At 42.4% G+C, this 144,179-nt stretch overlaps 1 long non-coding RNA gene across 1 annotated transcript; it reads right to left on the bottom strand.

Annotated features, from left to right (window-relative positions):
* Positions 1-52,173: 52,173 nt before the first annotated feature.
* Positions 52,174-133,741, bottom strand: LOC142761396 (uncharacterized). Its single transcript, XR_012883628.1, has 3 exons — positions 133,690-133,741; positions 88,849-88,985; positions 52,174-52,321 (listed from the first exon to the last, which is right to left on the bottom strand). It is a non-coding gene; the product is annotated as an uncharacterized LOC142761396 (long non-coding RNA).
* Positions 133,742-144,179: the final 10,438 nt, after the last annotated feature.

Below are 144,179 nucleotides of genomic sequence, written 5' to 3'. Positions count from 1 at the left end.
TCCTGTTCCAATTTTTGTTTTGCCCATTCTGCAAATTCAGTGCGCCGATCTGGGTCATCCTCGTTGAGATGCTGCAACAGCTGGAGTTTGTAAGGCTGCCATTTGTGAGTAGCTAATATCCGCCGAAGGGATGTTCGACTGATGTCACCCTCCAGTGACATGCGGCGAATGCTACACTGTGGGCTCTTGCTGAATGAAGCTAGGACAGCCACTGATGTTTCTTCATTAGTGACAGTTTTCATGCGTCCACATTTGGGCAAATCCAACACTGAACCAGTTTCACGAAACTTGGCAAGCAGTTTGCAAACTGTAGCATGGGAGATGGGTGGTCTCGTAGGGTGTCTTGCATTGAAATCTGCTGTAATGACCCGGGTACTGCGTTCACCAGACATCAACACAATTTCTATCCGCTCCTCACGTGTTAACCTCTGCGACATGTCAATGGCTGTAAACAAAGAGAAGCTTGTAAATAACTGATGAAAGAATAAAGTAACGTTAAAGCCAAGCACACCATTGTTTTTCTTGTGAAATTCTTGATACGTTTGATGTGTCACATGACCCTCTTCCCATTGAAAAAACGAAAGTTGGATACAAAATGGCCGACTTCAAAATGGCCGCCATGGTCAACACCCAGCTTGAAAAGTTTCCCCCCTCCCATATACTAATGTGCCACAAACAGGAAGTTAATATCACCAACCATTCCCATTTTATTTAGGTGTATCCATATAAATGGCCCACCCTGTATATGATGTAAATCTTTATAATCTGTAGAATATGTCGGCGCTATATGAACAATAGTAAAATAAATAGGCTAAATGAACTATAAAGTAAGCATTAAATAGAAATTTCCTTTACCCTTTTTTTATTCAATTTTTCTGTAAAGTAAATTCTTAGGAGGTGCCAATAGTTCAAAAGAAAAAGTGTATGCCTTGGAAATGAATGGATTATTCCAGGTCATATATAAAGGGAGTCACAATGATGAATAGCTCAGCCTATAAACTTAATCAGTCCTGTTTGAGATCCAGCGGGAGAAAAAGTTCAAGGGAAAAAAAATCAGTAGGAGAAATAAAAAAGCACGAAGCTCTGGCTCAGATAATAAAACTGATTGATGATATGAGTTGTATTTTAATGTCATATAATGGGGACATAAAAGCTGCTCATATCTTAACAGCATTTTGTCAGTTTGGGAATTGTAGTGGTCTCCCCCATTCACTCTCCCCTTGGGTGGGCACACATTAAAGATCTAAAGCATTATCACATTCATTGGTCTGGCCAGCCAATATGACCCTAAGCACTACCCAGTGAATAATTTATATCTGACAGATGGTCTAAACCTGGAGGCTTCCAGCATTTAATTGGTCCTTTTATTTGCCAGCCCTGTGAGATCTTTTCTATTAATCATATATGCTACATGGAAAGAACCAGTTTCATGCACAATCTGACTTTCTTCGACAATTAATTTATTATAATGATATAGAAATATACAGTAAAATCCCTTTGACATGACCACCAAAAACTACTGTGAAAAATGTTCTTCTCGGGTGGTCTTCTCAAAGAAGAGGGCCGATATACATAGAATATTATGGAATTAAAAATCCATCACAGAACAATCTTGTCTAGATTGGGGATGGTCTTCTCAAAAAAGTGTTTTTTAAGAGGCGTCATGTAAACCAGTGTACCCCAATTTGTGGCTGCTGTATGAAAGCTGCTCATACACATTAGATAAAGATTGGTTAGTGGACAGATATGTCAGATCTTTTGAATATTCAAACACATTTTTGAAACATAAGTTTCATTTAGTTGGAAAATAGGCCAATAAATACACAATATTGACAAAAATTAATGAGCAGTAAAAAATGCCCAGAAAAAGATGTTTTTGCCCATTTTAGGTAGTACTATGGTATTTGAAGAATCATAAATTAAATTTATTTGGTCTTGAGACGATACGTCTGATGAGGGGGCATGATATATTTGTACCCATACCAAAAATAGGGTGTAAAAAAATATGGTGTAAAAAATTTCCATGTAAAATCCCCTCAAAAGACAAGAGGGCACTCCCTCCTCGCAACAGTTGATGGCTTCAAGAAAGGATTAGCGGATTCCTTGAAACAATGGATCATATAAATGTATAGAATCCATTCTACTGGATTAATCACTTGGGAACAGGAAGGATTTTTTTTTCCTTTTAGGGGAGATTAGCTAATGATTTATGGCATTTTTTGCCTTCTTCTGCATCAGTAGGGTTACACAATTCTAGACGTAACCCTCCCCACTCCTTTTATCCACATCCTCTCCATTCCTCTGGTTGAAATTGATACTTAGTGCCACATAAAACCAACCCTTTTTAAAAAAAAAAAACCTTTAAACAGATCATAGTGGATCACAATGGATCCATCATATCCTTCATGGATGATGTAAAAAAGGAAGCCATGACAAAAGAGTGAGCAGTGTTCAGTGCCATATTATGAAGAGTAGAATAAAAATATGGCAAAAATGAATGGAAGGTAAACCATGTCAAGAATAAGAAAACAAATGTCAAACAGCCAAATAGAGTGAAAGTTCTCCAAAAGACCACCCCTATCTAGACCGGATTTTCTGTCACTGGTTTCTAATTCCTCTATACCTTATGTACATTGACCATTTTTGAGAGGACCACCCCTCTAGAAAACCATGCTTCACAATTTTATGTGGTTTTCTCAAAGAAATTTCAATTTAAATGAATAAACAAGTTTTACCAATATATAAAAAAAAAAAACCTGCTAGTCCACATTCCTAGAATTTTGAATTCACAGATTCTTAGATGGTAAATAAAGCAATTTCTTCATTAGATTCTGGCGTCTGGTAGACATTCTGGGCCGCTATAACTTGTGTCGATGCCTCTAGATGTCTACATAGCATTTACGTAATGCGCCATTATACTTCATGCCAGACTTTCCTGAATACAGTTGGCGTGCTACTGCTGAGTTTTAAATAATCCAGACAGTAAAACCATGCATAGAAATCAAGTAATTTAATACAATATCTAAAATGTCATGTAAATGTTATAAATTATTGTAGAAAATGAAAAAAATATATAAATATTGCACAGAACAACCCAGGACGTTATTTAATTTCATGAATAACCATCAAACACTCTACTAGATTCAATTACGTAAACATTCTCCCTTGCCGATTAGCGAGACAGAGGAATTGAACAAATATTAAATTTTCCTGGCGTCAAACTCAGCATAATAAACAGCGGTGGATGTACACAAATTCCTTACTGTGAACAGAGGGGTTTCATTATGAATCTGCGACTGGTTTTCCATCCGTGTTACATCACTCAGTCTTAAAAAGACTTTGATAAATGACTCTGCCGCAGCGCAAGGTGTGCCTCTGTGAGGTACCAGATTCTGATGTTATCCAGGTCCCCGCTCAGAGCAGGTTAGGAATTTTTGTTACAGATATTATGGCGTAATTGAACTTGTTTATTTTTCATCTTTATACATGTCATTTGTAGAGTTTTTGTAGAGTTTTTCTTCTTTCAACGATGTGTACCAGAAGGCTCGACTAAATTGTTAGGATTCTCTTACAGTTTACATAAGAGGGGAAAAAAATCTTTAAGAAAACTCAAATCGTTATATCTCACAGAATTTAAGGTAAACATAATTTTACAGGAATAATGAAATAAAATAAATGATAAAAGTGTTGTTGGTCATTGCTAGCTCAAAAACATCTTTTCAAACCTTCTTGCAAGAGATAACTAAATTTTTGTAAATTTGTTTTGCCACCACTTCATGGGATCACCCATAAGAAGCCATTTTGTAGAGGGCATTGTCATCATAGAGGCTTGCTTCTATGTTTCCCTTAAATCTAGCCTGGTTTTTCCATTGTTGAAATACTTAGAAATAACACTATCTATCTATCTATCTATCTATCTATCTATCTATCTATCTATCTATCTATCTATCTATCTATCTATCTATCTATCTATCTATCTATCCTATAAATAAGAGCCTTCAAAGTAGAATACCAAGATACAACAGCAGCTTCTATGTATGGTTTACTTAAGTTTTTTAAAGGGGTTAATTTGATCAAAACAATCCTTTAAAAATATAAATAGATCTTAGTTAGAATACACAGCTCCAAGAGCGACTTATTTACACATACACAAGCAGCAAATGTGGAGGACCGTCACAGGTGGGGAGTTTAACTGGGGCGATACACCTGTCAAACCATAACGCAGGTGTCCTAAGGCGAGCTGAGGAAGGACAGAAACCTGCCGTGGAGCAGAAGTTGTTTTGTCATAAGAAACTGATGGCCTATCTTCAGGGTAGACCATCAATACCTGATTGGTGGGGGTTCGACTCTCAGCATACCCGCCAATCAGTTGTTTTGAAAGAGCCGCGGCGCTCATAAGAGCGCTGCTTCCCCTTCATTCTTTATCTGCTCGTACTGTGAATCGCTGACACGCTTGTAGAGCTGGTTTAGAGTATTACAGCTTTCTCCTATTGAAGTGAATGGGAAAAGGCTGTAATACTGTGAACCAACGCTACAAGTGTGTCAGCTTTTCACAATACAGAGCAGTGACAGTAATGAAGGGAAAGCACCCCCTTCAAAACAGATGATCGGCGGTGGTGCCAGGAGTCGGACCCCCACTGATCAGATATTGATGACCGATCCTGAGGATAGGCCATTCATTTTTGATAACTGGATAACCCCTTTAATGCATTGGACCATTACTTAAGGACTGGACTCTGGATTAACAGCCTATTGGTGATTAAACTCAGGCACAAAGCCAAAGGCCAGAGCTCTATAATAGTATCCATAGTATAGTATCTACAGTATACTGACACAATTGTAGCAGTAGGTGGTCCTTAATATTAATGTATGGAAAAGTTCATTGTGGGCATCGACCCACAGTTTCAGCGTTGTACTGGTACAGCTTGATGTTAAGTCCATAATGGCTAAGGTCCCATAGTGGCTACTTTTACATAGCAATGAAGGAATTCTGCAGGTGTTATCTTGAAGATGTAATGCATTTGCGTCAGTCCATTGACACTATGCCAGTCATTACAGAATCTATAAATATTACTGAAAGGGGTACAGAAATAACTGAACTGAGTTCTTTAAAACCCATCTGGTCCCCAAGGCTTCTTCAGATTTACTTTTTAACTTCTATTTAACTTGACTTGTACCAGATCTACTTCCAGCCAATTACATTTATTAATTGATGCATTTATAGCACTGGCAGTACCTACATCATCTACTCTTTCTTCTTTTGTATATACAGAGATAAGAACCAGAGGCGTAGCTAGGGGTTTAGAACAGGGGGAGCAAAACATATCTGAGTGAGCCCCAACCCAGTGGGCCCCCTAATGCATGTTTACAACTGAAGAGGTGCATTTTAATTATATACCAGCCATCATCCCTGTATATAACCCCCATCATCTCTGTATCTAACCCCCATTATACCAGAATATACCAGCCATCCTCCCTGTATATAACTCCCATCATCCCTGTATATTCCAGCCATCATCCCTGTATATAACCCCTATCATCTCTGTATATACCAGCCTGGCTAGTATATACAGGTAAGATGGGGGTTATAAACAGGGATGATGGCTGGTATATACTGGGATGATAGGGGTTATATAAGGTGATGATGGCTGGTATATACTGGGACTATGGGGCTTAATGCAGGGATGATGGCTGGACTATCCATCATCCCTGTATATAACAACCATCATTCCCGTATATAAACCCCATCATCCCTGTATATACCAGTCAGGCTACCCCTGCTGTATAGGTTTGTACGGCGCAAAACTACTGCTCCCAGCATGGCCCGAACAATGGTAAAGATATGCTGGGAGTTGCTGTTTCACAAAAAAAGTCATAACATCCACCATCCTGCTGCAGATCATACAGTGACTACAGTACTGATTAGAGGCAGAATAAACATTTACCTTAAGTGACTCACCGGCGACATATTTTCAGATTTTAGTTCTTTTTCTCTTTCCTTCTCCATCCAATCCAGACCTCTATGATGACTTCTCCCGGCCATGGCCCATTTTTGCAGTTTGCCGCTCAGATGTCTTCAGCTTCTCACTTTCAAAACATTTCTGCAGCTATAAACGAAGATAAAATTCTCATGGTGCCACACACTATGCCTATATACTAAATATAATAGCCCCATACACTGTCCCTGATTATAATAGCACCATACACTGTGTCCCATACACACAGTTCTCCCTATAGATAGTGCCCCCATAGAGCCACCTGTAGATAGCGCTCTACATATAGCCCCCCTGTAGATAGCGCTCTACATATAGCCCCACCTGTAGATAGTGCCCCACATATAGCACCAGCTGTATATAGTGCCCCACATATAGAATCCCCTGTATATAGTGCCCCACATATAGCCCGCCTGTAGATAGCGCTCTACATAATGCCCCCCCCCCCCTGTTTGTCATTTATTGCATTCTTAACATTAGATGTAAGAAATGGGGGGTTTAATTTTAGTCTTTTATACTGACTTGTTACTTGTAGTTGTTATTGTTGATATTAGAACTGATTTTCTGATAGAGATATGACGGTATGGTGGGATATCTTTTTAAAGGGGTTGTTGTTATTAACCAATGTCATTTTTTAAGAATTTCTCTATTATTTTTTGTTAAGAAAAAAGCTGCCATGAGCAATTTAATCCTCAAAGCTCTTGTCCCTTATTTTGTTTTCACAGGGCAAAGTATACAGTAAAGCCAGATTCATGAGCGTGTTCGGTCCATAATATACAGATGGAATGTCGGCAGTATTCGTACTGCATGTTGTCAGTACAGGACAGTTTTCCCGCAGCGAGGCAGGGACTCCCAGCATCATAGATAACTATGACGCTAGGAGCCTGGCTCCCTGAATCTCTGAAGTGTGTTCAGTCCGGGAAAAACTGGTGAAATACGGTCCGTATATCACGGACCGAACACGCTCATGTGAATCCGGCCTAATGGCCCCATGCAAACAACCGTAAAATCGCCCGTAATTACAGACCGTAATTACAGTCCGTAATTATGGACCCATCATTTTCTATGGCCAACGGACACCATCCCATATATTTACGGGAAGGTGTCCATGCCGTAAAAACTTGCCGAAAAAAATAGAACATGTCCTATTTTTTTATTTTTCAGACCGTGCTCCCATACTTTATAAAGGACGGCTGTTCGCGGCCATCCGTGGCTGGCCGAGCCCGTGATTACGGGTCGTAATTACGGGCACGTTCATGTGATTGGGCCTCATCAGGATGAGTGATAGATAGCAAAGAAACCCAAGTTGTCAATACCCACATCATGTATATCGCATATAGTCGCAAGGAGCCCTGTGACCATCACAAAAACATCCAACCATGTAAAATCATAATTTTATTATTTTTTTGCAAGGTCGCTTGCAACCTCCTTTCCCATAGAAAACAATATACATGCAAAAGTGGTAATCATGGATGATTTTGTGTCGCCATGGAGCCGTATACTTATTCTGAGTTCATGTCCATAGTGACTTTTAAATGAAATGTTTAATAACCATAGGCTATAAAAAGGATTCACTGAGCCTTATTTAAAGATCCAAATAGAGCTTGTTCAACATGTTTCTAGTTATATCTGCTGTATGTGATACATATGTCTTTCAGTCCCCCCTTTGACAGATAATACACATTTATATTCCGACTTAAAATGATTTTGGTTTAGTATCTATGGGAAATAAATGCACCATATACCTTCATATTCATGGCGGCCTCATCAACAAGCTTTTGTTCTTGGTGAAAATTACTTCAAGTTGTTCAAACAAACGAATCCAACATGTTATGTTATGTATATCTTTAGCACAATGGTTGTGCACTGTATATAAAGGGTGGGTGTGGAAATAGCCCTGATGTGTCAAATGCATGAACCTTTATTAGAAGACAATGTGCAGTGTACATATTGGTGTCCACATATGGTCTTGCTAGTAAAAGCACTACAGGCTAAAAAAAAACAATCCAAGTTATGTACACCCCTAAAATATATGGCCCATAGACCACAGGTTAGGATTCCCTGAAGTAGGCATGACTAAAAATGGGCATAAATGTGCAAGTAAATACAGTTTTGCCCTTATCGTAATTACACCTGAATACATCTGTGCATCAGTTTGTAACTCAGTGTAGAAGACATAGCAGATATAAAAAGACTTCAAGGAGATAAACTTACAGGGCTCAGCAGATTGTCGTGGGTCTAACTCCCATTCAGATGACTGGCATTGACCGTCCATGTTGTACATGGATGGTTCAAGTTCGCCAGAGAAGCTCTCTATTCTGGCACATAGAGGGGGTCTCGAGTTGGGAACCTTACACTATGACATCCATATGCTCTAATAGGGCATATGGACAAGTGTCTGTTTTCACGAGACAACCCCCTTTTGTCTGGCTTTTCCGACATAAACTGATCACAGGGTGTCCCTCTGCTGGGATCCTCAGCAATCAGTTGTGATCTGTGGGGAGGAATTCTTCTGCAGCACCACCACAGGGGAACTGAAGAATTACACTGTGTCTATTGAAATCAATGAATTGTTGGTGTTGGGTCCTTCCTCACTATTAACTCAGAACTGTCTAATAGGGCATTTGAAAATTAGTTCCTAAACCAGATGATAGAGAGGGAGAGTGAGAAAAAGCAAGAAAGTGAGAGGGAGAGAGAGAGAAAGAAAGAAAGAAAGAAAGAAAGAAAGAAAGAAAGAAAGAAAGAAAGAAAGAAAGAAAGAAAGAAAGAAAGAAAGAAAGAGAAAGAAGAAAAAGAACGAAAGAGAGAAAAAAAGAAGAAAAAGAAAGAAAGACAAAGAAAGAAAGAAAGAAAGAAAGAAAGACAAAGAAAGAAAGGAAGACAGAAAAGATAGAAAGAGAGAAAGAGAGAGAAAGGAAGAAAGAAAGAGAGAGAAAGAGAGAGAAAGAAAGAAAGAAAGAAAGAAAGAAAGAAAGAAAGAAAGAAAGAAAGAAAGAAAGAAAGAAAGAAAGAAAGAAAGAAAGAAAGAAAGAGAAAGAAGAAAAAGAACGAAAGAGAGAAAAAAAGAAGAAAAAGAAAGACAAAGAAAGAAAGAAAGAAAGAAAGACAAAGAAAGAAAGGAAGACAGAAAAGATAGAAAGAGAGAAAGAGAGAGAAAGAAAGAGAGAGAAAGAGAGAGAAAGAAAGAAAGAAAGAAAGAAAGAAAGAAAGAAAGAAAGAAAGAAAGAAAGAAAGAAAGAAAGAAAGAAAGAAAGAAAGAAAGAAAGGAAGAAAGAAAGAAAATACATGCTGCAGAAGAAAGCTTAATTTGGGAGTAGTGAGTTGACTCTATACATCACAGATTCACATATGTACAAGATGTGTAGCACTTAACTTTATTTGTTGTCTCACTACTGAAATATAGTCTTACAGTGTAACAAATGGCTGAGGATACAAGTGGTTACCACATGCTACATCTGAAAGTAACCAGCAGAGTGTGGCACACCGCTACATTCATGAATTTGAAATTATGAGGGAAAAGAGTTGAAAGGAACTAAAAAAGTAATGTTTCAGGCTAGCAGAGCTTTGCTGCATTGGGTTATTTCATTTGTTTTTATGCTTGCATGTGTTCTAATATTTATAGATCTCTCTTTTATGAGATGTATTCTAAAATATGTACTGTGGTGATTTCCTACTCTTTGCAGATCTCCTACAATATCAGTTTTATATCTGAGACCTAGTACATTTATTAAATTGTTCTGCCTAAAAAGGAAGGAAAAAAGTTTTATCTTTTATTTCCTGATGATACATTTTGGGGATTTTTTTTTTATGGTTCTGGTCTAAGCATAAACTCCCCTTTGAAGACCATGTTCATATAAGATCTACATTAATTTAAGGAACATTGTAAATACATTGTATTATCTGCCTTGTACTGATCCTAAGTCATAACCTGTATTATACTTATTCTCCTCTACAGTGGCATTCCCGAGTCTTAAAATTTCTGAGCTCAGATTTCAGAGTTAGCTCTGGTGACAAGGGCGTAACTTTAGGGGGTGGAGGGGTTGCAATTAGGCTCTGGTGCATGACGGGGCCACACAGTGTGTCCCTCTGGCACATAAGAGGACTGTAGTACTTTATTTAGGGGGTCCTGTGACAGATTTTGCATCGGGGCCCAGGAGCTACAAGTTACGTCTCTTTCTGGTGATTTTCATTGTCTTTCATACCAGGAACCAGTGGTGTAACTACCATGGTAGCAGCCATAGCGGCTGCTATGGGGCCCGGGGCTTGAGGGGGCCCGTGCCGCCAGCCAACACGCCCCCATATGCCCGGTGGCGCCGCTAGCAGCCGTTATGGCTGCTACAGCGGTAGCGCCCCTACTATGGGGCCCACGCCACCGAGCCTCCAAGTATGGGCTGGGCGGCCGACATGCCTGTCATGCCTGTAGGTGTCGCTAGCACCGGAGGGGGCCCCGGTTCTAGCGGCAGCCAAATACATGCATTATTTGACCTGACCATCCAGTGCCTTACAATGACACTGATTGGCTAACGGCGCGATGGCATCACAGAAGGTGCTGACTGACGGGGCAAGTCATTCTGCCCCGCTAATCAGCGGCATTGGACGATGCTCGTTCAGCTCCTGCAGACATGCTCAGGAGAGAGCATGTCTGCATCGCCAGTGAACAGCATGGAATCTTGTGACATAATGAAAGAAACCAAGTCACTAACAAAAGCACCCTAACACAAATGTACCCATGAGCTAAATGAATCTACAAATATACCAAAGCCCTGCTAAAGTAACTATTTGTGATCAAGATGAAGAACACATGCATAAGTGGCGTCATTTTATGAATGTGATGTACCCTGAAGGTAACTAGTGTGGCATATTGGTAAAACCAATTTGCTTAGACTAACATGGAAGACAACAACAACGCTCAGGCAAGGAGGAGAAGGGCAGAGCCCTTTATATAGCCCAGGGTGAGCTGGGTATTGGGTAGGAAACACATTATTGGGGTGCGTGGTGACCCTTTAAGGCTGGGGATGAGCGTGCGAAACCTAGTAGAACCAGAAGCAGAGAGCAGCTGTGAGTGCTGGCATCTCCTGGGAGGGAGGTGCCGGCAAGTTCCTTGTGTCCTTTGGTCACGGCTGCTGGTAAGTACGATGTGCCGGCGGTCAGCGACCGAGGGCACGACAATATTCTTGATAGATTATAGGAACATGGCCTTATAAATAAATGTCAATATAAATTTGTCCTTATCAAGACCTATTTGATGACCATGTTTTATTGTCTCTTAATGTCCATTAAGCCAAAAATCTTTTCTATTTTGTTCACTTTCAAAGCATACCAAAATCTACTTAAAACCTTTAAGGATATGAACCTCAGAGTATCAATTTATGTATCTAATCTAAAATTATAATGTAATACTATATTTTGTTTAGTAGCTCCATTAACTTGCAGGCTGCATACACATTCATTTCAATATGGGATAGAGTAGGAGAAAACTGCAGTCCTTTACTTCCTCCCTGCTGATATCAGCTGCTGGAGCAGATAGAGAGGTAGGTAGATAGAAAGAGCTGGAGAAAGATAGAAATTTAGATTTATGGAGATGCAGCTAAAATAACTTGAATATCTTACACAAAAAGAATTTCCATGATGTTAGCGTCTGTAGAGGTAACTTGCTAGCTAAAGGGGTTTTCCAATCCTTTTTTTTTTTTTTTCATAATCAGTGCAATGCTTCTCTATCGATATATAGTAATCACTATGACTATCGTTTTCTCAATTGAAATTATTTTTTGGAACATTATGCTGTATTGTTTACCTTTTGAGGTTTGTTTACCTCAGTATGTTCGCTCCCGTTCTCTTCCTGTTTTTCTACTCCTGGCATGCACCGCTTGTGTCCCAGCATGTGCCGGCAGCAGGGACTTACTCTGCCTACTCCACCCAACTCTAATAAATTAGTAAACTCCGTCGCCATTTTAGTGCTCTCCTTCCATTAGTAAGAGCAGAAGATAAACACTGTAATGTCTGTAGCTGCGGGCTGTCAGCTCCAACCTCTCCCTGACAGCCGCAGCCACGAGTCAGCAAGCGCTGGCCCCAGCCTCCTCCTCAGGAGACGCCAGCGCTCGCGTCCACTCACCTCTGCCGGATCCTGTAGGGATCTTATAGTACCCTGGACTATAAGAGGGTCCAGCCCCGTAGTTCTATGCCTGAGCGTTGTTGTGTTCCCTAGTTTGTCTATGTGATGGCCTCCTAGTGTGTTTCCTGTTCCAGTCCCTGTCCCTGTACCTATACCAGTTTCCAGTTCCTGTTCCTATCAATCCATACATTCCAGGTCTAGCACTGAGCTGTGCCAAAGTCGTGCTGTGCTGCATCCACGTCTGACCCGCTTCACCTCGCCTGACGTCCGCCTGCTACCTAGTCCCAGCCGAGCCTGCCCTGCTGTTGTCTGAGCTGCCACAGGTAGCTATAGAACTATAGACTCTCAACTTCGACCTGTTGGCCAGCTGCCTTACCACCAAGGCGGTATGGCCAAGTGGGTCCACAGACGCTTCGTGACAAACACCCACACTATATTTTGTGTCCCAAACAAAAATCGCCCTTTGGCTAGTGGGAGATTCATTAGAATAAGTAGAGATTTCTAAAACTTCTATTGGTAGGGAATGGCATATGCCCAATGGGAAATACACGTTGGCTTAGCTGACAGTAGAAGCCGCAGGCATATCAGATAACAGAGCATGCATGTTGGATACTGAGTGTGTGTCAACCACGCATGCTCCGAAGAGGATGATTAGTACATTGTACAACCCCTAAACACATGGTCCAGTTACGTCATTTCTGACATGACCTTACACTCACAGAACAGGAAACCGGAACGTAGAGCTCATGGACGGGGCTGGAGAGGAAGTTGAGATTTTGGGTTGGCGAGCGGTCACGTGACAGAAAATGCGATATGCCACTAGGAACATTGGATCAAACGTAAGTATAAAAAAAATAATTATTTTGCATTCTTTCGTTAAACTGAATTGGATTATTTAGTTCTGGAAAACCTCTTTAATAAAGGTCTGTAATTACAGGAGCCATGGCACTGATTCAGTGCAGTGTGCAGGATTGTACCAACAGGGAGGAGGGAGTAGAAAGTGTGATGTGATCTAGCAGGCTTATAGACAGGGGAGTAACAGGTGCAGAGGGTATGGTTGCACCCAGGCACTGGAGCCTGAGGGGGCCCAAAAGGTCTCTGCATCACATAAAGATACTAGTACTATAAATGACACATAATAGTTAGAGGCCCTGTTGCAGATTTTTCATAGCTTAAAGTTACACTGTAGAGTCAGTGACTGATGACCGTGCTGCAGCTCTACTAAATATGTAACTTAGCCTTGTACATTTACCCCTTAACGACCGCCATTTCGTGTTTTTACGGCCGCCGTTCAGGGTAGTTCTTCTGAAGTGCCGCCTTTTCACGTCGGCACTTCAGAAGAACTTTTCCCACATTGGGCGCAGTGATCCTGAAGCCCGGGCTGTTGCTAACAGCTTTGGGCTTTAGGGCACTGTTAGTGGTCTCCGATAATATTCAACCCCTCGGATGCGGCGTTCAATAGCGACCGCTGCATCTGAGTGGTTTTAGAGGGAGGGAGCTCCCTTTCTCACCCCACTGGCATCCCCGCGTGGTTTCAATGGCAGCCTGGGGGCCTAACAAAGGGCCTCAGGTCTGCATTTAGTGATTGCCAGTTTTACACTAACAGGCAATAAGACATTGTAATAGAGAAGTATTGCAGTGTATTATAAAGCGATCAAAAGATCGCATAGTGAAGTTCCCTAGTTGGACTAAAAAAAAAAGTTAAATAATGTTTGAAATAAAAAAATAAAAGTCCCAAGCAAAAAAAAATTAAAAACCCACTTTTTCCCCTTACAAAATACTTTATTATGAAAAAAAATAAAAAGTTACTCATTGTTGGTATCGCCGCGTCCGTTATGGCTCTTAACATATAGCGACATAAAAACAAATTATTTGGAAAAAAAGTGTTTTTACTGTGTAAAATTTGTAAAACATAAAAAACCTATAATAAATATGGTATCGCCGCAATCGTAACGACCCGGTGAATAAAGTTATTATGTTATTTATACCACATAGTAAACGGCCTGAAATTAAGATGCAAAAAAGAGTGGCGAAATTTCAGATTTTTTCCAGTACCCCACTAAAAAAGTTAATAAAAAGTTAATCAATAAATGATATCTACCCCAAAGTGGTTCTATTAAAAAATACAACTTGTCCTGCAAAAAAAAAAAAAAAGTCCTTATACAACTATGTCGATAGAAAATACAAAAGTTAGAGCTCTTTGAATGCGACGATGGAAAAACGTAAAAAATTGCTTGGTCATTAAGTTTTAAAATACCATCGGTATTAAGGTTGTTAAGATCTAAAGCATTGTGATTTTTTTTTCTGTGATTTCACCCAAGGCACAATTTACCTTTTAAGGAAATTAGACAACGTGCGTAATTCCACAACCTTCCCTCTTGCATTGATGCAGAGACTTTTTTTCGATCCCATACAACTGAGGACTTGAATCCATATTTTTTGCACTTTGAGCACTTTACATGCCTAGAGTAACATTATCATCACCTTGAAATTATCTTACATTTGATATTTTCGGAATATTTGGCGGTTTTGACTCCAATTTAAATCTTTTTTCCAATAAAATGTACCTTTTTTTTTTTACCTTTTTTCCAATAAAATGTATATTTAACCCCATATGTGCTCAGAGATAAATGCATTATAATATTTGGCCAGCTTTTTTTTAGGCTGGTGGGTTCTTAATGCCATCCATCCCTGGAAAACCCATTTAATCTATATTTTTTTTTTGCAGAGCTTCAGATGGTAATTGCCATTGAATCATCTTGTGTAGGATTGACATGTTCTAAATTTAAAAAAAAGACAACACTCTTACGCATTGCTATGTGTTTAATGTTTTAATTAAAATGTGAAATTAGATATTTAGTTGGAATGTGAATATTGTCATTATTATTCTTTCAAGTACAACAGAAGAAAGTCATTGTTCGACCAAGGCCAGAAGGAGTCAGGATAAGACAGATAAGGCAGATCCTACTTGCTGAAATTATTACTTTTAAAGCATATGCGAGGACTCTCAAAGATCAAAGAAGCTAAGCCGGGAATTAGTCAAGCAAAAACTGATAAAAATAATGATTACAATGAAAGGACCTTGGAAAACCACTGTATTAAATTCTTTTTTTTTCTGCTCATGCCCTAGAAACAACAGTCTGCTTTCATAACCTCATTAGATCTAATAATGTAATTTATATTGCAGAACAGGTCTACTTCAGTGACGAAGAGACTTTTAAAGAAAACGTGCACTTTTGCATTCATTCTATTTAAAATAAAATTTAAGAACCATTGATTTAAAAAATGTGTTATCCTTTTTGTGTATACAGCATCCATGCAGATCTATGTATTTCCATGCTTACACACAACATACAAACCCTGCGTGTAGTCTGACCCTGCAGTCATGCCTTACTCTCTTCCATCTGTCAGTAGGTTAGCAAAAAGAGGGAGCAGATAGAAGAGAGTCCAATGTAAACTATTCAAGATAGAGTGCCCATTGAATGGTACCCCTATCTGTGGAGTCAGATACCTGGGTTAAAAGAAGAGGAAAGATGACAGGATAAATGGCTGTTTTGGTGGAAAATAAGCCATATCAAGGTGATGTAAGGAAGTGAAATGTGTCTTAGGGCCTGTTCACATCAGGGGTTCCGGCGGAGGTTTCCGTCTGGTGAACCCCGCAACCGAAAGTCAAACTGAAAGCACAGCTTCCTTTTCTGTCACCATTGATATCAACTGTTGACTGAAACCACAGCTTCCGTTTCCGTCACCATTGATATCAACTGTCGACTGCGCTATTGATTCCATCGTTAAAACGGAAATCAGCCGAAATGGTGACGAATGGAAACCATTAGAAATGTTTCCGTCACCATTGATATCAATGGTGATGGAAACGGAAGCTGTGGTTTCAGTTTGACTTTCCGTTGCGGGGTTCACCCGACGGAAAGCTCCGAACGGATCCCCGGAACGGAAAGCCAACGCTGATGTGAACAGGCCCTTAGGGTACATTCACATATGTCAGTTGCATCAGCATCAGTTTTTTTTTGTCTCTCAGTGATTACAATTGATGCAAAAACTGATGCAAAAATGTATCAGTTGCCACAGGCTTTTTCACGATTTTTGCTACAAAACCATCAGTTGTCATTAGTTGTCATCAGTTTTTACCATCCGTTTTTAACATCAGTTTTTACCACAATGGTCCACAAAATGGTAGTCTAGGCTCTGAAAATGTACCCCTGTATATAGTGCCACACACCCCCTGTAGCTAATGCCGCAGTGAACTCTGTATATAGTGCCACACCCCCTGTAGATTATGCCACGGTTCCCTCTGTAGATAGTGTAACACCGCCTGTAAATACCGCAGTGCCCTTTGTTGATAGTCCCACCCCCCTGTATATAGTGCCACACACACCCTGTAGCTAATACCACAGTGCCCTCTTTAGATAGTGCCACACCCCCCCGGTATATAGTTCCACCCATGCCCCTGTAGATAATGCCACAGTGCCCTCTGTATATGCCACAGTACCCCCTGTAGATAATGTCACAAAGCCCCCCTGTAGATAGCGCCACACAGCTCCCTTGTAAGTAGTGCCACACAGTCCCCTTGTAGGTAGCGCCACACAGGCATTTTTGTAGGTAGCGCCACATAGCCTCCTTGTAGGCAGCGCCCCAAACACAGCCCTCTTGTAGGTAGCGCCAAACAGACCACAGCCTCCTTGTAGGTAGTGCCACACAGTCCTCTTGAAGGTAGTGCCACACAGCCCCCATGTAGATAGCACCCCCTCCCCCTTCCTGTAGATAGTGTCACTGTAGCTCCCTGAAGGAGCGAAATCCCCCTTTGGCTGGGGATTCTGCTCCTCGAGCGCTCCCCTTCATGTCTCTGTCCATATATGGGCCGTGACATCAGGGGCAACTCCTGAAGCGGAATACCCGTACGCAGCGTTGCCGACGCTGTGACCGGGGATTCCACTCCAGGAGAAGCCCCTGTCGTCTGTGTCCATTTATTTAGTAATTCTAATGATCACAGTTGATAACTATCTTGATGGTCCATTTACAAAGTTTTTAAAGGGGTTGTCTGGTTTCAGTTACCATGGCCCATATATACGCTTGTAACTTTTATGATTATAAGGGAATACTGCAAGTACTGTAAATGCATATTTATGTGATATACGGTCCGTATGTCGGCAGTATTTCCAGGACCTAACACGGTGCGGGGAGCCGATCTCCTAGCAGCATAATTATCTATGACGCTTAGGTGTCACTGCCTTCCCGTGGAACTACTGTCCCGTGCTGAAAACATGATTACAGTACGGGACAGTTTTCCCGCAGCGAGACAGTGACACCAAGCGTCATAGATAACTATGATGCTAGGAGCCCGGCTCCCTGCAGTGTGTTCGGTCCGGGAAATACTGCCAACGTACGGTTCGTATATCACGGACCAAACACGCTCGTGTGAATCCGGCCTTACAGCGCACTCGTTGAAGTCAAGCATGCATCACAGATGTAGCCAAGTTTATATTGACTCTAATAACTTGCTGCAGCGTGATATCACACAACAAAAGCCATTGGAAAAGCCATTAAAAAGTCAAGTTAAAGTCAAGATAAAGATGGCTACATCTGTACTTTGGAAGGACAGTGGACTCTGCTTAAGAGGTAAACTTATAAACATGGGTCCTAATAAACCCATTTCAAAGTATAAGAATGTGGTATGAAACAAACTTTTTTTATTTTTACTGGACCATTTCTCTATAGCACAGGTGGCCAGAAGTGGCATGTGCAAGGATTCGCCTGGCACTTCGGGCTAATGTGTAGGAGGAGAGGAAATACAGTTGAACTGGCAAGGGGGCAATGGGACTGTCGCTCTGTACCTGTTACTGGGGGTCTGTGGCTACACCGTTACTGGGGGTCTGTGACTGTCACTGTAATTGGATGTCCTATGGCTATCACTGTTATTGGAGGTCCTCTGGCTGTTATTGGGGGTCTGTGACTGTTACTGGGGTCCTACCTCTGTTAGGTTAGGAATATCTTGGCATTTAAGAAAGTTTACTGGAAAGGTAATTGCGAATTTCGGCACACTCTGTCCAAAAGGTTCACTACCCCTTATGTAGTGATATTCTACACTGACTGCTTCAGACACATATCTCTAAATCATTAATATTTTGGGGTATTTTAATAAAATCGTCTATTATTATAGGTATTTAAAATAGTTTATATATGTCTTTAGTTATTACAGCACAAGTAGACCAGGCTATAGTCTGTTTCTAATCATACATTCTGACTATGTACTTATCATTTCTCTGTGAGTAAGGATTTATTCCTATAGATGGAACAGGATTTCTAAAAAAAATAAAAATTAATATTGATCCCAGATTACCGTAAACTCCAAAAATATATCAAACATCAATATTTGCTTTGTGTGCATGCTGAATCACCCTCCACATTCCATAACACCAGGGCATATGCCGCTTTTATTTATAGGGAAGATAAAACCTTACATTTTAGACAAAAAAAACGTAAGAAATACTTATTTATTTTAAAAGAAATATCTGTTCAGTTTTCATCTAATCAGATGGCATAATGTTTATTTTACATTTTTTCCTTTGAACTTGATGGTACATTTTAGATTTTCGGTGAAAATGTACCTCTGGGCTATTAAATATCTTACCACTTTATTATAACAATTTTGTCCCAGGCTTAAACACACTAGTTCACAGGATGAATGTGGGCTGTCATGTGGATGTTCCTTCCTCAGAGTGGCATACAGTAGATAGAAGAGAGGGCGCCCCATGGCAAAGCTCAGATCCCTATCAGAAAGGCTGATCTAATACCTTTCTGTTATTTATTGAATTATTCTCCAGTGCCAGTAGGGGGCACTGTTGCTGGTTGTTTGTAAGGAAATGTTATTTATTAGTATGTTCTTTTTTATAATACTATATTTGTTGTTTTTTTGTGCATCCTCTATCTTTATAGCAATGGGGATAGGACAAACCATGGTTGGGCTCCCTCTCTCCAAGGACCCCATAGTAGCCGCGTAAACTGCTCCCATGGTACATACTGTACCTCCTTGCCTTCTTCTTGTTTACTATTGCATGCAGGCTCAGGCCATGGGAGTAGCATACGCAAGAAGAGAGGTCGAAGAGGGAAGATAGAGCACGGAAAAATCTGTGAACAAAGTGAAGATTAGCTCTAGAGTACAAAATGCTGCTCTTACAAGTGAAATAAGTAGGAACATTCATGAGCTCATAGAAGTTTTATCATTTTGGTGGAGAAGCAATTGCCCTTTTAAAACCAACAGAGTAAATTGTTGGGTCATCAGAGGTAAAGACGAAGCTCCGAGGCCCAAAGCAAAATCACAATTGTCTGACCATGATGACCACATGGATGTTTATATGGCAGCTATAAAGGTCTATACATCATTTGTTTTTAATACTGATATCAATGTTTTGGTGGACCAGGAATGGTGATGATTATTGACAAGAAGAAGCCTCAACAAACAGCACATCTGGTGTATTACCAATGTCTCACCAACAGCTATGGTCGACCAGCTCTCAGACAGTGGCCTTTGTATTGACATGCTGGAAAATCTCTGATATCCGGCACAGCAGTTGTGGTCAGGTCTATTGCATTTGTCCTACTCAAAAAGTACTCCTGCCCATATACATGAGATATATACACATGTTCTTCCATGAACACACATGTTCTTCCATGAACACACATGTTCTGCTCATCTGAACGTTCACATTATTTTAATAGGTGGAGGAAGATAATCATGGGCCAGACAGCTCTGATGTTTGTTATCCATAGATATTTGGCAGAGCCGCTCTGGCAAACCCAATGGACCTGGTCCGTCCATGTATTACATAGAAGGCCACTTATTTGAATGGGTATGTGTATTACTAAATTTCTCCTATAGTGACCTGCAGGGACAATAAGCAGCGTCTTAGAAGTCGGACCTCATGTTAGAAATGGTCTATGATACACTTTCACAAGAGGGACACTTAAAGGCAATCATGGTACCTTTTTGAATAGACATATTTAAAACAAGAAAAATGCAGGGTGTAATATTTGGTGAATTTAATGTTATCTTTTTTTGCAGTCGTAACAGCAGACGTTAGCTTGAAACTATTTCGTATTTCTTAACCTAGAGTACTTGAGCGCAAGACAGCTTGAAAGTATTTATCCGCTGTTAGAGAAACACCTTCTGAAACTGCGGTTCTGAGATATTTGTGTAACCAAAACATTGATGCAGAGCAGAAGAAAATAATTTTCACATAGACATCTGCAGGCTATATCTGGAAGCAGACAATTAATATTCTTGCTCAGTATGTTGCAGGAAATATTCTGTGTTTCACATGAGAACTGAGAACATCAAAGTCAAGAGGAATTAAGTGTTCAGTATTATCGATGGCGCAAGTAGAAGCTTATTGAGCTACATAAAAAACAGGCACGTGCCTGCAGGTAGACTTCAAATAATGTGGCCCATATATTGAGAAGAACACGGGCCGCATCATTGAAGAAATCTTTTAATGATGTCTCAAGACCATGCTCATTTTTCATGATGTCCATTTCGCTAATGATCTATTATTTGCAAGACTGTTTTTGAGTTCCATCATTTTATATGTCAGTAGGACCGAGGCATTTCTTTTATATCTTTGGTTATAGTGGTGTCAAAATGTGGTACTTTTTGACCACCAGAGGAGATAATTCTGATTGTCGAACCACAAGCTATACAGAACATGTCCATATCCACAGTAATGGCATTGTAAATTCTGCTGTTATCATTGAACACACAGGCCATATTACTATACTATTATACTATTTATATCTAATGAGTTAAGGGTTAGGCTCTGTTCACATCTGCGTCGGGTCTTTCCGTTGTTCTGCTCCATCAGGGGAGCAGAACAAGGGAAAACTGGTAGCGATAGTTCCATTGCACCACGGACGACCAATGGAACCCATTGACTTTCCGTCGGGGTGTCGGTGGTTTTACCGGAAACATTAGCACAGAATGCTGTGCTATTGTTTCAGGTCATTTCAGCTGGTTTCAACGCAGATGTGAACAAGACCTTATATGTGAAGTAGCCCAAAAAGACCCTAATAATTTGCTCTTAAGTCAGCTTCAGATTGGGTTGTCTTCTCATGAGCTCATATTTTGGTAGGGCCGTATTAATGTACCAAACCTTAAACCCTTTCCGAAGAACCTCTGGTCTTTGGGTGGGCCAGTGTGACCCAAGTAAACTATTTAGAAGTCGAGTTTGCTAGTGCTAAACCTTAAAAAAAAATCATTTTTACGTAGGAAATAGTGTCTTGTTCACTAGTATGATTGTGTTTTTAGAACGTATCTAGATGTTAGTACTAAATTGTCAAATGAAGCCAGGGTGGACCAAGGGTATATTACTGTAGCTAGCAAAGCCATGTAAGATGCAAGTAACAGTCATGATGAATGCTTCATTTTGGGAATCTTAATTCTTGTTTAGAGTTTGACTTTGAATTGTTCTGCGCTCATTTATTTGCAAATAGGCAAATCACTATTTAAGATATGTGAAATGGGAGCAGAATGCTCTACAGGACTTGGAAAAATCCTGTGCTCAACATATAAAGTGATTTCCAGCTTCCAGCAGGTATTTCTGACTTTTCAATGTAAGGACCTGCTTTATATGTATAAGTTATCTGCTTAGTTTTCTTTAATATTTATATTTTGTTATTTTTGGTTCACATTTTTGGGTCTTTGGAACCAGTTATTAGTTTTCCATAGTTATGATCTAAAGTTACAATATTTTCAACTTACAATGGTCGTCCTGGAACCAATTAATATTGTAACTTGAGGGACCCCTGTATATAGAAATGGGAATAAAGTCCTCTTACTATTATCATGTACGGATTATATAGTGTTTAGGATATCAGTACTGTACACAGCAAACACGCCTGGATTACAAAACCCTTTTTCATATACTCTATTTATCAATTCAAGTGTCAAATTACCCCTTAGTTCAGGATCCTCATCTGCGTCCTTGAATTCCGGAGTGCCTGACGGACTCCATTGACTTATAATGGCCTTCATCAGGTTCTGTCATGATGCCCATAGTTTTTACGGCATAAATAGCGCTGCATACTGCGCTATTTTTTCTGGCAAATAATATGGATTTTGCCACAGGGGCACCCCTAAAGCAGATGTGAACATAGCCTTAGAATGCCTGGAGAGTGGCTACAAATAGCATCTCTCTTACTCTGGACGACATCATTTCACAGACAGTCCATTGATTTTAATGGGAACTATTTAATACTTCATTTCTCCTGTGGTGGCGCTGCAGGCAAATTAAACATTTGGTGATAATTCTCCCACAGATCACAGCTGATTGCTGGGGGTCCCAATAGTGAGAAATTATGTGATTAACTTATCATTGTGAAAGCTTCTGACAGAAAAGGACAACCCCTATAATAAATCACTGAAATCGATTGCATAGTGCTTATTTATGCTTTCAATGACCATTCGTAGGAGTATGACTATTACCCCTAGAACAAAGTGGCAGTGGTGCTAGGAAAGCAACGAGACACTTCATCTCCTATTGGCTCCATTCAGCTTTTACCAAGTGGCTGCATGGTTGGCGATTTACTATAATAGCTGACTGCAGATCCGCCCAAAATTTTTTTTTAAGCTGGGTCAAAAGGAGACAAAGTGGCAAGGTGCCTCTCTAGCACTCCTGCCACTTAATTCTAGGAATCAGCGGGGTCACATCAGTTTAAAAAACAAAACCTACCTAGCCGATCAGAGATTGGTATTATATTTTAGTGATATGCCACCAATGTCTGTGATTAGAAAATCGGTTTAAGTGATTGAAGATTATATAAAGTCATTAGTACAATGATGCAGCAGTTGCTGGACTGTCATCATGTGCCTGTTATATGCAGGCAATTGTGCTAGCCAGGCCTTGGCACTGTGCTACATAAAAGAGGACATGTCCCCTCTCCTGACATGTCTGTTTTAGTAAATACTTGCATTACCCATGAAATAACAATTCTGAAACATCTTTTCTTGGAACTCTATGTTGTGCAATTCCTCTGTTATTCCTCCTAGAAATTTAGGAATAAAATGACAACTGGGTGTTACCAATTGGGGGTGTGTGCCTACACATTCTAAAAATGTCCAATCAGTGCTGACAGAGTGAGATTGTGTAGGGACACGCCCCTTTAACAAGGGGAATGGTAACACCCAGTTGTCAATTTATTCATACATTTTTAGGAGGAATAACAGGGGATCGGGAAGTATTCCCTTAAACAGAAGAGTTGACAGGTGCTCTTTAATGCAGAACTACCTGCTGTGATCAAGGTTTTTAATGGAAAAGATGAGCCAAATCTGAAATTAACGGGGGCATTGACCACCGGTCGACAATTGAATGCATTGAGCGTCTATGATCAGCTGTAGGGTAAACACTTGAGTGTTTGCTCAGTAAGAAACTAGAATATATGTTTTACAGAGCCAGATACTAAGGTAAATGAATACAAATTCTGATAGTAAAACAGCCTAACATATTGGTGCTACATAAATGATCAAAATAATAACATTTTAAGGACAGCCTAAAGACAAAGTGTATTTTAGATAATAAAAGGATCAATAATCCAATAAAAGGATCAATAATCCAAACATGTTCTCCGTTTTGTGGTTAGTAATTACAGTACACAGGAACATTTGACATGAAGCAGAGGAAAATGTTGAAATCACTATTCCCAGGCTTGTGTTTGCTATAATGTTTAAATATGCTAACAATGTGTGCAAAACCTCTAAAGGAAACTACGCAGGCACCCCACTCCTGGCAAATATTTTCTCAGAGTGTGCAGAGCCTGATATCCATCTTCTGATTGAAGTGCTGTAAAATGTTGACTTTATCTACCATAATAGGAGATGAGACATACAGTATGGCTGAGTCATCAATGGTGGCACGGTCTTATGTTCATGTTATTTTCTTTTATTATCTCGTATTTATTTTACATGTTATTTGATCTTTATTAACTCCATTTATTTGTCAGCTCAACCATAGCCGACAACACGTGAAGAATCCTTAATAGTAGGACTTATTAACCTTCCATGACTAGTGCTTCATGGTTAGAGGGTAGATACTAAAGTTTGAAGACTTCTTCTTCCAACTAGTTCAATGAAATGCAACAGAAATTTCTGGACATGCATTGCACTATACAAAAACTGTATCCCAGTGCATCAATAATAGGGGTGCATACAGAGGGAAATTTAAAGGGATTGTCCACTTTCTTAGAAGGGTCAGCTGATTGCATGGTCTCCCAAAGCTAGGACCCCTAGAAATTTGTAAACTGTGATGGAACTTGGTGGCAAGTGTTCAATTCCTCAGCAGCACGACTGCAGGTGAAATAAAGTATTATACAGTGCCCATTAAAATCAATTGTGTGTCCCTGTAATGCACGGATGTGTCGGGTCCTCCAGAGATGTTCTTTGTAGGCACTGTCCACTCTGGCTAATAGTGTCCTGAATGGATTATCTGCTCTATTAAAGCGATTCTATCACTGCTTGTAGCGTCCATGGCCACGGGCCGTCCAGTTTACTTACCTCCCAACGCCCACAGCCATGGATCTGTGAGCACTGGTCCCCATCTCCTTCCTAGGAGATGCCAGCACCCACTTCCGCTTCGGTCTACTGTGTCCCGTAGGGTGCGCGCGCACGCTCGTGCCCGCTCCTAAAGGGCCAGCGCGCGCACATGAAAACAATCATCATCAACTCACATGATTTCCTGGACTATAAGAAGGCCTCTGCCCTTCTGATCCTTGCCTGAGCATTGTTTGTCATATCCTAGTTTGTCTAAGCAAATGGTCTCCTAGTGTTTTCCAGTTCCAGTGTTCCCTGTTCCTGTATCCCGTGCTATCCTGGTCAAGTGCCGTGCTGAGCTGTAGTTGTGCTGTGCTGTATCTACTGCCTGTCGTGCTGCTCCACGCTTGACATCTACCTGCTGCCTAGTCCCAGCCGAGCCTGCCTTGCTACTGTCGAAGCTGCCACAGGTACCCTATACGAACTATAGACTTTGACCTGCGTCCTGTTGGCCAGCTGCCATACCGTCAAGGCGGTACGGCCCAGTGGGTCCACGAACCCAACGTGACACTGCTGATCACCCATTTCAAATGGGAGCCGCCATGCAATACTACATTTGAGGTATTTGTAGTACTAGATTTGTTGTCTAGTGTGCCACGGCTCCTTCTATTGAAATCAGCTATTTGCCGGGGGTCCGGCTCCTAATAACGCAGCTAGCCAGACGGTGTCCGGCTCCTAATAACGCAGCTAGCCAGACATTTCCTCTCCAGTGAAAATATAGTATTACATGGCAACCATTCAGGTAAATGGTTGTCTATGTAATATGTGAACCAGTTGAGCCCACCAGAGTGTTCTGGCTCACGGAGAATGGTCCTGATGTCCATTTGCCATAATAGGGTACGTTGATAGGGGTTGCTTTCATAAAACAACCCCTTTAACTCAGTTCACTAAAAGACTATATGAAAATCGGTTTACTCTACGCGACAACCACTTTAACATCTTGGGATCTAAAATTGCATCTTCTAAAGGAAAAGTAAAGAAATTGAGTTTCTATGTTATCCCCATGCTTGTGTGCACTGTCTCTAGGAACTGGCTTCATCCCAATCTACAAGAAAAATTACTGGTAGGTTAATTGGAATGCTATGAATGGGCCTTGATGTTTTTGAGATATAGGGTAATTAGACTGTGATACCCACTCTTGACTAGTAATTACAATCAGTGTACGGGACCATGGAATATCTTGAGTACTCGTGCTCTTGCTCCAGGCACAGACTAAAAAAAAATCCGGGCTTTAAGGTGCAATCCAGCAACAAACATTGATATCATTTCCACTAGATAAGCCATAAATGTTTGATCAGGGGGAGACTGACAACTGGCAGGGTTCCTCTGTCCCCATTGCTGCCCTAAAGCCAAAGCAGTAGGAGAGCATAGACGTCTACGGAGAGTTGCGGATATGTTATAAGAGTCCGTCTTTATTTTTGGTCTGGTTTTTTTGGAGCTTTTGATCTCTTTGTGCTGTTTCTGTTGACCCTTAGTTCCAGTTATGAAAAAGAAACATTAATATAATTTCACAAACTCTAGTGAGACCTCAGCTGCTGTGAAAGACAAGAAGTCCTGGTGTGCATGGAGCATGTTATGCTTGCCGGATGACAGCACTAACCTGTCCAAAAAAAATATCTCATGTTTGAATCCCATCACATATTCATTCTTTCATCAATCATTTGCAGCGAATGATAAAACACTTTAGGGGAAAAAAAACTGAATGATGTCATTAAATAAAAACATGAAGATAAATGGAAATTAACAGTAAAGGACCAAAGGGAAATGGCTCTGAAGAGAAATCATGTACTATGACCGTTAGTTGTCCTTTGACTTCTGGTTAGGTGAAGATATTACAGTACTTTGCAATTAAAGGGGAATAAAATATTGGTGTTGTTTCAAGTCGCTGCTTTTAATTCTAAAATCCAGGCTCATAACTTGGACTAAACTGAACACATAAAAAGAGCACACCTAATGAATGATGTATACCAGGTCTAAACTTGCCTGGCAGTTCCAAAAGTAATATGGTTAGTTGCCTAGCCACAAGACTAGCTGTCAGAGGTGACTACACTGGTGCTCCATCCATGATCTTTTGAAGACCAACATGTTAGATAAGTAATGCCGCACTTAAGTATCTCCTAGCACTTCGGCCCCCCACATTTTGCTGGTGAAAGATGACCAGTGTCAGGTCAAATGTACACTACTACAACCTCCTCAAGCCCATAGGAGTAGCTCTTGCACTCTGAATTGGGGTCTCCTGATGCACTCATGTAAACCTATTAAAGGAACAGGATCTTCTTGTCCTCCTAAGTCTACCCATGGTGATGTTCTTACCCTGCCCTGACTGGCAATGATATTCGCTCAGGTACACAGCTAACCAAAATTACACAATCTTTTTCTCAACTTTTTTTCCACCTAAATGTGTTGAGACTGTTCCCAGCTACAGCACTGAATTCCTAGGATAATCCGATGTATGTAAAATGTAGCATTTTTTGCAAGTTTTGATTTGGCATTTTTTTAATTATATTTTTACGTTTTGGGTTCACTATAATAGAGCCTTAAACATTTAATTTCACTTATTTATTTTTTTTACTTATTTTACATTTGAAATGCTGTGTGTTATTTTATATAGATAGGGCTATTAAGTACTAACTACATATTTATCATCATTCTCCAACTCTACAAAGTACCCTGCCACATGCCTGGACGGTCCTCTACATCCTCCCAGTAGGAACTATTACCCCCAAGGAGCTAGGAGATTACTCAAAATCCACCCCTGTTGCCATAGGAATAAGGGTAGTTTTTTTAATCATACAGGATCTACTTCTTTGCATGAATCAAATGGGGCTTTGTTGGTATTTTTGTGGTATTTAGTTTTTTCCTAATTTAATTGCTGATTGTATTATATATATATATATATATATATATATATATATATATACACCTTACATGTGAAAAGACCCCTGTGGAATACTTTTTTTTTTTTGCAAATCTCTCTTTATTAAAGAAAAAATAGCTGCAGAGTGAATATACATCATAGCACCAGCAAATCCATGTATACATCAAGACAGAAAATGCTTGAAGGCCCGACATGTTGTGCCAAAACACAGAAGGTACATTGACAGACTTTTGAACAAAGAGAACTATATACAGAGTTGTTATTGTATCAGTCATAAAGTTATTAATGAGTGTCAATAGTAGGCATAAACAAAGTTATGAAGGAGAGGTAGAAATGGGGAGGGGGGTCACAGGATTATGAATTTGATTCAGGATATCTCCAAACAGGAAGCATCAATGAGGGGCCTGTTTGAAGGGATGGTGGGGTGTCCATATGGACTATCTTACACTAATATACAATGCTTTAAACAAAAAAAACTATAAAATAATTTTATAGATATAAAAACAATGCGAAGTGTAGCAAAAACCACTGTGACTGGATACATTCTGTATAGAACTGAGACGAAGACAATGTTGCAGGTTCACATTGTAGTCAGTGAAAATTGGGCAATTCCCTTAGGGCCTTCTCCATCTGGTAGCCTGAGGGGGCCTCCACCAGCCCCAACTGAATTTTATCAATCAAAACAGTTGATTAACTTACAATATAATGTTGTTGTAATGTTATACATTAAATTTATTTCAATTACTAGCCGTGGACAGCTCTAAGAGTTTATGCTCAGCTTAGCTAATAGTTTCTGTTAGGGGCATGGTGCTCTCATACCAGCCACTTGGCACACATTCTTCTACAATGTGATGTCCCTATCTAATATTTTGCTCTGGGGCCACCACCAACATAGATTTAGCCTTGCTGTACTGTAGAAAAATAATAACTGGATCGATGCTACTAAAAAAATTACTGAATTTCCATTTCTGTTTTTTGCCAGTAGAGCGACTTTTTTTTTAGATACTTTCCTATGCTGCGTCCTGCAACTTTACATGAATAATAATGTATTTTAACAGTAGAAAAGTAAGTCAACTGGTCCAATGCCAGAATATCTCATTGCAAAAAATTATTTGTAATGGATTTTTATTTGGGCAACTACTGTTATATTGTTTTAAGTATTTTCAGACCTTGCACAGAGAATATTATAAATGAACATGTTTTCTACAAGTATTTAGATCTAAGAAATTAATTTTGAAAACACATTACAGGCATATGGTTTTATAAGCAATACCAGACTGTAAAATATTGTAACCAAACATTTTTAGGGGAACTGTAGAATATTTTTTATGAAAGCTCACAGAGCTGGCCAAATGCTTTTCAGCAAAGAGGAGAGCTGCCAGCAGCTATAAATGGTGCTGCAAAGTAAGACATAGGGATTTATCATCTAGAAATAACAAGTTGTGCAGGCTCTCTTTCTTTTTCTTTCTTTTTTAGTGTTAGATCCACTGAGTGGAAATGTAGAAATTGGCAAAATAAACTGTCCCAATACCAACATTATAGAGACACAGGTTCGGACTGGCCCACCAGAGCACCAGAGGATCCTCCAGACGGCCCAGACTCTGGCACAATAAGGCCTGATTCACATGAACGCTGCGCACCTTGGACGTGAAAAACTGCCGATTTTCATGTCCGAGATGCATCCGTGCTCAGCGCTGCGGGACGCGATGTCACGCATCCCCCATAGTTGAGAGTCTATGGAGTGATGCGTGAAAATATAGGACATGTCCTATTTTCCCACGGAACCTTTACACGGTCCGTTGTGTGAACGGCCACATTGAATAACATAGGTCTGGGGGACGGCCGCTGTTTCAACAGCCGTCCCACGGACGTTTAACACATTTGTGTGAATCAGGCCTAATGGACCCAAATTGTCTAGCAGAAGACAACCCAATTTGGAGCCGATTTTGGATACAATCACTTGCCACTAGGATAAATTTCTTCTGGTTTGATTAAAAAATAACCTATTAGACCTTATTGATGATCTAGGCTGTGTGTACAATGGTAACAACAAACATTACAATGTTATTAAAAGTGAGCGAGCATATGTTCTGTATAGATGGAGGGTGGACCTTAGAATCATTTCCTGAGGTGGGTTCAAGGAACACCAGTCTGATGCTGCAGAGACATCAGAAAAACTGTAGTAGAGAATGGATAATTCTATATATGGATGGACTTCTTATTGGTCGATACTTTAATTAGAAATATCTTGAGTCCTCTGCTGGAAAGCAGTCCATCAGCCCATCTTCTGCCACTTGTAGGGGTTTTCCGACCAAATATATTTTAAAAAAATCATATTTGCCGCATTACTTGTGCCCTCCAAAACCCACCCAAATAGCTTTTTTTAAATGTCATCCTTCCCCTCCAAATTTAGCCTCTTTTGCTCACGTGGCTCTTTGTTGAAATGCTGCTCCTCCAGTCCATGTATACTTCCAGTTCGATCCCATCATGTTGTGCGCCGATAAAGGATTGAGCATGGGTTGTGAAATAAATCAACTGCACATGCTCTGCCGATGTTAGCTGTGAATAGGAGGCGCTTCTATAGTGGAGAACGGGCGCATGCTCACTTAAAGATGCTGAAAGGCCTCCCCACTGATGTGCTTCACCTGTACACAGACCAGCACAGGATTATGGTGTTAGGATACGTCCATCCCTTTAGGATTACCTTGACTACTAGTCTAGCTTCTGGGCGGTTCTGGTTTTAGTTCTTCCTATCAGGTGTAAGGGTGGAGTACTTAAACCTGGGTTGCTTCTGTTTTCTTTGCTTGTGAATTTCCTTTCTGCATGTGTTTGATCAAGCTTTTGAATAAACCCTGTACCTTTGACTATTTTAACTTTTTGGAACTGGATCTCGGCTTGTCTCTGGATTACCCTTTGCTTACGGATTTGGACTATCTGCTCCAAGCTGGTGCTGACCTCTGCTATTCCTGACATCCCCTAGCTTTGTTATTTGGACTTTCTGTTTACCCTCTGGCTGTCTTGTTACCTGTTCTGGTTTTGCCTGCATTGCACCTCTTATCCAACACCAAACTCTGTTAAAACAACCTGGGTTCCATGCTGCAAAATCCATAGAGTAGCCTTAGACACTGTTGATCAGAGTTGTGACAGATTTTGGTTTGCGGATTTATTTGAACGCTCAGTCCCGACAGTCTCCAGCAGCCTTTGTGGAATCACTCACATAACAATTCCATAAAATTTCAACCCTGGGAATTGCTCAACCAGTGATTCCATAACATATGGGTTATGTATGCATGACATCAGCGGAAGAAAAGGAGTTTTGGCAATAGGCATAACGTGACCGGTGGATCTAGCGGGTAAACAGAAGGTTTACTGGAAATGAAAGTTATTTACGATGTTGCTTATTTTGCTTTGGATAGGAGATTGAGGGGGGTTTAAGGTTTTTTAACAGTCAAAATCACCCATTGTTGAGAACTATAGACTTGTATTGGGTTAAACCCTGTGCCATCAAATATATATTATATATTTATCTATACCATTATAGGTCTCCAATTACACACAAATTGTCCAGTATTGTCCCCTGATGTACCAACTAGGTTGGGGAAACACGTTGGGACGGTTATGAAGTGTCAGTGTTGTGATTATTTTATGCAATATTTGGTGCTTAGAAATTAGACTAATTGCTACGTTTAGACGCTCGGTGGTTCGCCATTTGGTGAACGCAGCTAGGGCATGTGTTCCTGCACTGTGGAGACAATCCTGTCCCCCGTCAGTGGGCATGTGGTGCGGTAAGATTCAGGAGATTATGAGAATGGAGGACCTCACGGCATCAATGAAAGGGTCCTCCTACCTCAGAACATGGCGTGAATGGATCCGATTTCAATCCACTGCGGAATATAAGGCCATCATGGCCTCTTGACATAACACCTAGGTCCAGTGTGTCAGTTCATTACTTTCCCTTTCCCTTATTGTCCCTGCTTTTCTTCCTTTCTCTTACTGTTTTCCCTGGTCGCCCCTGGAGTATTATGCACGGCTGCGGGTTCAGGGTGTATATCGGAGATTCTTTCACACTTGATTTGAGCGATGTACTAATTTCTTGTGATCCTATGCACTTATGTAATGCAGGTAGTCGACCTGTGGCCGGTTGACTGTATTGCACTGGCGTATTCCAATTGTGTTGTGTATACTTTGTGTCTCAAAAATAAAAATAAAAGAATTTTAAAAAAAAGAAATTAGACTAATTGTGTGTGATAGAAATTTTTGTATCCCTGGAGTTTGTCCATAGGTTGTGTATGGTACCACGCCATCTAGATATAATTTTCTGGATACTGCAGGTGATTATTGTGTATTGTTTATTTGATTCAAACCTGGTTGTGTCAGGGGTATTTAAATTTGAAAGAATTGGGCCTCATGCACACGAACGTGCTTCTGCGGCCGCAATTCCCCCGAAAATCCAGGGAGAATTGCGGTCCCATTCATTCCTATGGGGCCATGCACACGACCGTGGTTTTCACGGTCCGTGCATGGCCCTGGAGCCCGCACCGCAGACAGAACGGGCATACCTTATTACGGCCATGTTCTGCGATCCAGGCTCATTGAAAATAATGGCCGCAGCCATGTGCACGGCCCGCCATTTGCAGGAGGCTCGCGGCTGTCACTTTGTGGCCGGCCGACCCGAAAATCATGGCCGTACACATGGCTACGGTGGTGTGCATGAGGCCTAACCCAGAGCAATTTAATCTTAGTAATGAATAAAGGTTATATTTTATGAAGAGTTCTCACTCTGTGATACTACAACAACTGGTATATGTCTTTCATAAATTTAGCTCATTCTACGACTCCTCTCAGCCCCAGCCTTTTCTCTCTCTACACTTTTGAAAACTGTTGAGTTTGGCATAAAAAGTGCCGAACACCTATAATGTAGACCAAGGTGGTGAAATACCAATATGCAGGGTAGTCGCAGAAAGATGTAACGAAGTCCAGGAATGATGGCAAAACAAAGTCACTTTTCTCACATTGGTGTTTCTCTCACGCACAGCCACAAGCAGACATCAACACTTGTCAGCAGGGAGGCACAGTCTTTTCAACACATTTCTGCTGGTTCAAGGCAATGACGGCAATGACTCAGTGGGACAGAGTCTAAGGCGCTCATCCCTGATACAAGGGTAACGTCCTCTTAAAATACAGATCCTTGCTTGACCCTCTGGCTTGCAGTCCAGCAAAATTTGCTTTCTTCCCGTTCACCCGCCAAAAGCATGCTGTCTCCCACGGAGAGGATCCTCAACAGTAATCACATATATGCGGCTAGGCTCCTACCCATCACCCACCAACACTCTGGTCACAGTCACCAATTCAAGGCCCTTACGTAGCACTAAAGCCTCACAGGCACACCTGCATCATTTCTGCTTCTCAATGGTCTGTAGCCCACGTACTGAACACTGTTAGGTGGGAATAGCCAACTAAGTTCCACCACCATCATGAGGAGGCAGCATAGTCATGCTGGTATTATTCTCCCCACTGTTATGGTGTGGTCAAATCATCCTAACTAAAATGACATCCGAGCCAACTCTCCCAGAGCCTAAGATCTTTAAGCTACAGTTCCAGCCCAATAAACTGGTGACCGTTTAAGGATGAGGGGGGTCACTCCTACATTCCTGCACACCCTTCATATATTTTTCTTACTAAATCTCCCCCAATAAGCTTAACTTTAGCGTTACTTAAAGCTAGGATATACCATAACTTTTTGATCAGTGTGGATCCAACTGCCGTGACCTATACCCATTCTAAACCAGCACTACAGCCCATTCACTTTTTTTCCCTGTACCGCGGCGCTCCCGGCCACTAGCTGTGCAGGAAACTACATCACATCTTCATTCAAGTGAAAGGGGCTGCTCCGCAGTTCCAGCGATGTGGCCACTTTATTCTCAGGATCAGTGGGGGTCCCGGCAGTCGAACCCGCACTGATCAGAAAATGATGGTATATTCTAGCGAGATGTCATTAATTTCTGTGATTAAAAAAAACCTCCTAATATTTCCATAAGCAATCAAAGCCATGTGATCAGTATATATTTATTAGAAACGTTAAAGAACTCTACTATAGGCAGTCTTTTTGCAGATTTACAACATCCATAATGACCTTGACTTGACACTTTATTACTTACTGTTTGCCTACTGGTAGGACTCATCTGTTCCCAAGTCTACATTAAGAATATATCTGTCTTTTTTTAGATCTAATAACCAGATTGTGCCTTATGGATGAAATCTTACGTTGCTTGTCGCAGCTGGTCTTTTTACAGAAGTGCACAATTAAAGCATCTTTGATGTCCTCAGGCCCTGTCCTTTTGAATTGATCTGGATATATTGTGTGAATTTCCTCACCATATGGTCACCGTCTTGCTTGGAGATCTTAGGCTGGTAAATCATCAAAAGATGAAATATTCAATATTTTACTGGCAAATCATGGCTTTTTTTTATTTTTTTTACTGGATTTGTATTGCCAAAAATATAATACACAGATAATACTCGTATAATAGATTAAAGTGTAGCTGTTGTTTCAGAAAACCTTTGACATGTCAGAAGTTTTGGTCGAAGGGGCAGAAGCACTCAGCCGAGCTCAGTCCCACTTTAGCTGTAATAGGAGAACTTTGTCTCACCTCGGCTCGTCATCAGGCCATCTTCAGCTAACTGTGTCTTTCCCAAAAGAGCCGTAGTTATCCCATTACAGCTGAAGGGCACTGAGCTTGGCTGAGCGCTACTGCCCCTTCGTTTCAGCGATTAATAACTAGTGGGGGTCTGAGCCCCCAAATCCCCACCAACCAAAACTTCTGACATGTGAAACGTCTCATGAAACAACAGTTACTCTTTAATATAAGATAGATAGATAGATAGATAGATAGATAGATAGATAGATAGATAGATAGATAGATAGATAGATAGATAGATAGATAGATAGATAGATAGATAGATAGACAGACAGACAGACAGACAGGCAGGCAGGCAGGCAGGCAGGCAGATAGATAGATAGATAGATAGATAGATAGATAGATAGATAGATAGATAGATAGATAGATAGATAGATAGATAGATAGATAGATAGATAGATAGATAGATAGATAGATAGATAGATAGATAGACAGATAGATAATAGATAGATAGATAGATAGATAGATAGATAGATAGATAGATAGATAGATAGATAGATAGATAGATAGATAGATAGATAGATAGATAGAAAACATTTCAAAGACAAAACATTGTCAGCCCAAGCACAATTTTTTTTATAAAGCAGACATACAGTAGCTGATGTGGGCTGTTTCCCCCCTACTGCAATTTTCTCACCATCTTGCAGACTGAACAACAAGGAATGGCATTTCTGTATTAGAGTATGTCACCATCTGTGAAAGCACATGCTATGGGGCCCCTAGATAGAGGGAGCCCAACCCTGGTTGGCGTCATCTCTTATTTTAATGGGTAGTGAGCAGCTGTGCCAGGATCCTCTCTCCTTAGGCCCTACAATTTTGCAAAGAAAGAGTAGGGAATCAACCCATGGATCATGGAAAGATGGAGGGCAAACAAATAACAAAAGGCAGACCATGCACTGCTATGGGGCCTTTGAGAAAGAATAGACCCAGAACTGCATTGTTGTAACGTCTATGGCTACGGTCCGTCGTTCTGCCGTAAACCTCGACGGCCGTGGCCATGGACATCTTACCTCTCTGCAGCGTCGTCCTCCTGTGAGGCGCCGGCAATCACTTCCGGACTTCGAGTGTCTCCGGCGGGCGTGCGCGCCCGCGCATGCACGGTCTTAAAGGGCCAGTTCGCGCATTTTGCAGGAAGTCTGCAATCTAGCCCAGGATGCCCTTGGCTATAAAAAGGGCTCTGCCCTCTTGCTCTTTGCCAGAGCGTTGTTTGTTACCCATAGTTTGTCGTGCTAATGGTCTCCCAGTGTCTTCCAATTTCCCAGTGTACCTTGTTCCTGTATCCCGTATCCTGTTTCCGTGCTACCCAGTTCTAGTGCCATGCTGTGCTGTTGCCGTGCTGTGCTGTGCTACTGTCTCGATTGATTTGCTACGCCTCTCCTGACATCTTCCCACCGCCTGGTCCTGGTCGTGCCTGCCTCGTTACTGCCTACGATTGCCTCAGGTACCCTCGCTGAACTATTTGAACTCTGTACTTACCTGTTTGGCCAGCTGCCATCCCGCTACGCTGTATGGCCCAGTGGGTCCACACCCCGCATCATGACAATTGTTAGCAAACAATGGTAGGGAATAGGCCCACGGGTCATGGAAAGTGCTTGCAAGGGGAAACATATACCAGACCCTTCTGTCCTGGGGACTCAAAACCTGGCACCATAATGGATACTAATTTTGATCTTTGTTAGGAGGCCCCTCTCACGCCACTGCTTGAACCTCAGACAAATGAGTCCTATAGTAATTATGCAGAGACCATACTAATACTAATTCTAATGGCAATCACAAACTCATCAAATTGGAGTTGAATATTATTTATTACTTGTATTCACCAAGAATTTTGTTTCCTCATATATTACGCCATACTGTAGTCGAGGCAAAAGTCTGTTTTCAATAAACGTCTATTTATTCTGATTTCCCATTCATTTTTACGGCTAAAGTGTTTCACCATTTTTTTTGCATTTTTAATTTTTATATTACACATTCTACGAGCACCTTTAATGATGGCAGCGTTATTTTTCACTCTTGAAGGTTCAGTTTCTTTATTAAAAGGTTGGATTTAGTCTACCTCTTAGCTTCAGGACACAGATGTGAATGTTCCACCTAATTTCATTGACTCTCTGGGAATATTAATTTCACCCCGTGCAGCTGATACGGGGAATCCTATTTCTCTAGGCTATATATATTGTTATAGCTTGTTCTGCAAATTTTATTGACTTTTTGAACCCACTTCTCTTTAAGCATCACAAATGCACTTAAGTACTTTATAATGACATCTTCTAGAAATGTTCTCGCTTTTTTGCCAAACGCAAGAGGGGAATTTTACATCTTATTTATTGTCTCTGCACGTATATGAGAGGTGATGACTGGGACAGGACTAGAGATAAGGAAACTTCTGGTATTTGGTTAAATCATTTAGCCGATCGTCCTTATAGTTCTATTTTTAATAAATCATGGACTTGAATAGAAGGGTTTTGGCTCTGCGAATTGAATGTGGTTTGAATTTAGAGATCATTCATGTGATACTATTATATAATGGGTTATCGGAGACAGTTATTTAATGATTATCAGCGTAGAGTAAAACAGGCAGCACTATGTAATATTTCCAAACATACAGTGGCATGATGGCTGGGATGCTTTGACCTATGGAAAACCTAAACCAGTATATTATATATATTGCTTAAGTAGCAATTCCCTAATATATTCATATTTACTTTTATTGATATATTCACCAACATATGCTGCAGCAATGTACACTGATCAGTCTTTCTTCACATTGGGGCTCATGATAGGGCATAGGCGGATGTATCATATTTACAGCATGCGCAATTGCACAGGGGTCCTGCAAGCAAGGGCCTTTACGTTTTCCTTAATTTTAGTTAATCTAAATAGGTCAACATTCTGTTTTGATTAAACACATTATTCACCTTTATTGGGATTAAATAAAAAAAAATCTGCCTACCTGCAGCTGCCACTAGGGGGAGCTCACTGCAAACAGATTTAGATAATTCCTTTTTTAATTCAAAGGGCGCAGAATAACTTTGTATGCTTTAAAAGGGTTTAACGTTTTTTTATATAAATACAGCTTAATCTTTCTATCAATTAAAAGTTATACAACCTCTAACATACTTAATGCTTTAATTGATTTGAAATGAACAATTTTAAAGATATCTGTTTCCTGTCAATGGAGTAGAATATTATTTTTTGCATTCAGAAGCCTGTACATACCACTTTTGTCCACTGTTAGAGGAAGGGGGCTCCCTGTTAACAACGATTGCCGCACCGGAATTTGACGTAACTACATTAGAGCTGGTAGGGGGGTGTATGGAGTGGTCCTATGGGCAGAGCCTGCTCCCTACTCAGAGAGCGTTGGCTGCGTGTTGCAGCCAGCACCTCAATGTAAAGGCTGGAGTCTGAAGATAACGCCGATCCCAGCAGTTTAACCACTTAGATGCCGCAGTCTATAATGTATGTGGCCTCTAAGTCGTTTAAAAAAAGGGGAGTCCCTCCTGTCACTCAATTGTTTCCCCCACGATCGCTGATGGTTTTCATGGCAGCCCTAATTAAAGTGACCGGATCAGCAATCTTTTTACTTAATAGGAGATGGTAAAAATCACAATACATTGCTCCACATAAGTCATGCAGTGTATTAAATCAGTGATGTAACGATAGGGGGGATAAATAAAAAATTTAAAAAATTGTTAAATAAAGTTTTTAAAGGGGTTTTCCCATGAGAGACATTTATGATACATCCACAGGATATGTAATAAATGTGAGATAGATGCGGGTCCCACATTCTGGATGTAGGTGCGGGTCCCAGAGGTTGGACCCGCATCTATCTGACATTTATTACATATCCTGTGGATGTATCATAAATGTCTCTCATGGGAAAACCCCTTTAACAATGTACAAAAAAAATTAATATATTAAAAGAAAAAAAAAATGTCATGTAAAAAAAACAAAAACATAATTGGTATCCCACATCCAAACTATTACAATATAACATTATTTATTCCGCAGGGTGAATACCTTAAAAGATAAAAAAATAAAAACCAAAAGAATTGCTGTTTTTATGGTCACCTTAGCTCTCCCAAAAAAATTGAATAAAAAGTGATCAAAAATTGGTACCAATTAAAAGTGCACTACAACTTATGGGCTCTCAGAATATGGTCACAAAAAAAAAAATTCTTAGCAAATTGATTTTTCTTTGTAAAAGTAAATAATCATAAAAAGAACTATATGCACAATTCGTATCGGCTTAATGGAATTGACATGCAGAATAAAATTAACATATCATTTCTAATGCACGGTGAACACCACATTTTTATTTATTAAACAACAAATTATAAGTACCCCCAAAATGATGCATACAAAAACTGTCATCCCGCAAAAAACAAGGCCTCAAACAGCGATGTAGTCATAATAATAAAAAAAAGTTGGCTGAATAAACACAGTAAGTATGGATTAAAAAATAATTCTTAATGTGAAAATGGGCTCGGTCCTTCAAAAATTAAAATTAGTATTAATTGCACCAAAGATTTACATAAACAGGGTACAGTAACGGACAATCTCCAGTCTCATAATAGTAGACTGGAGGCGGTGCGTTGCTTTTGTGGTTCACCGGCTGACAGAAGTCAATTAAGTTTCACTTCCGTCCCAGTGTAATCACTGGTTTTCAAAAAGTGTCAAAACAATAATGTCAATGAAATGGTTTCGCTGACAGTTAAGATTAGTGTTCACTGATTCGCAATACCCTGCAGCCAAATTCAGACATAAACAGACCGCCCCTTCCAAAACAGACACATGTTCACATCACACGGTCAGCAGAAATGTAAAATGTGCTATAATGGTCAATGCGAATGTAGTTCTCACAATTTTATAAACAATTTATCACATTTGAGATTGCAATGGAAAAATTGGAAATTGTTAGGAAATTTTTATAATCTATTAAACAATGTGAGAAGTGACATGGACATAATGTAACCATAAAAACAGCCTCTGCAATTGCTACGAGAGGGGGTTACAGTTCAGTATTGCCCCTGTGCCTCTCTTTTATGAGGGTTTTTTTTATGAGTCTTCTCCACAGACATCTCAATATTGACAATGAATCTAGATGAGAACTGACCTGAGTGTCACGTTTTCCATCATATCTACAAGGAATGGGATGAGGGAGTTATACAAGCGCCACACCCTCCGGTCTTCTAATGGTGGGTGTGGTAGTGTAAACGGGCACTAGGTATGGTTCCCAAAAAGCAGATGCGCAGCTAGAGAGTGGGGAGGAGTAGAGGAGTGTATGCCCCTGGTGCTGGGTGCTAGGTGGCACCAACAAGGAGCATTTAGATTATGAAAATAGTCATCTTAATATGTAATTCGGATGACGTAGCCCCGGGCAAGTGAAGGTCATGTAGGAGAAATAAAAACCATGGGCTTATAGATGGTTCCTCCCTATTGTTTGCTAATTTTGTGTTCCTCGTAGAGAGGGAAATACTTGTTTAAAGGGGTTGTCCAAACCCAATTTTCAGAACTTAGCCTCCCTGGTGATCAGCTGATTGTCTTCTCTATCCCCCAGTAATCAGCCGTTTTGTGAAGGTAAATGTAGCATTACATAGCTTCTATTAAAATGATTGGGTGACCATGTACTACAAGGTTGTACCAAGTGTGCCAGATCCACTCTTTGCAGCAGCTCCCCATTCTGGTGTATATTATTCCCAGAAATCCTCTTTAAGAACTCATCAATCACTAGGAATGGGGATGAGGCTCATCTGAGTTATAGCCCCTTTCCCCATTGCCCCAATGCAGCTGCATAGTCTGCCTCTATTGTACACATGACTTTTCCAAAATGATTGGTCGGAAACAGATGCTCTTTAAGAAGTAGCCTAGACCATTCCAAAAACTGAAAGTAAACTTAGAAGTTCTTATTCCACCTGTTTAGAAATAGGTATCCTTGGAAGTAGTAAGAGCTTCTATTTTATACCAGGTAAATGTAAATTAAAGGGGTTGTGTGGGGACCCAAAAGTATTAGCAGTGTACTCACTGCAGTAGGAGTACACTCACTAATATACATTCCGGTCCACCATCGCATTGATTATTACATTTTCATACATTTTTATAGCGCTGACGGGGGCACCGGAAGTCTAGTTGCACAGATTTCCTTCATGATGATACGACTCATCGTCATGTGACCAGCCCCGTTGTACAATCAGTAGTAAAACTACAGCGATTACATAGAGTACAGCGGGGCCCAGTCACATGATGAAGAATTGAGTCGTCATTAAAGAAGGCTGTGCAACTACGCTTCCGGTTCCCTGCCAGTACTATAAAAATCTATGAAAAACTGAGAGTCAGCACGACGGGGAACCGGAATGTATATTAACGAGTGTACTCACATACTGCAGTGAGCACAAAGAGAATAATTTTCGGTCCCCTCATAACCCCTTTAATTCCTTACAATTTGAGCATATATCGGTAGTATGATTTATGTAAGGATCAGTAATTCCTATAGGCCTGTAGGCTGTTATATTTTATACCTATGGCTAGATATTGGCTCGTATGCAAGTTTGATCATGCATTGTGTAACATGGTATTTTACATCCCCATCAAAACAAAGATATTTCTAGATAATTTAAATACAATTATCAGTATTAGTAAATCTGGCTGCATTGTATCAAGCAAAGAAATATACTGGCAAATTTCTCAAAGAGACCTCTACATTGTCTTGTTGTTTTAGATGTCCTTTTGGATGACTTGTACATACTCTTTCCTCATTGGCTATATGCCTCATTCTGAAATCATTCAATACTATTCTTTTTAGAAACAATATTTATGGGAAAACTGTTCTCCAGGAATTTTGTGGTTAGCATTGTGATTTTGTACTATTTGATTATTAACTCAGCATGGATCACTGTCTACAAAACTGGAGCTTTCATTGGCCTTGTGCAAGCGATGGGACTCTCGACCATTATCTGATTAAAGCATCATGCATTGTATCACCCCTGACATTTATTACCAAGCTTTCATGTTTCAACCTCTGTACCAATGCATTATGAATAGTTCTGATCGCTAGCCATCCAGGCCACAAGAGGGAGCAATTTATAAGCACATTACACATGGGAAATGTTTACCTTAACCAATGCCAGATGTTCACTTGTCACTAGTTAATTCATCATTTTCAGACAATAAATACATTTTAAAATAAGTACATACTTACAGAATCTTGTTTATTTTCATAAGAAACTTGTTCATATTAAAAGTGTTCCCACCTCTGCACCCCTTTAATTTATTGGTGGATAAATGCCCATCTGCACCTTCTAAAAAAAAATACTGTTTTAATTCTTAATTTAGAACGCTTTGTGTTTGTTTGTTTGTTTGTTTGTTTGTGTGTGTATATATATATATATACTGTATATATGTATATATACTAGTGTGTATGTATATATATATATATATATATATATATATATATATATATATACACACATACATAAGAAAATGAAAAAACTTTAATTGAATGTTCGTACTGCCATACAATGCCAAATAATACTCATATGCCGAACCAATACTGCCATTCAGTATTCAAATCATTCCATTCCGTGCCCAAATAATGTCACCATTCAATGTCTAAATAACGCTCCCATACAGCGTCCACATAATACTATCATAGAGTATCCAACTAATACTACAATAAAATATATAGCGTCCAAAAAATATTCCCGTACAGCACCACAATAACAAAGCCATATAGTGCAAATATAATACTGCCAATTAATAACCAAATAATACCACCATGCACCTCTACAAATAAAGAGTAATTTAAGTAATGCTGGCGGGTTTTTAGGCTCTTTTTAGGGTGGTATTTTGGGTGGTAAAGAGGTTAATTATAACCTATCTGATGATGTAGAGGACAATAGAGACAGGTCGAGGGTAGTGAAGTGGTTAATGCCAACATTGACGAGTTGTTTAGAGTTATGAAGGAGTTAATATAAATATTCCTGGAGGTCTAAGGCAGTAATGGGATTAGTGGTAACATCCCTGGAGGTCTTAGGGAAGTAAATACATACATCCCTGGTGGTCTAGGGTAGTGAAGGGGTGAATACTTGGTGTCCAGTGGGATACTCACCCCTCAAGGTACAGCGCTGCCCTACAGTAATGCAGAGCGGTCAGCCTCTTTTGGACTTTAGCTTTCCTGTACTTAGCATGCAGATTGATCAGTGGCAGGGAATACAGAGGATTGTGTAAATATATAACAACCAGGGTGTACTCTCTATGTCCGAAAAGAGTGCACAGTTTGAATGAACGCTCAACCCAATGCCTACTGGTATTGACAATGGATTTCTTTCCGCTCAACTTTCCACTTGCTGCTGGGGGACCCATCCTTAGGAAGCAGAGGCCCTGGGCAATTGCCCAGTTTGCAACCCCCAAACCTGCACAGATTTTTGGTACTATTACAGAAATTGAATGTTTCAGCATGCCCTATCAGTCTCATATATTTGCAGATTTTGACGCAGATATCCCCCATTGTATTGTAAGTGTGACATGCACCGCAAAATCCATGGTAAATGAATACATGCAAATTTAGTTAATCTGTAGCATGTGAATTTACCCCATGAGATTAGAGTTAGACAGGGCCATTAGAGTACCAGTGGATCTTCTAGTGTGTTCAGGTTCTGCCCTAATAATAGGCCCCAGGAGAAGACAACATGAGCTGACTTTGGAGCCAATCACTTGCCACCATGACCTTTTAGATCTTATTGATGACATGTCGTCTGTGTACTTAAACAACAAAGGTGGATGAAATTAAAGGTGGACGTGCTCATGATCTGCATGGATGGAGGGTTGGCCCTCAGAATAATTTTTTCTGATGGACCCATGGAATCCAAGTCTGACGCTGCCTAAGACCCTGCACATGTGTCTCAGTGATGCGACTGAGAATGCCTGATGGCTTTTCTGGCTCATTTCTATAGTTGATCTAAGTTCAGTTCCCTTGAACCGTGGGGAATCTGGGTGCCAGCAGAAAATCCCTGTTGAGCTCCCGACGTACACGCTAAACATGTCCATAGAGCTCCATTAGCCTGGCAGAGATCAATAGAGTGTCCAATTGACCTCCGTCGGGCTGGTATATGTCATTATACGTTTTTATGAAGGATGGAGTAGCATAGTAGACTATGCTATTTCATCCCACCAGATCCCGAAAAAAACAGATATAACGTGATGTAACATGGGAGTCTATGGGTGACAGAAAGGTTGTGGACCCCCAACAGCTTTTCATGACATATTCATTAAATGGACACCATTATAGTCTATGGGTGATGGATCCATTAAACGGATGCCTAATAGTGGCATCTGTCACCCATAGACTAGAATGGTATTTGTTTAACAGAGGCGTCATGAACTTAGTCCACAACGTATACGTTAAACCTAGATAAAAAACATTATGTGAAGACAGCCTAATATGAATGCTAAAATGCAGCAACATTACAGACATCTGGCCGTAGCATAAATCTACTTAATAAGTTGAGTAAATTTGCAAATACATAACTTAAGAATTTGCATCATTCCTTATGTTGCAATAGAGTTTTCCTTTAAGTCTTAAAGGAAACTAGTTTTAATACATGAGGTCCAATGTGTAAGAGGGAGAAAAAACTAAAAGGTTCTGTGTAAACATACAATGGATTCCCTGGCCATTTCTAATAGATTTATGTTTCCTTCAGTCAACAGTTACCTAAAAATGTCTAATAGTAAATGTCCAAAGTTATATTATTCTGTACGTGACCTGTGACATTGATTACCACTAATACTATGCATTTAAAGACACAGAACGCTTGATGAATGGGATAATGTTCCTTTAAATAGTATCGCAGGTTGACAGGTCTTTATAAATGTGAGGCCCACATGTATCCTGCAGATGTAAACCACATGGACTAAGATTTTGGCAAAAGTTTCTACTCTCAGTAACATCTGAGGTCTTCCAGGTTTCTCAGCTAGCAATTTATCAGCCGTACAGTACATTTCATCACTTGTTTTAATTAGGCCTTGCAATAGTGGAAAACTGTTCTCCTGTGCTCTGCATAATATATATATATATATATATATATATATATATATATATATATAGGTACCTCTTATAGGAGAGGCGTAACTTGAAGCTCCTGGGCCCCAATGCAAAATCTATAACAGTGGCCCCCAACTACCATGTGCATTTGGCCCCCATGGGCTCGGGTACGGCTGCAACTCTGCATCACCTATAGCTACGCCCCTGTCTTACAGAATTTACAAACAGACATTGCCCCAAATGCCCCATTGTAGTTCACCGCTAGTTGATCATTACTTGTAAATCATCTGTAAAAATATGGCCTTCGTTTGTTGCTAAAAATTCTACATACTTGTTGTCACCCAATCTTCCTAGAGCCCCGAAGGGCAAAACTGACTAGTAAAGCAGTACTGGAGCATGGCGGGAGTCTAGGTTACAACCACTGCAGAGGACATAATGGAAGCAATTATGGATGTCGCTCAGCTTTCACAAAAAACAATAGCAAACCTTATAGAAAGTCTAATAGTCTGATGGAAGAGGATGACATTTCTGCCACACACAAACTTACCCTAATAACTCTATGTAACAATTCAGCACCTTAAGGGTAGGAACACACTAGGCGGAAACACTGCAAATTTTCCACAACGGAATTTATTGCGGAAAATCCGCAGGGTACTACAGTAGCAGCTGTGTGGATGAGATCTCATCCACACACAGTGGAAAAAATCAGCCAAAGAAAACAATTGAAAATTTACTTGCAGTGCGTTTTTTTAAGCCGCAGCAATTTATGCTGGGGAATCGCTGCTCCACTGTTGCGGGTTTTCCCCATTGAATGCAATGGAGAGGTAAAACCCGCAACAAAGAGCTATGTGTTGTGACTTTTGCGGCTGAAACACTGTGATTCAACCGCAAAAATTGCAAGTGAGAATTTTTTTTTACATTTCAAATTAATTAAAAAAGTTTATACTTACCCCAGCCATTGTCCTAGCGACACAATCCTCTATTCTGCCTCCTGGGAAGACGTTTCTTCCCATGTGACTGCTGTAGCTAATCAAAGACTGAAGAGGTCACATGGACTGCGGCTGGGGTAAGTCTATTAGGCCTTGCCAGAGTAGAATACTGCCAGGCAGGCATAATATACATAATTTGTTCCCTTTGTTACTAATAAATATTGTAAAAAATAAAATTAAAAAATATATATTTTAAAGTAAAAAAACACCAAATCTCATTTTAATAAAATCCCGTTTTTAAGCCATACTGTGAACGCTGTAAAAAAAAAAAGAAAAAGAAAAACAATGCCAGTATTGCTGTTTTTGCTCATCTCGACCTAAAAAAAAAACTGAATAAAGAGTTGTATATCCAGTATCTGTAACGTCCACAGTCGCCGACCGCAGACTCCTCTCATCCTGCCGACGTCTTCCTCTCGGGAGATGCCAGCACATGTGGCCCCGTCCTGTCCTACAGTGACCACTAGGATGCGCACACGAGCTCAGTCCGCAACACCACATAAAAGTGCAGAAAAGCCAAACAGGGGTTCTTTCATAATCATGTTATACCAAAGTATTGCGGTCAAAGCTCCATATGTAGTAAATTATCATCCCTCCATTTCTGTCATATCCACACCGGATATATACACTTCCTAGTTGACACTGGATTAATGTCCAGGGATCGCGACAATCATCTAATCCTCATTGTATATAGTTAATGGATGCCATATCATGTATACCTTAGAGTACTAGACTATTACTGAATGCCGTATCCTGCATACTCTATTTGGGTATACATGTCGACATAATAGTTTATTATCTTGGAACTTAAAGAGGCTCTGTCACCACATTATAAGTTCACTATATTGTACATGGTGTGATTGGCGCTGTAATGTAGATTACAGCAGTGTTTTTTATTTAGAAAAACTATCATTTTTGACGGAGTTATGACCTATATTAGCTTTATGCTAATGAGTTTCTCAATGAACAACTGGGCGTGTTTTACTTTTTGACCAAGTGGGCGTTGTGGAGAGAAGTGTATGACGCTGACCAATCAGTGACCAATCAGCGTCATGCACTTCTCTCCCTTCATTTACACTGCACTAGCGATAGGCCATCAATATCTAATCAGTTGGGGTCCGACTCCTGGGACTCCCGCCAAAACACTTGTAGCGGTGGTTCACAGAATTACAGCCTTCTCCCATTCACTTGAATATGAGAAGTCTGTAGTACTGTGAACCGCCGCTACAAGTGTGTTGGCGATTCATAGTACGAGCAGATAAGGAGTGAAGGGGAAGCAGCGCTCGTAAAGAAAACAGCTGATTGGTGGGGGTCCCGGGAGTCGGACCCCGATCGATCAGATATTGATGGCTAATCTTGAGTATAGGCCATCAATTCTTAGAGACTGGTCAACCCCTTTTAGGACATTGCTAATTTTGCTCTTCAGGTTGAGAATATTTTTCCATTTTTGCCTGCGTTCTAAGATCCATAACTTTTTTTTCAGTGACTTTGCTGTGTATGGTTTTGTTTGTCTCATTTTGGGGTGTATTTTCTTTGAATAATTTGCCCAATATTGATGCCATACAATTATCTTAAACCAAAAAATAAAACCAATATATAATAGGTACATGTACTTCCCATGTCCATTATCCTATATTTCCATATGCTTTTCAGAATTATCACACAACAAAATGCATTACAAAAAAATATATATATTTTCTGTGTACATTATTAAAAGTTATTTTATATTTGTTGCTCAAGGGGACTTTTACTTTTAAATTAAATTTTTCATTATAATGTATTGTATTACCAACAGTATGTGTTCCAATGGAGCCCGGGAGACCTTTATTAATGCGCTGTTCCTTAAAACCCTTAGCACTGGCCATTGCTACCCATCAATTCCGAACAACCTATCACGGCCGCAAACCCCACAGATGATCAAGTGTGGACAATCGCTGTGACCGCATGATGTACAGCACTGGGAATTAAGTACTAGCTCCCAGTACCATACATTTATCTTGCAGGGCGGAAAAGGGTACATAAGAGGACTGGCAACTATTTTTAAGGGGACATGCACTTCAATAATTCTCTTTAAAAAATTCTGTAACTGACACTGTTATCCTCTTAAAAGAAATAATCATTAAACTGTGAAGTTATTACCTAGTAGGACATATTGGTTCAGCTGTATTTTTAGTCCTGAGGTGGTAAAGAGCGCAGAGAACGTGATCTATTAATCTAATGTATCATCAATAACAAAATGGTCATGAACTTTGTATGCCGATGCGCACTTTACATGTAGATTACCATTATTCTAAATGAAATCAGACATCTAACAATGATGGATCACCTCCAACTGCTTAACAGGATGAATGAAACTTCCACAAAGTATCTCTTGCATTTCCTATCTTAGGTTAGACGTGAACTTTCATCAGAAGGTGCACACAGTCATAGCCCATGGGAAAACATATTATTGCTGAACCTATCTGTCTTCTTATGCTATGCGACAAACAACTTTAACTGCACGCCAATTGTATATACGATAGATCTTAGGTGAAACCTCCATGAAAGCGTGGAGCTGCATTCACAAGTCTGTAGGTTGCTATTGGAAGCAGTTGACATATTTGTTGTCAGACACACCCCTCACATTTTAGCTGGGGTCCAGTGAGACAATTAGTTTTTCCTACATTCGATTATTGTACAATGCCTAGTGTAAAAAGTACACTTGCACCCAGACTACTATTCAACAGAGCACGCTATGTGCAGAAACAGAATAAGCAGGTAAAACTGGGAGATTTCAGCTCTGAATTCAGCATAATTGTGAATACAGCTCTAGAAAGGGTGTAACACAGGACCAGTACAAGATAAGTAATGTAATCCAGACAAAAAAGTTCCTCCATTCTTTATGTAGACCTATTCTATATGTAAACTGTATAATGGTGTTCAAAGATGGATATACATGGTAGCAGGCATAGCCCAACATCTTAGAGGTCCCACCTCCAATGTTAAAGTAGCCTTAGAGGTAAGGAGCAGTTAGTAATCGCTGTAGTACTGTTTCTTAGCAAAGTGTAGAAAAATAGATGATGGAGGAGAGAGAAATAGCGAGGATATGAGAAAAAGAGGAGAAAAGGCGGATAATGTTATGTATGGCGCTGAGGGGACAAAAACAGCAGCAAAGATACCAGGGACAAAGTGAAGAACATAATAATAATCAAAACGGTTCAATTTCCCAAACTCACTAGCTGATGATGGTCACAGTGGTGAAGTGTGACCTCATTCCAAGTTTTGCTATGGAGCACCACAGTTGCCTGCTACTCATCTGACCATACATTTCAAATATATAAGGTGCCGCGCTTGGACATGGCTGATGGGCATGATGTTATGCTTACCTCTAAAAAATTAAGACTACTTGGAGTCATAAACTAATGACTGCTGATATATTGTGAATTTACAACAGATGACTAGAAATTTAGAAATTTTAACATTGTTAAAATTAAAGGGAATATATCATCAGCAAATAACATTTATTTTAATCAAGTTTTAATTCTAGACATTTTTTTTCCCATTTGTTATTTTATGTAATTATCCACATAAAAACATTTTGACATATTCTAGTTTTCTCACTGATGATACTGGCCACAATAGGTTGATGTCTCGTGTTTTCTGTAGCCCACTTGTCAGCTTTGCTGTACAGACTTAGTCAAAATGAACCGAGTCATCTCATTATCGTTAGAACAGCTCTATGGCACTGCTGGAGGCCTGTATAATTCATACACACACAGATAAGGCTCTAAATGTATCTAGAGACCTATCCACCGAACACCTTAATAACAGTCAGGAAATTAGTATGATTTGTATATGATCATAGTGTTAATATGAAATGACGTAAAGATACTGCTGACTTCCAATTAACTGGTGTGAAAACCACTAGGTATAATTAAAAGAGCTAAAACGTATTCATAAAAGCTTTCAGTATATAATTTAAAGTGGTTTTCTGATATTTGATGTTATGACATGTTAGTCAGACATGTCTTGAGAGTCAAGTGGAGGGCATCTCCATTGTTGGACATCTGAGACCTCTACAAAATTCAAGAAAGAGCAGGTTCCAGCATCAGTTTTTATGTAGAGATGACCACATATGTAACGTCTATGGCCGCGGACCGTCGTCCTGACTTACTCTCTGACGGCCGCGGCCATGGACAGGCGAGTTCCTGGCGGCATCTCCCTCCTGGGAGACGCCTGAACTCACTTCCTGGTTCAGACATGGCCTCCCGCAGGGTGCGCGCGTCCACGCGTGCTCTGCCTTAAAGGGCCAGTACGCGCACATTTGCAGAATAGCTGCAATTAGCACAGAATGCCTTTGGACTATAAAAGGGGCTCTGCCCTCTCAATCATTGCCTGAGCATTGTTGTGTTACCTTGCAAATGGTCTCCTAGTGTTTTCCAGTTCCCAGTGTTTCCCATTCCTGCCGCCTGTACCCTGTATCCCGTGCTACCGTGCCTAAGTGCCTTCTAGAGTTTGAGTCATGTTGTGCCCTCCGCTGCATCTACTGTGTCGCATCCCGTTGGGTGTTTGTCTACTGCCGGAGCCTCATCTTAGCCTGAAACCACCACTACTGTCTACATTGCCTCAGGTACCCTTTCAGAACTATAGACATTGCATATATACCTGTTTGGCTAGCTGCTATCCCGCTACGCAGTACGGCCCAGTTGGTCCACACCCCGTCCCGTGTCAACATACAGTAGATGGCGAAATGTCCAAAGGGTATTTTGGATCTCAAAGGGAGTTACTTAAACCTATGAATGAGATGGCCCATTCATTCCTAGTCAGGTTAACAGCTGAGGATTTATTACAAATAAGATTTAAAAAAAAAACACTTTACATTACAATGATTGTCCATCTCTATTCAGCTAAAATTGTCACCTCTATACTCAAGAGGGAGCCACAGATACTCCATTAATTTCAAAGATACAACTGATAGCCAGCAGATAGATAATTGGCGCAGTAATAAGATAAAACTTTTGTATAACCTGTCAAGAAAGGTATTTAGAAGTGTAGAGACCACTGTTGTCAGTACTGACCTATTAGAGCAGTGGTCACTTTTCAATGTATCCTTACCAGCGCTACTATAATACTGTAATCTATGGACAAGAAAATGGATCTACACAGGTTAGTTCATAGACTTTAGATGTCTATAGATGTATTTTAAATTGGGAAAGTGGCCCGTTTAAGATTTGTGCCCACAGATACCAAAGTAAACAACTGTTTTCTAAAATGTCACAGTAGTTTTCCATGCGTACAGTCTCATTCAACAATGTCAAATCCCAAAAACCTCCCACCTTCCAAATATATTTTCATTAAACGTTAGGATATTTGAAAGACTTAGCCATTTTCAGTCTACAAAATTGACATCTAAGTATTCACAGAAATGTATGTATATGGTACATCTACTCCACTGAGTGGAGCTGGGAGACTCGGTAGACACTATAGTTTATTTTAACCTTTGTCCATCTGCTCCTTGAGAACATTTGTTTCTGCTTTGTAGAAGGTGGCACTAAATACCTTTCAGCAAATCTTGACCTTAAAAGCCCCATGAGGTGTTTGGCTGGTCTGTGGCAGCTCTCCAATTCCTGACACATTCTTTCTCACCCTCAGAACAAAAACGCTCCACCCGAGCTACAGTCCCTCTCCAACCAAAAATGATGGATAGACACAAATAAACAATCATTGTATGTGTTTATAGCTGCACAATAGTTTCAGAAAATTACAACGGGATGCATGAGAAAGCGTCTGCCCTCCGGAAGAACAAGTTCCATCTGGAATTCCACCTTCATGATGAAAAGACATTCTTCGTCTCAATCAATTTTTAATAAAATAAACACAAATTCTTTTCAGAGATAACTGTGTGACCTGCCAGATCTGTAACAGATAATGCTGGGGGAGTGAGTATGCATTATTCACTAACATTAAAGATTAAAAAGTAAATTCACAAAACAATGTACAAATAATTTATACATTCAGTAATGTAATGAATATGGCTGTAACAATTGTCAAAGAAAAATTGTAAAATCATTTGTTTGGAGGACTCTATGGGCCCCCTTCCAATGAGCTGATGGCATGGTTCTTGCTGCTGGAAGCCAGGGCTGAGACAAGGAGTAGGCAAATTAGTCAGCTGCCTAGGGCGCCATTGAAGGCGGGTGTGCAGGAATAGATTTTACTGTGTGAGAGGCGCTCATTGTAACGTGATTGATAAGAGTGAATGTCAGGTGGCAGTGAATACATATATACTGTATATCAAGGAGAGCTAAGTGATGGAGCAGAGAAAGGAGCTGCAGGAGACAACTACAGCCACTATATATAATAGGGTGATTAGTCGGACCCGTATTGATGATTGCAGGATTGAAGTTATGGGTTGGAGGGAAATATGGAGTATGTATGAGATGTATAAGAACACTAGGGATTAGTGGGAAAGGAGAGGGCAAGAAAATAAATGTCCATCATGCTATCATACTAAATCAGAGACTGAGGGTGGGGAAGCATTCTGAAAACTTTGCCCTTGGCACCAGGAGTTTTTGTCCTGTCCCTACTGGGAGCCAACCAATTATGTGTTTGATATAGGGGAACCAGAGTATTTATACTATTTTCTAGCAAGGCACACAGAGTAATCAGTGGGCATCCAATCTATCAATAGTTTCTAAGGAGAAGTTTTATCTAGTTAGACTTCAACCTCTTTTGGCTAAAAACTTAAAAAAATAGCGTTTCAATATGGGTCGCCAAAAAATAGGGGACACATTTAAGAGTTTTCCAGTGCTTCAGTTTTGCGATTTTCCTATATAAATAGGCTGTATGTATATTACAACACAAGATCTTTATTACGTACTTCGTTGATAAATACTCACTTAGACCTTTATGAAATTAGGGAAGACTCAAGAACATGAGCTTCAGATGACGATAGAGAATGGGAAGGGGGTGTCCATTCCATACATGTATTCCATACATGTGAGGAAGAGGCCATGAATCCTGTGGTTTGTCAATTCATAGGGTAACAACAGCCTAATGTCAAAAAGATGAAAATGTAAGGGTCACATTATAAAATCACAGGACCAGAATACTATGAAAAACCTGGCAGAGCTGTTTGAATAAGTAGCGGGTTTGTAAATCCCATAAATATTTAAATCTCCAAGACAAGCCAAAAAGAATAAGCTTAGCCTAAGAATATCAAGAATGGCATTTTAGACTTTAAGAACTTTATAATTAAATAAGTTACATTTCACATCAGCCATTCCCAACTAAAGGCTACTCAATTGTACCCACTCAAATAGCACCATAGTTGGGGAAGTAATGTATATACTGTATAGAGATATGCTGTATAAATGACCTCTTGAATGCTCATAACTTTACCCTACCATTTATTTAAAAGCCTAAAAGCATTGGTTAGAGAAGTCCTTTAAATGGTTATTACACCATACAAAAAAAAACTTTTAACAACAAAGTCATAATATAGTCAGTACATTAGTCACCCCAATAATCATCTCTTATATCTAGAGCTTACTTTAGTGAATCTTTAGTTGTATATATGAAGATTTGATTATTTTTTAGTTCCCTTTTGTAAAAGTATATTAGGGAATATACTGTCTTATAACCCAGGCACAACTGATTTACTATGGAATTAATCAGTAAGAAAAAAAGATGGCATAGAGGCAATCTGATCACTATGTATAAATATATATTGATGGACAGTACAGCCTATTACCATGACATGGGAGCATCTATTACATCTAGAAGAAAAAAGGTTTCACCATCAGCATAGAAGGTATTCATTACTGTAAGAACAGTAAGACTATGGAACCCTCTGGCACAAGATGTGGGGATCAACTGTGTCATCAATATCGTTCAACCGGGCCTGGATCTCGAGATAATATTTTAAATAATTGGTACTTGATTGCTGAGATGGGTCTTGATCCATGGTTTTATTCTGATTGCCGTATTTGGAGACAGGAAGAATTTTGTTGTCCCTAATATCAATCAATATGGCAACTACAATACTTCAAAATGACCTTCCTCTGGATCAATATTATACGATAATCGGTAACTATATTGTAACGTCCACGGCTGCAGACCATCGTTCTGATTTACCCCTCGACGGCCACGTGCAGGCCAAAGTCTCCCTCCTAGGAGACCCCAGCACTCACTTCCACTTTACTCTGCTGTGTCCCGTAGGGTGCTTGCGCTCGGCTTTTAAGGGATGTAAGAGATCATCAATTAGCCCAATGGTCACCCTGGACTATAAAAAGGGCTCTGCCCTTCTACTCCTTGCCTGAGCGTTGTTGTGTTTACCCATGTTAGTCTTAGCAAATGGTTCCTTAGTGTTATCCTGTTCCTATTGTTCCCGTGCCCTGCTACCTGTGTCCTGTGTTCTGTACCGTGTTTGTTCCTGAGCCTTAGAGAGTTGGAGTCATGTTGTGCCATCTGTCACGCTTGCTACCATCCACCACATGTGGCGTCACCTGCCTTCAAGTGTATCTGTGCCATAGCCTCCGCTACTGTCTGGACTATCTAAGGTACTCTTGTACTAGGACTGTTGTTTGGCCAGCTGCTACTCCGCTGCGGCGGTGCGGCCTAGTGGGTCCCCATACCCACGGATCATGACACATATTACTATGTCACGGAACTAGATTAACAGACACTGTATTTTGTCAATGGAGTGGGCCTCTGCTACCAGGCTTTACTCTCTACTGACAGAATACTGGCATTGTCAATGGTGTCTGCATTCTGCTGACATTGCTTACACAAATCGTTCCAGCTATTAAAGGGAGCAATAAAAGCATATTATGGAATTGCTGATATTGCTGTTTCCTAAAATGTATATGAATGGACTCCAGAGATAAACCCTTACTTTACGGCTGGTTTCTCACAAGCGTTTTACGTCTCCTAAAAAATGAAGTGCAAAATGAAAGATGGGCTCTCGTCTGGTATTGGTAAACTGAATTTTAAATAATCTGTTAACCGGAATAATCTACCTCATTGATTCTGTATGTCCGAGACCAGCGCCCATCTTTAATTTTACATGGGATGCAGAAGTGTTTGACCGCCTTCGTGGGTGGTGCAGCGGTCTCTGGAGTCGGGTGACCGCCTGGAGGTTTAGTAACTGTTCATACTAAAATAAATTAAGTGCATAAGACCAGATTGGATCTCATCCTGAGAGATCAGGAAAGCCTTTCTCAAAGAAAGCTTTAGGAAAGTATTTTTTGATGTCACAGGATGGGATCTGATCTTATCCTCGGCAATAAATATATGGCTTTTGATTGGAGCCGAATTGCACCCGTGGGAAATCATCCTAAGATGGTTCTGACACACCTACAGTTCTTGTCCATAAAAACTCAGCAATGGGTGCTCACTGCCAATCTAGAATTGGGGCTATGTTGTGCCATAGTAGCTGGAATTCTAGACATTGGGTTTCTGATGAATAGAGTTTTATGGTATTATGGACAGCTTTAAACCAAAATGTGGTTCTTGTTACAATGATGTAAGATCATTACAGGCCTAATCTGTACATGTAAACTTGGCAAGAATTTCATTTTTGAGCATTACTATAGATAAAATGTCTTAGAAAACAGAATGGTATGAATGGAATCCAAAAACAGAAGAAGAAGATAACAACTTGTGTGAAAATGACCATCCCTGCCAAGCCAGCTACACAGTAATTCCTGGTCCATGTTCAACAAAACTCATCTAAATACTCTCCAAATTAAATATTGACTCCTTTCTCCGCTATTGAGGTAGTCGTAGTACTGACCTGCAGCTGATTATTCCCTGTGAAGCATTTTCAATGGCCTTTTAGTAGCACCAGGCTTCAATATTGCAGTCTGCATCTAAAATGTAGAACTTCAAACAATGGCAAGACCATTGCCAGGCGCCACCAAGAAGTTGTAAATACTCCAACTGCTACATGTAACATGTTGACTTAAAGAGGCTCTGTCACCAGATTATCAAATCCCTATCTCCTATTGCATGTGATCGGCGCTGCAATGTAGATAACAGTACCGTTTTTGTTTTGTTTTTTAAAAACGATCATTTTTGGCCAAGTTATGAGCAATTTTATATTTATGCAAATGAGCCTTTCTAATGGACAACTGGGCGTGTTTTCTCTTATTTCCAACTGGGCGTGTATTGTGTTTTTAGCAACTGGGCGTGTTTACTTCTTTCACTGCACAATCACACTGTGCTGTGGATCATGCTGGGCTGGAACAATGAGAAGTGTAGGACACTGATTGGTCACTGATTGGTCAGCCTCATACACTCCTCTGTACAACACCCAGTTGGTAAAAAGTAAAAACACGCCCAGTTTTCCATTGAGAAACTCATTAGCATAAATCTAAACTAGCTCATAACTTGCTCAAAAATGATTGTTTTTCAAAATAAAAACCACTGCTGTTATCTACATTACAGCGCCGATCAGATTATGTAGGAGATAGGGCATTTGTAATCTGGTGACAGAGCCTCTTTAAGTGTGCCCACTTGGTGTCAGTGTTGGAAAAGTACTGCTCTGTGCAGGAACTTACTCCTACTAGATGCTAAAAGGTTACAGAGCTATCCCATGAGAGAAGAACAAATCATAAGATACAGTAGATATTGCATGTGGCAAATGCGAGGGTTTTACTGGCATGAGTCACATCATTTGGTGGCAGGGGCTTCCGGAGAGTGGTGAGGTGGTTGTTCAGTGCTTTCACGACTAAGTGACATCCAGATTGCAATTGCGCTAACATTCCTGTCACTGTCAACCAACCCGCAGTCTCAGTAGTTACAATCTTCCACCCAGGAACAACACTCCTCAAAGTATTTTTTTTACTTATGAGGGTCCTGTTACAGGTACTTTATTCGAAGAGTCCTTTTGCTGTCATTTGTGGTAATGTGGTTGTCACTGTTAAAGGGTTAGTCCGAACTCAGACAATGGGGGTTATTATTGAGCCAGAGCCAGTTCCCCCTGGGGAATCTCCCGGTACCCTGCTCGGGTGACCCCCCATTCTGTACATAGCTGCTGGTCTCAGAGCTGGCATCTATCAGACATAAATACCTGAGTTGGGAATACCCCTTTAAGGGGGCATGTAGCCGGCACTCTTATGGTAGTTATGTGGCAGGTGCTTTATGTTATCATTTTATGTTCATATTTATACTCCACGGGGACAGAAAAGTATGGTAAATTCTAGTTTTAACAACTGTCGATTTACAGACCAGAATAACTAGATTGCAATATTTTAATAATTTATTCAAAAACACCTCACAAGAGGTTACTTAGATTTTGTATTTGTTTTTTTATTTAATTATTTATTTATGTTTAAAGGGGATATGGCCACATCACTAGCACTTGCTTACTAACTCTTCACTTATGATGTTTATTGCAGGTTTTTGTTTTTCTCTAAAGAAAGTGTCGCCACAGTTTCAAAACAATTGTCATGGCATTTTTATTTATTTTTTTGTGCTTCGAAGCACATGGACCTGCTGTACAGTAGAACACGACTGAATTTCACCCATTGTTACATTTATTCATGTTTTGAGCCTCTTAGAACATTAGATCAGTGAAGTTTATTTGTTATTTTGTTACCATTTTCTAAGTGTAATTTTGACCATTTCATTCATAACAGACCAGGAAATGGGAAACAATTTTAGATAGAGTGCTGAGAATTGGTAAAAGCTTGCCAGTTCCCTATCCACAAATTAGAAACAGGATCTGGGCCTCAGGTTTGGAAGGCATTGAGGAACAGGAAACAAAATTCAGCCAGGCATCAGTCTCACAGCCGTCAGGAGCCTTAATGTGAATATTTGAATGATCAAGTGCTGCCATCTGGAGGAAAAAATCATCATTATTAAAAAGTCCCAAGCATTTTTCTTTTCATTTGTGAATCATTTTAAAGCGTACCTAACTTTTCAGGGGATTTTTCAGAATAAGCTGTCATATATGAGGAATAACACTTTTTCTGGCGATTATATGACTTGTATTATTTTTTGTTTGTTTTTTTAACAATTCTGCCCTCTGCATGCTCTGTCTCTAATTCTCAGTTGTTTCTGTGCTAGTGGGTGGAGCTTAACTGCTATCATGTGTCCTATAACACTGCACACATAGAGAACAGGAGAATCCTGCTCCTCTGTCTCTATCTATCCCATATATAGAAGCTGCAGCATGGAGGAGACTATAGAGCACTAATGAGCAGTGTAGCTGAGAATCCAGCACTTGGGTAAGATATAACACTTACAAGGAAGCTGTTGCAACATTTGTCTGTGTCTTTTTTACTTTGAACTGCTCCCCCTTCCTTTTCCATAGACGTGTTTGGGCAGCGTGTCTATGTTTCTTTCTATCTCAGCTCCCTCCTCCTGCTTCCCCCTCCCCTCTCCATGGACTTGTATGAAGAGACAGTGAAGAGACATCCCCACTTTCTGTAGTCCATCTCCTCTCCTCTGTAACTAGAGACGGATTTTGCTTGACAACAGGGGGTGGACAGCAGATTACAGGAAGGGAGACCTTGTGGCAGTAACTCCACACAGAATTTGCATGGATAAAACAACTACATTTTAACAGCAAGTAAATTACAACGTTGATCTATATCAGGTACACTATTAGATTAGAATATGTTGTTTGAAAAGTTAGTGTCTATTTAATTTCAAAGAAACATATATTTTCTTTTTTTTTTTACATTTTTCAAATTTAGTGCAACTTTAAGAATTAATTGAATATTATTTTTTAAAAATGTTTTTGACTGATTTAGGCCCCATGCACACGACCATAAAATCGCCTGTAATTACGGACTGTAATTACGGTCCGTAATTACGGACCCATTCATTTCTATGGCCAACGGACACCTTCCCGTATATTTACGGGAAGTAGTCCGTGCCCTAGAAACTTTACATAAAAAATAGGACAGGTCCTATTTTTTTATTTCACTGACCATGCTCCCATACTTTATAATGGGAGCACTGCCCGTAAAAATAGACTGTTGATAGCGGCCGGCCGTGCCCATAATTACGGGTCGTAATTACGGGCACGGTCGTGTGCATGGGGCCTAACACAGTTTTAACCTTTATAAATCTGCAAGGCATTGAATATATATTACTTTCTTTTTCTGACCTTCTCACACCATTCTCAGGTTAAATTTATACATGAGCTATGTAATAATAACTAAGTAATCTTTTAGTGCATATACATAGTATAAGAATTGTTTTTTGACCATCAGTTCATATAAGATATAGCTCCCCCTGGTGACAGCTGTAGGCAGAAAGAATTTTAGTGTTTAGCTCTATGGCTGTTTGGCTACTTGTCCTGCGTCTGAGTGGTCCCCGTCAGCCTCTGAGCCTCATAGCACCTTCTGTGGCTGTAGTTACACAATGTCTACAAATAAGAAAATACTGTTATGCCAGAAAATACAGTATGAAACTTCAAACATTTAATAAAAAAAATGTATCTGAAAAATAAAAGAAGATGTTTGTGGCCAATGTTGTGTCCTTCCGCACCACACCATATTATTACAGCTATGGCCCTGCAATCAGCAGCCGGTGTCAGCCGTAACACACAGCCAACATCCCACTGTAATAGTCTGGATCAGCAATGACTCTGACCCAAGCCGTTTAACCCCTAAGATGCCACGATCAATAGAAACTGTGGCACCAAAGTGATTTTACAGAGTGTTTTACAGAAGGTTAAAAAGGTTGAATACATTTAATTTATTAAAAAAAACAAAGTCAACATAAACACACACACACATATATATATATATATATATATATATATATATATATATATATATATATATATATATATATATACAGTGAAGGAAATAAGTATTTGATCCCTTGCTGATTTTGTAAGTTTGCCCACTGTCAAAGACATGAACAGTCTAGAATTTTTAGGCTAGGTTAATTTTACCAGTGAGAGATAGATTATATATTTAAAAAAAAAAAGAAAATCACATTGTCAAAATTATATATATTTATTTGCATTGTGCACAGAGAACTAAGTATTTGATCCCTTTGTCAAGCAAGACTTAATACTTGGTGGCAAAACCCTTGTTGGCAAGTACAGCAGTCAGACCATTTTTTTGTAGTTGATGATGAGGTTTGCACACATGTTAGATGGAATTTTGGCCCACTCCTCTTTGCAGATCATCTGTAAATCATTAAGATTTCGAGGCTGTCGCTTGGCAACTCGGATCTTCAGCTCCCTCCGTAAGTTTTCGATGGGATTAAGGTCTGGAGACTGGCTAGGCCACTCCATGACCTTGATATGCTTCTTTTTGAGCCACTTCTTTGTTGCCTTGGCTGTATGTTTCAAGTCATTGTCGTGCTGGAAGACCCAGCCACGAGCCATTTTTAATGTCCTGGTGGAGGGAAGGAGGTTGTCACTCAGGATTTGACGGTACATGGCTCCATCCATTCTCCCATTGATGCGGTGAAGTAGTCCTGTGCCCTTAGCAGAGAAACACCCCCAAAACATAATGTTTCCACCTCCATGCTTGACGGTGGGGACGGTGTTCTTTGGGTCATAGGCAGCATTTCTCTTCCTCCAAACACGGCGAGTTGAGTTAATGCCAAAGAGCTCAATTTTAGTCTCATCTGACCACAGCACCTTCTCCCAATCACTCTCAGAATCGTCCAGATGTTCATTTTCAAACTTCAGACGGGCCTGTACATGTGCCTGGGAGAATGGATGGAGCCATGTACCGTCAAATCCTGAGTGACAACCTCCTTCCCTCCACCAGGACATTAAAAATGGCTCATGGCTGGGTCTTCCAGCATGACAATGACCCGAAACATACAGCCAAGGCAACAAAGGAGTGGCTCAAAAAGAAGCACATTAAGGTCATGGAGTGGCCTAGCCAATCTCCAGACCTTAATCCCATCGAAAACTTATGGAGGGAGCTGAAGATCCGAGTTGCCGATGATCTGCAAAGAGGAGTGGGCCAAAATTCCATCTAACATGTGTGCAAACCTCATCATCAACTACAAAAAACGTCTGACTGCTGTGCTTGCCAACAAGGGTTTTGCCACCAAGTATTAAGTCTTGTTTGCCAAAGGGATCAAATACTTATTTCTCTGTGCACAATGCAAATAAATATATATAATTTTGACAATGTGATCTTCATTTTTTTTTTTTTTCATATAATCTATCTCTCACTGGTAAAATTAACCTAGCCTAAAAATTCTAGACTGTTCATGTCTTTGACAGTGGGCAAACTTACAAAATCAGCAAGGGAGCAAATACTTATTTCCTTCACTGTATATATATATATATATATATATATATATATATATATATATATATATATATATATATATATATATATATATATATAAATATAAAAACCCCTCTTTTTTTCTTAAAATATTTATAAAAGTTAATCAATAAATTGCAGATCACTGGCACATTTCACAACTAAAGTTTCCGCCCAATAGAGGTGCTGCACAGCAAGCACAGCAGGAAGCAAAAACGTCAGCAATATGGAAGAAAATCACAGCACTCGCCAGTAAGTAAATCCTTCATTCCATACTTCTAAACATATCGTTGCAGTTACCCTTTTTAAGACCTCAAGCACCTGCCATTTCACGCTTGGTGCGCTTTATCATAGGCTGAGGTCTTTAAAAGGGTATCTGCAATGCTATGTTCTAGAGGTATGGAATAAAGGATTGGGTTTTACTTACTGGTGAGTGCTGCGATTTTCTTAATCTATTGCTTAATCAAGAAATTATATATACCTCAAAATGGTGGCATTAAAAATATACAACACGTTCTCGACAGTATATTAAACTAAAATACACTTGGAATGTACTAAGGCCCCATGCACACGACCGTGCCTGTAATCACGGGCTGCGATTGCGGGCATGGCCGGCCACCGACGGGTGGGGACAGCCGGCCACATTTTAAGCCCGTGCTCCCATACAAAGTATGGGAGCATGGCCCGGACACCTTCCCGTCAATAAATGGGAAGGTGTCCGTGGACAATAGATGTGAATGGGTCCATAATTGCGGTCTACATTTACGGATGATTTTTACGGTTGTGTGCATGGGGCCTAAGTCATGGAATGTACCATTTGAACAAATGATGTGTGTTCTTATTTAACAATACATGTGTAGTCAGGAATCCCATCCCATTTATAACTGGTAATAGTCAACAAGTGAGATCAATTTCTCCTTCTTATTATCTCTGGTGAACTATGTCACACTGCTCCAGGATGGAGATACAAACATTCATTGGTTGTTTCCTGCTTCCTATAACAGCCTAGCCTTAGAGTGGATCTGTCATCATATTTTCACCTCCAAAACCACTTATACCGCTATAAGGAAGGATGATAGTTTTTCAGACATACCTATGTTGCCCAAGTCAGCCCATTGTGAACAATAAAAAAGTGCTTTAATTCCTCTACACGCCATATGCAAATGAACACTGAAGAGTGCCGCAATCTAGGAAGTGTCCTGCATTATACGTGGTTTCTGCTTAGAATGCCGGACACTTCCAGGAATGCAGGACTCTTCAGTGGTCATTTGCATACAGCGCCTAGAGGAAAAAAAACACGTCTTTATGGTTCACCATGAGCTGGCTTAGGCAACATATGCCGTTTTATCACTTTGAGAGGTGAAAATATGATGACAGATTCACTTTAATTTATCTAGCCTTGTTTGATCGAACCTGTTTGAGATTTAATATAATTACTTTTTGCATCAATATTTTGTAAAATGAGTAGCACAACATTTTTAATGAGTGATATGTACCATCACCATAACCCTGTAAAGTCCTTGCCAAACTTGGACAACTTCTTGAATAGCCTGCACTCCCTAGTAAACCCATACCAATTACCTTCATAGAGTAAGGGTCCTTTTACACCATCCAATTTGGGCCGTAAACACAAGCACCGATCAACGAGACAGCTCGTTGATCGGCGCTTGCTTGCTCACCAGGAGAAATGATTGGTTATGTATGGGGACAAGTGATCATTACCACATTCGCTCGTCCCCATGTATTTCCATCAAGTCGGCAGCACAACTCGCTGTTTACACAGGGAGATGTGCTGCCGACAATGATAATATTTTGTACTGCATAAACTATACAATCAGCTGATAAACTAACGTTTGCTCGTTCATCGGCTGATCATTGCCCTGTTTACACAGGGCAATGATTGGGAATGAGCGTTTCTATGAACGCTCTTTTGCCCAATCATTGGCCCATGTAAAAGGGCCTTAATCTATGCTCTAAGCTTCTAAATACCATTGACTTCATCCCTGGTGAACCCCCATGACACAGTGGGATAGCCCTCTTCTAATTTTTTATGTCTTTTCTTTTATTATTCGTAATGTAATTTTCCCCTTAACTGGCTGCAGAAAGCCAATATCTAGAGAATTCTAAGTTTATTTGTTTGATATCAACTTAAAATACACAATTAAAAAACAATAAAAACATAACAAGCGTTCATGACAACATAAAAGTGGGCTACATCTTGTGAGCGGCAGCTTTCTGTATACATGTAACTCGGTTCGGGTTGGATTCCCAGAACGAAATAAACATTTAGTTTAAGCAATAAGTATTTTGTTACGTTGGACTGTAACTACAAAAACTTTTCAAGCTCAACTTGGCTATTGAATTAGGTTAAATGTAATACAATAACACATAAAAATGCAGAAACAATTACGGTATGTGTTATTTTATTTCATTAATAAATATAATTCGCTTATCTTGTTACACATTAAGTGAATATCACTTCTTGAACCTTTTTGTTAATCTAAAGAAATTCTGTTCTGATTAACTTCTTAATATATCTTTATATTAGTCATAATTCCATTTTACTGACGTAGAGCTTCAAATCCTCCGCATAGCCAGAGGTAAATTATAAAATTCTGCCTACCTGTAGCCACTAGAGTGAGCTTAGGAGCCTACTGTATACAGTGTTATTATTGAGTTCAATGTATAAACAGTATACAGTAAGTTCCTATGCTCCACCTAGTGGTGGCTACAGGCAGGCAGAATTGTATCATTTAACTATTTGGCTATACTCAATAACAGCCACCTTAACCACCCCAAGGCACAGTCCGTGAAGTGCCCTCACATAACAGGTGCACATACTTTATCCCCTTTGCTCTGTTCCTTTCCACATAACCAATGTCACAGTGCCAAATCCTTGCCACAGAAATCCCATTTTTCTTTCCCTCACATACATTTCCTACATGTGATGATGTCCCTGGTGGCAGGCAACAGTCTGAGGCATACAGATATACTGCAACACATCTATTAGTAGCAGCAGGATTTTGTGATACTGAGAGCAGTATTCCTTTTTGTAATATGGAAAATATGCCTGTTGTTAGTTGCGCAGTGCCACCGGGGATCTCATCTTCGGTATAAAATATATGAGAGTAAAGGTGGTTGCTTGACCAAAGCTGGACATTGGAGTATTGGTTATGTGGACTGTGACTAGGTAATGTAGACTCTTTATGAAGGGTACTATCATTATCATTAAGGGAACACTTCTGTAGCCAACACAATTATGTGGAGATGAGCCGGGCACGAGGGGGATGTGACATTTATATGGGGGGGGGTCACTCCCTTTAACTGTTGCTCTAAAATTCTTAGGGGTCATCAAAATAAAGATATGGTGAATGCCAAATAAATAGTTGTGTGTGGTATCTGAATACACAACACAGCGACATTGGGTAACATGCTGGCATTGCATTTAATTAATCTGGCACCGTAAGTCCATAAAACACTATTGCTATAAAAATAAAAAATAAAACAACAATAGAATTTGAGAATAATGAACAATCAGTGTTCATTCAGTCATAAAAAACCTCAGATCATGCTTCACCCATAGTGTCTGGAAGAGTGAACAAGTGCCTATACCTGGCCATGCGGTCAAGCGAGTGAGCCCTAACCCTCAACCCTAACCCTTGCCCTCTACCCTAACTTTAGTCCTAACCCTCAACCATAACCCTAGCCTTCAACCCTAATCCTAGTCCTAACCCTCAACCCTAACCCTTGCCCTCAACCCTAACTTTAGTCCTAACCCTCAACCCTAACCCTAGCCCTCAACCCTAACCCTTGCCCTCAACCCTAACTCTAGTCCTAACCCTCAACGCTAACCTTAGCCCTTAACCCTAACCCTAACCCTAGTCCTAACCCTCAACCCTAACCATTGCCCTCAACCCTAACTCTAGCCCTCAATGCTAACCCTAGTTTTCTATGCTATTCATCAATTCTAGCCATCAACCCTAGCCCTTTATGAACCAATTTGATGGATGAGTTAAAAGCTTGGCACATATATGTGCCGCAACATTATGAATCATACATCAAGCACCAACATGATGTAAGTCCTAAAATATTCGTCTTGTACCCCTTAACGCATTATCCTGTAACTGTACGTGATTAGCTTAAGGGTAAGTATGGAGCGGGCTCACGGGCTGAGCTCGCTCCATACTTAGTGAATGATGGTGGTCTAATACAGCCATCACCATACTTCAACGGTTGGAATCAAAGATCACCTTGATTCCACCCGTATAACCCCTTAAGTTCTGCGGTCAATCACCATCAAACTAATAAAACGCCCAAATCACTGTTTTTTGGTCAGTTGATCTCCCAGAAAATAATGAAATAAAAAGTGATCAAAAAGTCTCATGAACCCCAAAATTAAACCAGTAGAAACTAAAGCTTGCCCCGCAAAAAAAAAGCCCTTACATTGCTCAATCGATGGAAAAATAAAAGAAATTATAGCTGTCAGAATATGACAAGACAAACAAATTTTATTTTTAACAATCAGTTTTTTTCCTTGTAAAAGTAGTAAAACATAAAAAACTATATAAATTTGGTATCACCGTAATCGTATTGACCCGCAGAAAAAAGTTGAAATGTCATTTTTACTGCACGGTAAACGCTGTAAAAACAAACCCCCCCCCCCCCCCCACAAAATATGGAGGAATCGCTCTTTTTTTTTCCATTCCACTCCACAAAATGTTTCCAGTTTCCCAGTACATTATATGGTACAATAAATGGTGTCAAGAAAATCTACAACTCGTCCCACACAAAATGAGCCCTCATATGGCTATAGCACCGAAACAATAAAAAAACATTGCTTTTGGAAGGTGGGGGGGGGGGGCAAAAGTAAAAATAAAAAAAATGGCTGCAGAGGGAAGGAGTTAACCTTACTAACCACAACCCTAGCTGTCTGGGCAGGTTAGCAAATGCATGGCCTCAGCTTCAACAAGTGAGCCAGTATATAGCCCTTGTTTAGAATAAATCTGTCCTTTACACAGTGTATGGCTCTGTTATGTATGCATGCTATGTCTCTGTACTTTGCACAGTGTATGGCTCTGTTATGTATGCATCATATGGCTCTGTACTTTACTCCGTGTATAGCTCTGTTATGTATGCATTGTATGGCTCTGTACTTTACACCGTCTATGGCTCTGTTATGTACGCATTGTATGGCTCTGTACTTTACACTGTGTATAGCTCTGTTATGTATGCATGCTGTGGCTCTTTACTTTACACAGTGTATGGCTCTGTTATGTATGTATTGTATGGCTCTGTACTTTACACTGTGTATGGCTCTGTTATGTATGCATTTTGTAATGTCGGGGTAGGGAGACAGACAGGTGAGCCCTAATCTACCTGCCACTCAGTCCCTGCCTACTTGCACGGCCCATACTAGGCGACGGCGTACAACTGGGTGCGGTCCCTATGCTCAATAAGTGCACGACAGACAAACAGACAAGGGTACACAGAAGCTAAGGGAAATGGGGCAGTTGCCCACGGCAACACCATGAGCAACGAGAGTAGTGAACGAGCCGAGTCAAACCAGGTGTGTACGAGGTACCAAACGCAGAGCAGGAGAGTAGTCAGTAAAGCCAGGGTCAATTTGAAGCAGAGGTCAATAGTACTAGCAGGAACAGCAGAGCCAGGAAACCAGACAGAATCACAGGCAAAGAAAGAACAGGAAATGAAGGTATAAATAGACCGAGGGCGGGAGCTAGCTCCGTCTGGCCAGGCTGTGATAGGTTCTCCCACTCCTCAGCATACCAGCCTGAGTGGTAGCAGATGGAGTCACTCTATCAGACCTAGGAGCAGATGCAGACTGATTAACCACGGGCGTCGACACAGAAGCTGTGTCTGGCAGATCCTTTACAGTACCCCCCCCCTTTTATGAGGGGCCACTGGACCCTTCCTAGGTAGACCTCGCTTATTGGGGAACCGAAGATGGAACCTCCTGAGCAATACCCCAGTGTGAACATCCTGGGCGGGTACCCAAGTCCTCTCCTCAGGCCCGTATCCTCTCCAATGGACCAGGTACTGGAGGGAGCCTTGGACCATCCTGCTGTCCACAATCTTGGCCACCTCGAATTCTACCCCTTCAGGGGTGAGAACAGGGACCGGAGGTTTCCTCGAGGTAGCCAACGACGGGGAGCAGCGTTTCAGGAGGGAGGCATGAAACACGTCGTGTATTTGAAAAGACGGGGGTAACTCCAGCCGGAAGGAGACAGGGTTAAGGACCTCAATGACCTTGAATGGCCATATATACTCGGGAGCAAATTTTTTGGACGGGACTTTAAGACGCAAATTTTTTGAAGATAGCCACACCAGATCCCCGACCACAAACAAGGGGTTAGCAGAACGTCTTCAATCTGCCTGAGTCTTTTGTATGCTCTGGGACGCCTCTAGGTTCTTCTGAACCTGGGCCCAGATTGTGAAAAGTTCCCGATGAACTACATCTACCTCGGGATTGTTGGAACCACCAGGTGAAACGGAGGAGAACCGTGGATTAAACCCAAAATTACAGAAAAAGGGGGAGACCCCTGACGAGTTACTGACCCGGTTATTAAGGGAAAATTCGGCGAGGGGAAAGGAGACCCAATCATATTGACAGTCGGAGATAAAACACCTTAAATATTGTTCTAGCGACTGATTAGTCCTCTCAGTTTGGCCATTAGTTTCAGGATGGAAGGCCGAGGAGAAGGACAGATCAATCTCCAACTTTTTACAGAAACAATGAAACAAATTGTACCCCTCTGTCAGAAACAATATTGACAGGAACCCCATGGAGACGCAGGATGTGTTTGACAAACAAGGTAGCCTGGGAGTCTTGGACCTAGCACAAATTTCACAAGCGGCGACGTAGGCCTTAACGTCTTTAGGCAACCCAGGCTACCAATAGTTTCTAGCAATGAGGTGCTTGATACCCAGGATGCCTGGGTGGCCAGATAGTGCAGAGTCATGATTTTCCCTGAGTACCCTTAGTCGGAATTGCAGGGGAACAAACAGCTTGTTCTCAGGAAGGTTCCCGGGAGCTGAACCTTGATCAGCCACAATTTCGGAAACTAAGTCAGAATCAACAGAGGATATGATTATACCTGGAGGCAAAACACAAGCAGGATCTTCCTCTGAAGGAGGGCTGGCCATGAAGCTGCGCGACAGTGCATCAGCTTTAATATTTTTAGACCCAGCCCTATAGGTGACCACAAAGTTGAATCTAGTAAAAAACAACGCCCATCGAGCTTGTCTCGGATTTAGCCTCCGGGCAGATTCTAGGAAAAGCAGATTCTTGTGGTCGGTAAGGACAGTTACCTTGTGCCTAGCCCCCTCCAAGAAGTGGCGCCACTCTTCAAATGCCCATTTAATGGCTAAGAGTTTGCGGTTGCCCACGTCATAGTTATTCTCAGTGGGCGAGAACTTCCTGGAGAAGTAGGCACAAGGACGGAGATGGGTGAGGGACCTGGTACCCTGGGGCAAAACAGCACCCACTCCCACCACCTCAGAGGCGTCAACCTCCATGATGAATGGCTCCATTTGGTTAGGCTGAATCAGCACTGGGGCAGAGATAAAGCACTTCTTAGGGATCTCAAAAGCCTGGACTGCTTCCGGAGGCCAGTGGAGGAGATCAGCACCCTTGCGAGTAAGATCCTTAAGAGGCTTAGCGAGGACCGAGAAGTTAGCAATAAATCCCCTGTAATACTTAGCAAACCCCAGGAAGCTCTGTAACGCCTTCAGGGAGGCAGGTTGGACCCATTCAGCCACAGCCTGAATCTTGGCAGGGTCCATGCGGAATTCATTAGGAGTGAGGATTTGACCCAAAAATGGTATCTCCTGCACCCCAAACACACATTTTTCAGATTTAGCAAAGAGTTTGTTTTCCCGGAGGGCTTGGAGCACCTTCCTGACATGCTCAATGTGGGAGGACCAGTCCTTGGAAAACACAAGTATGTCATCAAGGTACACTACAAGAAATACCCCCAGGTAGTTTCTTAAAATCTCATTTATGAAATTCTGGAAGACCGCGGGAGCATTACACAACCCAAAGGAGATGACAAGGTATTCGAAATGACCTTCGGGCGTGTTAAACGCAGTCTTCCACTCATCCCCTTCTCTGATTCGGATAAGGTTATAAGCCCCCCGAAGATCAAACTTAGAGAACCCTTGGGCCCCCTGAACCTGATTGAAGAGATCAGGAATCAAAGGAAGGGGATCCTGGTTCCTTACTGTGACCTTATTCAAGTTTCGGTAATCGATGCACGGCCTAAGACCACCATCCTTCTTCCCTATGAAGAAGAAGCCAGCACCTACCGGAGAAGTAGAGGGGCGAATGTAACCCTTGGCCAGGCTTTCCTTGATATATTCTCTCATGGCCTCACGTTCGGGACAAGAGAGATTAAAAATCCTACCCATAGGGAGCTTAGCTCCTGGTACCAAATCGATAGCGCAATCGTATTCTCTATGAGGAGGTAACACTTCGGAGGCCTTTTTAGAAAAAACATCAGCGAAGTCCCGAATAAACTCAGGTAGAGTGTTCACCTCCTCAGGGAGAGAAATAAAATGAACAGAAAAACATGACGTCATGCATTCATTACCCCATTTGGTAAGATCCCCAGTATTCCAGTTAAACGTGGGATTATGCATCTGCAACCAGGGAAGGCCTAGAACCAAATCGGACGATAATCCCTGCATCACCAGTACAGAGCACTGCTCCAAATGAATGGAGCCAACAATGAGTTCAAAAACAGGGGTATGCTGCTTAAAATAACCATTAGCAAGTGGAGTGGAGTCGATACCCACTACCGGGACAGGTTTAGGCAAATCAATCAATGGCATAGCTAGAGACATAGCAAATTCCACAGACATAATATTAGCAGGAGACCCTGAATCCACGAAGGCACTGCCGGTGGCAGACCTACTCTCAAAAGAGACCTGAAAGGGAAGCAAGATCTTATTAGGTTTCATATTTACGGGAAATACCTGTGCGCCCAAGCGACCTCCCCGATGGTCACTTAGGTGCGGAAGTTTTCCGGCTGCTTATTCTTACGCCTTGGACAGTTGTTCACTTGGTGCTTGCACGGCCAGTCCTAGGCGACGGCGTACAACTGGGCGACGGTCCCTACGCTCAATAAGTGCACGACAGACAAACAGACAAGAGTACACAGAAGCTAAGGGAAATGGGGCAGTTGCCCACGGCAACACCGTGAGCAACAAGAGTAGTGAACGAGCCGAGTTAAACCAGTAGTGTACGAGGTACCAAACGCAGAGCAGGAGAGTAGTCAGTAAAGCCAGGGTCAATTTGAAGCAGAGGTCAATAGTACTAGCAGGAACAGCAGAGCCAGGAAACCAGACAGAATCACGGGCAACGGAAGAGCAGGAAATGAAGGTATAAATAGATCGAGGGTGGGAGCTAGCTCTGTCTGGCCAGGCTGTAATAGGTTCTCCCACTCCTCAGCCTACCAGCCTGAGTGGTAGCAGATCGAGTCACTCTATGAGACCTAGGAGCAGATGCAGACTGATTAACCACGGGCGTCGACACAGAAGCTGTGTCTAGCAGATCCTTTACAGTATGGCTCTGTACTTTACACAGTGTATGGCTCTGTTATGTATGAATTGTATGGCTTTGTACTTTACACAGAGTATTGCTCTGTTATGTATGAATTGTATGGCTCTGTACTTTACACAGTGTATGGCTCTGTTTTGTAAGCATGCTATGGCTCTGTACTTTACACAATGTATGGCTCTGTTATGTATGCATTGTATGGCTCTGTACTTTACACAGTGTTTGGCTCTGTTATGTATTCATGTTGTGGCTCTGTACTTTACACAGTGTATGGCTCTGTTTTGTATGCATTGTATGGCTCTGTACTTTACACCATGTATTTCTCTGTTATGTATGCATTGTATGGCTCTGTACTTTACAACGCGTATGGCTCAGTTATGTATGTATTGTATGACTCTGTACTTTACACAATGATTGGCTCTGTACTTTACACCGTGTATGGTTCTGTTATGTATGCATTGTATGGCTCTTTGCTTTACACTGTATATGTCTCCTCTGTTATATATGCATGCTATGGCTCTGTACTTTACACAGTGTATGGCTCTGTTATGTATGCATTGTATGGCTCTGTACTTTACACTGTGTATGCCTCTGTTATGTATGTATTGTATGGCTCTGTACTTTACACAATGTATGGCTCTGTACTTTACACCGTGTATGGTTCTGTTATGTATGCATTGTATGGCTCTGTACTTTACAACGTGTATGGCTCTGTTATGTAGGCATTGCATGGCTCTATACTTTACACAGAGTATGGCTCTGTTATGTATGCATTGTATGGCTCTGTACTTTACACCGTGTATGGCTCTGTTACGTATGTATTGTATGGCTCTGTACTTTACACTGTGTATGCCTCTGTTATGTATGCATTGTATGGCTCTGTACTTTACACCGTGTATGGCTCTGTTATGTAGGCATACTATGGCTCTGTTATTTACGTTCACTATGACTTAGTACTATTGCCATACAATGCATGAAAAACAAAGACACTTTTTTTGTGCTCTGTATGAACCTGTAGTTTACACCATGTATGTTTCTTTTATTTGTACATTGTATGGCTCTGTCATTGTTGCATTGTATTGTTCTGTTATATGTACGTTGTATGTCTGTTATTTATGCACTGTATGCCACTTTATTTATGCATCGTATGACACTTTATTTATGCATTGTATGGCTGTGATGGCAGGAAGGAGGTGAAGGGAAAGTGAGCCCTAATCTACCCACCGCCCTGTCCCTGCCTACTTGCAACGACCCGCCCTAGGCGACGAGGTACAACTGGGCGGCGGTCCCTACGCTGTCTAAGTGCACAGGAAAACAAACAGGGAACACGCAAGGGAAGGGGCAGTAGCCACGGAACGCCACGAGGAAACGGAGCGGCGAACGAACAGTCAGGACCAGGACGAAGTGAGTAACCCGAGCGGGCACGGAGACAGAAGCAAGCCAGGGGCAAAGCAAAGCAAGACAAGGGGAACTGCAGCAAGGCAGAAGCACGGCAGAAGCAGGCTGGAGCAAGCAGCAGTGGGGCCAGGAATCCAAAAGAATAACAAGCAATGAGGAAGAGAAAACTGCAGGTATAAATGGACAGGGGGCGGAGCTAACTCTGACTGACCAGGCCGCGATAGGCTCTCCCACTCCTGAGCCTGCCACCCTGATTGGTGGGAGCCGGTGTCAGTCTAAGAGGTCTGGCCTCAGGTGTCGACTGATTAACCCTGGGAGTCTCCACAGACGTAGTGCCTGGCAGATCCATTACAGTACTCCCCCTTTTATGAGGGGCCACCGGACCCTTACTAAGAGGACCCGGTTTAGTGGGGAAGAGAAGGTGGAACCTCCTGACCAATACCCCAGCGTGAACATCTCGAGCAGGTACCCAAGTCCTCTCCTCCGGCCCGTATCCTCTCCAATGGACCAGGTACTGGAGGGAGCCCTGGATCATCCTACTGTCCACAATCTTGGCCACCTCGAATTCCACCCCCTCAGGGGTGAGAACGGGAACAGGAGGTTTCCTAGAGGGGGACCAGGACGGGGAGCAGCGTTTAAGGAGGGAGGCATGAAAGACGTCGTGTATGCGGAAGGATGGGGGCAGCTCCAGACGGAAGGATACAGGGTTGAGGACTTCAATGACCTTATAAGGCCCAATAAATCGGGGAGCAAACTTCCTGGACGAGACCTTAAGGCGCAAGTTCCTGGACGACAACCAGACCAAATCCCCGACGACAAACCGGGGGTTAGCAGAACGTCTACTATCTGCCTGAATCTTTTGTGCGCTCTGGGACGCCTCTAGGTTCTTCTGAACCTGGGCCCAGACAGTGCACAGTTCCCGATGAACATCCTCTACCTCAGGATTATTGGAACAACCAGGGGAGACGGAGGAGAACCTTGGGTTAAACCCGAAATTACAGAAAAACGGGGAGACCCCTGACGAGTTACTGACCCGGTTATTCAGGGAAAATTCAGCAAGGGGAAGGAATGAGACCCAATCGAATTGACAGTCAGAGATGAAACACCTTAAATATTGTTCCAGGGATTGGTTGGTCCTTTCCGTTTGGCCGTTAGTTTCGGGATGGAAGGCGGAGGAGAAGGACAGATCAATCTCCAACTTTTTACAAAAGGCTCTCCAAAATAAGGAAACAAATTGTACCCCTCTGTCCGAAACGATATTGACTGGGGCCCCATGGAGACGCAGGATGTGCTTCACAAACAAAGAAGCTAACGTCTTGGCGTTAGGTAGCTTCTTAAGGGGCACAAAGTGGCACATCTTGCTGAAGCGGTCGACTACCACCCACACCACCGACTTGCCCTGAGATGGAGGCAAATCGGTGATAAAATCCATGGAGATATGGGTCCAAGGTCTCTGGGGAATGGGCAAGGGACGTAGTAGGCCCGCAGGTCGGGACCTAGGGGTTTTGGACCTAGCGCAAACCTCACAAGCGGCGACGTAAGCCCTAACATCTTTAGGCAACCCAGGCCACCAATAGTTTCTGGTAATGAGGTGTTTGGTGCCCAAGATGCCAGGATGACCAGATAGAGCGGAGTCATGGTTTTCCCTGAGTACCCTCAGCCGGTATTGCAGGGGAACAAACAGTTTGTCCCCAGGGGCGTTCCCGGGAGCTGCACCCTGATCAGCCGCGATATCAGAAGCTAAATCAGAATCCGTGGCAGAGACGATTATACCAGGGGGTAAAATACAAGCGGGATCCTTCTCGGAAGGAGGATTGGCCATGAAACTACGTGACAGAGCATCAGCCTTAATATTCTTGGACCCAGCCCTATAGGTAACCAAGAAATTAAATCTGGTAAAGAATAGTGCCCACCGAGCTTGTCTAGGATTAAGCCTCCGGGCCGATTCTAGGAAAACCAGATTCTTGTGATCCGTAAGGACCGTTACCTGGTGTCTGGCCCCCTCCAGGAAGTGCCGCCACTCCTCAAAAGCCCATTTAATGGCTAGAAGTTCGCGGTTGCCAATATCATAGTTACTCTCCGTGGGCGAAAACTTCCTAGAGAAGTAAGCACAGGGGCGGAGATGGGTGAGGGAGCTGGTACCCTGGGACAAGACGGCCCCCACTCCCACCTCGGAAGCGTCAACCTCCACAATAAATGGCTCCTCTTGGTTGGGCTGAATCAGCACGGGGGCCGAGATAAAGCACTTCTTGAGAGTCTCAAAGGCCTGGACGGCCTCAGGGGGCCAATGGAGGACATCAGCACCCTTGCGGGTAAGGTCCGTAAGAGGCTTAGCGACGACCGAGAAGTTGGCAATAAATCTCCTGTAATAGTTGGCGAACCCTAAAAAACACTGTAACGCCTTAAGGGAGGCAGGTTGGACCCATTCCGCCACAGCTTGAACCTTGGCAGGGTCCATGCGGAATTCATGAGGAGTGAGGATTTGCCCTAAAAATGGTATCTCCTGTACCCCAAAGACACATTTTTCAGTCTTAGCAAACAGATTATTCTCCCGAAGGACCTGGAGCACCTTCCTGACATGCTCCACGTGAGAGGACCAGTCCTTGGAAAACACCAGTATGTCATCAAGGTACACAACAAGAAAATTACCCAGGTACTCTCTCAGGATTTCATTAATAAAATTCTGGAAGACAGCAGGGGCGTTACACAACCCAAAGGGCATGACCAGGTATTCGAAATGACCCTCGGGTGTGTTGAACGCAGTTTTCCACTCATCCCCCTCTTTGATGCGGATAAGGTTATATGCCCCCCGTAGATCGAACTTAGAAAACCATTGGGCTCCCTGAACCTGATTAAAAAGATCCGGAATCAAAGGAAGTGGGTACTGGTTCCTTACAGTGACCTTATTCAGGTTACGATAATCAATGCACGGCCTAAGACCACCATCCTTCTTCCCCACGAAGAAGAAGCCAGCACCTACAGGAGAAGTCGAGGGGCGAATGAAACCCTTGGCCAGGCATTCCTGGATATACACCCTCATGGCTTCACGTTCAGGACATGAAAGATTAAATATCCTACCCTTAGGAAGCTTGGCACCAGGCACCAAATCGATAGCGCAATCGTAATCTCTATGGGGGGGCAACACCTCGGAGGCCTCCTTAGAAAACACATCGGCGAAGTCCTGAACAAACTCAGGAAGCGTGTTTACCTCCTCCCGGGGAGAAATAGAGTTAACAGAGAGACATGACGTAAGACATTCATTACCCCATTTGGTGAGATCCCCAGTATTCCAATCAAACGTGGGATTATGCAACTGCAACCAGGGAAGACCTAATACCAGATCAGACGATAATCCCTGCATCACCAGTACAGAGCACTGCTCCAAATGCATGGAGCCAACAAGGAGTTCAAAAACAGGAGTATGCTGAGTAAAATAACCATTAGCAAGGGGAGTCGAGTCGATACCTACTACAGGGATAGGATAAGGTAAATCAATACAAGGCATCTTTAGAGACATAGCAAATTCCACAGACATGATATTAGCAGATGAACCAGAATCCACGAAAGCACTGCCCGTGGCAGACCGGCCAGCAAACGAGACCTGAAAGGGAAGCAAAATTTTATTGCGTTTCACATTAACGGGAAATACCTGTGCGCCCAAGTGACCTCCCCGATGATCACTTAGGCGCGGAAGGTTTTCCGGCTTCTTATTCTTGCGCCTGGGACAGGTGTTCAGTAGATGCTTGTCGTCCCCACAGTAGAAGCAGAGACCGTTCATTCTGCGAAACTCCCTACGTTGTCGAGGGGACATGGAGGCCCCGAGTTGCATGGGTACCTCCGAGTCCTCCGTGGAGGGGCGAGGAGGCGGGACCTCGGGGGGGATCGCAGAAAAGTCAGAGGGGAGCACACTGAAGCGTTCTAGCTGACGTTCCCTGAGACGTCGGTCAAGTCGTACTGCTAGGGCCATAACCTGGTCAAGGGAGTCAGACGAGGGGTAACTAACCAGCAGATCCTTCAGGGCGTCAGATAATCCTAACCTAAACTGGCACCTTAGGGCCGGATCGTTCCACTGAGAAGCTACGCACCACTTCCTAAAATCAGAACAGTATTCCTCAACCGGTCTCCTACCCTGACGTAAGGTCACCAGCTGACTCTCGGCTAAAGCAGTCCTGTCAGTCTCGTCGTAAATGAGTCCGAGGGCAGAGAAAAAACGATCAACAGAGGAAAGTTCAGGGGCGTCAGGAGCCAAGGAGAAGGCCCACTCTTGGGGCCCTTCCTGGAGTCGGGATATGATGATACCCACCCGCTGGTTCTCGGAACCTGAGGAGTGGGGCTTAAGTCGGAAATATAGTCTGCAACTCTCCCGGAAGGAGAGAAACGTCTTACGGTCCCCTGAAAACCGGTCAGGTAACTTGAGGTCGGGTTCTAGAGGTGAGGTGGTGCGCCCAACCCCTTGGGCCAGGGCCTGGACCTGTAGGGAGAGGCCCTGCATCTGCTGGGTCAGGGTCTCAAGGGGGTCCATGATAGCGACAGCGTAGGAGAAATGGTAGACTAGGTAAGGGCTTGTTATTCTGTGATGGCAGGAAGGAGGTGAAGGGAAAGTGAGCCCTAATCTACCCACCGCCCTGTCCCTGCCTACTTGCAACGACCCGCCCTAGGCGACGAGGTACAACTGGGCGGCGGTCCCTACGCTGTCTAAGTGCACAGGAAAACAAACAGGGAACACGCAAGGGAAGGGGCAGTAGCCACGGAACGCCACGAGGAAACGGAGCGGCGAACGAACAGTCAGGACCAGGACGAAGTGAGTAACCCGAGCGGGCACGGAGACAGAAGCAAGCCAGGGGCAAAGCAAAGCAAGACAAGGGGAACTGCAGCAAGGCAGAAGCACGGCAGAAGCAGGCTGGAGCAAGCAGCAGTGGGGCCAGGAATCCAAAAGAATAACAAGCAATGAGGAAGAGAAAACTGCAGGTATAAATGGACAGGGGGCGGAGCTAACTCTGACTGACCAGGCCGCGATAGGCTCTCCCACTCCTGAGCCTGCCACCCTGATTGGTGGGAGCCGGTGTCAGTCTAAGAGGTCTGGCCTCAGGTGTCGACTGATTAACCCTGGGAGTCTCCACAGACGTAGTGCCTGGCAGATCCATTACAATGGCACTTTATTTATGCATTGTATGGCACCTTATTTGGAAACTGTTGGCCCAGTAAATTGCTTTCTGTATGGCACTATTGTTTGCACTCTTTATAATTCTTTAGTGTGGTAGTATGTACAATGTAGCTTAATTTAGCATAATTTTAGTTAGACCCCCATCCCAGGTTTGCTGCTCATTTGTGCCAACCTTTGTAAAATAGTGAACAATTTTGTATATAATACAACGAGACAACTCTGACTGAACTAACAGCCGACTAATTGAATCTTCACATATGTGACACCAGCAGTATTAAAAAAAATCCAGTCTGAAAATAATGGTTTTTTACTTTAAATACTTTTCACTCTGGAGTTTTACCACATATTTCATGCAAATTAGAAGCGATGCCTGGCCCGGATGATAAAGTACACACTGTGACTACAGTATACTCATTTCATGATTGCTCCCTATTATGCACTTAAAATAAGCACAGAGTAATTAATAGTCAAGATAAATGCTTTTTCTTATTTCCTTAAAATATATTTATCTACTTGTCCTTGGGATCCCTCGTACCCTCGCTGTTGCCAAATAGTTCAGCTGACCCAGAACGCTGCTTGCATTTGCTGTTATTTTAATGGTTGTGCAGCCAGTTAAAACAAATAGAATGGGTCACTTTCAGAATGTGTTGTTCCCGACAATTTTTAAGCAGTAAAGCACACATGTGCATATATTTTCCCATTTTAAAAAAAAATCTAAAAAAATCTTGTAATTCTGGAATACATTGTAAAATGAAAAGTAATTTAACACATAAATCAGAGGTGTACATACCATAGAGACAGACCATCCGACTGCTACAGGTCTCTTGGAGTGAGGGGCCTAGTCCTAGTAGGTCCTATAACATTTTTTTTTTTGGGTGGAGAGAACCTGTGCAGGAACCCTCTCTCCAGAGGGAGTAGGAAATTGGCCCAAGGGTCATAAAAAATTGGCACCCAAATGGTGGGAGCATTTTAATCTTTGCTATGGCTATGGGGCCCCTCTTTTCTATGTAAATTTTTAATAATCTGCTACTCACAGGATACAGGGCTCCTCTTCCGCCATTCAATCCTATGGGGTGAAGAGAAGGGACAACTTCTAAAAGGCCCAATTTTGAGTAACTGGATCTTGGATCTACAGGAGACCCATACTGCTGTGAAGAAGTCACCTACTACATAATTTGCACCATTTTATGGTGCAGATTGTGGAAGACTAAAGGTGTTAGGGATCTGCCAGGTACTACGTCTAGGTATACTCCTGGGATTAATCAATCCACACCTGAGGCCAGACCTGTTCGACTGACACCATCTCCCACCAACCAGGGTGGCAGGCTCAGGAGTGGGAGAGCCTATCGCGGCCTGGTCAGTCGGAGTTAGCTCCGCCCCCTGTCCTTTATTACCTGCTGTGTTCTCCTCCTCAGTGCTTGTAATTCTTTTGGATTCCTGGCCCCACTGCTGCTTGCTCCAGCCTGCTTCTGCCGTGCTTCTGCCTTGCTGCTGTTCTGCTTAACCCGCTTTGCTTTGCCTCCGGCTTGCTTCCTCCTCCGTGCTCACTTGGGTATACTCCACTTCATCCTGGTCCTGACAACTCATTCACCGCTCCGTTTCCTCGCGGCGTTCCGTGGGTTACTGCCCCTTCCCTTGCGTGTTCCCTGTTTGTTCTCCCGTGCACTTAGACAGCGTAGGGACCGCCGCCCAGTTGTACCCCGTCGCCTAGGGCGGGTCGTTGCAAGTAGGCAGGGACAGGGCGGTGGGTAGATTAGGGCTCACTTTCCCTTCACCTCCTTCCTGTCATTACAAAAGGTTACTATTTTTGTTTTTGTTTATTGAGGGCTACGATAAAGGGAGGCACACACATAGGTAGGATATTTTTGATGAGGACTATTTGCATAGTTGCGCCATATTTTATAAAAGTCAGATTGTTAGGATTTGGAGGCTGGGACCCTAACTACTCAAGAATGAAAAAAGCCTGCAAAAAAAGTTCTGAGTGAGACCCCAGTCATCTGAAGAGTATCCCAGTGATGAATACCTAAGAACGAGACCTATGAGTGCATGAATGAGCAATTCCTCAATATAAGCAAAGACCAGTTTGGGACTCGAAAACGTAAAAAAAAAATTGACAGGTTAATGAAATGATTTTTGTACATAATTCCAAGATTTTGTAAGAACAATAAAATAATCAATGACTGGTGAGTTTTTGCAATACAGTAACATAATTTTGTTATCAATGTAAAACTGAACTGCAACTGCCTAAAGTTACCATTGATTATTAATCCATTTCACATCATCAAAGGGAAATTTAAAAAAAACAATTGTTGCGGTAAAGATATATAAATAAAATGTCAGACTAATTTATCAACCATCATAATATATCCTATAAAAAATAAAGAATAAAATTAAATCTAATTAGGATTACAATGTACAATCAGACAGCAGACGATGGATCACAATTCTAAATATAGAAAAAGTTTCATATATAAAAAGTTGACTTGTCTTAAAGATGTAATGTGAAACGTGGAATAATTAGCGCATAAGAAAAGAAAGCAGGAAATCTGGCAACCTATCTGTTTTTTTCTGCAATTTACCTTAATTGCATCATTGCAAATATAATTATTGCATCTGGAGTTTCCAATGTAAACACTGTTTGAACTGTGGACTCCAGACACAGAAAACTAGAATGATAGATGACACTTTGTATCAAGTGATTACATTCCAAGACATTTCAACCGTCAGAATATGGGTAATTTTTTTAATTATAAATATGTTCCTTTTTTTAGGTTTAATTTTAGATTCTAGACTGGGTAACTTATAGCACTCTAATGTGTGCCTTGGCTCTAGTCTGGACTGGAATTATTAAGCTTTTAGTAAAAGCAGAAGTGGAAACCAGGGTGAAAGAGGAAATTTTAGCTATAATCATTTTGTTTTTTTCCCTTCTCGTCATGAATTACTACATAAAATTTGGCTAGGGAATAACCCTAAATGTGTGTATATAAAAAAAAAAAAATCTACCCTTCCTAAGGGAGTAAATAGAGAAGAGATGTTCCATAGAAAAAGCAAATGGAGACCTTATCAACTATGGTTAGTAGCGGGGACATAGTACTGATTACCTTTCCAAAGAACTTGATGAAGACCCCTTACACTTCTTTTCAATGCCATGCCCAGACCGTAGCAAAAACTAAAAAAATTCACTCAAATTTGGAATTATGGAAGACCATTGGTGTTTTTGTGTATAAAAATTCTTCATAACTAGAATACAGTAGTAAAATGTTTTGAAGGCTTTTGCTGAAGGCTTCATAATGAGTATCTTTCCATTAAAGGGATGATCACAGGTGGACGACTGTAAGAGGGGTAAAGTTGAACGTTCCCTCCCCTTACAAAACGTATGTCACTGTATTTCTAAATCTGTACATATCAATGCCTATTAGGTACGGCCAGACGTGGCGGAATTGCTGCGGATATCCGCAGCGGACAGTTTCTCCATTGGTTTCCACACCTTTTTAGTTATGTTTGTGCAGACGTGGTGGAAAACTCCGCTGCGGACCATAGGCTGCGGTGCGGAATTTGGTGTCCACAGCATACACTGGCTGTTGCGGACTTGTTGCGGACTTGTTGCGGAATTTCTCCATTGACTTCAATAGTGTTTCAAAATTCCGCAATGAAATCCGCAGATGTTATGTGTGTTGCGTTGCGGATTGGTTTTACGAACAGCATATTTTTTTATTCTGGCTGGACCTATGTGTTTCGAGGTCTATAGCCAGACTGAGATGGAATGTTTTAAAAGAGAGCAGGTTGAACTCTTCACCTGATTCCGCAACGACTAATCCACAGCAATTTACTTCACATTTTAGGCAAAGGCGCAAAGGAATCTGCAACGCAGATTAGGTGCGGTATTGATGCGGACAGTGTCTGCAGAAATACGCCACGTCTAGCCATGCCCTTAGTGTATTTGGAAAGTTCTGTAACCTCTATTTGCCTATAGAAATGGAGGACTGGCGGACAATTTTACATGGCTGTGCCACCAGCTCTTGCCATCACTGCAACAGAAAGTAATTTATAATTGCGTTGAGTCCGCCGTCTGCATTTTTTAGTTACTCTCCACTCTGGCTCATAAAAGTGGGTCCTAAGCAGGGGACCCCCTCTATGATGTCCATATGCCCTAATAGGGCATGTAGAAAGGAGTTGGTCTGGCTGGACAATCCCCTTTTGTCAAGTAGTCACATTTGGACCTCAGGACATAATGATCTATATATTTTAGGATAGCCATTTTTTTTTTTATTAGACTAAGATTTGTTGTTTCTGATGTCTGAAAATGTTTTAAAAAAACATTTTAATGTAATTTTTACTAAAGGTTTTTCTCAATGGAGAAGTTTTGTCTTCATTGATGGTAATGTTCCAGCTAAGAGGATTTCAGAGAATTATCACTTCTCCTAAGAAAGACTTTCATTCAGTAGTATCTGCAATAAAAAATATGTAAACAGATTTTGAACATCGAGTCCGGTCTTCTGCACAATGGCCTCTTAAATACAGCGGCTTTTTCCACCTCATTTTAAACTTGTGTAGAGGTCTATGTTCTGAGGCAGACACTCTGGCCACCAAGGTACCGTAGGGAAAGGAAGGAAAGCTGCAGTAATGGATTTAATAATCCTTAAATAAATGAAACATTGGTTTACATATTGAATATTTACTTAAGAAAAGTCCAGGAAAAATATTCTGGACATTTTAAATCTTGGCAAAGTTGGAAAAAAAATATAACGCCATCAATCATGTGATGTTCCTCATGGATTACTGGCTTTTTGGCTTACATATCTGCACATCTGGACTGCTAAAATTAAAGAGCCCAAGTGTTCAGATTATAGAAAATATAATAACGCTAACAAATGTTTAGAAAGATGCTCTAAACCTATAAAGCATAATATATGAGGGTATAGATAATAATATATCAATTATTCCGGGACGTCCAGTTTACCTTAAAAATATTGCAACTCGAGACTATGTCAACATTTTTATTCAAAATAAGTATAATTATCATTAATAAAAAATACAATAAAAAAAACACAAAAAAAGCAAGAACTTATATATAAAAGTCAGAAGTAGCTACTGTGAGCTGGTAAATCTCTTTCTCTGTTGAGGACAGGAGCCACTCGTGCTGGAACAGGTGGGGGCGGTTTAGTACACGTAGCATTGTAGTCTACTGTAGGGAGGTGCTACTAGATGACCAATTAGTGCATGTCCTTCAGTAATACAGGCCATTGTGATGCACTGATTGGCTGTTCATATTTCACTGTTAAAAGGCAGGTTAAAGTGAACGCTGATCGGAGGAGTCAGCTAATTCCAAGCGTCGCGGATAAGCACTGTCTAAGGCATTGTAATTAAAATGTTGCTTTGAGTTACAATGGGAAAGGCCCTTGAAAGTTGAAAATATTGTAACCTGGGGACCACTGTAAACAATTTTCTGTAATCACTCTATAATTTGTTTTACACTTAAAGACACTCTGTCACCACATTATAAGTGCCCTGTCTCCTATATAAGGAGATCGGCGCTGTAATGTAGGTGACAGTAATGCTTTTTATTTAAAAAAAACTATCTTTTTTCACAACGTTAGGAGCGATTTTGGTTTATGCTAATGAGCTTTCTTAATGCCCAAGTGGGCGTACTTTTACTGTAGACCAAGTGGGCGTTGTACAGAGGAGTGCATGACGCTGACCAATCAGCATCATGCACACCTCTCCATTCATTTACACTGCACTAGCGATATAGATATATCGCTATGTGCAGCCTCATACACAAACCCTAACATTACTACAGTGTCCTGATAATGAATACACATGACCATCCAGCCTAGACATCATGTGTACTCACAATCCTGACACTTCTGACTCTTTTTTGTGAGATTCCAGCAACGGATACGAAATCTTGCGAGATCACGGAGCTAAACGAGATTTGGTTTCACTTGCCGGAATCTCACAAAAAAAGAGTCAGAAGTGTCAGGATTCTGAGTACACATGACGTCCAGGCTGGATGATCATGTATATTCATTATCAGGACACTGTAGTAATGTTAGGGTTTGTGTATGTAGCTGCACATAGTGATATAACTATATCGCTAGTGCAGTGTAAATGAATGGAGAGGAGTGCATGATGCCGATTGGTCAGCGTCATGCACTCCTCTGTACAACGCCCACTTGGTCGAAAGTAAAAGTACGCCCACTTGGGCATTAAGAAAGCTCATTAGCATAAACCAAAATCGCTCCTGACGTTGTGAAAAAAGATCGTTTTTTTTAAATAAAAAGCATTACTGTCACCTACATTACAGCGCCCATCTCCTTATGTAGGAGACAGGGCACTTATAATGTGGTGACAGAGCCTCTTTAAAGAAGAATGCACAAAAACATCTTTCATATATCCAAAGCACCAAATGATGCCATTGCTACTCAACACCTGCAGGGGGAGCAGTCCAACAGCACCTCTGCAGCCGGGCTAAGTCCCTGTGGGTCTAGATTACATCTTCCTACAGGCACAGCACCACAGCAACAGAGACCACCACACAGCATCACAACCCCAAACACAGATCAAAAAAGCTGAACTTCCCATGTTACCTCAGTCATTAGGCTGAGAGCAAGTAGGTAGAAACTGCACACAGCTGTATTACTATGTGCGGAGCTAGAAAAGGGCATCCAGAGAGGTGCATGAGGGCTCTACTGTACCTCCAAATGCCTCTGATTTCTTACAGTCATATACAGAGAGGTTTTTTTTCTGACGGCTTTGTACGAAATCTAACAGAAAAAAGACTATGCCTTATATAGAAAAATCATGGCACGGTTCTGTAAATGTATTACTGTACTATTCTCCCCTAGAATCTTTGGCCCAGATTTACCAAAATTAGCATATTTTTACCCAATGTCTAATTTAAAGCTCGACTAAGTTATTGACATGATGAGTCAAATTTATGACTGCATGTGCCTTTTTTAATAAATCTATCATAGCATACGTCACTGCCATAGATTTTCACTTTGGCTAAAGTGACGGCACTTTCTCAATGCCAGGGTCTGTGTGGAGATGCAACTTTTTTTCTCATTTGCGAGAAAAAGATAAAAAGATGCATATCAGATTGAGCTGTTTTTCAGGAAACTTTATTTAGGAGCGAATGAGTCTAAGGGTATGTTCACACGTAGTCAACAAAAACGTCTGAAAATCCAGAGCTGTTTTCAAGGGAAAACAGACCCTGCTTTTCAGACGTTTTTTTACCAACTCGCATTTTTCGCGGCGTTTTCCCGCCGTTTTCGCGGCGTTTTTTACGTCCGTTTTTGGAGCTGTTTTCATTGAAGTCTATGAGAAAACAGCTCCAAAAACGTCCAAAGAAGTGTCCTGCACTTCTTTTGACGAGGCTGTATTTTTACGCGTCGTCGTTTGACAGCTGTCAAACGACGACGCGTAAATAACAGGTCGTCGGCACAGTACGTCGGCAAACCCATTCAAATTAATGGGCAGATGTTTGCCAACGTATTGGAGCCGTATTTTCAGACGTAAAACGAGGCATAATACGCCTCGTATACGTCTGAAATTTGGCCGTGTGAACATACCCTAAGGAGTTTTCCTGTCTCTAAATAAGTCTAAGGGTTGGAGCTTCATTGATGAATTTGACCAATCATATTGACTGTTGCACAAAAGAAAATGGGCGGTCACATGACATAGCTTTTCTTCAATTTGCTACCGTTGCATCTAAATAGCCTAGCCAAGAGAGAGTGGCCCTTAGCCCCCCATGAGCCATTAGTCCCCCTAAAATGAAAGGAGCTTTCCCATCTCACAAAGTGGTGGCATATCGCTAAAATATGCCCTGACTTGCTGATCAGTGGGGTCTAAGCACCGGGATCTCTACCAATCTAGAGAATGAAGGGACTGCAGCGCTGGTTATGCGCTGCAGCCCCTTACAGGTTTTCCCTGCGCAGCGGTGCTCCCAGCCTCCCACTGTACAGGGATCTGCAGCATGGCCCTTTTAAAGAGATTGCACAGCTGGTGGCTGGGAATGACTATGTGCAGGGGAAGGATAAAGTGCTAAAACAGCGATTTGGCCCCTTCAGTATCAGGATTGTGGGCTCCCAGCAGTCGGACCCACGCAATCGGAAAGTAATGTCATATCCTAGCGATATGCTATCACTTAACAAGATGGAAAACTCCTTTAGGATAATAAGGAGAATTAATTTCCCTCCTTATATAACCTTCAACTGGAATTATATAGAATTTATTTAAGCTCACTATGGGACCATGGATCTAGCAGATATTAGATACATTTTTACTTACAATATTATAGTACCCTGACATATAATATTGTAAATTCTATAAGTCCTTATATTTTTAATGAAACTTGCTGTCTAAGTAATACCCTTGGCTAAAGACAGCAATACATTGAGCCAATAAACTATGTTTGCAATAGATTTTATTATACTGAAGATACAACATCACATAGCCATTCTGGTGCTGAGTTATGGAACCACTCCTCGGTATAATATCTTCACTGTACATGTATTGGAAGAGACTTATAGAGATTGATATATTTGGCTCATTGAGCATGACATATAAAACAACATAATAGTACCATAGGGACGGGTCAGGTGTAAAGTGATGTGTCAAACCCCATCACTATGAAGCATAATAAATTCAATATAACAAACCGAAATTCAACTGAAGCCAAGAATGGAACGCTCGGGCTACTTTGTTTCTTATGCAATTTTACAGTATAGGAAAACTTTTTCTAACTCTTATGTTAATGTTTTCTCGTATTTTATAAAACTTCTGAAAATAAAATATATTTTTTTTAAAAATCAGAAAAAAAAGTCCAAATCTAATGAATTTCATATAAAGTCTTTCACTGAACACAAACATATTCCCAAAGCATTACATAGTTACATAGTTACATAGTTACATAGTTTGTACGGTTGAAAAAAGACACATGTCCATCAAGTTCAACCAAGGGATGGGAAAGGGGAAGTGGGATGGGAAAGGGGAAGTAAAACATTTCTACACATAGCGGTTAATATTTTTTTGTTCTAGGAAATTATCTAAGCCTTTTTTAAAGCCATCTCCTGTCCCTGCTGCGACCAGCTCCTGCGGTAGGCTATTCCATAGATTCACAGTTCTCACAGTAAAGAAGGCTTGTCGCAGGTTGAACCTTTTTTTCTCCAGACGGAGGGAGTGCCCCCTTGTTTTTTGAGGGGGTTTTACATGGAACAGGATTTCACCATATTTTTTGTATGCGCCATTCATATATTTATATAAGTTAATCATATCCCCCCTTAGTCGTCTTTTCTCAAGGCTAAATAGGTTTAGTTCTTTTAATCTTTCCTCATAACTTAGATTCTCCATGCCCCTTATTAGCTTCGTTGCTCTTCTTTGTATTTTTTCCAACTCCAGGGCATCCTTTCTATGAACTGGAGCCCAGAACTGAACTGCATATTCTAGATGAGGCCTCACTATTGCTTTGTAAAGTGGTAATATTACATCCCTGTCCCGCGAGTCCATGCCTCTTTTGATACACAACAATATTTTGCTGGCCTTTGAAGCAGCTGATTGACACTGCATGCTGAAATTTAGTTTATGATTTACAAGTACACCCAGATCCTTCTCAACAATTGACTCCCCCAGTGTAGCTCCCCCTAGGACATATGATGCTTGCAGGTTTTTCATACCCAGATGCATAACTTTACATTTATCTACATTAAACTTCATTTGCCAAGTGGACGCCCAAACACTTAGTTTGTTTAAATCTGCCTGCAATTCACAAACATCTTCCATAGTCTGAACTATATTACATAGCTTGGTGTCATCTGCAAAAATAGAAATAGTGCTATTAATCCCATCCTCTATATCATTAATAAATAAGTAGAATAATAGTGGTCCCAGCACTGAACCCTGGGGTACACCACTTATAACTGGGGACCATTCAGAGTAGGAATCATTGACCACAACTCTCTGGATACGGTCCTTGAGCCAATTCTCAATCCAATTACAAACTATACTTTCTAAACCTATAGTCCTTAATTTACCCATTAGATGTCTATGAGGGACAGTGTCAAATGCCTTTGCAAAGTCCAAAAACACTATATCCACAGCGGCCCCTCTGTCTAGGCTTCTGCTTACCTCTTCATAAAAACAAATCAGGTTGGTTTGACAGCTTCTGTCCTTTGTAAAACCATGCTGGCTGTCACTTATAATACTATTTATTGTCACATAATTCTGTATATAGTCCCTCAATAGCCCCTCAAACATTTTCCCCACAATTGATGTTAAGCTTACTGGTCTATAATTACCCGGCGAAGACCTAGAGCCCTTTTTGAAAATAGGCACCACATTTGCCCTGCGCCAGTCCCTTGGCACTATACCACTCATGAGAGACTCTCTAAATATTAAGAAGAGGGGGACAGAAATAACTGAACTAAGCTCTTTAAGAACTCTAGGGTGTAACCCATCTGGTCCCGGGGCCTTGTGTACATTTATTTTATTTAATTTAGCTTGGACCATATCTACATTCATCCAATTCAGTATATCAACTGATATATTAACAGCACCGGCAGCGGCTACATCAGCTTCTCCTTCTTCTGTTGTATATACAGAGCGGAAGAACCCATTTAGTAACTCTGCCTTCTCTTAATCCCCTGTGACCAACTCCCCATTACCACTATCTAAGGGTCCTACATGTTCAGACCTGGGCTTTTTTGCATTTATATGCTTGAAGAATTTTTTAGGATTTGTTTTACTATCCTTGGCCACCTGCCTTTCATTTTGTATTTTTGCTGATTTTATTAAGATCTTTATATTTTACAAAGGCTGCAGATGTACCCTCAGATTTGTATTTTTTAAATGCCCTTTTTTTGTCATGTATTGCCCCTTTCACAGAAGGTGTAAGCCATGTGGGGTTTAATTTTAGTCGTTTATACTTGTTACCTGTAGGAATACATTTTGCACTATAATTACCCAAAGTAGATTTGAAAATCTCCCATTTATCATTTGTCCCATTATTTGACATTAGTTCTTCCCAGTCTATATCCTGAATTGCCGCCCTCATCCTGGGGAAATTGGCTTTCTTAAAATTAAATGTTTTTGCCCTCCCAGCCTGCGTTTGTTTTTTACAGTATAGGTAAAATATAACTATATTATGATCACTGTTACCAAGGTTTTCACGAACATTGACATTCCCAACAAGCTCTGCATTATTAGAAATGACCAGATCCAACAGAGCTTCACCTCTAGTCGGGTCTTCCACAAACTGGCCCATAAAATTTTCCTGCAACAGGTTGAGGAAATGTCTCCCCTTTGCAGTTGAAGCCGAACCATGACACCAATTAATATCCCGATAATTAAAATCTCCCATTATCACAACAGTACCCGCCTGTGCAGCCCGCTCCATTTGTTTATATATTTGACCTTCTATCTCTTCAGTTATATTGGGGGTCTATAGATTACACCAAAAGTAATTTTTTCAGCGTTTACTTCCCTTTGTAATTCCACCCACAAGGTTTCAACCTCCTCACAGTCTTCACCCTCTAATGTCTCATTTACACTCACCTTCATATCGCTTCTCACATACAGACATACACCACCACCTTTCCTATTTGCCCTGTCTTTCCGAAACAGTGTAAAACCCTGTAGATTTACAGGGTTAAGGTCACCTACATCTCAAATACTGTTCCTAAAGGGGTTGTCAACATTGGGCAATCCCTTTTTGATAGAAGAGTCCCCTGATAATCACTGATCACAGGGTGTCAGGCTTCTTGGAGCAAGTGTTCAAGTTCTCTGCAGCGCCACCAGGGGCGGATTAAGGGTACCATGGGCCCCGGGCACTTTTTCAAGTCAAATATACACAAATATACAATATATATGTACAAATATACAGACCCAGAACCAAGCTCAGTACATATATGCAGCAACAGAACCAAGCTCAGTACATATATACAGCACCAGAACAAATACAGTTCAGTACAGAGATCATTTGCAAATTCAGTTTAACCCCTGCTGTATAAATTTGTACAACATAAAACAACAGCTCCCAGTATAGCCTGAACAATGGTTAGGTTATGCTGGGAGTTGCTATTTAACAAAAAAGAATGCTACCATCCGTCATCTCACTGCAGATCATACAGTGACTACAGTACTGATCAGTCACAGGGAGAATAAACATTTACATTGAGTGACTCACAGGTGGTGTCTCAGATTTTTTTTCGTTCTTTTTCTCTTTTTTTCTCCATCCGGTCCGGACTTCTTCCAGGCACGGCCCATTTCTGCAGTTTGCAGCTCAGATTTCTTCAGCTCCTCACTTTTCCAACATTTCCGCATCTATAAATGAAGATTACATTTCTTATGATGCCACACTCTATGCTTCGAAATATAATAGTATCATAAACTGTGCCCCTGAATATAATAGAACTATACACTGTACTCCTGAATATAATAGTACTATACACTGTACTCCTGAATATAATAGAACTATACACTGTACTCCTGAATATAATAGTACTATACACTGTACTCCTGAATATAATAGTACTATACACTGGGCTTCTAAATATAAAAGTATCATAAACTGTGCCCCTGAATATAATAGTTCTATACACTGCGCCCCTGAATATAATAGTTCTATACACTGCGCCCCTGAATATAATAGTACTATACACTGTGTTCCTGAATATAAAATAGTATTATACAATGTGCCCCTGAATATAATAGTACTATACACTGTACTCCTGAATATAATAGTACTATACACTGTGCTTCTAAATATAAAAGTATCATAAACTGTGCCCCTGAATATAATAGTTCTATACACTGCGCCCCTGAATATAATAGTTCTATACACTGCGCCCCTGAATATAATAGTACTATACACTGTGTTCCTGAATATAAAATAGTATTATACAATGTGCCCCTGAATATAATATTACTATACACTGTACTCCTGAATGTAATAGTACTATACACTGTACTCCTGAATATAATAGTACTATACACTGTACTCCTGAATATACTAGTACTATACACTGTACTCCTGAATATAATAGTATTATACACTGTGCTCCTGAATATAATAGTACTATACACTGTACTCCTGAATATACTAGTACTATACACTGTACTCCTGAATATAATAGTACTATACACTGTGCTCCTGAATATAATAGTACTATACACTGTACTCCTGAATATAATAGTACTATACACTGTACTCCTGAATATAATAGTACTATACACTGTACTCCTGAATATACTAGTACTATACACTGTACTCCTGAATATAATAGTATTATACACTGTGCTCCTGAATATAATAGTACTATACACTGTACTCCTGAATATACTAGTACTATACACTGTACTACTGAATATAATAGTACTATACACTGTGCTCCTGAATATAATAGTACTATACACTGTACTCCTGAATATAATAGTACTATACACTGTACTCCTGAATATAATAGTATTATACACTGTGCTCCTGAATATAATAGTACTATACACTGTACTCCTGAATATACTAGTACTATACACTGTACTCCTGAATATAATAGTACTATACACTGTGCTCCTGAATATAATAGTACTATACACTGTACTCCTGAATATAATAGTACTATACACTGTACTCCTGAATGTAATAGTACTATACACTGTACTCCTGAATATAATAGTACTATACACTGTATTCCTGAATATAATAGTACTATACACTGTACTCCTGAATATAATAGTACTATACACTGTACCCCTGAATATAATAGTACTATACACTGTACTCCTGAATATAATAGTACTATACACTGCGCTCCTGAATATAATAATACTATACACTGTACTCCTGAATATAATAGTACTATATACTGTACTCCTGAATATAATAGTTCTATACACTGTGCCCCTGAATATAATAGTAATATATACTGTACTCCTGAATATAATAGTACTATACACTGTATTCCTGAATATAATAGTACCATACACTGTGCTCCTGAATATAATAGTACTATACACTGTATTCCTGAATATAATAGTACTATACACTGCGCTCCTGAATATAATAGTACTATACACTGTATACCTGAAAATAATATTACTATACACTGTATTCCTGAATATAATAGTACTATACACTGTATACCTGAATATAATAGTACTATACACTGTACTCCTGAATATAATAGTACTATACACTGCGCTCCTGAATATAATAGTACTATACACTGTACTCCTGAATATAATAGTACTATACACTGTACTCCTGAATAGAGATGAGCGAACTTATCAAAAGTTCGGTTCGGCTAGTTCGCCGAATTTCACAAAAAAGTTCGATTCGGACCGAACTAGTTCGGACCGAACCTGTCACTTCCGTGCGCCGAGCATGCTACTGTCCAGGGTGCTGATAAGAGTTAATGGGCTGCACTAACTCTTTCATCAACCTTGACAGTACATGCTCGGCGCGCGGAATATACAATTTTAATGTAATAAAAAAATAAAAATAATATGTTCGAACTTACTTTCCTCCTGTCCGGCCTCCAGCGATGACGTTTCATCCCTTTCGCCGCTGCAGCCAATCACAGGCTGTAGTGGCGGTCACGCACGTCAGGATGACGTCAGAAGGCCGGCCTCCAGGGATGACGCTTCAACCCACATGACCGCCTCTGCAGCCAATCACAGGCTGCAGCGGCGACATGGATGAAACGTCATCGCTGGAGGCCGGACAGGAGGAAAGTAAGTATGAACGTATTATTATTTTTTTTTGGCATGTATGTATGTTGGCATGTATGTATGTTGGCATGTATGTATGTTGTCATGTATGTATGTATGTATGTATGTATATATGTGCATGTATGTTTGCATGTATGTTGGCATGTATGTATGTATATATATGCATGTTTGTATGTATATTTGCATGTATATATTTGCATGTATGTTTGCATGTTTGCATGTATGTATGTATGTATTGTGAGACAGTGACAGGTAAAGTCATTGAGGGAAGGTATATTTCCCCTAGAATCCTGTCATATGTATCCTAGGCTCCAGGGAATGAGTAGTTCTTGCAATAGAAAGCTCTAGTTTTCCAATCTCGGCTTAAGGAAAAGCCGGAAAAAAGGGCCTGGAGTTGGATTGGAGAAGAGCAGGGCGGGTTCCCCAATCCCTAGTCCATCTCTGTTTGTAGGACAAGGCTGCTGCTCAATTAGCTGCACCTGTAGCCTGTGTATAAAAAGGTGCAGACACAGTGTGTGTGAGTCTCACCCCTGATTCAGACCGGAGACTACTAAGGCTGGAGTAGCCTGTATTCTATGTGAGTAAAGACCTGTGTTACTTTGTGTCCAGTGCCTGGTAGGAAGGCACTCGGTATAGTTAGATAAATATCTTGTTTAGTTAGTGCTCAGACGAGCAGGATTTATTTTGTATTTTGCCTTGTTGTACAAGAGGCTGTTTCTTTGACAAGAATAAAAACACAGGCAAAGCCCTGTTATGACTTTTAATGCACGGTGTCCCTGTCTCTGGCTACAAAGAAACCCCTGTACCAACCTCTCCTGATGCTAAACCCTCACATATGGTGGCCGATGCGGGCACGGTCTTAAAGAGACATACACCTATTTAAAAGGACTTTTGCTGCTCCAAGTGGAAAATTGTTGCTAGGGGCAACAACACAATTTTTTCTCCCCGAGAGTGCTTGGAAGTGTATGTCTTGAGTGAAGGCGGCAACAGGGCTAAAAGAGACTGTTAAAATGGATGAAATACTTAAACAGCTGATTCAGGCTAATATCAACCAAGGGAAGATAAGCACAGCTCTGCAAGAAGCCAGCGCGACTCAGCGAATGGTGCATGAGGAAGCCATGCGTGCACAGGCTGAAACCAATATTCTGCTGGGTGAAGCCCACAGACTGGCCTTAAAAGAACAGCAGCAAATTAATCGCTATTTGCAAGACCAAATTCAGGCCTCAGTGGAGAGGTCAGCGGGGCCTCATGGTTTGCGCCAAACCACTCGTGCAGCGGTACAGACATCTCTGCAGAAGATGACATCCACCGACGACGTTGAGGCCTATCTCATGGTGTTTGAGCGAGTGGCAGAACGAGAGAAGTTACCTTCAGATCAGTGGGCAGCAGTGGTGGCACCTTTCCTAACTGGAGAGCCGCAAAAGGCGTACTTTGATCTCAATGAGCAGGATGCCAAGGATTACTCCAAGCTGAAGGGTGAGATCCTTGCCCGTCTGGGTGTTAATATGAATGTGCGTTCTCGACGGGTGCACAACTGGACTTTCGTGGAACACCTACCTGCGCGATCACAAATGTATGATCTTGTCCATCTTGCAAGGAAATGGCTACAGCCAGAGGAATCAACCCCTGCGCAGATCGTGGAGAGAGTGGTGCTTGACAAATACATCCGCTCCTTACCACCGAAGGTTCAGCGTTGGGTCGGTCAAGGAGATCCTACAGATGCGGAACAGCTGGTGAACCTGATTGAAAGGTACAGAGCTACTCAGGATCTGCTCCAAGAACTACCGCCTGGATGTTCTAACCCCAGGAACAGCAAATCGTGCGGAGCACCCGGTAAGACTGTTCCATTTACTAGAGGGGTGAGAAATGTCTTTAAGGGAGGTGGCTCAGAAGGGGAGCAGACGGAGGGAAGAAATCCCAGAGAGACACTGAAGGCCAGACCAGGGTCTCAAGTTGGGGACCGGGGCCGCATACAGTGCTGGCGGTGTTATGGACCTGGGCATATTGCTGCCAATTGTCCCCTGACTACTGAGCCAATGGACTGTGATGCAGCAAGGCGAATATCCTTGTTTGCACGTCCTGTTTGTTCTGCTGAGACTGTTTACGAGACTGAGCAACAAATGTGTGTCGTAAAAGTGGAAGGGTGTACTGTGAGTGCCTTGCTGGATTCTGGGAGTCTGGTTACCCTGGTGCATGCCAGCCTGATAGACCCTGGAACATTCAGCGGACATAGTATAGGGGTCCTGTGCATACATGGGGACACTAAAGAATACCCCACCGCTTTGGTCACTCTAGAGACTTCCTGTGTAACCGCTTGCCATGAAGTGGGTGTGGTCAAGTCCCTGATGCACAGTGTGATCCTGGGGAGAGACTTCCCAGTGTTCTGGGACTTGTGGAGGAAGAAAGATGTAACCTCCACTGTAAATGTTAATGATGGTATTAATGTGTGCGCTGTGATTAGCCCAGAACCCTTTAACGAAGATGCTGAGGTGCCAGCAGTAGGGGTGACCACTGAGCCTGATAAATTTCCTCTGTCTGTTTTTGCTGGTGAAACAGATGAGCAGGAGGAAATTTCTGAGATACCAGAGTTAAATGTATCACGTAACAATTTTGGGACCGCTCAACTTAGCGATCCCACATTGGTAAAAGCCAGGGAAAATACTAAGGTATTAAATGGAGTGCCTCAACATCCAGGGGCTGACAAGGTGTTTCCACACATGGCGGTTAACCAGGATTTGCTGTATCGGATAGATAACGTACGTGGGGAGGTTGTTGAACAGCTGGTGATACCCCAACCGTATCGTAGAACGGTGTTGGACCTGGCTCATAAACACGTGCTGGGTGGACATCTAGGTTGCGAAAAGACCAGAGAGCGTATCTTACAACGATTCTTCTGGCCGGGGGTATATACGGAAGTTCAGAGGTATTGCGAGTCCTGCTCGGAGTGTCAGATAACGGCTCCTATGCCACATTTTAGGAGTCCGCTGGTGCCTTTGCCTATCATTGGGATCCCTTTTGAAAGAATTGCCATGGATCTGGTCGGCCCTTTAGTCAAATCCTCTAGAGGACATCAATATATCCTAGTGGTGTTGGACTATGCCACACGCTACCCTGAGGCAGTCCCTTTGCGAAAATTCCTCTTCAAAAGCCATTGCAAGAGAGTTGTTTTACATGTTTTCCCGTACTGGTTTACTTAAGGAAATCCTTACCGATGAGGGAACTCCCTTTATGTCCAAAATCACCAAGGAATTATGTAAACTGCTGAAAATTAAACACCTGCGTACCTCTATATATCACCCTCAAACTGATGGTCTTGTCGAAAGATTCAATAAGACATTAAAAGGCATGTTGAGGAGGGTGGTTAGTAAGGATGGGAAGGATTGGGACTGTCTTCTGCCCTATTTGATGTTCGCTGTACGTGAAGTTCCTCAATCATCCACAGGGTTTTCTCCTTTCGAACTTGTATACGGCAGACAACCCCGTGGTCTCCTGGACATAGCCAAGGAAACCTGGGAGCAAGAGTCCACACCTTATAGGAGTGTAATTGAGCATGTCACATTGATGCAAGAAAGAATCGCTGCAGTCATGCCGATAGTTAAGGAACACTTGGAGCAAGCTCAGGATGCTCAGAGCAGGGTGTATAACCGAACGGCTAAAGTTAGAAATTTTAACTCTGGTGATCGAGTGTTGGTCTTAGTGCCAACCGTAGAAAGCAAATTTCTTGCTAGATGGCAAGGGCCGTATGAGATAATTGAAAAGGTGGGGGATGTAAATTATAAAGTGTACCAACCAGGTAAAAGTGCAGTTATACCATGTAAACGTAATTAAGCCACAGAAACAGGAGACAAAACAGTTTGTGCAGAGAAACACAGACGTGTTTTCAGAACTGCCAGGACAGACCAGTATAATAAAACATGACATTGTGACCGAGCCTCAGGTTCGGGTCCACTTGAAACCCTACAGAGTCCCTGAAGCTCGTAGACAAGCCATATCTGAGGAGGTCAAGAAAATGCTAGACCTTGTAATTATTGAAGAGTCAAAAAGTGAATGGTCAAGTCCCATTGTATTGATTCCGAAACCAGATGGGTCATTGCGTTTCTGTAACGACTTCCGCAAGTTAAATGAGATGTCAAAGTTTGACGCATACCCAATGCCAAGAGTTGACGAGTTAATAGAGAGACTGGGCCATTCAAGGTATTTTTCAACACTTGATTTAACCAAAGGCTATTGGCAAGTACCCCTCACGGAGGGCGCCAAAGAGAAAACTGCGTTCATTACCCCGGATGGTCTGTTTCAATATATTTGTTTACCATTTGGGCTACATGGGGCTCCAGCGACCTTTCAAAGGTTAATGGACATAGTCCTCAAACCCCATCGTCGGTATGCTTCGGTATATCTGGACGACCTTATAATCTTTAGTGATGACTGGGAAAGCCACTTACCAAAAGTACAAGCAGTACTAAACTCCCTCAGAGCCGCGGGGTTAACAGCAAACCCAAAGAAATGTTCCTTAGGCTTGGAGGAAGCACGGTATCTGGGGTACATAATTGGGAGAGGGGTGATAAAGCCACAGGTCAACAAAGTTGAGGCTATCCAAAACTGGCCCCAGACCTCAACCAAAAAGCAGGTCAGAGCTTTTCTAGGAATTGTAGGTTATTACCGCAGGTTCATTCCAAACTTTGCCAGCACAGCAGCGCCCCTGACAGATCTTACCAAGGGAAGTAAGTCTGTCATGGTCAAGTGGGACACGAAGGCTGAAAGCGCCTTTCAAGAGTTGAAACTGGCCCTGTGTAACCAACCAGTCTTAGTCACTCCTGACTTCAAAAAGGAGTTTGTTGTCCAAACTGATGCTTCTAATGTGGGGCTCGGAGCAGTTCTGTCACAAGAGGTGGGTGGTGAGGAACATCCTGTGACCTATTTGAGCAGAAAACTTACCCCGGCTGAGAAAAACTATAGCATAGTTGAACGGGAGTGCTTGGCAATTAAGTGGGCACTTGAGTCCCTGAGATATTATTTATTGGGTCGTCGGTTTACGTTGGTTACAGACCACTCTCCTCTTACGTGGATGTGTCAAGCTAAAGAGAGAAATGCAAGAGTTACACGGTGGTTTCTTACAGAACTTCAAATATACTGTGGAACACAGAGCAGGAAAACTGCAGGGCAATGCTGACGTTTTGTCTGGGACACACTGCCTTGTAGCTAAATGTGTCCGATCCCACGGGCTCGAACAGAGGAAGAGGGTATGTGAGACAGTGACAAGCAAAGTCATTGAGGGAAGGTATATTTCCTCTAGAATCCTGTCATATGTATCCTAGGCTCCAGGGAATGAGTAGTTCTTGCAATAGAAAGCTCTAGTTTTCCAATCTCGGCTTAAGGAAAAGCCGGAAAAAAGGGCCTGGAGTTGGATTGGAGAAGAGCAGGGCGGGTTCCCCAATCCCTAGTCCATCTCTGTTTGTAGGACAAGGCTGCTGCTCAATTAGCTGCACCTGTAGCCTGTGTATAAAAAGGTGCAGACACAGTGTGTGGGAGTCTCACCCCTTACTCAGACTGGAGACTACTAAGGCTGGAGTAGCCTGTATTCTATGTGAGTAAAGACCTGTGTTACTTTGTGTCCAGTGCCTGGTAGGAAGGCACTCGGTATAGTTAGATAAATATCTTGTTTAGTTAGTGCTCAGACGAGCAGGATTTATTTTGTATTTTGCCTTGTTGTACAAGAGGCTGTTTCTTTGACAAGAATAAAAACACAGGCAAAGCCCTGTTATGACTTTTAATGCACGGTGTCCCTGTCTCTGGCTACAAAGAAACCGCTGTACCAACTTCTCCTGATGCTAAACCCTCACAGTATGTATGTTGTCATGTATGTATGTGTATGTTTGCATGTATGTTGGCATGTATGTATATATGTGCATGTGTGTATGTATATATTTGCATGTATGTATGTTTCAGGAGATGAGCGTGGATCTTGTGCGCGGTGGTGACTTGCCAATCATGGCAAGGTGTTATTGAGGACAGGAGTGGAGGAGAGGTAACAGACTGAGCTACGTAATGGTAAGAACAGAGTTCACAGCAGCACAGAGTATTTCAGGAGATGAGTGTGCAGATTCAGTGCTGCTGTGAACTCTGCTCTTACCATTACGTAGCTCTCAGTCTGTTACCTCTCCTCCACTCCTGTCCTCAATAACACCTTCACATGATTGGCAAGTCACCACGTAATGGTAAGACCAGAGTTCACAGCAGCACAGAATCTGCACGCTCCTCTCCTAAAATATTCTGTGCTGCTGTGAACTCTGCTCTTACCATTACGTAGCTCTCAGTCTGTTACCTCTCCTCCACTCCTGTCCTCAAGAACACCTTCACATGATTGCCAATCATGAAGGTGTTATTGAGGACAGTAGTGGAGGAGAGGTAACAGACTGAGAGCTACGTAATGGTAAGAGCAGAGTTCACAGCAGCACTGAATCTGCACGCTCATCTCCTGAAATACTCTGTGCTGCCTTAAACTCTGTGGACAGGTCAGGATCCTGTTTCTTTTAAATGCTGCACTGTAGCGCAGCCTTATATAGTGGATCGAGCGGGTTCCCTAGCAGCATTTAAAAGAAACAGGATCCTGACCTGTCCACAGAGTTTAAGGCAGCACAGAGTATTTCAGGAGATGAGCACGGCTGGACATTTTTCCGAGCCGTGCTCCCATTATGCACACGACCGTAAAAACACCCGTTATTGCGGGTCGTAATTACGACTCGCAATAACGGGCTCATAGTCTTCTGTTACCCACGGGTACCTTCCCGTTTTCTCACGGGAAGGTGCCCGTGCCGTTAAAAAAATAGAACATTTTCTATTTTACGGGCCTTGCTGCTATAATTAGGGTATGTTCACACGCACTAATTACGGACGTAATTCGGGCGTTTTTGCCCCGAATTACGTCCGAAAATAGCTGTTACGATACTGGCGAACACTGCTGGAATCCTATGGTCAGAAGTAGCGAGCGGAGCACAGTGCAGAACCCGGTGAGACGTCCCCAGGAACAGTGCTTGGAGGGTGGAACACGAGTAGTAGTAATAGCAAGGAAGTAGGAACAGTCTGGCAAAGACAGTTCTCAGGAGCAGGAGACTGGAACAAGTCACAATACTCAAGCACTGTTTGGTATTCCATGTGGTCTGAAGTAGGCCCAAACAGGAAACAAGATGGTTCCACACGATGCAACATTTGCCATCTTGGTTAAGGGCAGGTTTAAGGGCAAAACAGCAGCCTCCAGTGGTAAGGAGTAAAAGTGCAGCACAATTCTTCAAAGTGTAAAACAGCGGCCACTAGTGGTAATTTTGCAGTACAACAACAGAATCCTGACATTACTCCCTCCTTTCGACAGCGGCCTCAGGACGATGTTTGACTTGGTTTATCTGGATATCTTTGGTGAAATTCCCTAACCAGTCGAGGAGCATTGAGATTGCCTACGGGTTCCCACGAATTATCCTCCGGGCCATATCCTTGCCATTTTATTAGATATTGCAACCGATTTCTGAATATCCTGGAGTCCAGGATGTTTTCAACAGTATAATGTTCTTGTCCATCAACTTCGATAGGATCAGGGGGAGGCAGGTGGCGTCCTGGAAATGGATTTGGAACAACAGGTTTCAGTAGGGATACATGGAACACTGGATGTATTCTCATTGGTCTGGGAAGTTTGAGACGGAAAGCCACTGAGTTTACTTGTCCAATAATCTTGAAAGGACCAATAAATTTTTGGCCCAATTTTGCTGAAGGTAAATGAAGTTTCAGATTCTTGGTGGAAAGCCATACTTCATCTCCCACTTTGAAGGTTGGAGAAGGTCTACGAGATTTATCTGCTGTTTCCTTATATTTCTCCTGGGCAATTGATAATGTAATTTTTAGCATTTCCAGATTCTGTTGAAGTGATTGTATTCTGTCAGTCACTGCAGGAATAAAAGTTTCTCTGGGAAGATTAGGAAGAATACTGGGATGGTAACCCAAATTTGCAAAAAACTGTGTTTGTTTAGTGGAGGCATTCTGAGAATTATTGTAGGAGAACTCCGCCATTGGAAGCAAATCGACCCAGTCATCCTGTAAATGGCAGATGTAGCATCGGAGATACTGTTCTAACGTTTGATTTGTGCGCTCAGTCTGACCATTAGACTGGGGATGAAAAGCAGAAGACAAACTGACATTTATGTCGAATGCTGTGTAAAAACTCCGCCAGAATCTTGATGTGAATTGTACTCCGCGATTCGAAACCACTTCATCTGGTATTCCATGAAGACGAAACACATTCTGAATTATAAGATCAGCAGTCTCTTTAGCAGAAGGTAGTCCAGGGCAAGGAATAAAATGGGCTGCTTTAGTGAGCCGATCAACCATTACTAAGATGGAATTCTTCCCTTTGGAGACTGGTAAGTCGACAATAAAGTCCATAGAGATAGATCCCCAAGGAAGAGATGGAATTGACAGAGGCTGCAATAATCCCATGGGTGAGGTACGAGGAGTTTTGTACATGGCACAGGTGTTGCAAGAAGAAACATATTTCTTCACATCTTTTTGATAATTGGGCCACCAAAAGAAGCGGGAAAGAAATTCTTGTGTTTTCTGAATCCCCTTGTGACCTGCTAGCTTAGAGTCATGAATTAATTTTAGCACGTTTAATCTTACAGTTTCTGGAACGTAAATGCAGTGCTTGTTAGTCCATACTTGATTTTTGAAAGTTAGGGACACTTCATCTGGTGGGTGCAAAAGAATTGGGTCGGTCTCATAAGCTTCCTTTATCTCATCAAGCAAGTCCTTGCTATGGATCACCCCCAGGAAATTGGACGCGGAAAGAATAGTTGTTGGTGGTACTGTCGAGGAGGAGTCATTGGAGAACAACCTAGATAAGGCATCGGCCTTACCATTTCGGGAACCAGGCCTGTAAGAGATCACAAAGTTGAAACGATTTAGAAACAGACTCCACCGGGCTTGGCGGGGAGACAAACATTTGGCAGATCTAACAAATTCAAGGTTACGATGATCAGTTAGAACCACTATTTGTTGAGCTGTGCCTTCTAAATGATGTCTCCATTCTTTGAAAGCAGCAATGATGGCTAGGAGTTCCTTGTTCCCCACGTCATAATTATTTTCAGCAGAAGTCAAACTTCGAGAAAAGTAAGCACAAGGGTGCAGCAAATCTTTCTCTCCAGTTCTCTGTGATAGAATAGCCCCTATTGCACCGTCTGAAGCATCCACTTCAACAATAAACGCTTTTTCAGGGTTAGGATGAACCAGTATAGGGGCTGTTGTGAATTTTGTTTTCAGATTGAAAAAAGCATCTTGTGTCTGAGGAGACCACACAAAAGGTATCCCTTTCTTTGTTAATTGGGTAATTGGTGTAATAATACCCGAAAAATTCTTGATAAAAACGTCTGTAGAAATTAGCAAATCCTACAAATCGTTGGACCTCTTTCACATTTTTGGGAGTTGGCCAGTCTCTAATTGCTTGAATCTTGCTAGAATCCATGTGTAACCCTAGGGGAGAAATGATATAACCCAAGAACTGTATTTCCGTTTGATGGAATTCACATTTCTCCAACTTGATATAGAGTTGATATGCTTTCAGACGCTCCAACACCATTCTCACATGATTCTGATGTTCTTCTGCAGAATTAGAAAAGATTAATATGTCATCCAGATAGATGACTACGAACTGATCTAACAAGTCCTTGAAGATATCGTTAATAAAATGCTGAAAGGTTGCAGGAGCATTGCAAAGTCCAAAAGACATGACTAGATATTCATAATGTCCATAACGTGATCTAAATGCTGTTTTACATTCATCACCTGGTCTAATGCGAACCAAATTATATGCACCTCGAAGATCCAATTTGGTGAATATTTTAGCTTGACGAACTCTATCCAGCAACTCCGGAATCAATGGCAGAGGGTAACGGTTTTTAATTGTGACTTTGTTTAATTCTCTATAGTCAACGCAAGGTCTTAAAGAGCCGTCTTTCTTTTTAACAAAAAATATAGGTGCACCTGCTGGCGATGAAGATGAACGAATAAAACCTTTAGCTAAATTTTCATCTATGTATTCTTTAAGAGCCTTCAGTTCCGGCTCTTCTAATGGGTAGTTGCATCCAAAAGGTATAGCTGCTCCAGGCAACAGTTCAATCGGACAATCGTAAGGTCGATGTGGAGGAAGTTTATTAGCATTCTCTTTGTCACATATATCAGTAAATTCGTCATATAGAGGAGGTAATTTAGGAGATACTTCAAGCTCCCCTTCAATCTTTTCGTGAGATTGTTCTGGTAAAGACTCTGAGGAGGGGACCTCCGATGGAAAAGACACTTCTTTGGTTTCCCAGTCAATTGTAGGGTTCTGAGCCTGCAGCCATGGTAGTCCAAAAATAATTGGAAAATGTGGGGATGAAATTAATAGGAAAGATAGAACCTCATGGTGATTAGGTCTCATAATTATCTCCAATGGTTCAGTCTCTTGATCAACTGGACCTGAGTTCAGAGGGGATCCGTCTACAGTTTCCATAAGAATGGGTGACAGTCTCTCTTGAAATTTTACACCATGTTTATTAGCAAAAGAAATGTCCATAAAGTTCCCATTTGCTCCAGAGTCCACCATGGCAGAGGCGGATATCCATTGAGAATCAATTCTAAACTTGATGGGAATAAAGCAATGAGTGTCTTTGTGTTCTTTTGTAATATTGGGTGCTGTGCAGGAGACTGAATGAATGAGTGAATGCACTGGTGGCACTTGTTCAGAAGAAACAGATTCTACATCAGAGAAGTCATGATCTGCTACTACCGCCACCATCTTGCGTTGACGACATGGACAATTGATAAGGAAGTGATCAGTTTTACCACAATAGAAGCATTGATTTTCTCGAAACCTTCGTTCTCTTCTGTCGGCACTTTCACGCTTTTGTATACTGTCAATTTGCATAGGTTCAGCTTGGTGTTCTTGGTAATTCTTTGTTTCAGAGTCTCTAGAAGTGGGAGCTGGAGCAGACGAGTAATAGTTATTATTACGGGACCAGGTAGAACCCCATTTTTCTTGTCGACGCTCTGACAGCCGAGTGTCTATTCGAATACAATGGTGTACAAAATCATCAAACTCTGTGGGAGCTTCAGCCCGTGCTAACTCGTCCTTAAGTGCACTAGATAGTCCTTTTTTAAAGAATGTTAATTTTGCAGCATTATTCCACTCAGTATCCATCACCCACTGTCTGAAATCTGTGGCATATTCGGCAACAGAGCGTCTGCCCTGACGTAGAGCCATCAACGCTGCTTCTGCTGTATTACACCGGTTAGGATCATCAAATACTTGGCTCATGGCTGCTAGGAAGGCGTCCAAGTCATCAAGCCGAGCATCGTTGGTTTCAATAAGAGGGCTTGCCCAGGCTACAGCCTTGTGTGTCAGAAGCATAATAATACACAGCACCTTTGAATTATCAGTAGGGAAGTGAGCAGGATGTGCACCAAAATATAACTTGCATTGGTTTATAAATCCACGGTATATGTCACGATCCCCACCAAACCTGAATGGTGGAAGCGGCAGGGTAGATGAAGAGGCTGGGGTCACAACTCGATTCTGAAGTTCCTGGATCAGCTCTGCTTGCTGAGCCACCATGCCTTGTAAACCCTGTGTAGCTTGTCCATAAACTTGAACATCATGGGTTGTTTGATTTTCAAACGCCAAATATTTAGTCTTTAAAGTTTGCATGTCAGCAAAGATGTTAGTAAGCAAACAGTTCATATTGTTCACACGAACCTCCAAACTTGCTTCTCTGGCGGATTCCATGGAAATGGCTTGAGTATCCTGTTACGATACTGGCGAACACTGCTGGAATCCTATGGTCAGAAGTAGCGAGCGGAGCACAGTGCAGAACCCGGTGAGACGTCCCCAGGAACAGTGCTTGGAGGGTGGAACACGAGTAGTAGTAATAGCAAGGAAGTAGGAACAGTCTGGCAAAGACAGTTCTCAGGAGCAGGAGACTGGAACAAGTCACAATACTCAAGCACTGTTTGGTATTCCATGTGGTCTGAAGTAGGCCCAAACAGGAAACAAGATGGTTCCACACGATGCAACATTTGCCATCTTGGTTAAGGGCAGGTTTAAGGGCAAAACAGCAGCCTCCAGTGGTAAGGAGTAAAAGTGCAGCACAATTCTTCAAAGTGTAAAACAGCGGCCACTAGTGGTAATTTTGCAGTACAACAACAGAATCCTGACAATAACGCCTCAATAGCGTTGACAAACATCTGCCCATTGAAAGCAATGGGCAGACGTTTGTCTGTTCACACGAGGCGTATATTTACGCGCCGCTGTCAAATGACGGCGCGTAAATAGACGCCCGCGTCAAAGAAGTGACCTGTCACTTCTTTGGCCGTAATTGGAGCCGTTATTCATTGACTCCAATGAATAGCAGCGCCAATTACGTCCGTAATGGACGCGGTGTTCAAGCGCCTGCACATGCCGTTACGGCTGAAATTAAGGGGATGTTTTCAGGCGGAAACATCCCCGTAATTTCAGCCGTTACGGACGCTGTCGTGTGAACATACCCTTATAATAACAGCACGGCTCGCAAAAGTGACCGGCTGCCCGTGGCCGGCCGTGCTCGTAATTACGAGTCGTAATTAAGAGCACGGCCCGTAAAATAAAAAAATAGAACATGTTCTATCTTTTTAATGGCACGGTCACCTTCCCGTGAGAAAACGGGAAGGTACCCGTGGCTAACAGAAGTCTATGGGCCCGCTATTTCGGGTCGTAATTATGAGGCCCCGTAATGACGGGTGGCTACATGTGTGCACCCGTCATTACGGCAGCGTTGCCTAGGCGACGTCAGTAAATAGTCACTGTCCAGGGTGCTGAAAGAGTTAACTGATCGGCAGTAACTGTTTCAGCACCCTGGACAGTGACTACCGATCACAATATAGAGTAACCTGTAAAAAAAAAAAGATGTTCATACTTACCGGGAACTCCCTGCTTCCTCCAGTCCGGTCTCCTGGCCGTTGCCTTGGTGACGCGTCCCTCTCGACATCCGGCCCGACATTCCTTGATGACTTTGCAGCCCGTGTGAGTGCTGCAGCCAATCACAGGCTGCAGAGGCCTCTGCAGCCAATCACAGGCTGCAGAGGCCTCTGCAGCCAATCACAGGCTGCCGCGTCAGAAAAGAAGGTCGGACTGGAGGAAGAAGAGGGACTCGTCACCAAGACAACGACCAGGTACGTATGAAATGCTTTTTATTTTATTTTTAATCAGCAGCCTCTTTTCTCTATCAGTGATTGATAGAGACAAGTGGCTACCGATTTGTATAATATTTTTGACCGGGTTCGGTCAAAACGGGTTCGGCCGAACCCGGTGAAGTTCGGATTCGCTGCGAACCGAACTTTTCCGGAAGTTCGGACCGAAACCGGGTTTGGTTGTCCCGGTTCGCTCATCTCTACTCCTGAATATAATAGTACTATACACTGCGCTCCTGAATATAATAGTACTATACACTGCGCTCCTGAATATAATAATATTATACACTGTACTCCTGAATATAATAGTACTATACACTGTGCTCCTGAATATAATAGTACTATACACTGCGCTCCTGAATATAATAGTACTATACACTGTGCTCCTGAATATAATAGTACTATACACTGTACTCCTGAATATAATAGTACTATACACTGCGGCCCTGAATATAATAGTACTATACACTGCGCTCCTGAATATAATAATATTATACACTGTACTCCTGAATATAATAGTACTATACACTGTACTCCTGAATATAATAGTATTATACACTGCGCTCCTGAATATAATAGTACTATACGCTGTACTCCTGAATATAATAGTACTATACACTGCGCTCCTGAATATAATAGTACTATACACTGTGCTCCTGAATATAATAGTACTATACACTGTACTCCTGAATATAATAGTACTATACACTGCGCTCCTGAATATAATAGTACTATACACTGCGCAACTGAATATAATAGTACTATACACTGTGCTCCTGAATATAATAGTACTATACACTGTACTCCTGAATATAATAGTACTATACACTGCGGCCCTGAATATAATAGTACTATACACTGCGCTCCTGAATATAATAATATTATACACTGTACTCCTGAATATAATAGTACTATACACTGTACTCCTGAATATAATAGTATTATACACTGCGCTCCTGAATATAATAGTACTATACGCTGTACTCCTGAATATAATAGTACTATACGCTGTACTCCTGAATATAATAGTACTATACACTGCGCTCCTGAATATAATAGTACTATACACTGTGCTCCTGAATATAATAGTACTATACACTGTGCTCCTGAATATAATAGTACTATACACTGCGCTCCTGAATATAATAGTACTATACACTGTGCTCCTGAATATAATAGTACTATACACTGTACTCCTGAATATAATAGTACTATACACTGCGCTCCTGAATATAATAGTACTATACACTGTGCTCCTGAATGTAATAGTACTATACACTGTACTCCTGAATATAATATTACTATACACTGCGCTCCTGAATATAATAGTACTATACACTGCGCTCCTGAATATAATAGTACTATACACTGTACTCCTGAATATAATAGTACTATACACTGCGCTCCTGAATATAATAGTACTATACACTGTACTCCTGAATATAATAGTATTATACACTGTACTCCTGAATATAATAGTACTATACACTGTACTCCTGAATATAATAGTATTATACACTGCGCTCCTGAATATAATAGTATTATACACTGTGCTCCTGAATATAATAGTACTATACACTGCGCTCCTGAATATAATAGTTCTATACACTGTGCCCCTGAATATAATAGTATTATACACCGTGCTCCTGAATATAATAGTACTATACACTGCGCACCTGAATATAATAGTACTATACACTGTACTCCTGAATGTAATAGTACTATACACTGTACTCCTGAATATAATAGTACTATACACTGTACTCCTGAATGTAATAGTACTATACACTGTACTCCTGAATATAATAGTACTATACACTGTGCTCCTGAATATAATAGTACTATACACTGCGGCCCTGAATATAATAGTACTATACACTGCGCTCCTGAATATAATAATATTATACACTGTACTCCTGAATATAATAGTACTATACACTGTACTCCTGAGTATAATAGTATTATACACTGCACTCCTGAATATAATAGTACTATACGCTGTACTCCTGAATATAATAGTACTATACACTGTGCTCCTGAATATAATAGTACTATACACTGCGGCCCTGAATATAATAGTAATATACACTGTACTCCTGAATATAATATTACTATACACTGTGCTCCTGAATATAATATTACTATACACTGTGCTCCTGAATATAATAGTATTATACACTGCGCTCCTGAATATAATAGTACTATACACTGCGCTCCTGAATATAATAGTACTATACACTGTACTCCTGAATATAATAGTATTATACACTGCGCTCCTGAATATAATAGTACTATACACTGCGCTCCTGAATATAATAGTACTATACACTGTACTCCTGAATATAATAGTACTATACACTGCGCTCCTGAATATAATAGTACTATACACTGTACTCCTGAATATAATAGTATTATACACTGCGCTCCTGAATATAATAGTATTATACACTGTGCTCCTGAATATAATAGTACTATACGCTGTGCTCCTGAATATAATAGTACTATACACTGCGCTCCTGAATATAATAGTACCATACACTGTACTCCTGAATATAATAGTACTATACACTGCGGCCCTGAATATAATAGTACTATACGCTGTACTCCTGAATATAATAGTACTATACACTGTACTCCTGAATATAATAGTACTATACACTGTGCTCCTGAATATAATAGTACTATACACTGCGCTCCTGAATATAATAGTACTATACACTGTGCTCCTGAATATAATAGTACTATACACTGTACTCCTGAATATAATAGTACTATACACTGTGCTCCTGAATATAATAGTACTATACACTGCGCCCCTGAATATAATAGTACTATACACTGTGCTCCTGAATATAATAATACTATACACTGTGCCCCTGTATATAATAGTACTATATACTGTGCTCCTGAATATAATAGTACTATACACTGCGCTCCTGAATATAATAGTACTATACACTGCGCCCCTGAATTAAATTGTGTCAAACACTGTAAAGTAGAACAACACACACACTAACAATGCCCCCTGTAGATAGCGACACTCAAAATGCCCCTTGTAGATAATGCCAGTTACATTGCGCTCTGTAGAAAATGCCCCCTGTAGATAGCGCCAGTTACAATGCCCTTTTTAGATAATGTCCCCTCTAGATAGCGCTAAATACAATGTCCACTGTAGATAATGTCCCCTGTAAATAGCGCTAGTTGCATTGCCCTCTGTAGATAATGTCCCCTGTAGATAGCGCTAGTTAAAATGCCCTCTGCAAATAATGTCCCCTGTAGATTGTGTGAGTTACAATGCCCTATGTAGATAACATCCCCTGTAGATTGTGCCAGTTGCAATTCCCTAAGTAGATAATGACCCCTGTAGATAGCGCTACTTACAATGTCCTCTGTAGATAATGCCCCCCGCATCTTTTACCCTCAACGCTGCCCAGAACAAAAAAAAAAATTCTCACCGGTCCCCGTTCCCGCTTCTTCCTCCAGCGACGCAGGACTGGTCAGAGACCAGATGGCGTCATCCAACGTAATGGCGCAGTCGGCATGATGACATCATCGCGCCAACTATGTCATTAGTAAAGCAGCGAATGGGAGGAAGGGAACGGATAGTTCCCTGTCTTGCCAGCGCTACAGTAAGCAATTGTATCCGCATTCTAAGGATGCGGATATAATTGGGTGAGAGGTCCCGCTTCACTCCGGTTCTCTGAACCGGCTGTAAATTTATCAGCCAGTATGGGAGAACCGGGGCGAACTGGGCCCCATTACAGCCTCGGACCCCGGGCACTTGCCCAGATTGCCCTCATTATAATCTGCCCCTGAGCGCCACCATAGGGGCAATATGACATTACACAGTGAAAAATCCCTGATAGGGTATTGGAAAATTTGTTTTCTAAACCAGGCAGCAACCCTTTTAAAATGTGGGCAGAGATAATAGGTAGCAAACGAGTGCTGGTTAAAAAGCTAATTAGGGTCCATGTAATTATAATGATTCCCCCTCATACTTATTACTCCCATAAAATATGATTTAATTAAAGGGGTTGTTAACTATGGAAATCAGCTTTTATTTTTAAAGGGTCTTGGTTGTTCAGGATTAGAAAAACATTGCTGCTGCTTTCTTTAAAAAAACAGCGCCACACCTGTCCACAGGTTGTGTGTGGTATTGCAGTTCAACTCCATTCACTTCAATGGAGCTGAGCTGCAATACCAGGCACAACACATGGGCAGGTGCGGTGCTGTTTTTGGAAGACAGCGGCCATGTTTTTCTAATCCTGTACAACTCCTTTAAGGTAAAATTTCCTTCCACAAGCATTTATCTGTTTACATTTTGATCATGAATTAAATCTTCGCCTTGCCTCTGGATTTCAACATCATCTTGCTCCTTCTGATTCCGTTTCCTTGTACTTGATGTTAGTCATCCTGGTTATTAATCTCTGGCTTGTCCCCTGGTTACTCATCCATATTCCTCTTTGGCTTTGTCGCTCCATTGTCCGCTCTACTAGTATCAAACCCTGACTTAGTACATCTGCTCCAGACGTACCTAGCATCGCACCCACCACCATTCCTGGGACTGCAACCTGGAGATTCAAACAGGATAGACCATACCTCCTTGTGGAGGTTCAAGGGTGGACAGGGAGATTCCTTTGACTCCATACCCCAGTTTATCCAGCGCCAAACCAATTGCTGCATAAGGATCCATTACACTGGTGAGAACTGTAACACTGTATCGTGTAAGAGCTTTACAGATATAGGGTGAACATGAGTTAAGCTGTTCTCTATAATACAGACTTGGCACTTGAAGGAGCAATGATGAAAAACCTAAATATTGTATTCTATTTTTTTTTTCTATTTTTGTGACTTACACATATGACAGATGGAAAAATAAAGAATCAGCTCAGGAAACCTTTCAATGAGTTTGGTCTTAGTGAGAAGAAAGAGGATACCAAAGAAAACAAACTATTTGATCCTTAACTAAATCTGGCCTAGTCTTCCACTTGACTGTAGGTATGGTCAAGAGGCTCAGTAGATATTCCGACCTAAATGAGAATGAAAAAGAAATGTTGCCGAAGTAAATTTGAAAGTAGATTGGTTGTTGCTGGAATAATTGTAAGGTAGGTGAAAACACCTTGTTAATGGCCATACTGGTCCAAGCCAAGAGAAAGATGTCAAAAACTCAAATAACTATATGTTACAAGAGAGTCCAGAAATCAGCAGCACAACCACAAATCCACGTAGATAGTTCTCTAACTATAATCCAACAGTGCATACAGAGTCAGGCTCCATCCCTTGCAAACCCTACCGCGATAGAAGAAGTGAGAAACCGCAGCACTCGTATCCAATATGCAAAACTCCAAACAATGTAATAAGATAAACTGGAATTTACAAGATGGTGGGTCCTTATTGAGTATTCAAACACTGCCACGTCTGGAATAAATGTATACAGGTACGGAAATACAACCTGTTACACTACAAAGTTGTGTTATGAGCCAAAATAATACTCAAAAGTATAGAATAATCGTCACATGACATTATAATACAATATAAAGAGGATATTTTACAGGAAAACACATAACAGCAAGTATACCGACCAGGAGAGACACGACACCCCAATGCGCATTTCGCCGCGCTTCGTCCGGAGAAGTGTCAGTCTGTTGCGAGACACCTGCAATTTTCAGATTTTTTTATATAGATAGTGACAAGAAAAAAAAAAATAGTTACAATTAAAAATATATATATGTTACTCACAAAAACCTGATTTAAATAATAGTTCATCTTCTGAGACTAGATTTCCTTTAGGGTATGTGCACACGCAGTGACCAAAAACGTCTGAAAATACAGAGCTGTTTTCAAGGGAAAACAGCCCCTGATTTTCAGACGTTTTTTGAGCAACTGGCGTTTTTCGCTGCGTTTTTTGTGGCGTTTTCGCTGTGTTTTTTACGTCCGTTTTTGGAGCTGTTTTCATTGGAGTCTATGAGAAAACGGCTCCAAAAACGTCCAAAGAAGTGTCCTGCACTTCTTTGACGAGGCAGTCATTTTACGCGTCGTCGTTTGACAGCTGTCAAACGACGACGCGTAAATTACAGGTCGTCGGCACAGTACGTCGGCAAACCCATTCAAATGAATGGGCAGATGTTTGCCGACGTATTGGATCCGTATTTTCAGGCGTAAATCGAGGCATAATACGCCTCGTTTACGCCTCAAAATCGGTCGTGTGAACTCAGCCTTAAAGTGATTTTTTGCCATGACAAAGGCCGCACGACCAAAGATCGTGTGTCACCTTGCCTGCATCGCAGGGGATAAATATAAATGTGGGGGTGTTGTAAACCACAGGTTGCTAAGACTATGACACAACAGTCGCAAAATTCCAAAGATGCTGGATTTTTTGCGACTGTGTAGCCCTAGTCTTAGTGATATTTATTCTTAGTGATATTTATTCTGTGACATTACTATTTGAATAAAAAATGTATTAAGTGTTTGTGACTTGGATTCGTACTACAATTCACCGTCACCAGTTTAAACCTTGTTTCGCCTCCATTGCCTCAGTCACGAGGTTTAGGAAGTATTTACACAAGTGGTTTGAGTTATAAGACACGTACAGTATTATTGCTTATGAGTAATTTAAAATTGCCTCCCAGACATGCAGAAACTTGGCCACTGAAGCTGTACATTTGCCCAACAAAACTAGAATTTGATGTGTTGTACAAATAGCAGATATCCGGCACTAATTCTTTACTGTGTTTTCTAATACAAATATGTAAAAGAAACAGTAGCTCAAAGGAAGATAGCGTTGATTCCAGTTACTTTCCCAAGGCAAATGTCTTGAGCGTTATGACAACCTACAGTTACTGGACATGTGCCTTAATATAATGTACCTATCTCTTCCATAAGTCTGTACCAGCAGCTTACACGACAGAAAGATAATATGATAAATATGTGCCTTTGCTAACCATGTACTTCGGGGAAAAAAAACAACAACAACAAGTTCCCTGCTAGTGTACCCTGCTTGCATGTACCTGATAGATTAAATGAAATGTTCTTAAAAAATGTTTAAAGAGTACCTGTCAGCTCTCCCGTGTGGTGTAGTTTAGAGGATCTGTCAGCTCTCCTGTGTGGTGTAGTATAGAGGAGCTGTCAGCTCTCCCGTGTGGTGTAGTATAGAGGACCTGTCAGCTCTCTTGTGTGGTGTAGTATAGGGGATCTGTCACCTCTCCTGTGTGGTGTAGTTTAGAGGATCTGTCAGCTCTCCTGTGTGGTGTAGTATAGAGGACCTGTCAGCTGTCCTGTGTAGTGTAGAGCAGCCGTCAGTTCTCCTGTGTGGTGTAGTATAGAGGATCTGTCAGCTCTCCTGTGTGGTGTAGTTTAGAGGATCTGTCAGCTCCCTTGTGTGGTGTAGTATAGAGGATCTGTCAGCTCCCCTGTGTGGTGTAGTATAGAGGATCTGTCAGTTCTCCTGTATGGTGTAGTATAGAGAATCTGTCAGCTCTCCTGTGTTGTGTAGTATAGAGGACATGTCAGTTCTCTTGTGTGGTGTTGTATAGAGGATCTGTCAGTTCTCCTGTATGGTGTAGTATAGGGGATCTGTCAGCTCACCTGTGTGGTGTAGTATAGAGGATCTGTCAGCACTCCTGCGTGGTGTAGTATAGATGATCTGTCAGCTCTCCTGTGTGGTGTAGAGGATCTGTCGGCTTTCCTGTGTGGTGTAGTATACAGGACCTTTCAGCTCTCCTGTGTGGTATAGTATAGAGTAGCTGTCAGCTCTCCTGTGTGGTGTAGTATAGAGGAGCTGTCAGTTCTCCTGTGTGGTGTAGTATAGAGGATCTGTCACCTCTCCTGTGTGGTGTAGTATACAGGACCTTTCAGCTCTCCTGTGTTGTATAGTATAGAGGAGCTGTCAGCTCTCCTGTGTGGTGTAGTATAGAGGAGCTGTCAGTTCTCCTGTGTGGTGTAGTATAGAGGATCTGTCAGCTCTCCTGTGTGGTGTAGTATAGAGGATCTGTCAGCTCTCCTGTGTGGTGTAGTATAGAGGAGATGACAGTTCTCCTGTGTGGTGTATTATAGAGGATTTGTCAGCTCTCCTGTGTGGTCTAGTATGGAGGATCTGTCAGCTCTCCTGTGTGGTGTACTATAGAGGATGTCAGCTCTCCTGTGTGGTGTAGAACAGAGGAGCTGTCAGTTCTCCTGTGTGGTGTGGTGTGGTATAGAGGAGCTGTTAGCTTTCATGTGTAGTATAGAGGATTTGTCAGTTCTCCTGTCTGGTGTAGTATAGAGGAGCTGTCAGCTCTCCTGTGTGGTGTAGTATAGAGGACCTGTCAGCTCTCCTGTGTAGTGTAGAGGAGCCGTCAGTTCTCCTGTGTGGTGTAGTATAGAGGATCTGTCAGCTCTCCTGTGTGGTGTAGTTTAGAGGATCTGTCAGCTCCCTTGTGTGGTGTAGTATAGAGGACCTGTCAGCTCTCCTGTGTAGTGTAGAGGAGCCGTCAGTTCTCCTGTGTGGTGTAGTATAGAGGATCTGTCAGTTCTCCTGTATGGTGTAGTATAGAGAATCTGTCAGCTCTCCTGTGTTGTGTAGTATAGAGGACATGTCAGTTCTCCTGTGTGGTGTTGTATAGAGGATTTGTCAGTTCTCCTGTATGGTGTAGTATAGGGGATCTGTCAGCTCACCTGTGTGGTGTAGTATAGAGGATCTGTCAGCACTCCTGCGTGGTGTAGTATAGAGGATCTGTCAGCTCTCCTGTCTGGTGTAGAGTATCTGTCGGCTCTCCTGTGTGGTGTAGTATACAGGACCTTTCAGCTCTCCTGTGTGGTATAGTATAGAGGAGCTGTCAGCTCTCCTGTGTGGTGTAGTATAGAGGAGCTGTCAGTTCTCCTGTGTGGTGTAGTATAGAGGATCTGTCAGCTCTCCTGTGTGGTGTAGTATAGAGGATCTGTCAGCTCTCCTGTGTGGTGTAGTATAGATGAGATGTCAGTTCTCCTGTGTGGTGTATTATAGAGGATTTGTCAGCTCTCCTGTGTGGTCTAGTATGGAGGATCTGTCAGCTCTCCTGTGTGGTGTACTATAGAGGATGTCAGCTCTCCTGTGTGGTGTAGAACAGAGGAGCTGTCAGTTCTCCTGTGTGGTGTGGTGTGGTATAGAGGAGCTGTTAGCTTTCATGTGTAGTATAGAGGATTTGTCAGTTCTCCTGTGTGGTGTAGTATAGAGGATCTGTCAGTTCTCCTGTATGGTGTAGTATAGAGAATCTGTCAGCTCTCCTGTGTTGTGTAGTATAGAGGACATGTCAGTTCTCCTGTGTGGTGTTGTATAGAGGATCTGTCAGTTCTCCTGTATGGTGTAGTATAGGGGATCTGTCAGCTCACCTGTGTGGTGTAGTATAGAGGATCTGTCAGCACTCCTGCGTGGTGTAGTATAGAGGATCTGTCAGCTCTCCTGTCTGGTGTAGAGTATCTGTCGGCTCTCCTGTGTGGTGTAGTATACAGGACCTTTCAGCTCTCCTGTGTGGTATAGTATAGAGGAGCTGTCAGCTCTCCTGTGTGGTTTAGTATAGAGGAGCTGTCAGTTCTCCTGTGTGGTGTAGTATAGAGGATCTGTCAGGTCTCCTGTGTGGTGTAGTATAGAGGATCTGTCAGCTCTCCTGTGTGGTGTAGTATAGATGAGATGTCAGTTCTCCTGTGTGGTGTATTATAGAGGATTTGTCAGCTCTCCTGTGTGGTCTAGTATGGAGGATCTGTCAGCTCTCCTGTGTGGTGTACTATAGAGGATGTCAGCTCTCCTGTGTGGTGTAGAACAGAGGAGCTGTCAGTTCTCCTGTGTGGTGTGGTGTGGTATAGAGGAGCTGTTAGCTTTCATGTGTAGTATAGAGGATTTGTCAGTTCTCCTGTCTGGTGTAGTATAGAGGAGCTGTCAGCTCTCCTGTGTGGTGTAGCATAGAGGAGCTGTCAGCTCTCCTGTGTGGTGTAGTATAGAGGATCTGTCAGCTCTTCTGTGTGATGTAGTATAGAGGAGCTGTCAGCTCTCCTGTGTGGTGTAGTATAAAGGAGCTGTCAGCTCTCCTGTGTGGTGTAGTATAGAGGAGCTGTCAGCTCTCCTGTGTGTAGCAGTAAAGAGGATCTGTCATCTCTCATGTGTTCCCATTTCCATTGTCAATTGGGCATTCCTCTCCAATCAGTATTGACAGTTTCATACAGTTTAGGGACACACCCTATTGTTTGACCTGGTTTTACCTCTGCTTGATCTAATTATCCATGTCCCGACCTTTGGCTTGGTACTAAACTTGCTCCTTAAACTTGTTTCTGGAATTGATATTGCCCGCCAGTTAGGCTGGATTCACACGAGCATGTTCGGTCCGTAAAGGAGGGAATGTATTTCGGCCGCAAGTCCCGGACCAAACACACTGCAGGGAGCCGGGCTCCTAGCACCATAGTTATGTATGACGCTAGGAGTCCCTGCCTCTCTGTGGAACTACTATCCCGTAATGTAATCATGTTTTCAGTACGGGACAGTAGTTCCACGGAGAGGCAGGGACTCCTAGCATCGTACATAACTATGATGCTAGGAGCCCGGCTCCCTGCAGTGTGTTCGGTCCGGGACTTGCGGACGAAACAGGGGCAGTTCAGTTGTGAAGTGGTATTGGGGGCCTTATATATTAGAAACCCCCAAAAAGTTACCCCATTTTAAAAACTTCACCCCTCAAAGTATTCAAAACAGCATTTAGAAAGTTTCTTAACCCTTTAGATATTTCACAGGAATTGAAGCAATGTAGAGGTGAAATTTACAAATTTAATATTTTTTTCAGAAATAAATTTTGATTCAATTTTTTTTGTAACACAGAAAGTTTGAACAGTGAAATGCAACTCAATATTTATTGCCTAGGAAATATCCCACATGTGGCCGTAGCATGCTTATAGACTGAAGCACCAGCCTCAAAAGCAAAGGAGCACCTAGTGGATTTTGGGGCCTTATTTTTATTAGAATATATTTTAGGCACCATGTCAGGTTTGATGCCAAAACAGTGGAAATCCCCCAAAAGTGACCCCACTTGGGAATCTACACACCTCAAGGAAATTATCTAGGGGTATAGTGAGCATTTTGACGACACAGGTTTTTTACAGAAATTATTGGAAGTAGGCCGTGAAAATTAAAATCTACATTTTTTCCAAAGAAAATGTAGGTTTAGCGATTTTTTTTCTAATTTCCACAAGGACTAAAGGAGAAAAAGCACTGCAAAATTTGTAAAGCAATTTCTCCCGAGTAAAACAATACCCCACATGTGGTAATAAACGGCTGTTTGGACATACGGCAGGGCTCAGAAGGGAAAGAGCACCATTTGGCTTTCGGAGCTCAAATTTAAAAGGAATGCTTTGCTGAGGTCATGTCCCTTTTGCAAAGCCCCTGAGGGGACAAAACGGTGGAAATCCCCCACAAATGACTCCATTTTGAAAACTATACCCATTGAGGAAATTATCTAGGGGTATTGTGAGCATTTTAACCTCACAGATTTTTTGCAGAAATTATTGGAAGTAGGCCCTGAAAATGAAAATGTAATTTTTTTTAAAGAAAATGTAGGTTTAGCTAATTTTTTCTCATTTCCACAAGGACTGAAGGAGAAAAAGCACTGCAAAAACCCACGTGTGGTCATAAACGGCTGTTTGGAAATACGGCAGGGCTTAGAAGGCAAAGAGCGCTATTTGGCTTTTAGAGATCACATTTAGCAGGAATGGTTTGTGGAGGCCAGGTCACATTTGCAAATCACCTGAGGGGACAAAACAATGAAAACACCCAAAAAGTGACTCCATTTAGGAAACTACACCCCTTGAGGAATTCATCTAGGTGTGTAGTGAGCATTTTGACCCCACAGGTGTTTCATATATTTTATTAGAATTGGGCAGTGAAAATAAAAACAATCCTTTTTCTTCAATAAGACGTAGCTTTAGCTCAAAATTTTTCATTTTATCAACAAATAAAGGACAAAAAGAACCCTAACATTTGTAAAGCAATTTCTCCAGAGTATGGCAATACCCCATATGTGTTCATAAACTGCTGTTTGGGCACACGGCAGAGCTCAGAATGGAAGGAGTGCCATTTGGCTTTTGGAGTACAGATTTTGCTGGATTGGTTTCTGGGTGCCTGTGGGACCAAAACAGTGTAAACCCCCCAGAAGTGACCCCATTTTGGAAACTACACCCCTCAATGCATTCACCTAGGGGGTGTAGTGAGCATGTTTAACCCCGCAGGTGTTTGGCAGAAATGAGTGTGCATTCGATGTTGCAGAGTGAAAATGGGATTTTTTTCCATAGATATGCCAATATGTGGTGCCCAGCTTGTGCCACCAAACCAAGCCAGCTCTCTAATTATTATGCTGTGTTTACCGGTTTTAGAAACACTCTACCTGTGACCCTAATCTTTTGCCTAGACATTTAACAGGGCTCAGGAGTGAAAGAGTACCATGTAAAATTGAGGCCTAATTAGGCGATTTACAAAGTATTGGTTCACAATTGCAGGGCTCAGATGTGAAATAATAAAAAGAAACCCCCAAGAAGTGACCCCATTTTGGAAACTACACCCCTCAAGGCATTTATTAAGGGGTGTAGGGAACATTTTCACCCCACAGGTCTTTTCCATAAATGAATGCGCTGTGGATGGTGCAAATTAAAAATTTATATTTTTCCCCAGATTTGCCATATCAGTGGCAAATATGTCGTGCCCAGCTTATGACGCTGGAGACACACACCCCAAAAATTGTTAAAAGGGTTCTCCCTGCTATGGTGATGCCATTTATGTGGAAGGAAACTCCTGTTTGGGCACATTGTAGGGTTCAGAGCGGAGGGAGCGCCACTTGGCTTTTGGATTTTGCTTGGTAGTAGTTTTGTTTGAGTATTACTGGTGTTTCCGTTATAATGTGGGGCATATGTAAGCCGGGCAGAGTACATCAGGGGCATAGTCAGGTGGTATAATAATGGGGTAAAAAAACAATAAAATAATCCATATATGTGTGTTACGCTGTGAAGCAATCCTTTCTGCACAGGCCAGTGTCGCACTGATAAATGTCCTTCTTTATCCCCCTTTTGGTCCACACTCCGCACCTTTGCAGTTTGGGGAATTTTACTGGGAAGTGTTGTCCTGGTATAATACGGGCACCGTCGCTTCCAGCAGATATGTTTGGGCCCTACCCTTCTTGGTTCCCTAATTTTAGGGACTTGATAAATCGCCTCTTGAAACAGAAGAAACGACTGCCTATTTGTTATTTCCTGACTTATTGGAGCCTTAACTAATTAAATTTTTTCATAGGCGTAGTGGTATGAGGGCTGTTTTTTTGCAGGACAAGCTGTAGTTATTATTGGTACCATTTTGGGGTACATGCGACTTTTTGGATCACTTTTTATTCTATTTTTTGGGAGGCCAGGTAACCCAAAAAAACGCAATTCTGGCATAGTTTTTTAAAAAAAAAAAAATTATAGGGCGTTCACCATGCGTTATAATTTACATGTTAACTTTATTCTGCAAGTCAGTACGATTCCGGCGATACCTAATTTATGGCACTTTTTCATGTTTTACAACGTTTTGCACAATAAAATTACTTTTGTAGAAAGAATGGATTTTTTCTGTCGCCAAGTTGTGTGAACCATAACTTTTTAACTTTTTAGTTGACAGAGCTGTATGAGGGCTTGTTTTTTGCGAGACGAGCTATAGTTTTTATAGGTATCATTTTTGGATACGTGCAACTTTTTGATCACTTTTTATTCCAATATTTGTAGGGCAAAGTGACCAAAAAACAGAAATTCTGATATAGTTTTTTTACAGGGTTTTTTTACGCTGTTCACCGCATGCAATAAATAATATCATATTTTTATAGCTCAGGCTGTTACGGTTGTGGCGATACAAAATGCGTTTGGTTTATTATTATTTTTTCAATAATAAAGGACTTGATAAGGGAACAGGGCAATTATGTTTTATTTTATTGAAACTTTTATTATGTTTTCAAACTTTTATTTTTTTCACTTTTTTTTACGCTTTTTTTCAAGTCCCACTAGGGGACTTGAAGGTCCAACTGTCTGATTTTTTTTTTTTCTAATACACTGCACTACATACGTAGTGCAATGTATTAGATCTGTCAGTTATTCACTGACAGCAAGCCGATTAGGCTTCGCATCCTGGTGGGGCCTAATAGGCTTCCGTAGTGGAAGAGCAGGAGACCATTGTGTCTCCTGTTGCCATAGCAGCAGTCGGCAGCTCTGATTGCATGTCAGGGCTGGCGATCTGCTAGCAACCGCTAAGATGCAGCGATCGCTTTCGATCGCTGCATTGAAGGGGTTAATGCCAGGGATCGAAGCTAGCTCTGCTGCCAGGCGTGTCCTGAACGGCTTCCATGCTAGGCAGACCGGGAGGCCAGTATTAGGCCTCCAGTTGCCATTGCAGCCACCGGAAGCCCAGCAATTTCATTGCTGGGGTTCCGATGAGCTGCAAACACCTTAAATGCAGCGATTGCGTTTGAGCGCTGCATTTAAGGGATTAATGGTGGGGATCAAAGCTAATTTCGGTCCCCGCCATTACAGCCGGATGTCAGCAGTAAGATACCGCTGACATCTGGCGATGATGGCACCGGCTCAGCTTCTGAGTCGGTGCCAAGCATTTGGCGCATGGATGCGGCAAAATGCAGGAAGCACTAGCTTTCCATGACGTATCCATATTGCAAATGTCGGGAAGGGGTTAAATGGGCACTGTCATTTCAACAAACTTTTCATAAATGAATAGTACAGGAGATTATAAGAAACTTTGTAATATTTCTTATCAGAGTAACAAGCCTCTTTCTGTTCTTATCTGGCTGTTTTCCTGCTCCCACTCCCTCTGTTAAACTGACTTTCACTCTGAAAATCAGCTCTATCCATCTCGAGTCGGACTGCAGCTCACAAGTATCAGCTTACACATGTCTATGGAAGTCTATGGAGAGGGGAGGAGGAAGAGTGAGCAGAAAGTACATTAGATAAGAGCAGGAGGACACTCATAGAAACTTTCTTTCACAACCAAAGCACTTTATTCACATCAGTACAGGTCAGCACTTCTCTATATAAGTCCTGCATGATCCTGGGGCTGTTTCTGAGTGACAGAGAAGGTTATGGAGCAGATTCTCCTCTTCTTACTATGTGTAGTATATTGCTGCTCATCTCCAATCCCCCACCCCCCCCCCCCCCAGCACAGAGAGAAATGCAAAATATAGATATAGCATGCAAAAGGAAAAACGAATGAAAATTGCAAAATTGAAGTCATATAATGGGCAGAAACATTTTTACCACTATAAATTCATTCTTCACTACTTTTGAGGAGTGATTTCAGGGATATATGTAAGTCACAGTCCCCCTTTTTTTACCCAAGTTGGGTAGAAGTCTGGCTGCGGCTATGACATCATTGGTGATACAGTGATGGCAGCAAGGACCAACATGTTCCTTGCTGCCTGCACATTCTATAGAGCCTTTGCAGAGATGGGGTCTAGCTTTGGTTGGACCCATTCCCTTGGATATTGGGTAGCGAAATCCTCTGCAAAACTTTTTTGTACAGAGGAACTGCATTGTTAAAGAACAAGGCAGTGGAAAAATCAAAGGCTATAAAAACCTTTAAAAGTGATTTTTTTATTTTTGTTTAATAAAAATGTCAGTCAGTGTTTGGTGCAACTTTCAAATTAGTTTTTATTAAAGATTATTTTTACTTTTTGAGATACAGCTGCTTTGTATCCTGTATACAGAGCAGCTTTATTTTTCACTAAGACCTGAATCTATCATGTCCGAGGGACTGACCGGTTCAGTGTCAGTGGGACCTGGATGTCTCTGACACGCAGGATCCACCTGTAACCTATCACATCTAAGTTGTGAACCCGCTGACACTGAACCCATCAGTCCCACGGATCTGACGGGTACAGGATTCAGCGAACGATATAGCTTCTTTGTATACACAATACAAAGCAGCTGTATCTAAAAAAAGTAAAAATAGTTTTTAATAAAAACTAAGGGTCATGAAAATCAGTCCATCCTGCATGGTAAAATCTGGCACTATAGTAGACGGCCCAGTGTCATCTTTGCTGTAGGGCTCCCTTTCCTCTATGTATCCCACGGCGGGGGGCATACTTCTACACACAGGCATAGACACTGTGTGCGCAATTACACAAATGAAACTTTGCAGGCAGCAGGAACATCAAATAATTACACATTTAACCATCTATTACACCTGACCAACCAGCTTAGAGATGACAATCTAATTATTCAATTGTGTTTTATCTTCTAATTAAAAGTTTGCTGTCAAATGCCATTTTCGAACAGAGAAAATACAAATTTGCAGTTTGTGTTTCTGAGGCCGCCTAGTGGAAGAAAATCAAAATGCATCCAGTCATTTTAGAATTTTAAAAATTCCAGTTTTGGTAAAGAATAGTTCCAAATCCACAGATAAGAGGGAATCAGCTCTACAGTAAAATACACATTGTGATTCCCACATAACAACAACCCAGAAAAGTTGTTGATGGATTTTTACAGTCTCAGACTAATTCAGGGAACTGGCTGAACGGTTTTACTTTTGAGAAAGTGTCGCATAACTAGTTGTTACAAATAATTATAATAGTAATCTTCATTTTCATAGCGCCAAAACATTTTCCATAGCATTGGAAGTAAAATGACACGTAATCAAAACATATGAACAAACAATAAGGCCCCATGCACAGGAACATAATTCCCCCGAAAATCCACGGGAGAATTGCGGCCCCATTCATTCCTATGTGGCCATGCACACGACCGTGGTTTTCACGGTCCGTGCATGGCCCGGGAGCCTGGACCGCAGAAAGAACGGACATGCCTTATTACGGCCGTGTTCTGCGGTCCAGGCTCATTGAAAATAATGTGCATGGCCCGCGATTTGCTCGCGGCTCGCCGCTGACAGTCCGCTGCAGATGGCAACGGTCGTGTGCATGAGTGCAGCCCGGCCTCCTGTGATGACGTTCCATTCCATGTGACTGCTGCAGCGGTCATATGGGCTGCAGTGATCACATGGGCTGCAGCGTTATCCCAGGAGGCCGGGCTGCATAGACAATGGAGGAACACAACGCCGTGCCTACGGCTGGGAGTAACTATGAACTTTTTTTTTTTCAAGTGCCGGTTTCCAGAGAAGAGATTTTGCCAGAAAAACTGCACCACAGTTTGGTGCGGTTTTTCAGACGGAATTCACTGCGGGTTCTAAGTTGGATACGCTACATATTTTTACGCAGCGTATTCGACCCATGGGAACCCGGCCTATATGTACTGGGAAGAGTGACATAATAGATACAAGCTGCTAATTATGTGCAGGGGACAAGTCTCTTGTTTTGCCGATGGAAATATAAATTAGGTTGTATTCAGAAATTACAGTTGAGGTGTGGTTAAAAGCGCATTGAAAAAACACGTGCGTTTCTACCACTATTTGATGCGTTTTTACTGCAGTTGCTTCGAAAAATGCACCAAATTGCAGTAAAAACGCATGCGGTTTTCGGATGCAATTTTTCAATGCATACTCAAAGGGTGGTGTGTCACTTTAAAAACGATGTAAACCTTTGATAGCGATTATTTTATTTTTAATAAAAAAAGGTCAATCAGTGTGTTTTGTGCAACTTTATAATTACATTTTATTAAAAATCTACAAAATCTATAAAAATCAGTGTTATATCTTACACATATCTTACAGCTCCGCGGGACTGACGGCTTCAGTGTCAGCGGGTCCTGCTTTTCTCAGACACGAGGGATCCACCTGTTATCCATCACATCTAAGTTCATAACAATGTTATTGTCAGGGACACGCAGGACCCACTAACAGTGAACCCGTCAGTCCAGTGGACCTGACGGGAGCAGGATTCAATGTAAGATACAGCTGCTCCGTATACAGGATACAAAGCAGCTGTATCTCAAAAACGAAAAATAATTTTTAATAAAAACTAATTATAAAGTTGCACAAAACACACTGATTGACCTTTTTATAAAAAAATATATAGCTTTCAAAGGTTTACATCGCCTTTAAGACTTCTTGCAATATCCCATGATAGAGCGTATATGATTGTCGCTAATGTTACTACAGTATCTGTAATCTTTCTACACCAGTCGGTGTAAATAGCAGGAAACCGGACCCAGACTTTTTATTTAACAAAGCCAAACCTTACACCACAATGAAACTTTTAGAATCTCCCTGAACCACATTTTTAATAAATAAACGTTCTATTTTTATAAACCCCTCCCCCACCCTGTAAAAAATTTAATAATTTAGAGCTGTCTCAGTAAATCAGTACCTAGTCTAGCAGAAAGTACTAAATCATGGCAACAGGTCATTATGTTTGTCAGCCTGGAGGAAGAGGGCTCGCTAACTTTCTAAAACAGGCAGTTTCTCTTTATGAACTCGGTAATTAGTATAAAACGAGTTCCAGGTGTTATCACTGCGGCCGTTCACAAACTTCTAAGCCCACCTGAAAGTAATAGCTTGTGTCACATGACTTTCTACACTGCGAGCGCTTAATAGGAAATATTATATACAATGCAAAAAAATTATATATAAAATCGTGAATTGACCCTTTAATACCAGGACTATTTTGGGTCATTATAACCAGAATAATATGTTGCTATTTGTTGCAAGTATTGATGAAATGGCTATCATTTTTTTAGATTTCTTTTACGTTATTGAAGTAATTTTTGTCTTTTTAAAAAATAAAAAAAAAAAATGGATTTAGACATTTTGGGCTTTGATTGAGTGAAATAAACTGAAAATATTATTGCTTTCAAATACAAACAATTGTCCGACTGTTTTTATTTTCGATTATTGTTTTTGTTTATTATTTGTCCCCAAAATGGCAAAACATTCCTGATAATGTGATAACTGTCATTACCAGGTCAGTGCTGGGTCTAGGGAGACTCAGTAGCAGAGTCACTTGACTAGTCATCACTACTGATTAATGGAGGCAGGGTAATTATCAATTTGGGGTTGTGGTCTAATTTGTGTAAAAAAAAATTGCCAAGTTTACAAGTTCCAACATTTTGTGTGCCAATTTTTTTTTGCCCAGCTTAAACGAGGTCAGCCATGCATTGCAGAAATTTATATCCCTACGCATACCTCCTAACGTTCAGACCCGAGGCTAATAGACTGCCCTTTTTGTGTCTTTCCTTCTAGATGCTTCCAGAGCTCCCCTAAAATCCCAACTACAGGACGTAAATGAAGTTAGGCTGGGTTCACACGAGCACATTAATGTCCGTAATGGACGGACGTATTTCGGGCGGAAGTCCCAGACCGAACTCAGTGCAGGGAGCCGGGCTCCTAGCATCATAGTTATGTACGATGCTAGGAGTCCCTGCCTCTCCGTGGAACTACTGTCCCGTACTCAAAACATGATTACAGTACGGGACAGTGGTCCCGCAGCGAGGCAGGGACTCCTAGCATCGTACATAACTATGATGCTAGGAGCCAGGCTCCCTGCACTGAGTTCGGTCCGGGACTTCCGGCCGAAATACGTCCGTCCATTACGGACGTTAATGTGGTCGTGTGAGCCCAGCCTTAGGGCAGATACACACGAACGTTGCGTTTTTGCGCGCGCAAACAACGCAGCGTTTTGCGTGCGCAAAAACCATTTGACAGCTGCGTGTGTCATCCGTGTATGATGCGCGGTTGCGTGATTTTCGCGCAGCCGCCCTCATAGAGATGAGGCTAGTCGACGCCCGTCACTGTCCAAGGTGCTGAAAGAGCTAACTCTTTCAGCACCCTCGACAGTGAATGCCGAACACAATATCGAAAAACCTGTTAAAAAAAAAGAAAAAGTTTGTACTTACCGAGAACTTCCCGGCCGTTGCCTTGGTGACGCGTCCTTGGTGACGCGCCTCTCTTGACATCGGGCCCCACCTCCCTGGATGACGCGCCAGTCCATGTGACCGCTGCAGCCTGTGCTTGGCCTGTGATTGGCTGGAGCTGTCACTTGGACTGAATTGTCATCCCGGGAGGTCAGACTGGAGGAAGAAGCCGGGAGTTTTCGGTAAGTCAGAACTTCGTTTTTTTTTTACAGGTTCATGTATATTGGGATCGGAAGTCACTGTCCATGGTGCTGAAACAGTTTAACTCTTTCAGCACCATGGACAGTGACTGTCTCCTGACGTCGCGGACCGGAAATTTTTTTGCCGGGTTCGGCCAAAACGAGTTCGGCCGAACCCGGTGAAGTTTGGTTCGGTTGGCCGGGTTCGCTCATCTCCAAGACACTCCGTTTGGATGCTTGGAAACAGAAAAGCACGTTGTGCTTTTCTGTTTACATTTATCCTTTTGACAGCTGGTGCGCTGTTTCAGTCGGTTCGCACGGAAGTGCTTCCGTGCGACCTGCGTGGTTTTCACGCACCCATTGACTTCAATGGGTGCGTGATGCGCGAAATACGCAGAGTTATTGAACCTGTCGCGCTTTTTGCGCAGCGAACAAACGTTGCGCAAAAAGCACGGACTGTCTGTACTGCCCCATAGACTTGTATTGGTCTATGCGTGGCGCGTGAAAACCACGCGGCCCGCACGGACCGAATACACGCTCGTGTGAATCCCCCCTTACAGCTACAGCACCTCATAGTTATAGCCGCATATCCCATATATAGTAACAGCTAGTGGACTTCCAAATACAGGAAATGTCATGTGCCCCACCATACAAAGTGCCAGTCATATGCCCCACCATACAAAGTGCCAGTCATATGCCCCACCATACAAAGTGCCAGCCATAAGCTCCACCATACAAAGTGCCAGTCATATGCCCCACCATAAAATGTGCTGGCTATATGCCCCACCATACAAAGTGACAACTAAATGCCCCACCATGCAAAGTGCCAGCTATATGCCCCACCATGCAACGTGCCAGCCATATACCCCACCATACAAAGTGCCAGTCATATGCCCCACCATACAAAGTGCCAGCCATAAGCTCCACCATGCAAAGTGCCAGTCATATGCCCCACCATAAAAAGTGCTGGCTATCTGCCCCACCATACAAAGTGCCAACTAAATGCCAAACCATGCAAAGTGCCAGCTATATGCCCCACCATGCAACGTGCCAGCCATATACCCCACCATACAAAGTGCCAGACATATGCCCTACCATGCAATGTGTCAGCCATATACCCAACCACACAAAGTGTCAACCATATGTCCCACTATAAGAAGTTCCAGCCATATGCCCCACCATACAAAGTGCCAATCATATGCCCCACCATACAAAGAGCGAGCTATATGCCCCACCATACAAAGTGCCAGCTATATGCCCCACCATACAAAGTGACGGCTATATACCCCACCATACAATGTGCCAGCCATATGCGCAGGGCCAGCCTTAGGATAGATGGCGCCCCATGCAAAATTTTCTTTCGCCACCCGACCCCATCATAAAAAAATGCCCCATAAGAAAGTATAATGCCTCCCCATAGTATAATGCCCTTTTTAGTGCCCCACACAGAATAATGCCGTTTATAGTGCCCCCCCCCCCCCCCACAGTATATTGTCCCCACACAGTATAATGCCCCTTTAGTGCCTCCCATACAGTATAATAATAATAATATTTAATAACACAGTATTTTGTCCTCTAAGTGTGCCCACACAGTAAAATGCCCCCTGTTGTGCCCCTACACAATACAGATGTAGCCGTCTTTATCTTGACTTTTAACGCATTAAATACACAGTGGCAAGATCCTTTATCTTGACTTTTTCAATGACTTTTCAATGGCTTTTGTTGTGTGATATCACGCTGCAGCAAGTTATCAGTCAAGATAAAGATGGTGACATCCGTATAATGTCCCCTTTGTGTCCCCCACTCAGTATAATGCTCCCTTATGGCCTCCCCACAGTATAATGTCCCCCCTCCCCTCCCCTGGGTGCCACAGACTGCCCCCCCTTGTAGATAGTTCCCCCCTGTAGATTGTGCCATACAGCCCTCCTGTAGATTCTGCCATAGTGCCCCCTGTAGTGCCACACAGCCCCCCACCTCTCACCTGTAGGCAGTGCCATAAAGCCCCCCACCTCCCCCTTGTAGATAGTGCCCTCCACCTCCCCCTTGTAGATAGTGCCATACAGCCCCCCACCTCCCCCATATAGACAGTGCAATACAGCCCCCCACTCCCCCTTGTAGATAGTGCCATACAGCCCCCCACCTCCCCCATATAGACAGTGCAATACAGCCCCCCACTCCCCCTTGTAGATAGCGCCATACAACCGCCCCCTGTAGATTGTGCCCCCTTAACCAAAAATAAACAAAAACGTTATGCTCACCTAGGCCCTGTTCCTGCGACTAACGGAGCTTCATTGCAACGCCGACGGGATCCTTGCATTGGCCGGCGTGATCCTGTGATGTTATCACGCTGGCCTGCGCATGGATCCTGTCGCTACGCCTGATAAGCTTCAGGCCGAATGGCCTGTAGCCTAGTAAATGGCAGAGCATGGAGATACCTCCCTGTTCTGCCATAGTGTTCAATAGTATCTGCGTCCTAAGGACACAGATACTATTGAATGTGGTGTCGATGCCTATGGTTGCAGCTATAGCGGCTGCTAGCGACGCCACCAGGCAGAAAAAATCCGCCTCAAAATTTCTCTTGGATTTTTGAGACAGATTTTGAAATGCAAGTGTTTTTTATGTTTTTGGTTTTTTTTACACGTCTTAACGCAGTTTTTTGTAGGTTTTTTTTTTTATCTGGCAAATGCAAAAAATGGCAGTAGTTTTAAGTAAAAAAAACTGCGTAAAAAAACACTCCAAATGAGTGACAAGTTATTTTTCTTCTTCCCATTGATTTTAATGGAGGTTCAGAGACGGAAACTGCTCCAAGACAGTGCATTATCCTTTTTTTTTTCTGCGAGCAGCCAAAAAGCAGCCAAAAATAAACGCTTCTATCTAACTTTGGAATCAATAGAGGGAGATTGTGGTGTTTTTTTGGGGCACTGATTCCGACGCTGTTTCCGCTTTAAAAACATTGTCAAAAAACGCTGTGGGTTTAGGGCCTTAGTCTCGAAGAGTCTCCTGCTTACACAACCTTTTTGGGCGGCAGGTTAGGAATATGCAGCACTCCCGGAATCAAGGACATGCATGTACCATTTTTGGGAATTTTGCCATTTTTTAAAATTGTCAGCAAAATATTATGGTTTTTCTAAAAATGCAGCACTATGTATAATATTGAGGTGTCTTCAGACATGCCGGTAGTGACTCATCCCCTTCAGTCACAATTCTGAAATTCTATTTAATTTAGAATTTTCAAAGTTATAAGTATGTTTTCAGGGGCGGAACTAAAGGACCCTCTGGTGGGCCCAGGCTCTAACACAATAATCATACTTGCAAACTGTCCCGAATTTCCCGGGACTGTCCCGGGACTTGTCCCGGCAACTGCTACATTGAATTGTATCTGCGTCCTCATGACGCAAATGCAATTGAATACTATGGCAGAGCAGGAAACCATCCGCTTCCTGCTCTGCCATTCACTCCTCCTGGAGTGAAATCCCCTGGCGAAAACCATGCTGACGCCCTGGCCGGGGATTCCGCTGCAGGGGGTGTCACTGACGTCACTGCCCTGATATGGACAGTGAAGTCAGGGCTCTCTTTCTGAGCGGAATTCCCGGCCAGGGCGTCAGCAACGCTTTGGCCGGGGATTTCAGCGCTCCAGAAGTAGCCCATGAGGATTCCGCTCATAGAATGAGCCCATGACTTCACTGTCCTTATAAGTGCAGTGACGTCAGGGGCACCTCCTGCAGCGGAATCCCCGGCCACGGCATTGCCGACGCCTGGTCGGGGATTCTGCTTATAGAGGAAGCCAGAAATGCTCTGTTGACAGGGAGGGGGAGGAATGGGGGCTATCTACAGTGGAAATATGTGGCACTATCTACAGGGGGAGTATGTGGCACTATCTACAGGGGGAGTAAATGGCACTATATACAGGGGGACTATGTGGCAATATCTTCAGGGGGACTATGCTGTACTATCTACAGGGGGATTATGTAGCAGTATATACAGGGGGAATATGTGGCACTGTCTACAGGGGGCTGTGTGTGGCACTATCTACAGGGGGCTGTGTGTGGCACTATCTACAGGGAGACTGTGTGTGGCATCATCTGCAGGGGGTCTGTGTGCCATGATCTACAGGGGTTCTGTGTGGCATTATCTACAGGGAGTCTGTGTGGCATCATCTACAAGGTGTCTGTGTGGCATCATCTACAGTGGGAGTGTGTGGCACTATCTACAGGGGGCTGTGTGTGGCCCTATCTATAGGGAGGCTGTGTGTGGCATCATCTGCAGGGGGTCTGTGTGGCATGATCTACAGGGGGTCTGTGTGGCATCATCTACAGGGGGTGTGTGTGCCATCATCTACAGGGGGTGTGTGTGTGGCATTATCTACAGGGGGTGTGTGTGGCATCATCTACGGGGTGAGGGTGTGGCATCATCTACAGGGGTCTGTGTGGCATTATCTGCAGGAATCTGCATGGCATCATCTACAGAGGCTGTGTGTGGCATCATCTACAGTGGGTGTGGCACTATCTACAGAGGGCATTGTGGTATTATCTACAGAGGGCATTGTGGTATTACCTGCAGAGGGCACTGTGGCACTATCCACAGGGGGGCATGTGGAACTATCTACAGTGGACACTGTGGCCTCATCTGCAGGAAGCAGTGTGTGTCAATATCTACATGGAGCAGTGTGTAGCAATATCTACTGGGAGCAGCGTGTGGCACTATCTACAGGGAACAGCGAGTGGTAATATCTACAGGGAGCAGTGTGTGGCATTATCTACAGGGAGAAGTGTGTGGCAATATCTACAGGGAGCAGTGTGTGGCATCATCTCTAGGGAGCAGCATGTGGCATTATCTACAGGGAGCAGCGTGTGGCATCATCTACAGGGAGCAGTGTGTGTGGTAATATCTACAGAGAGCAGTGTGTAGCAATATCTACAGGGAGCAGTGCGTAGCACTATCTACAGGGAGCAACGTGTGGTAATATCTACAGGGCGCAGTGTGTGGTAATATCTACAAGGATCAGTGTTTGGTAGTATCTACAGGGAGTAGTGTGTGGTAATATCTACAGGGAGCAGTGTGTGGTAATATCTACAGGGAGCAGTGTGTGTTATTATCTACAGGGAGCAGTGTGTGGCATTATCTACAGGGAGCCGTGTGTGGCATTATCTACAGGGGGCTGTGTGTGGCAACATTTACAGGGAGCAGTGTGTGGCAATATGAACAGGGAGCAGTGTGTGGTAATATCTGCAAAATTTACTGTGTGGCAATATCTACAGGGAGCAGTGTGTGGCAATATCTACAGGGAGCAGTGTGTGTTAATATCTACAGGGAGCAGTGTGTGGCAATATCTACAGGGAGCAGTGTGTGGTAATATCTACAGGGAGCAGTGTGTGGTAATATTTACAGGGAGCAGTGTGTGGTATTATCTACAGGGGGCAGTGTGTGGTATTATCTACAGGGAGACGTGTGTGTTATTATCTACAGGGAGCAGTGTGTGGCATTATCTACAGGGAGCCGTGTGTGTTTTTATCTACAGGGAGCAGTGTGTGTTATTATCTACAGGGAGCAGTGTGTGGTATTATCTACAGGGAGCCGTGTGTGTTATTATCTACAGAGAGCAGTGTGTGGCATTATCTACAGGGAGCAGTGTGTGGCATCATCTACAGGGAGCAGTGTGTGGCATCACCTACAGGGAGCAGTATGTGGTATTATCTAAAGGGAGCAGTGTGCGGCAATATCTACAGGGAACAGTGTGTAGTAATATCTACAAGGAGTAGTGTGTGGTACTATCTACAGGGAGCAGTGGGTGGCATTATCTACTGGGGGCAGTGTGGAGCACCATCTACAAGGGGCAATGAGTGTGGCTTTATCTTCACTGGTTTTATGATGCCAGTAGTGGTCATCACATATCGCCTAGCCATAGTGATAAAGTGAGAGATCACCTGCCTGTAAACAACCACATAACCAGAGAGATGCCGGCCTCCAGAGTAGTTGTCAGCCAAACTAACACAGAAATTTTGTTTGTTTTTTTTGTATGTAGAACTTCTGGAAAGCCACGTCCAACTAGCCACACCCACCAGATAAACCATGCCCCATAAGACACACCCACTAAAGCCGCCACACCCTACTTGTCCCTGGAAAAAAATTAAAATGTTGACAACTATGAAAAATGGGCCTTAAAGGTCCAGCAGAAGGGAACCCCATTTGGAAGTGACTTTGGAGCAATCACTTGCCACTAGGGTCTATTTCTCATAAGTTGATTCACAAATTACCTATTAGACCTTATTGTCCTGTGTGTACAATGATAACAACAAGGACTATGATGAAATGAAAAGTAGACATGTTCTATATAGATGGAGGGTGGGCCCTCAAAATCATATCCTCTGGTGGGCCCAAGAAACCCCAGTCCGACGCTGTATGTTTATTGGAAAAGTAGGTTCAAATGTATCTACCATTACAGCATGCACCGGGGTTGTCACACAGCTTTCCCAGACTCCAGAATAGAAAATCTTACCAACTACGCAGCAATACAGGATTATAGGATGTATCACTGAGTAACTAACTGTGGGGAAGATGGGTGACAACCCATGCCGAAATTACAGCTATGTTAGTTGTCAGTTTTTCCAGAACTAAGAAATGTCTAAATCAAATTTTTAACTACTTGAAAGAGGAGGATGACTTAAAGGGGTAATCCGACCAAAAACATTTATGGTTTATCCTTTGTATATGTCATAAATGTCTGATCGATGGGGAGAGCTGGCCATGCTTGCTTAGGTGTTCCTGCGGCTCCCATAGACTTCAGTAGAGAAGCTTGTCGTCTCTTCTTTACCGATGGCCACATTAAATTTTAACAAGGGGTGTGGAGGTTTACCGTTCTCCCGAAATGTAGGTGTCAATTATGGCATAGGTGATGTGTATATATATATATATATATATATATATATAGCATATCTAGTGTATCTGGAATGTATCTAATCCCCTACGGCTACATGGCAACTTTGGTTGCACAATATAAAGATGAATACTGGCGTCAAAACTACAGTCGCAAAAATCCGCATCTGCTGGAGTTTTGGTCACAAACTGCAACTCATTTGCAACATGTCAGCGATTTTTCTGTTTTGTTTATTTTAAATGTCTCAAAGCCTAAATCGTATTGCGACTCACAAACATATATAAAAATAGTTGTATGAAAACAAGTCCCAGACATATCGAAAACATTTTCATCCTGCACGACCAAACTAGAGATCGGTGGAGGGCCCAGTGGTGGGGCCCCCAGCAATCATACATTTATGTATTACTGTAGCAGCAAAGTGGATGAGATTTGAACAAATTTCATCAACACGCTGCGGAAAGAATCCGCTGGGAAAACGTGCATAAATTAAGTTACGGTGCGGTTTTGTAATCCGCAGAAAGGCAAATTATGCTGCAGAATCATTGCAGTTTTGTTGTGGTTTTTCCCAATTGAGTTCAATAGGGAGGTAAAAGCTGCCACAAATGGCAAATGTTGCTATTTTTGCAGCCAAAAAGCTGCGATCTTTAAAAAAAAAAGACGAAAAAAAGATTTTTTTTCCCGTTTAAATTTAATGAAAAAAAGTCTATACTTAACTCCCTGCTCCGGCGATGTAATAGCAACAGCTTCTTGTTCCCCTGGCTGTTCTCCTTTCTATCCCATGTGACTGCTACAGCCAATCACAGGAGGCCAGGCTGCACCATCATGCTGGGCTGCATGGAGACCAGAGCGACGCTTCCCTATGGCAACGCCAGTGAACGTACGTTTTGGCCACTGCGCTATTGATTCTGCTGAAAAAACGGAAACCTTACGGATAACCTTACGGAAACCTTACGGAGACAAACAAAAACCATTAGCAGCAGAAGCATTAACACTGAAATCAATGGTAATGTAAACAGAAATCTATGATTTCCGTTTGGTTTCCGTTTATTTGTTCCACTGACGGAAAGGTCTGATGGAACCCAAGAAACTGAACCCCCGACGCAGAAGTGAATGAAGCGAAGCCTAAGTAAGGCAAAGACTGGAAGCTGATATGAGTGCGCTGCTTGATTAATATATTATAGCAATATTGCATTTCTAATCTGAGAGGACAAATACAGGAGTGCATGGGTTGTAATATTATATTATCCCACTAGATGGAGACAGTTACTAAGAATAGAAAATATCCACAACTGACAATGACAAAACATATAGGCTAAGTTCACACAGAGTTTTTTGACGAGTTTTTTGACGCGGAAACCGCGCCAAAAAACTCGTTAAAAACGGCCCGAAAATGCCTCCCATTGATTTCAATGGGAGGCGGAGAAGAAGCGACATGCCCTATCTTCGGGCGTTTACGCCTCTGAACTCCCATTGACTTTAATAGGAGGCAGAGAAAGCGTATTTCGCTGAATTTTATGCTTGCGGCGTTCAATGGCCGCGGGTGAAAAACACAGCGAAAAACGCCACGAAAATCGGCGTGCAGGGAGAGGAAAATCTGCCACAAACCTGCAAAAAAACTCTGTGTGAACATAGCCTAAACCAGAAATAAGAGTTGTTGTAGTTTTCCCATGTCTGTATTGCAAACGGTCGCTTAGTGTTTCCCAGTCCCCAGTGTTCCCGTTCCTGCTACCTGTATCCTGTATTCCGCGCTGTGCCTTGTTCCGAGCCTGTGTAGTACCTGAGCCGTGCCTTGTCTGCTGGAATTCTCCACGTCAGCTGTCGTCTGCCCTTCTGGATACAATCTGCCATGTCTGGCACAACCCACCACCTCCAGCCCCATCTATGCCAGAGCCGCCATCCGGACTATCCCAGGTGCCCGTGTGCTACACTCCTACCATAGACTTTGTGCGTAGACTGTGAGTTGGTCAGCTGCCTCTCCGCTACGGCAGAGCGGCCTAGTGGGTCTAGTGGGTCCACATACCTCTGGATCGTGACAGACAGATAGACAGATAGATAGATATGAGATAGATGATAGATAGATAGATAGGTAGATAGATAGATAGATAGATAGATAGATAGATAGATAGATAGATAGATAGATAGATAGATAGATAGATAGATAGATAGATAGATAGATCAAGATACAAACCTTCTGTGAGGAGAACTTCTCTGCCTGGTTACTCATCAGGCAGCTGTAAAGAATATACTATCAGGAGAAACAAAACACACAGGCAGAGTAAAATGGAAAGCTGCCGGCATGCACCACTAGGGGGAGTCACTGCATAAGGTTTTATACAACTCACATTGCCTTCAGTAGATCAGAAGAGGCATACAGTAGATACATTACTAGATCATAGTTTTGCTTCTATACAAATCACTAGTCAGACCACACATGGAATACTGTGTACAGTTTTGAGCACTTGTGTATAAGAAAGACATAGCAGTACTGGAGCACGTGCAGAGGAGGGAAACAAAAGTAATAAATTAAATGGGTGGGCTGCAGAACCAATAAAGATTATTAAACTTGGGGTCATTTAGTTAAAAATAAAGACAGCTTAGGGGTGACCTTATCTCTTTGTATAAACACTGTATATATTAATGGACAGTACAGAGATCTGTGTAATGATCTTTTTATACCTATTCCTGTGACCATCACCACGGGGAATCCACTACATCTAGAAGAAAGAAGGTTTGTACATCAGCATGATATCCAATCCACGATACATGACTTCTGGGTCTAGGGATCTAGCTACTGGGAGTGCAGAGATAGCAGTTACACCTTGGCACCGGTGTCTGAAAGGGCCCAAAGGGCCCTCTGCTACATAGGAAGACACCAGTATTATAAATGACATAGAAGGGGGCCCAGTTATGTATTTTGCATTGGGTCCAGGAGACTTTAACTGAGACTGATATACTCAACAGCACCCCCTTGTGAAAAACTGAATCCTCTGAGTCCTCTGTTCGACTTCCTTCACACATAGTTTTTGTTGCAGTAGAGACAAATTACAGGAAGTGGGGGGGTGTCTCTTTACTGCCTGCCTATAGAAGTTTATAGAGAGAGGAGGGGAGAGCAGGAGGAGGGAGTAGAGAAAGACACACAGGCACGCTGCCCATAGAAGTCTATGGAGAGGAGGGACAGACTGCTGGTAACTGTATGTCACCCCAGTGCTGGATTATCAGTTACACTGCTCATTACTGCTGTATAATCTCCTCCATGCTGCTGGAACAAAAAACACAAAACAAAAAAAAAAGCCACTAAATGTTTTAGTGCATGAAATATTGCCCTTTTGTCATTTCTAACTAACATCTGGACTCAACATCTTTTGTCAAAAAAAGTGACAAAAAAAATTAGGAAAAAGACCACAAAAAATGTGTGAAGGCTGCCTTACTAAGGGGCCGTTCACATATGTCCGTTGCTCCTGTCAGTTTCCCTCCGGCGCATTGCAGAACAGCTGGAGGGAAACTGATGCTAGAACAGATCCCATAGCTTTCTAAGGGATCTCTCCTGGCAAAGGGGACATTAGTTTTGGGTCTGTACAGCGCTGAACCTGTGCAGGGACCAGATCCAAAAACGTTACCTGCAGCGTTTCTGGGTCCGGCTCCCAGGGAGGTCCGGCGCCGTTTCTTATCTATTTTAACTTCGGCCGGATGAACGCTGGGTGCTGCCGCATCCACCTTCTGGCAGCACCCGGCGGGAAGGCGGCCAGGAGTGAGTCCCGCTGTCAACTGTATGCGCGTCCTCAGGACGCAGATACAGTTGAACCCAATTCTGAAGCAGGGAACCATCAGCTCCCTGCTTTAGAATTAGTTCAGAGCAAAGGGAGCTCCTCTGCTCGCCGAGGACTCCTTTAAACGCTGTGATCGGGGAAGTCCTTGACGTCACTGTCCATTTATCTACAGTCATGTCAGTGGCTACTGATTGAGCGGAATCCCCGTTGCCGATGATCTGGCCAGGGATTCCGCTCCTAGAGGAAACCCCTGAGGTTACTGTCCATATATCGACATTGATGGATAGTGGCGTCAGGGGGTCATCCTTGAGGGAATCCCCGGCCACAGCGTCGGCAATGCTGTGGCCGGGGATTCCGTTCAGGGAGTAACCCCTGATGTCACTGTCCATATATGGACAGTGGCGTCAGGGGCTCCTTCAGGAGGGAATCCCCGGCCACAGCATCGGCAATGCTATGGCCGGGGATTCCGTTCAGGGAGCAACCCTGACGTCACTGTCCATATATGGACAGTGGCGTCAGGGGCTTCTCCTGGAGGGAATCTCCGGCCACATTGGGAGCTTCAGTGGTGTTATCTACAGGAGAAGGGTGGTAGCGCTATATACAGTAGGGGTGGTGCTACTTACAAGGGGCGCTATGTGGCACAATCAGCTGTGTGATATTATCTACAGGCGGTACTGTGGCATTATATACAGAGGGCACTGCGGCATTATCTACAGGGGGTGTGGCACTATCTACAGAGGGAAATGTGGCATTATCTACAGGCGGGTGTGGCACTAAATACAGAGGACACTTAGGCATTATCTACAGGGGGTGTGCTGCAATTATATACAGAGGGCACTGCAGCATTATCTACAGAGGGCAATGTTTCATTATCTGCACATGAAATTCATCTATTTTTAAAATTTGTCAAAAACAGAAAACACGAACACGGAACGGATACAAAACAGATGCAAATAAACGGCTGTCAAAAATGGACCTAGACGGATGTTTTTAACGGCCGACATACTTTCCTGTTGTGTGAATAGAAACAACAGCAATCCCTGCGTGGTGTGGGGTGGGTAGGAGATGCGGGGTGGGATTGGGTAGCTTTAAAGGCGCCAAAAACTAGCTACTCCATGAAGTTAGGGTAGTGTTTGGCGTCTTTGCAGGCTCACAAGGCTGCTTCGAAGATGTGATCTGAGGTCAGTGGAGAGCAACTGCCTTCTGGGTTCTCTCTCTCGGCGCCGACCTTGGCGCTGCACTGAATATGACCAGGGCTGGCCTTAGGGGTGTGCGACTTGTGCCATTGCACAGGGTGCATCACTCCAGCAGGTGGAAGGGGGCACTGCACTGGCTCCCTTTCCCTGCTTGTTTCAGAAGCGCTCGAGCCCGGCGACTCAGCAGCCACCTTTCCGCCCGGGCGCTTCTTCGCTCACTAATGCTGGCGCGTCGCTACCGCTGTAGCAGCCAAAGCAGCGACACCGGGCGTGAGGGCGCCCGTGCTGCCGTCAGGATGTGCCCCCCCCCCATGGCCGGTGGCGCTGCCAACAGCTGCTGCAGCTGCTACAGCGGTAGCGACGTCACTATAGCAGAGCAGGGAAGTATCGTCCTGCTCTACTATCTACTAGCGACACTGTAGCTCCCTGAAGGAGCGGAATCCCTGTGTGGCCAAGGATTCCTCTCCTGGATGGAGCGCTTGATGTCTCTGTCCATATACGGACAGTGACATCAGAGGCAACTCGTGAAGCGGAATCCCCGTCTACAGCGTTGCCGCTCCTGAAGTGCTCCACTTGATGTCTCTGTCCATTTATGGATAGTGACGTCGGGAGCTTCTCCTGGAGTGGAATCCCCGATCACAGAGTAGGCAACGCTGTGGACGGGGATTCCGCTTCAGGAGTTGCCCCTGATGTCACTGATGACACTACCTACAAGGGGGCTGTGTGCCACTACCTACAAGGTTTTTTTCTATTTTTCTCAAAACTATTTTTGGTAGGGGTCCCCTGAGGAAATTTTATTTTTCCAGTGGTGCCTCGAGTCCGAAAAGGTTGGGAAACTCTGTGCTAGGCTACAGGATCACGCCGGCCTACGCAAGGATCCTATTGTGGAGCAGCTTAGTTCATCGTGGGAACAGGGTCTAGGTGAGTAAAACATTTTTTTGGGGGGGCACTGTCTACAAGGGGGAGGTGGGGGGCTGTATGGCACTGTATTCAAGAGGGAGGTGGGGGATTATGGCACAATCTACAGGGAGACTGTATGGCAAAATCTACAGGGGGGCACAATCTACAAGGGGGGCTGTGTGTGGATGCCAGGGGAGGGGGCATTTTACTGTGTGGGGGCCACTAAGCAGACATTATACTGTGTAAGGGTACTACAGGGGGCAATATACTGTGTGTGGCACTTAGGGGGCATAATACTGTGTGGGCACAATTATAGGACAAAATACTGTGTCCTTGAAGGGGTTATAATGTATTATATTGTTAAATGTTATTATTATACTGTATGGGGGGCACTAAAGGGGCATTATTATAGTGTGGTGGCACTATATAGTGCATTATACTGTGGGGGGCATTATACTTTTTTTATGGGGCATTTTTTTTATGATGGGGTCGACGGAACCTCTCAACGGAAGGGCAACGCTGATGTGAACACAGCCTAAGTAGTGTCCTGAACATTTTTAGGTTGTTGCTTAGCAAACAATGACTAAAAGATTCATCAGGAATTTGACAGATCTGATGAATAACTGCAATGGTTTTACCAGTTTCCCTTTCACAGTTTTAGTTTCTCAGATTACGGCTCGTGTAGCTTTATTTCCTTTTTGTCCTTCTCCCAGTGAAACAGAAGCCGCTCCGATCCATAATCTGTTCTGTTTTAAACCAATCGTAGATCAGCAATGTATACAGATTGAAATAAGTATAATAAGCCGTTGTATTCATTTCCAGTAAAATACCCAATTCACAGACTGCTGACTCTTCCTGTAATGTGGGGGCTTATAACTGACCCCTGCCTCTGTGACATCACCCTGTAACGAATAACAATGAGACTGCTGTCCTCTCCTTGATGGAAAAAGCGACATTTAGAGGGGTACACAATGGAACAATTAATTATGCACCAAACCATGCTCTCTGTGAATTGCTATGCTAAGAATATATCTATACTACTAATACTCTATACATAATAACCTAATAGTAGATAAATGGTTCAAAAGGGTTTTAACTGAGACTCTAAGTGTCAATGCTTTGTGAAAAGCCACGTACATACCATAGAGGCAGGGAATGCGACCATTATGGGGCCAGAGGTGGGAGGGTGCCCGCCACTCAACTGCTTTCTCGTGCTTGTTGTGACACCTGTAACAACCACTAGGGGGAAGTTCACTACATACAGAATTTTACAGTGCCAATTGACTTCAGTACTAGTGGAATAAATCCAAATGTAGTTAGTTCCCCCTAGCAGTGACTACATGCAGCCAAAATTATACTATTTATCAAGTCTGTAAAACAGAGCTCCCCTATTAGAAATATATTATGAAATTAATCAGAATGTTGGACCTAATAACGGAAAGATGGACATTAACAAAGGAGTTAAACATTTGTCAGAGCTTTAATGGGGAATGGTCAGAAAAGGAATGCCTGCAGGCAAACAAAACCCTATTTCCTGACTACCCAATAAATGATAAGGATAAAGTAGAAGTTTACAACTTTTATTAAGCTACGTGTAGCAAGACAAACTATACACATAAATTTTAAAAATTTCACTGCCACAGACCGAAGTCAGTATAACAGCTGGAGAACCCAGCCGAGTATCAGAGAGTTACGGTGTATGCCGAGTGTCGGCAAACAGTCAGTGCAAAGACACCAATGGGGCTACCCCTGAGGACGCTACTAGTTAGCGAAACATGTCGGGGGGGCTGTATTGAATTTTTAATCCCTGCCTCAGCCGTATCTATCATACTAATAGAGGCATTGGTGTCTTTGCACTGACTGTTTGCCGACACTCGGCATACACCGTAACTCTCTGATACTCGGCTGGGTTCTCCAGCTGTTATACTGACTTCGGTCTGTGGCAGTGAAATTTTTAAAATTTATGTGTATAGTTTGTCTTGCTACACGTAGCTTAATAAAAGTTGTAAACTTCTACTTTATCCTTATCATTTATTGGGTAGTCAGGAAATAGGGTTTTGTTTGCCTGCAGGCATTCCTTTTCTGACTATATATTGCACCCGCTGACTACCCAGGGTCAAACTTGTGTTGTTTGTTAATGGGGAATGGGACCTATTCTGAGTTTTGCTAGTATTTCTGTGTATGCACCTGTGATATAGACAAGTGGCAAGGGGTACAATGCATAATGAAAATGTGGCCCACATTGGGTATTATCTACCTCTTATGCCCACTTATGGAGTGGACAGGCCACAGTCCTCTAGAATTTTGACATCTATACATGTGGCTGTATGCAGGGCAGAGAAGGAATTCTGAGCTTTGTACCCTAAAAACCTAGCTCCAGACCCAAATAACATTATATTAGGAAATTGATTGGGGAAGGATTGGTACCCCATTTATGTAAAAAGAGCCCATATCATAGTTACTTTTTTAATATGTCTAAGACTCCAAATATTCAAGCACCAGCAGAACAGAGCCTTATTTGGAGCTGACTTTGTAGCCAATCACTTGCCCCTAGGGTCTATTTCTTTTGGGATCATTCATAAATGACTTATTAGACCTTTTTGATCAGGGGCAGACATAGCGCCTGTGCAGCCGGTTCAACCACACAAAGGCCGTAAAGGAAATGAGATTCAGCCAAACAGCTGGAGCTCAAGGTTTAAAGAAGACCTCCAGTGGAAACCCAACTTTCCATCCTTGCACACCCCACCTGGCTGTATACCACACTCTACACTTGCTTTATGTATACTGTACTTGCTTTTTGAACTGCTGCCTTGTCTCTGCTTTAAAGAAGCTTCCATCTTAATTCTTAGATTTCCCCAGCTTTCTCTTCCTCTCTGCTTTGCTATCAATTCCATGATGCTTCAGCACAGCATCACATGACCAGCTAAAGACCATACGATTTCTGCATTCTGGGGGACATTGTGATTATCATTCTCTCTATATTCTCCTAAATAAGCTGAGAAACCATAAGTATACAGACAGGAAGACTGCACAATATTCTTCTACATTATGACTGTGTGACAGGAACCTAGGTATCAGTGGCAGCTGATGATAGACGTTTGATGTATAACTAGTGTGTGTAATGATGGGGGTAGGGAAACAGACAAGTGAGCCCTAATCTACCCGCCACTCAGTCCCTGCCTACTTGCAATGACCCGCCCTAGGCGACGGGGTACAACTGGGCGACGGTCCCTACGCTCAATAAGTGCATGACAGACAAACAGACAAGGGTACTGTTAAGGATCTGCCAGGCACAGCTTCTGTATCCACGCCCATAGGTAATCAGTCTGCACCTGCTTCTATGTCTGTGAGACTGACTCCATCTTCCACCACTCAGGATGGCAGGCTTAGGAGTGGGAGAGCCTATCACAGCCTGGTCAGACGAAGCTAGCTCCTGCCCTCTGTCTATTTATACCTGCCTTTCCTGTTCCTCCTTTGCTTGTGATTCTTCTCTGTTGGTTTCCTGGCCCTGCTGCAGCTTCTTGAACTACTTGTCCATGCTTCGTATTGACCCTGGCTTACTGACTACTCTTCTTCTCTGCGTTTGGTACCTCGTACACTCCTGGTTTGACTCGGCTTGTTCACTACTCTCCTGCTCTGCGTTTGGCACCTCGTACTCTCCTGGTTTGACTTGGCTCGTTTACTACTCTTGTTGCTCACGGTGTTGCCGTGGGCAACTGCCCCGCTTCCCTTTGTTCTGTGTTTCCTTGTCTGGTTGTCTGTCGTGCACTTACTGAGTGTAGGGACCGTCGCCCAGTTGTACCCCGTCACCTAGGGCGGGTCGTTGCAAGTAGGCAGGGACTGAGTGGCGGGTAGATTAGGGCTCACTTGTCTGTTTCCCTATCCCTGTCATTACATAATCACAAGCCCATATACCTACTCTACCCTGGTCCCTCACACCACTATGGACCCCCTTGAGACCCTGGTTCAGCAAATGCAGGGTCTCTCCCTACAGGTCCAGGCCCTGGCTCAGAGGGTCAACCAGCCTGATGCTACCATGGTAGTGCCCCTCACCTCACCTCTTGAACCCCACCTCAAGTTGCCTGACCGGTTCTCAGGGGACCGGAAGACTTTTCTCTCCTTTCGGGAGAGTTGTAGGCTCTATTTTCGTTTAAAGCCCCACTCCTCAGGTTCTGAGAGCCAGCGGGTGGGTATAATTATGTCCCGGCTCTAGGAAGGGCCCCAAGAATGGGCCTTCTCCTTGGCTCCTAACGCCCCTGAACTTTCCTCCGTTGATCTTTTCTTTTCTGCTCTCGGACTCATTTATGACGAGACTGACAGGACTGCCTTTGCCGAGAGTCAGCTGGTGACCTTACGTCAGGGTAAGAGACCTGTTGAGGAGTATTGCTCTGACTTTAGGAAGTGGTGCGTAGCTTCTCGGTGGAATGACCCTGCCTTAAGGTGCCAGTTTAGGTTGGGTCTGTCGAACGCCCTGAAAGACCTACTAGTTAGCTATCCCTCTTCTGACTCCCTAGACCAGGTTATGGCTTTAGCGGTACGACTTGACCGACGTCTCAGGGAATGACAACGTGAACGTTTATGTGTTTTCTCCTCTGACTCCCCCATGATGCCTCCCGAGGTTCCGTTGCTTCGTTCTTACACGGAAGACTCGGAGGTACCTATGCAACTCGGGGCCTCCGTGTCCTCCCAACAACGTAGAGAGTTCCGCAGGAAGAATGGTCTCTGCTTCTATTGTGGTGATGACAAGCATCAAGTGAACACCTGTCCTAGGTGTAAGAATAAGCAGCCGGAAAACTTCCGCGCCTAAGTGATCATCGGGGAGGTCACTTGGGCGCACAGGTATTTCCCGTAAATATGAAACGTAATAAAGGTGAACACGCTACCTGAGTTTGTTCAGGACTTCGCTGATGTTTTCTCTAAGGAGGCCTCCGAAGTGTTACCTCCTCATAGAGAATACGATTGCGCTATCGATTTGGTACCAGGAGCTAAGCTCCCTAAGGGTAGGATATTTAATCTCTCTTGTCCCGAACGTGAAGCCATGAGAGAGTATATCCAGGAATGCCTGGCCAAGGGTTACATTCGCCCCTCTACTTCTCCGGTAGGTGCTGGCTTCTTCTTCGTAGGGAAGAAGGATGGTGGTCTTAGGCCATGCATTGACTACCGTAACTTGAATAAGGTCACTGTAAGGAACCAGTATCCCCTTCCTTTGATTCCTGATCTCTTTAATCAGGTTCAGGGGGCCCAATGGTTCTCTAAGTTTGATCTACGGGGGGCGTATAACCTTATCCGCATCAAAGAGGGGGATGAGTGGAAAACTGCGTTTAACACGCCCGAAGGTCATTTCGAATACCTCGTCATGCCCTTTGGGTTGTGTAATGCTCCCGCGGTCTTCCAGAATTTCATAAATGAGATTTTAAGAGATTACCTGGGGGTATTTCTTGTAGTGTACATTGATGATATACTTGTGTTTTCCAAGGACTGGTCCTCCCACATTGAGCATGTCAGGAAGGTGCTCCAGGTCCTTCGGGAAAACAAACTGTTTGCGAAGACCGAAAAATGTGTGTTTGGGGTGCAGGAGATACCATTTTTGGGTCAAATCCTCACTCCTCATGAATTCCGCATGGACCCCGCCAAGGTCCAGGCTGTGGCGGAATGGGTCCAACCTGCCTCCCTGAAGGCGTTACAGTGCTTCTTGGGGTTCGCTAATTATTACAGGAGATTTATTGCTAACTTCTCGGTCATCGCTAAGCCTCTTACGGACCTCACTTGCAAGGGTGCTGATCTCCTCCACTGCCCTCCTGAGGCTGTCCAGGCTTTTGAGGTCCTTAAGAAGTGCTTTATCTCGGCCCCGGTGTTGTTTCTGCCCAACCAAATGGCGCATCCGAGGTGGGAGTGGGGGCTGTCTTGTCCCAGGGTACCAGGTCCCTCACCCATCTCCGTCCCTGTGCCTACTTCTCCAGGAAGTTTTCGCCCACTGAGAGTAACTATGATATTGGCAACCGCGAACTCTTAGCCATTAAATGGGCATTTGAAGAGTGGCGCCACTTCCTGGAGGGGGCTAGGCACCAGGTAACGGTCCTTACCGACCACAAGAATCTGGTTTTCCTAGAATCTGCCCGGAGGTTAAACCCGAGACAAGCTCGATTGGCGTTATTTTTTTGGATTCAACTTTTTGGTTACCTATAGGGCTGGGTCTAAAAATATTAAGGCTGATGCACTGTCGCGTAGCTTCATGGCCAGCCCTCCTTCGGAGGAAGATCCTGCTTGTATTTTGCCTCCAGGTATAATCATTTCCTCTATTGATTCTGATTTAGTCTCTGATATTGCGGCTGATCAAGGTTCAGCTCCCAGGAACCTTCCTGAGAACAAGCTGTATGTTCCCCTGCAATTCTGGCTAAGGGTACTTAGGGAAAATCATGACTCCGCACTATCTGGTCATCCAGGCATCCTGGGTACCAAGCACCTCATTGCCAGAAAGTATTGGTGGTGTAATGAAGGGGGTAGGGAAACAGACAAGTGAGCCCTAATCTACCCGCCACTCAGTCCCTGCCTACTTGCAACGACCAGCCCTGGGCGACGGGGTACAACTGGGCGACGGTCCCTACGCTCAATAAGTGCACGACAGACAAACAGACAAGGGTACAAAGAAGCTAAGGGAAATGGGGCAGTTGCCCACGGCAACACCGTGAGCAACAAGAGTGGTGAACGAGCCGAGTCAAACCAGGAGTGTACGAGGTACCAAACGCAGAGCAGGAGAGTAGTGAACAAGCCGAGTCAAACCAGGAGTGTACGAGGTTACAAACGCAGAGCAGGAG

The sequence above is a fragment of the Rhinoderma darwinii genome, chromosome 4 (assembly GCF_050947455.1).
Source record: "Rhinoderma darwinii isolate aRhiDar2 chromosome 4, aRhiDar2.hap1, whole genome shotgun sequence".
NCBI classification, from domain to species: Eukaryota; Metazoa; Chordata; class Amphibia; order Anura; family Rhinodermatidae; genus Rhinoderma; species Rhinoderma darwinii.
Note: the sequence above shows the minus strand (reverse complement) of the source record. Positions and strands in the feature narration are given on the sequence as shown.